At 46.7% G+C, this 143,352-nt stretch overlaps 3 protein-coding genes and 1 non-coding gene across 16 annotated transcripts in view; 1 reads left to right on the top strand and 3 right to left on the bottom strand.

Moving 5' to 3' along the window:
- The window catches only part of ZDHHC18 (zinc finger DHHC-type palmitoyltransferase 18), a 24,561-nt gene extending 5,772 nt beyond the window's left edge, over positions 1-18,789 (bottom strand). The window contains exons 1-3 of the mRNA XM_060089224.1: positions 18,380-18,789; positions 14,007-14,167; positions 1,166-1,315 (exon numbers count right to left, since the gene is read on the bottom strand). Coding sequence (XP_059945207.1) covers positions 1,166-1,315; positions 14,007-14,167; positions 18,380-18,696 — 628 coding nt within the window. The 5' untranslated portion in view covers positions 18,697-18,789. The remainder of the gene's footprint in view (positions 1-1,165; positions 1,316-14,006; positions 14,168-18,379) is intronic.
- Positions 18,790-27,477: 8,688 nt separating this feature from the next.
- Positions 27,478-41,279, bottom strand: PIGV (phosphatidylinositol glycan anchor biosynthesis class V). Of its 12 annotated transcripts, none has more exons than XM_060089221.1 (5): positions 41,256-41,279; positions 39,483-39,567; positions 37,225-37,359; positions 32,907-34,046; positions 28,434-31,411 (listed from the first exon to the last, which is right to left on the bottom strand). In XM_060089221.1, the coding sequence occupies exons 3-5, from the start codon at positions 37,300-37,302 to the stop codon at positions 31,130-31,132; spliced, it is 1,500 nt and encodes a 499-aa protein (XP_059945204.1). In that variant the 5' UTR covers positions 37,303-37,359; positions 39,483-39,567; positions 41,256-41,279; the 3' UTR covers positions 28,434-31,129. The 12 variants fall into 12 exon arrangements, with proteins under 12 accessions (XP_059945206.1, XP_059945204.1, XP_059945199.1 ...); XM_060089216.1 differs by lacking the exon at positions 41,256-41,279 and adding an exon at positions 40,577-40,641; XM_060089211.1 differs by lacking the exon at positions 41,256-41,279 and adding an exon at positions 40,577-40,628 and having other exon boundaries at positions 39,483-39,572.
- Positions 41,280-47,384: 6,105 nt separating this feature from the next.
- On the bottom strand, positions 47,385-119,057 carry ARID1A (AT-rich interaction domain 1A). Of its 2 annotated transcripts, none has more exons than XM_060089210.1 (20): positions 117,182-119,057; positions 91,763-91,975; positions 90,011-90,463; positions 88,680-88,796; positions 65,686-65,926; positions 65,331-65,420; positions 64,617-64,784; positions 63,593-63,905; positions 61,322-61,467; positions 61,125-61,234; positions 59,731-59,940; positions 56,876-57,083; positions 55,262-55,394; positions 54,912-55,087; positions 54,446-54,596; positions 54,212-54,358; positions 54,031-54,127; positions 52,670-53,555; positions 52,174-52,304; positions 47,385-50,422 (listed from the first exon to the last, which is right to left on the bottom strand). In XM_060089210.1, exons 1-20 carry the CDS (start codon positions 118,322-118,324, stop codon positions 48,692-48,694), a joined length of 6,864 nt encoding a protein of 2,287 aa, XP_059945193.1. In that variant the 5' UTR covers positions 118,325-119,057; the 3' UTR covers positions 47,385-48,691. The 2 variants fall into 2 exon arrangements, with proteins under 2 accessions (XP_059945193.1, XP_059945192.1); XM_060089209.1 differs by having other exon boundaries at positions 54,912-55,084; positions 117,182-118,928.
- A 19,957-nt stretch (positions 119,058-139,014) lies between these two features.
- LOC132484807 (small nucleolar RNA SNORA40) lies at positions 139,015-139,200 on the top strand. The gene has a single exon (XR_009531355.1). It is a non-coding gene; the product is annotated as a small nucleolar RNA SNORA40 (small nucleolar RNA).
- The last annotated feature ends 4,152 nt before the right edge of the window (positions 139,201-143,352 follow it).

Here is a 143,352-nt window from a genome sequence, read left to right as displayed (position 1 = left end):
TGTTTACATATTTATTTACAATTGGTGGGCTGGCCCGTAACCCCTATTCGACTGTGAGCTCCATGAGAGGGCCAGAGCTGAATCCCAGGGTCTGGCAGTGTCTGGTACAAAGAAGAGCCACAAAAAGTACTTGTCGCCTGGCCTACGATCCTAGCCCCATGCCAACAACCAATGACCCCCGTCCCTTGCTCTAGAACAGAGGACCAATGAGAGGCTGGGCCGCTACGTAACATGTGGAGAACCGGCATCAGAGGCCTAGTCAGAGGGCTGAGCTCACACCAGTACTATGTCCCTGGGGGTGGGGTCACACCCAGACCAGTGAGGAAAGTCCCCTGTGGGAATGTGGGTCACAAGCCTGTCGTAGGCCTCACACCCAGGCCAGGGCCCTTCACGGTGGCGGGGGTGGGACAGATTCTCAGGGATGAATGACGCCCACTGAGTCACCCACTTCACTGCCAGCTGTCCTGGGTGTTCCCCACTATTCTCTTGCTCAGGGAGTACTGAGCTAGTGTGATGAGCTCTCCGCCCTGGGGACCGGGCACAGTCACCATGGCTCAGCTCGCCTGGGTTCTCGGCATAGCCTTTCCCTTACAACACCCTCCCAGGGGCACACCCTGGGTCCCCATCAGAGCTGCCAGGCCTCTGGAGAGCAGGGAAAGGGGACAAAACAGCCTCTGGCTCCCCAGCAGCCACTGCAGTTGTGGGTCAGGAGCTTAGCTTCCAAGCCTGGCTATGTCCTCTCCACTTCACCAGCTTAAAACTCCTCTGTTCCCAGATTCTTGTCCCTCCAAATTCTGGGAATCAGGTCAAAGTCTTTTGGTATAGCTGGCCCTGGGCCACATATCTAGAATGTCATTGCTCTAGTCTCTGGCTCCTTGGAACCTGGACCTACTGAGGACCAGGCCAAGGCCTGGAAGACGGGTTCAGGGCATCTCTGTGTCTGCCCCACACTTCAGAGCTGGAGGAAGGAATCCACTAATCCTGCGCTGAAGCCAAGGTACCACTGGTCACATTCAGAGCCCCTGCTCCACAGCCCCTCCTCAGTCACAGAAAACCTGGGTGAACCAGACTTCCTGTCCAGCCCTGGACACTTCAGACACCCCCTGCCCCCCATGAGCGACTCCCCTGTCTGCAAGGCTCCATCCCTCTCAGGGCTCCCACTTACCCACACAGTTGTCGCAGACACTGCAGTGTGAGGTCCGGGGCGGCCGAAACATCTTGCAGGTGAAGCAGTACTTCAGCTTCACCACCTGCCCATTGATCATCACCTCCCGGGTCCGAGGGGGTGGCCGGTACGTGGAACTGCCTGTATTGTCTGAGACGGGGACGAGAGACAGATGGGGGATGGCCAAGCCCAGAGCCGGGAGCCGCAGCACGGGGGGAAACCAGTGCTGCCTGGCCGGGACAAGAGAAGCTTTAGGGAAGCTGTTTCTGGGGAACAAACATTAGGGCAAAATCCCTGCCTAAGTGGGAGACAAATATCAAGAGCTGCTACCACCTACCGAAACTTGCTATGTGCCGAGCGCCGCGCTAAAGCTTCACACACCTGCTCACGTGCCACTCTAAGGAGGGCTATCAGAAAGGGAGACCAGGGAAGCCTTCTTGAGGTTTATCTGCATCTAAACAAGCCTAGATCTAAGTTCTGGTTTCCAGGAGGTTCAGGAGACAGAGGGACAGAGGACACAGTGAGAGTAAAGCTATGAAGAGACAATCAGATCCGGAATGTGGGACATCTACAAGACCACTGGTCTGCGCTCTAACAAAAGTCAGTGTCAATACTGTACATCAACTACACTTCAATTGAAAAAAACTTTTTTAAGTCAATGTCACTTACAAAAGGAGAAGGGAGATGGTTCTAAATTAAAAGAGACTTAAGAGATATAAACCAATACAATGCTTGATCCTAGACTGGATCCTGTTTCCAAAAACAAAACACAGCAACAAAAGAGATTTGGAGGGTGATGGGGGACGGATGACTATAGATTAGAAATTTGGGAACTATTAATTTTCCTAGATGTGATAATGGAATTGTCATTGTGAGGAGGCTATCCTTAAATCTTGGAGATACATATTGAAGTATTTATGGGTCAGGTGTCTATGATGTATATAATTTATTATGAAATGGTTTAATAAGAATTATGTGTGTGTGTGTGTGTATGACACAAGTAACTAGTCTAGACAGTGAATGTATAGGAATTTGTTGTATTAATTCTTCCCACTTTTCTGAATGTTAGAAATTTTTCATAATAAAAATTTTAAGAGAAAAAAGAAATACAGAGATATATGATATTCATGGATTGGCAGACTCAATATTAAAAAAGGATTTATTCTCCCTAAATTAATCTGTAGATTCAACACAATCCCAGTCAGGATTTTTTCGGTGTGGAAATTGACAAACTCATTCTAAAATTCACATGGCAATCAAAGGGCCAAGAATAGCCAAGGCACTCTTGAAGAACAAAGCTAAAGGTCTTATACCACGGGACATCAACACTTATGACAAAGCCTTAGCACTTAAGACATCCTGGTTTGGGTACAAGGGTAGAAACGCTGACCAATGGAACAGAACAGAGACTCCAGATATGAACATCTACATGATCATGTGGTTCACGACAAAGGTAACATTGCAGTGCCAAGAAGGAAGATGGGGGCTTCCCTGGTGGTGCAGTGGTTGAGAATCCGCCTGCCAATGCAGGGGACACGGGTTTGAGCCCTGGTCCAGGAAGATGCCACATGCCGCGGAGCAACTAAACCCGTGTGCCACAACTACTGAAGCCCGCGCGCCTAGAGCCCGCGCTCCGCAACAAGAGAAGACACCGCAATGAGAAGGCCGCGCACCGCAACGAAGAGTAGCCCCCACTCGCCACAACTAGAGAAAAGCCCGCGCGCAGCAACAAAGACCCAACGCAGCCATAAATAAATAAATAAATAGATTTACTTTAAAAAAAAAAAAAAGGAAGGAAGATGGTCTCCTCCCAGTAAACAGTGCGGGGTCCACTGGATACACAACTGGGGGGGAAAACATATCTGCACCCCTGCCTCCCACTAAATACAAATTCAATTCCAGATGGGCTGCAGCTCGCAATACGAACGTTCTGGATTTAAAAAAAAGAAAAAGAAAAATAGAGCAACCTCATGACTCTGGAGTAGACAAAGATTTCTTAAACAAGACACAAAGGGGCTACTCATAAAAGAGCAATATGATAAACAGCATTTTATCAAAATAAGGAACTTCTGTTCATCTAAAGAGATCATCAAGAGAATGAAAAGATGACCCTCAGAGTTATATTTGCAACATGTTTATCTGACAAAGGACAAAGGATGTGTATCCAGAATATGTAAAGAATTCCTATGAGTCAGTAAGAAAAAGTCAGACCACTGAATTCAAACGTGGACAAAAGATTCAAACAGGCATTTCATAAAAGAAGGTGGTCAAATGGCTAATAGACACATGAAAAAGTGCTCATACTTGTTAAGTCATCGGGGAAATGCAAATTAAAACCACAATATATTACCAGTACATATGCACCAGATTGGCTAAAACTGAAAAAAAGAAACCCCGCCCCCAACACACACACATCTCTCAAGTGTTGGCAAAAATGTAAAGCGACTAGAAATCTCATATGACCACTCTGGACAACTGTTTTGCACTAACTACCAAAGCTCAGCATATGCATTCCAGCAATCCCACTCGTAGGTATTTTCCCAGCAGAAATGCCCATGAACTGACGTGCACCAAAGACAAGTACAAGACTGTTCTAGCAACAATTCTCAAAACAGCCAAAATCTGGAACTACCCAAACACCCATCAATAGTAGAATGGATTAAAAAAAAAAATTGCAGTATATTCATACAATGGCATTCTATACAGCAACGAGAATGAACGATCCTTAATTACACGGCAATATGAATGAATCTCACAAACGCTGTGTAAAGTGAAAAATACCCATAGACGTAAGAGTACAAAATGTTCACAAATAGATAAAAGTAATCTGTGGTGTTAAAAGTCAGGTTCGTGGTTATCCTTGGGGGCGGGGGCTGACAGAGACCGGAAAGGGGAACAAGGGGGGCTCCTGGGACACCACTGTTTCTTGATCTGGGTGCTACTTACGTGTGTGTTCCAAGTGTGAACCCTCAACAAACAGAACACTTACGAGTTGTACACTTTTAGCAAGCCTGTTATACTTCAGTAAAGATCTGAGAAAAAGGAAAAAGAAAGTAACTTGTCCGAAGTCACAAGGTGGGTAGGCTGGCGGAGCAGGAAGCTGAACTTAGATCTGCCATATCCAAAACCCACAATTCTACCCACAGAGCCTCTTGGTACCCCAGGCCACAGAAGACCAGCGTTTCCCAGAACAGTGGCTTCTCCCCAGACAGAATTCTGAGAGTCACACGGGGCTGCCTGGGATCCCCAGCCCTCGGCTATGTTCCCAGACATCATTTCCACTGGATTGAGTCCCAGATAACATCTCCAGTTTGGCCACCTGCCCCCGACGATTACTTACTGAGTGCCTAGCGTGTGCCAGGCACTATTCTAGGCACTTGGCATGCATCAGTGAAGCAGATTCGTGTCTCATGTTCTAGCTACCAGAGACTTTTGCTAGGCTGTTTCACCACCACTTCGACGGTAGCATGTTTAAAAATGGAACTAAGCATCTAGGCATCTCTTCCTTAGCAATGGCAGCACGGTCAAGGCAGGGGGCTTGAGGCCAACGGACATACTCTGAAACCCGGTTTCGCCACTGACTGTGTGTGAGGTTGCAGTCAAATGAACTTTTCTGAGCCTCAGTTTTCTCATCTGTAAGATGTGAATAACAGGCAGAACGGGACACGAATCCTAGCTCCACCTTTTACTAGCTGGGTTTCTCTTGCTGATGCCATTTGCTAGATGTGTGACAAGGCAAATCATTTAACCTCTCTGTGCCTGTTCCCTCGATCACTGAAATGGGGATAAGAAGAGTGCTCACCTCATAAAGGTGTTGCGAGGATTAAATGAGTTAATACATGTGAAGTGGCACAAAGTAAATGCTTAAGAAGTGTGCACTGTCACTGCCAGCTCATAGAACTACTGAGAGAAAGAAGGGAAAGTGAACAGGTCACTGAGTGCTACTGTATGCTGAGCACGTGACATATATTCTCCTCTTAAATCCTGATACCACCCCAGGACGTAAAGTTATCATCATCATCTCCAGGTTACAGTTAAGGAGCCTTTTCAGTGAGGCTAGTGACTTGTTCAGTGGCAGAATCAGGATGTGAACCCAAGTTCCCAAAGCCTGGGCTTGAGGTCTTTTTGTAAATTTTGAAGTGTCATAATGAGTGTTATTTTCCCCTGTCTAGTTCCTTATTTCTGCTGATGGCACAATCCAAGGGCTGAAAGGAACCTCAAAGAGCATGTAACACAGCCCCTGGCACATAGCAGATACCTGATAAACGTCCCTTCACTGACTGCCTCTGTTCTAACTCCTTCAGTTTACCAATGAGAAAAGAGGGCCAGAGAGGTCAGGGGATTTGTCCGAGGTCACACAGCCAGTAAGTGGCAGAGGCAGGGGAACCCAGTTTGAAGTCTCCTCGCAGATCCTTCCTTCTCCCGCATCCATGCCTGGCCAGTCGCTAGGTCTGGTCAGGTTCTTCCTTCATCACCTGTCACTCTCTCCACTCCCAACACCCTAACCCAGGCCAGGCCCGTCTCACCAAACAGCTTCCCCAGAAGACTACCTGCTCCCAGACCCTCTGCCTTTCCACCCGCCTTGTACACACTGTCACATTCCTCTAAATAACCCCTCGTGAGTCACTTTCCAGCTCAGAAACCCTTCACTGGCCTCCCCTAAAAAACAAGATAAAGGCAAACTTCTTGTCCTGATGTTAGGACCCTCCACAGTCGGGCTCAACCTCCATTCCCAGCTTTTCTCCCACTACTCTGCCCCAGCTTCCTGCCCCTGTTCCTGAGCCCAGCCTCCCTTCTCTCTGCACACCAGGACTCACCGGGCCTTGTCAGCAACCTCCCTGATCACAGGAGCCTCGGGGCTGTTGGACCTCACACACAGCACAGACCACACTCTCTGCTCCGTGCTGAGGACGGCTGTGTGTGTACACTATCTCTCCAACTGGACCCTACACTGCTTGAGGGCAAGGACAGTGGGACAAACAGGCAGTCCTGGGCCTATCAACTACGAGGCAGCAGGCAAAGAGGAGAGATACAGGCAGGCCTGGAGTGCGAATCCTGACTCTTGAGACTTCCCTGGTGGCGCAGTGGTTAAGAATCCGCCTGCCAATGCAGGGGACACGAGTTCGATCCCTGATCCGGGGAGATTCCCCACATGCCGCAGAGCAACTAAGCCCGTGCGCTGCAACTACTGAGCCTGCGCTCTAGAGCCCATGTGCCACAACTACTGGGCCCACACGCCTAGAGCCCGTACTCCACAACAAGAGAAGCCACCGCAATGAGAAGCCCGCGCACCACAACGAATACTAGCCCACGGTCGCCGCAACTAGAGAAAGCCCGTGCACAGCAAGGAAGACCCAATGCAGCCAAAAATAAATAAATAAATAAATTTATTAAGAACAAAAAAAATCCTGACTCTTCTACTTATAAGCTGGTCCCTTGGGGAAGCTGCTTAACCTCTGTGAACCTATTGCTGCATCTGTAAAAGCAGACAAATAATAGTGACTACCTTGAAGGGTGGTAAGGATCAGAAATAGTACATGGGACTTCCCTGGTGGCACAGTGGTTAAGAATCCGCCTGCCAATGAAGGGGACATGGGTTCGAGCCCTGGTCCAGGAAGATCCCACACGTCGTGGAGCAACTAAGCCCGTGCGCCACAACTACTGAGGCTGCGCTCTAGACCCTGTGAGCTACAACTACTGAGCCCACAAGCCACAACTACTGAAGTCCGTGTGCCTACAGCCCGCGCACCGCAACGAAGAGTAGCCCCTGCTTGCCGCAACTAGAGAAAGCTCACACGCAGCAAGGAAGACCCAACGCAGCCAAAAATAAATAAATGAATTTTTAAAAAAGTGGAACTTAATTGAGCAAGAAAAAAAGAAATAGTACACGTAAGGGAACTGACACTTGGTGAGTACTTACTAGTAGCTGTTTCCATGAGGGGCAGCAAGGCACAGGCTCTGGCGTCTGAAACACTGGGTTCGAATCCTGGTTTTGCTACCCACTTGCTAATTCAGGAAGTCTCTTCACCTCTCTGAGCCTCAGTTTCCTCATCCATAAAATGGAGATAAGACCATCTCACTCTCACAGAGCTGTAGTGAGTGCTGAGTGAGAGGCTGCAAGGCACAGTGCTGGGTTCACAGGAGCCTTAGTCCTGACAAACGGCTCAGGCTGTGACACCCCAGTGTGCAGAACTCCCCAACTCTTCCCAAAGCTGTTGATGCTACTCCAAACCCAACCCCTAACCCTGCCCCTCGGGCCCTAGGTCCTGCCCCTGCCCACTGTGGTCTCCCAGGCTTGGATACAGGCTTTGGAGCCAGAAAGACACTTGGGTGTGAATCTTGGCCCAGTCACTTACTAGCTGTGTGATGTGTGTCAAGTCGGATAACTTCTCTGTGCCCTCATCTGCTAAGCAAATAAAATGGGACATAATCAAATCTACCTCCTAGTGCTGTTAGGAGGGTCAGGCAAGAAATGCATCAAGTGGGTTTAGCAAAGTGCCTAGTACCTGGCAAGAGCTTAATAAATATTAGCCATTATTATTATTGTTGTTTCTACGAAACACTATATTCCAACAACTGATCTGTAGAAGAGACTTGAGAACACAACCCATCTGTGAGCAGAGGAAAGCCACAGACCCTCTGCGGGACTAAGAGAAAAGTTATTGGAACCCTCACTGGATTCCCAGAGGCCCTCCCAGGGCAGAAGGGTGCCCATGCCTCTCCCCCAAGGCAGGGAGAGAACTCCTGCCAGTATGTTCTGGCCCCTGGCAGCCAGGCCTCCTTCTCTCTAGAACCCTGAGAAAGAGGAAGTGAGGCTCTGCACACCCAGCTTCCTCGGGCTGCCAGGAGCTGGAGGTAAAGAAGAAGAAAAAGGGCCCAGTGCAAGGGTGCCACCCAGACGCTGAGTAACGTCACCAATTGCAGGGCCCTAGATGAGATGGGTCAAAGGCGGCTTTGCAGGGATGCTGCTTCAGGGCTGAGCCCCACATGGGGTAGGGGAAGACAAGCAGGTGTCCCACTGCTTTTTCTCAGGCCAGACAGTGCTGAGCAATAACTGCCCTGGTCTCGGCCTCAGAATCCTCCTCAACCCACTCCTCCCAGCAGCCATTACTAGTGGTAGCTTGTTAAGTGCCCAGAGCAAGACCACTTGCCATTCCTGACCACAAGTCTCAAGTCTCTTAAGGTTCAGTAGAGAAAAACCATTTTCAAAGTGCACTGACATTCACCGTCTCACTCGGACAAAAAACGCCCTGGGCTGGGCAATGACGGGACATGTGTCCGCGTTTTACAGACTTCACTCCAACAGTACAAGGTGGGGTTGAAATTAAAACCTTTGCTTGTCCTCCAAGGCATTCATTTGTCCATTCTTTCAGACACTATCATCTATGATGTCAGGATATGGTACAAGGCCCGGGGTGGCGGGTGAGGGAAGTAGGGGGTAAGTACACAGAAATGAGTCAAATGCGGTTGCTTTGTTACTCAGTTCAGAAAATATTCGTTGAAGAAATGAATGAAGGAGTGGTAATAAGAGATGCTCTCCCTGCCCTCCAGAGCTCTTTCTGGTTCAGGCTCTTCCCCAAGAAGTAAAAAGCACCTCCAGGTGGGAAACTAGAGCCCCCAGGGACGTGGTAACAAGGGGGAAGCTCCTTCTCGCTGAATGGCTGGGAGAAGGAAATGAATCTCCCACGCCTTCCTCTTGACCAGGGGGCCTGCTTTGGGTATCTTCACCCCAACTCCAGCCCTGAAGAGGAGCAGCCAGGCCCTGAACGGCTGGGGCTGTGACTGAAACCCCGGGCTGGTGGGGAGGCCCCTGAGGCTGGCCATGAGCTAATGAGGAGGCGTTAGTGAGGGGAGGCCGGGGACCTCCACCTGCCCTGCTGGGCCCCAGCGCTGCCCTTCTGTTGTTCCCACCTGTGGAGGAATCAGCTGCAGGGCTGCAGTGGCCCAGCTTCCAGGCTTGAGGTCAGCCTCAGTGGCCAGGCTGTGAATACTGGGTCACTGTGACCCCCACCAGACCATTTCTGTTCATTCTGGGGGTTTATGGAGCCCCTGCCACACACAGGCTTCCTGGCAGGCCTGGAGGTACAGGAAGAGCTCGGCCTGGGGGCATAGTGAGCAGGAGAGGTGGATAATTACAGAGTCAGCCCAGGAGGCACTGTGCGTCAAGTGTGGTGACTCTGGGGCCAGCGTGATCACATTGAGAAACCTGGCCTGGCCACTTGTTAGCTTGTGATTTTGAGGAAGCTGCTCCACCTCTCTGAGCCTCAGTTTCCTCACTGGGTAATAACAGTGTCAACCCTGTATGATGATGATGCCAATGAGAGATGTGAAGGTGTAATGCACAGCTGGTCAATGAATGGTGTTACCGGTGTCTGTACTCAACCCACCTTGAGAAGACAGAGTGGAATATGTCGGGAGCGGGCAAGAGGCAGCATTCAGGAAAGCAACGAGATGAAGCAGCGATGCAGCTGGGTGGGAGAGACTGAGACCTTGGGCTCATGGGGGCCTGGGGGGGGCACAGTAGCAGAGGGGGCCCCGTGGGTCAAGGCATTCGCATGCAGTGTGGCTGGGGCACCAGGGAGTGGAGTGAGATGACGAGGGAAGGGTGGGCCGGAGCCTGCCTTCATCCTACAGGCGACTGCGCCTCCAAGGACGAGCTTTCAGGAAGGTGGGAGATGGTTTGTTTCCTGGCCATGACACTAAGCAGCACTGAATCACAAGATGAGAAAGTTACTCCCTTTTCAATTCTCTTTCAAGCCTTGACTCCATCCAGGGGAAAGTGTCAACTTTTTTTTTTTTTTTTTTTTTTTTTGCGGTACGTGGGCCTCTCACTGTTGTGGCCTCTCCCGTTGCGGAGCACAGACTCCAGATGCGTAGGCTCAGCGGCCATGGCTCACGGGCCTAGCCGCTCCACAGCATGTGGGATCTTCCTGGACTGGGGCACGAACCCGTGTCCCCTGCATCAGCAGGCGGATTCTCAACCACTGCGCCACCAGGGAAGCCCAAGTGTCAACTTTTAACACCGAATACCTGTGATCCTCACAGGCCTCAAGGTGACTGCTTCCCACAGGCGACTGTAACCACCAAGAATTCTGTAACATTGTCATGCTTTTGTTCTTATGATTATCTTCTATTTAGAGCAAGTGGCTTCTGCTAACAAGGGTGATATAAATTTTCCTTGTAAAAAATCGTTTAAAAGCAAGCCATTTAAAGGAAAATACTAAAGAAAGGAGGGTACAAGGGGAGATGCAGAAAGGGCAAAAATCACTGAGGTTGTACTCCAATGGCCAATCTTCAGGAAATGCTCCTGAGGGTAGTAGGGTGTCACCCAAATTCTGAGCCAGGGAGGGCCAGGTCAAATCTGGACCTTGGAGAGACAACTATGACCGAAGGGAGACAGGACAGGGCCTGGTCAGCAGAGTCCTGAGCCAATCCAGGTGGAAAATGAGGTGTGTCTGCCTGGGGCAGTGGGCTTCAGGAGGACCAGAGGGGAGACATTCTGGAGGCAGACAGGATGCAGTTTGTGACCTGCTGTGTGGTGACGGAGGGAGAGGCGGCCTCTGTGTCTGTCGTGTGAGCTGTAACCGTGGCTAGGTGAGTGTCTGTCACTCAGATTCAGGTGTTCCTATGACCTCCCATCAGACCAGGAGCTTCTTGGGGGCAATGTTGCCGCCTCCTCCTACCTCTTTTCCAACTACCCAGAGCCTGCAGGGGAGTCTAGCTGCACGGCTCACCAGCTGACAAGTCAAGAGCTCAGGCCAGGGTGGCCAACCAGCCCTTCTGCCTACAACTCTGGGGTTCCCCAAGATATGAGGCTTTCAGTGCTAAAACAGGGACAGTTCTGGGCAAACTGTGAAGCGCTGGCCACCCCAGCTGGGACGGTCCTCGCAGGGTGGGAGCCCTAGAACCAGATCCCATGGGGCTGGAGCTGCTGGCCTATGCAGCCAAAATGAGAAGGTTACACTGTCTGCACGGGCCCGGGCCCCGGTAACCAGCACACATTTATATGGACAGCACCACCCACCACAGAGCCGGCCCCCAACCTTCTTGAAAAGGCTCGGTGACTTTAGTCCTTTTTAAGAAAATATGTTTCACCCTGATTAGAAGCCTCCAGTTCAAGTTTAGATTCTAAGACCCCAAAGATGCCATTTTCCAGGCTTGGGAACTGTTCTCAAAGGGATGTTTCTGACCCTGACACTCAGGGGCCCTCGAGACTGACTCTACGCATCCTCCAAATTCTCTGAAGCACTCCTGTGTCCAGCCAACATGGCCTGCTCAGCTCCCACGCCCGCCCCCCTCCCTCCCACTCTGTTCTCCCCTCTTCCTGTTCCATTTGCATGGGGAGCTCCCTTCACACACCTTCCTGTGCTTGAACTCCACCCAAACTTTCTGGTTTGGCTCAGGGCACCTCTCCAGGAAGCCTCCACATAACCTCCAGGCAGAAGACACCCTGGTTTCTTCGATCCTCTTCCAAAGCCTCCTCTAACCTGTGGCGGCCAGTCAGGCCTTCCACCTTGGACTGGGCTAAGCTGGAAACCACCAGAGGGAGGGTTCACATCAGATTCATATCCCCTCCCCCCCGCAACCTCCCTGCCTCCTCTCCCTGCAGTCAGGAGTCAGCATACGGAATTAACACATAAACGACCAAACCTATAATGCCTTGTTAGGAGAAATTCCAACTGTCTCTCCACCAGTCACCAGGGGAGAGCAAGGAGCGCCCCTGCAGAGGATGGTGCGTTCAGCCAACGTCGCTGAGCCCTCCACGTGGCGGACAAGGTGAACAAGACACTTACCGCCCAGGAAAGGCCGCTGGGTTTGCCTGACAATTCTGTAATGACCACCCTGCAGCCCAGGGCCATGGTGGAAGGACAAGGTGCTCTGGGAAGGTGTCACGAAGGTGTAGCCCACCTGGGCTCACAGGGGCTTCCCAGTCCATTGAATTGAGACCTCAGAATAAAGAGAGTGTGGCTGCGGAAGCCTGGGACGTCTCCCTGCCGCCATCTCAGAAGAGAAAGCATACAGCTTGGGGGTCAAGGCTCTGTCTCTGCACCCCCGCTCCCGGCCGTGGGATCCCCTGCCTCAGTTTCTGCATCAGCACAGCCGGGCTGTTGCGAGGATTTGTGGGGATAATGGCTGGGGAGCACTCCGCACAGTCAAGCTCGCCCCAAACACAGGGGATTACTGTTGTCAGTATGGCCCAAACAGCTCACAGGAGGCCAGAGGATTCCAGGCAGCCAGACCTCTGAGCCTGGGCTGAGCTGGACAATAATCCTGCCTCATGATTAGCCCCGACCTGGAGAGAGGAGAAACAGGGCTGCCCCGAGCCTCCCCTGCTGCCAGCGGCCGGCTGCTGGGTCAGACCGCAGGCAACTGAAGCAGCAGAGACCAGGAGGCTGGGTGGCGAGTGGCCCAGGGGTACGAGGGGGAAGGAAGCTGGATGCAGGCAGAGGAAGATGACAACCGAGGGCGTAGCTGAAGACAGGCCAGGGCAGAGGAAAGAGACAAAGAACAGACAAGCGTGGGAGAACATCCTCTCCCCTCCCGCCCCCGCTCCTGAGCTGCTCCAGACCATCGGTGGAATGACTTCCAGGACGGATGCAGCAGGGCTCTGCCACTCACAGGCTGCCAGGGCTCTTCAGAGGCAGCTGGGTATTTATTTAAGTTTGTCTGAAAGCCACCCTGTTAGGGGAAGGAGCCAACCACGGACCGGAAACCCCTGAGGTGTGCGAATCCCCACGTCACTTCTCAGCAGGAAGGAGCTGAGGTGGAGCAAGCTGAGATTAAGGCCATGGCCGTGGCGCCCAGCCACCCAGGACACCCACTCAGGGAGGCACCAAGGGCCACCTGGGTGCTGGGAACACAGGCCCCTCCTGGCCACGCTGCCCTTTCTGCCGCTTCTCAAACACACCAGTCTGGTCGCCACTCCCGGCTTTTGCTTTTACTACGTCCAGAACGCACATTACTGGCTCATCTCAAGTGCCACTTCCTCCAAAGGGCTTCCCCTGACCGACTAATCTGGACCAGCCCACTCCCCACACCACCGTGCTCTCCCCCAGACACCCACGCAGCTCAACTCCTCATCTCTGCAGGTCTTTGTGTCTTTGCTCAGATGTCACCTCCTTCACAAGGCCTTCCCCACCCCCCTATTTTTTCCCTCTATTTAAAATTGTACACCCTCCTCCAGCTCTCACCCTCCCTCCCCCAGCTTCCCTCTTCTCTGTGTCACAGACTAGATATTTAATTGTTAACTGTCTTTCGCCTCCCACTGGAATGTCAGCTCCAAGAAGACAGGGATTATCGTCAGATTTGTTCACTGCTGTATCTAGAAAAGTGCCTGGCACATAGTAGGGGCTCAATAAATGTTTGATGAGTGAATGAATAAGTGTGCATGAACGTTTAAGAGCAGGGACTCTGGTCAGAGTGCCCGGGGTCTCATCCGCGCTCTTCCACTGACTGTCTGACCTTCGGCCATTTACTTAACCTCTTTGAGACTCAATTTAATTAATCAGTAAAAGGAGAATAACAACAGTACCTGTCTCACAGGATTACTGGGGGATTAAATATGATCATGCATATAAAGAGGTGAACACAGTGCCTGGGCTCCAGTGAGCACTCAGTACTGCGTGGCTCTCAACACCAGCCCTCACGTGGTAGCATTTCTTGCTTATTTGCTCACGTGCTTATCCTCTGCTTCCTCCATTCTAGCATCGGCTCCAGCTTGCCCTGCTCACTACGGTACCCCCAGTGCCTAGCACAGTGTGGGAAGAGAAAAGCAGGCCTCCTCTCAAATCAAGAAATGCGGAGCTGGGAGACACAGCCACGGCTGGAGTAGGAGCCTCACCGATCTGTTTCTCCAGGGCCGCTGCCTCACAGACGGTGGCCCGGGGCAGGATTCCGGGGTCGGTGAAACTTGTCTGTAGCAGGCAGCTCATGACGAAGAAAAACAGGATGGCAGCAATGATGGGGATGGCGAGGGTCAGCTGGCGGGCCAAAAAGGGACAGCTAGAAAAAGAGAGGGAGAGAGAGATGAGCAAACACTCCAAGAGCTGCCTGGGGCTCAGGGCTACAGCACCGGGCAGGTACTGTCATCCCATCAAACACCACCACAGTCCTGAATAGAGGCAGATGTATGGTCCCTGGATGAGTGCAGCCCCGCACCCGTCTGTGCCTAGAGCAGACATCACTAATTGATCCTTGTACTTTCTCCCTGAGGCCCTGGCAGACGTGATCAACAGATCCCAGCACTCAACCCCTGCACTTGGCTGCAGCCTCAGAATCCTTCTAAACACAGAGCTTCAGGGAGCCACTACCAATGAACTGGATCGTCACTTGAGATGAATCATCCAAGACAGTGTTCACTCATTTATTCGGTCTCTCCACAAATATTTACTGAGGTCTTCTCTGTGGTAAAGGCAATGACTTCAACAAGCAGCAGGGATAAGGGCAGTGAATAAGACAAGAGTCCCCCTGCTCCCTCAGTGAGGCTTATGGCCTAGTGAGGAAAACAGACATGTAAACAGAGAATTGCCACACAGGGCTTGGCATGTTATAATGGGGAAAGGGAAAGTAGTAGAACAGTTAGGAAAGACTGGATGAAGGTGAGACTTCATAAGCTAGAACCTGAATGAGTAGGGTCAGCCAGGTAAAGGGTGTAGGGGGAAGAGCATGGTCCAGCCACTGCCACTGTCACCCAAGGGCTGGCATCCGGAGTCAGTTCTATCAGGCCCCCTGACCCTAGTGGGCTCCAACAGCCTGTGCACGGGTCTGACGCTGAGGCCCGCCCATACTATTAACCACCATCCTGTGTGGCCTTCCCTCCCAGAGCCAGAGTGGCACCTGATGGGGTGAGGAACTGCTATTTGGGGATGACTGACCGCTGGGAGGCCTGAATCAGCCAACGTCCCAGGAGCTGGCACAGTCACAGGAGCAAACCCGTGGGCATCTACACGCTGTTTCTGGAGCCTCCATTGTTGGAGGCTCTGGCCTCCAGAGAGGCCCTTCCCTTAAGGAGCAGAGACTGCCAAAACCAAGGGCTCCAAGTGGGCCACATTCTGCTCCAAACATCTCAGTGGTCCCCAGGTCTGAGCCTCAAACAGTGCTGCGCCCTCTGTGTCACCCAAATGACAATTCAATCAGCTCATGTACAACCAGACTTCTTGGGAGATGGAGAAGACTTGCAGAGCCCTCAGAAACACCAAGTCCTGGCCCCTGGTTTTACAGATAGGACTCCAAAGCCCACAGCCAGATCCAAGGTCACCCAGCCAGGCAATGGCAGGATTGGGGTCTCCAAGCCCCCAGCAAATGCTCTGTCCATTTCATTCAACAAATAAATGTATTTGCTATATTGTATTGCAATGTATTTACTGTATTGAGTGCCTACTACATACCAGGCCCTGTTCTAGGCATTGTGAATACAACAGTGAGAATAAATACCTGTTCTCATGGAGAGACAGGCAAGAAGCTAACAAGAAGCATAAGTGTAGTATGTCAGATAGTGGCAAGTGTTTTGGAGAATAAGTCAGGGCAGAGGGGACAGGAGGGAGGGGGCCAGTTTCCTATATTACAGGGGTGGTCAGGGAAGGACAGGAGAAAGTGGGGGAGTGGGCCAGGAAGCTATCTAAAGGAAGGATATTCCAAACCATGCAAAGGCCCTGAGGTCGGAGTATGCAAGAAGGCCAATGTACCTGGGAGGGAATGCACAGGGGACAGTGGGAGGAGATGGGGACAGAGAGGAAGCCACCACGAGGGCTCTGGCTCTTATCCAGAGAGGCAGGGAATATTCAGATCTGACTTGGAATTAAAGGGGGCACTCTGGCTGCTGTGTGGGGACGGGAAGCAGAGCAGAAGCTGGGAGGCCTGTGCATTAACGCACCAAATCAAACAGCAGAGAAAATCCTTCACAGCAAGAAAGGCCCTAGAGCCACGTTTACCTTGACCCAGAGCCTTGGGAGAGTGTGAGCACCTCTTGCCCTCCAGGCCCTCGCCAACAGCGTTCCCATACGCCAGGTCCCTACTGAGGTTCCACCCCAGTCCAGGCCCAGGCGAGCTCTCAGCCCAAACCCAAACCCTCCTGCCAACACCACCAGCCCAAGGGAGGAGGAGCAGCAACAAAGACGAGATGATTCACAAGCTCTCCTGGAACCCAGAAGTCCTCGCTTCCTCCCTCTCTGGGGACAAATCTGTCACCAATGAAGATACCCCCTCAGCCCAGAGGAAGTCCTGTTTCTGAATTGACTAAATCCCACACTGCAGGGTCACACAGGCCAGTCCTGACAAGCACCACTTCCTCCTGCCTCAGCTGCATCCCTGGCTGGGAGGATCTGGTGGAGCCTGAGGGATGCTGGAAAAGGAACTTCCAAAACACCCACGTGGGCCGGCCCAGCGGGGTGGATCTGAAACTCAGCCCAAGGGCCATGCTGGAGGCTGGGGGCTCCCCAGAGTTTCTGTTGTTAATTATTCTGGAACTTTTTATCCACTCTGAGTCAGAAAGGCAAGGGTGAAAAGGAGAAGCTAATTGGTAGGAAGTCCTCACCTTGCTTCAAGGGGAAACCCAAGGTTGCAGATACATGATCTGGCAGCTGGAAAGGGTACCTGGGGGCCAGTGTCTTGGTGGAAGACTTATCAAGGCCCTTGGGAAGGATTTTTTGGTGACGACAAGTAACAGCAGCAGCCAGCTTTAAATGCTTATTACCAGCTAAAAGCTTATGTGCATGAATTCCTGCCACCCTCATGACAACCTGGGGAGGGGGTACTATTATACACCGCATTTTATAGATGAAGAAACTGGGGTTCTGAGTAGTGAGGTGGCTGCCCCGAAGTCACACACTTGGTGCATGGTGGAGCTGAGATTTGAACCAGCTCTGTTGGCTGCAGAGATGGAGTTTTTAACCACCTGTAAAATTGAGTAAGACCACAAAGGATGGGTAGAACCAGGAGGGAAAGGTGGGGCTCATGCAGTATGGGTAGGTGTGCGTTTGTGTGTATGTGTGTGTGTGTGAAAGGAATCAGGAAGCAGGTGGCTCAAGCTAGAGATCAATGGTAGAGTGGAAAACTTCTGATACAATATGTGACCCTGGTAAAGTGACAGGCATCCCTTCCTCCATCCATGAAATGGAGAACACTGTGTGGGCCAATCCTGAGTCACTGGGGATATGAAGAGGTCAAAAAGCCATGGGGGCAAATATGACCTGTCACACGAAAATCCTCTCGACTCTTGAAAAATAACAAGGCACTGCAACTGTTCCTGCCGTGGAGCAGGCCAGAAGGTACTCTGGAGTGTTGGGAAGGGAAAGAAAGCCAGGAAGGAGGTCAGGAGATGGGGGGCAGGGGCCTGGGAGATGTCTGGGGGGACCAGAGGACGAGGAGGGAAGGACAGGAAGCTCTGGAGAAACTAAGGAAAGTGCTGGAGAGAAAAGGGGAGGTCTGAGAGGCCCAAAGATATTTGAGGGCCTAGGGTGAGAACGACTGAAGGGAAAGCAAGGGGGGAGGCTCTGAGAGTAGAGAGATGACTAGGGGACCCTAAAGGGACCCTGGAGGGAACAGGGAAGATGGCCGGGAAATCTGAGGTGGTATATAGCCAAAGGACAAGGAAGAAATTCAGAAGTTGTCTGGAAAGGATATAAAGAAAAGATGCCTCAAGGGGTCAGAAAGAAGCTGGGAACAAGAGATGGTCCGGGGGATAGGTGAGGAGAGGGGATCTATCTAAGGAGCTGGGGAGGCCTGGGGCAGATTCTGAGAGGGCAGAGAGGATAGGGGTCTTGGAGGGACATGGGAGGGCAGTGATCCTGGCAGAGGTTGACAAAGGCAGGGTGCCAGGGAAGGATGGGGGTGCTAGGGAGGGGCCAGAGGGGATGCGGTGGCTGGCAGGGATGGAGGGGACCAGCTTAGATGGTGATCCAAATTGTCACGGAAGGATGGCGAGTCTGGGCGGGGACCAGAAAGGGCAGGTGGAAGATAAGCAAGGAGACTGGAGAGGCCTGAGGGCAGATTCTGAGAGGCACCAGGAGGCCAAGGAGAAGTTGGGAAGGGAGGGTGCCTGGCAGGTGCTGGAAAAGGTGAAGGGCCCAGGAGGTGGGAGAGGACGGGGTGCCCAGCAGGGGACCAGAGGGGCTGGAGTGTCCATCAAGGGCTGGGGAAGGTGGGGTGAGCGGCAGGCGGCAAAGGGGATCGGAGGGGATGGGGCGCCTCAGGGGGCGGGGACGCCGGCGAACTCACTCGAAGACGAAGAAGAGGACGGTGGTGGTGAGGATGAGCAGCAGCGTGAGGGCGAAGACGCCGCCGTGGCCGGAGAGCATAAGGCGGCCGCCGCAGTAGAAGCGGTTGCGGCCCGGGAACACCTCCCACTTGCGCCGCGGGCGGCGGCCGATGCTCCCGCTGCCGCTGCCGCTGCTGCTCCAGCGCGGCGCGGCGGCGGGCGGCGGGGGCCCGGGGCCCGGGCCGGGGGGCGCGGCGGGGCCGGGGCGGCGCGCCCCGGGGGAGGCGGGCGGTGGGGCGGCCCCGGGGCTGATCTGCTGGTATTCGCAGTCCTTCATGCGGTCGGCCGCGGACCTCGGCTCTGCACCCCGCGGGCCGGCCGGGCCGCACGAGGACCGGGGCGGAGCGGAGGAGCTGCTTGCGGTGGTGGCGGCGGCAGCGGCGGCGGCAGCGCGCGGCGCTCGCTCGCAGGGGGCGGCCCCATAGCCGCCCCGCCCCGCCCCGCGCGGCCTCCCGCCGCAGCGCCCCCTCCGCCTGGGCCTGGGATGGCGCTCGGGCCCCGCGGCCGGGTCCTGACCCGCTGCAGGGGCCCAACCAATCCCTTGCCGCCCCGATCCTGCTGCACAATGACGGGGCAGCAGAGGCGCGCTCCAGGACTCTTTCTGTTCTTTTGCAATCAAACCATTTGTTGGGCGTCCGCTGTATTCCGGGCGCCGTGCCGAGCGCCGAGATTTGAGAGGTGGATTTCGTGATCTACTTCTGGCAATCAGTATTTCCAGGGCCAGGCTTCAACCATCTCTGATGACCTACTGGACAGGCATTTTGGGGAGCCAGAAGGGGTGGGGATGGGGACACAATCTGCTTTGAAAGCCAGGGGCCTGTTAATTACTGCGTTGAAGTTCCAAGTGTCCAAGGGGTATGTGTGGCACATCCTCTGTCCTCCCTCACCCAGCTCTGTGACCTGGACCCAGACCCAGGTTTCCTATCACCTAATGCAAGGTCGATGCCACAGGGCCCCAGTGTTCTTGTTTGTTTGTTTGTTTTTTAATTTATTTTATTGATTTATTTTTGGCTGTGTTGGGTCTTCTTTGCTGCGCGTGGGCTTTTTCTGGTTGCAGCGAGCGGGGGCTACTCTTTGTTGCGGTGCGCGGGCTTCTCATTGCGGTGGCTTCTCTTGTTGCGGAGCCTGGGCTGTAGGCGCTCTGGCTCAGTAGTTGTGGCACACGGGCTTAGTTGCTCCACAGCATGTGGGATCTTCCCAGACCAGGGATCGAACCTGTCTCCTGCATTGGCAGGCGGATTCTTAACCACTGAGCCACCAGGGAAGCCCCAGCCCCAGTGTTTTTCAGGAATTCTGGGTGTATTATTTTTCTATTGCTGTGTAACAAATCACCACAAATTAAGTGACTTAAAACAACACATGTTATATCTCACAGGTTCCAGGTCAGGAGCACTGGGACTGCTTAGCTGAGCCCTTTGCTTAGTCTCAGAAGGCTGCATGCTCATGTGGGGACTCAACTGGGGAAGAAAATATCTGCAAACCCACTCAGGCTTTGTGGGCAGAACTTATTTCCTTGTGACTGTCTGACTGAGGGCCTGGCTGTCACCCAGAGGCCTCCCTGAGGTTTCAGAGGCCATCTGCAGTTCCTTGAGGTTACCACAGTTCCTTGCCACGTGGGCTTCTACAACATGGCCTCTTACTTCATCAAGCCCACAAGGAGAATCTCTAGCCCCAGTCTGCTAACACAGGGTTTTACATAACGTAACATATATGTAATGGGAGTGGCAGCCCAACACCTTCACCATATTTTATAGGTTAGAAGCAAATCACAGGTCCCACTTGAATTCAAGAGGATCACACAAAAGTGTGAATACCAGCAGGCAGGAATCACTGAGGTTCACCTTAGGGTCTGTCCACCGCACTGGGGTTACTGGAAAACCTAAGGAAAAGTATAGGGAAAGAGAGAGCTGGAGACTAGGATAGGAGAGAGTAAGAAGTCAGAATACACGATGCAGAGGGGTAGAAAGACAGCAACAATGACCTCAAGGTTCTGTAAATTTTACACATGACAAAGGCCACAGAACCATGCCCTTGGTGCCAAAGATTCTGGATTTGATGAGCCCCACCTTGGAATGAACCATATTGTGGACTTCCTCCCCTCTTGCTCTTTGGCTGTGCAACAAATCCACAAAACTGGACATACTGGTTCAAATACAGATTCCTGTCCCACCTCAACTGGATCTTCTTGCAACCCTAATTCTTGCTCCTTGTCACTTTATAGAAACCAAAACTATCCTGCTTGACTGTTAGCTACCCTCCTCTCGACCTCATAATTTCTCTCTATTTGTATCAATCCTTTCCTCTCATCTTAAAGATTCTGTCCATGGCCAACCCTCCACTCATGTCCTATCTCTCTTCCTGTTCTCTGAGACTACAAATGCATCTCAATTCTCCTCTATCAATTAAAATGCAAAACTAAACTAAAAAACCAACAACAGAAACTGCTTTCTGTGTTTGGCTACCTCCTCACTCTAGCTTCAGGTTTATCTTTTTCTCTCTCATTAGCCACTCATATTAAAAAGTAGCTACCACTTCCCTGTCACTTAATCATTTCTTAACTTTTTACAACTTGGCCTCTGTCTACGTCACTCCCCTAAGAATTCTATCTTAAATGTTACTAGTGACCCATTTAGTGTGGCATACACTACCCATTCTCACCAAAATCCACAGTTCCCAGCCTCTCTTACAGAGAGGTACTGAATCCTGGCTAATGGACTGTGAGTGGAAGTGACAGACTGTCCCATAAAACTCTCAAGTGCTGATCTCCGCTCTCCTTTCCATCTGCTGGCGGAATGGAGGAGACTCTGAGAACCTAGAAGAGAGTCAAACCACATGTCTCCATTCCAAGTTTTAGGGTCCCACTTCTTCTCAATCACAGGAAAGGCTTAGTCAGACTGAATTCAACTGATGAAATTCTACAACATGCACCATATTTTTGTTTTATTTTTAGCAAATAAGGCTGGTGGCTACAAGAAGTAAGAGATTCTTTTATGACTATCATAGAAGCTCTGTGACTCTCTGACCATGTCTTGAGCCGAGAGTTTAAAGACCCAAGCTTGGGACTTCCGTGGCAGCCCAGTGGTTAAGACTTCGCCTTCCAATGCAAGGGGTGTGGGTTTGATCCCTGGTCAGGGAGCTAAGATCCCACATGCCTCGCAGCCAAAAAAACCCGAAACATAAAACAGAAGCAATATTGTAACAAATTCAATAAAGACTTTAAAAAAATTGTCCACATCAAAAAAATCTAAAGACCCAGGCTTGTCATTTTCTTTCTGCAAGGACTCTGATGCACTCAGAAGAATTCTTCCCATACAAAGTCCCTGTAGTCATCATCACTGCCATAACAGTCAAGTGCAACAGCCACTTGGGCCCCCAAGGCACTTGCTTTAGTTGTCACTTCATCACAAATAACCACAGGTGATAATTTAATTAATCATGTCACCACGGCATGCTGTGGATTAGCAGCATCACGTTTCTCATTGACAAGCAGCTTTAGCACATTCAAACCCAGTGACACAACCGGACAAGTTCCCTAATCCCATCTTTTGAGGTCTGTTTCCTAGGACCCCTCCTAGCACCAATTTCTGTCTCAGTCAGTGTCCCGCCAATGAGACAGAAACCACACCAGTCATTGGAGAAAATTTAACATAAAGAATGGTTAGAATGGTTAACTAGGTATAAAGTTGTTAACTAGACAACTGAAAGGATGAAAAGAAAACTGAGATACCGTGGAGGCAGCAACAGCAGGAAGCATCTATAACTCCTAGGGCGAGAGGAGAACAAAGGAAGGAGTCTGGAATTACTAAAACTTAGAAACTTAGAAGACGGGCCCGGGACCTCCCTGGCAGTCCAGTGGTTAAGACTCTGCTTCCACTGCAGGGATTGCAGGTTTGATTCCTGGTTGGGGAACTAAGATCCCGCATGCTGTGTGGCGCGGCCAAAAAAAAAAAAAAAGAAGAAGAGGGGCCCTACAGAGCTGAAACTCAGACCTCTAAGTCTAGTGCTGGCGTCTGGTGTCTCTGAACTTAGAGGAGGGACCAACACTTCTGAGAAAGAGGTGCTATCCAGATGGTGCTGCTGTCTCTGACTGAGACACCATGAAGCTGGGTTTGTAGTTTTTGGAAAAAACTGCAAAGTGGATTCAGCTGTTGTTATAGGAAGGCACTGCAGCTGCTGGGGTGAAGGAGCATTGCTAGGGTGACCTCACACGAACAGGAAGCAGAAGAAAGGAGTCCTTTCTTCCTCCTGTGACCTCACTATCTCCCTCTAGTGGCCCTTATTGGCAGAGCCAAAAGTAGAGTCAGCTGACAGCAGAAAAGTGATTTGCAGAGTCCCAGCTCCACTATCCCATAGTAGAAAGTAGAAGGATGGATTTGGAGCTGAGACAGTAACTTAATAACTAGCACAAATGTCTTTATAAAGTATTAGAAGAAAGAGGTGAAATTAGGTGAAAATTAGCTGATTTTCAAGCCGAGGTGAAAGGGAAATGGAGAAAGTCCAAAAATGATGGGCCTTTCAGGGTCAGAAAAGATGACTGCTTCTGACTACAAATTGTATAAGATCGAAAAAGGTCTTGAACAACATGAGGTGAAAGATGTGATCACCCCTAAGGCAAATATCAGGTGAAGAGTGTGGCCTTTCCACTTACTTCATATGACTTCAATATAGCCACCATTACGCTGACAGTGAGGCAAGGGGGTGATGAGGATATAAATATATCAGCTTGAGAATTCTATCTAGGAAAGAACTTGAGTGTGATTAGTGTCACATGGATCTGACTAGAAGCAAATAGAGCAGAAATCTGTTGTGTTAATTTTGTGTGTCAACTTGGCTAGGCCATAGTACACAGATATTTGGTCAAATAATCTAGATGTTTCTGTGAAGGTTTTTCTTCAGATGAGAGTAACATTTAAAACAGTAGACTTGAGTAAAAGCAGATTATCCTCCATAAATTGAGTGGGTCTCATGCAATCAGTTGAAGGTCTTAATAGAAAAAAGACTGACTTTCCCTGAGAAAGAGGTAATTCTGCAAGTAGACCTCCTTCAGACTCAAATTATAACATCAGCTCTTCCATTGGGTCTCCAGCTGCTGGCCTACCCAGCAGATTGTGGACTTGCCAGCCTCCACAATCATATGAGCCAATTCATTAAAAATCTCTCTCCCTTTGTATGTATATAGATACATATACATATAGATACAGATACACACACACATACATCCTATTGGTTATGTTTCTCTGGAGAATTCTGACTTATATACCAAAAAATATATATATTTTTAAAGCTTGTGTCTCATTACTTCTTTTTTTTTTAATGTAATGTTTATTTTTTATAAATTTATTTATTTAGTTTTGGCTGCATTGGGTCTCTGTTGCTGCACATGGGCTTTCTCCAGTTGCGGCGAGCGGGGGCTACTCTTTGTTGCAGTGTGTGGGCTTCTCATTGTGGTGGCTTCTCTTGTTGCGGAGCTCGGACTCTAGGTGCGTGGGCTTCAGTAGATGTGGCACTCAGGCTCAGTAGTTGTGACTCACAGGCTCTAGAGCACAGGCTCCGTAGTTGTGGCGCATGGGCTTAGTTGCTCCGTGGCATGTGGGATCTTCCTGGTTCAGGGCTTGAATCCGTATCCCCTGCACTGGCAGGCGGACTCTTAACCACTGCACCACCAGGGAAGTCCCTAATGTTTATTTTTTATTGGAGTAAAGTTCATTTACAATGTTGTCTCTTTTTAAAAAATATTTTTATTATTTATTTATTTATTTGGTTGTGCCGGGTCTTAGTTGCAGCAGGGGAGCTCCTTAGTTGTGGCTCAAGGGTTCCTTAGTTGCAGCTTGACAGCTCCCTAGTTGCGGCATGTGGGCTCCTTAGTTGCAGCATGTGGGCTCCTTAGTTGTGGCATGCGAACTCTTAGTTGTGTCATGCCTGTGGGATCTAGCCCTGACCAGGGATCGAACCCGAGCCCTCTGCATTGGGAGTGCAGAGTCTGAACCACTGCGCCACCAGGCAAGTCCCTCTAAAAATATTTTTTTGTTGTTTTTTGTTTGTTTGTTTTTTTGTTTGTTTGCAGTACGCGGGCCTCTCACTGTTGTGGCCTCTCCTGTTGCAGAGCACAGGCTCCGAATGCGCAGGCTCAGCGGCCATGGCTCATGGGCCCAGCCGCTCCGCGGCATGTGGGATCTTCCCGGACCGGGGCACGAACCCGTGTCCCCTGCATCGGCAGGCGGACTCTCAACCACTGCGCCACCAGGGAAGCACCAAAAATATTTTGAGGTAATTGTATGGCCAAAGAAATTATGAGCCCAAGATAAAAAAGAAAAAAGCTTTGACTACCTAAATTTAATATGAAATCTCAAGGGACCCTGAATAGCCAAAACAGTTTTGTACAAGAAGAATCAAACTGGAGGTCTCATACCTCCTGTTTTCAAAACTTACTACAAATCTACAGTAACCAAAACAGTGTGGTACTGGCATAAAGAAAGAATAGATCAATGGAATAGAATAGAGAGCCTAGAAATAAACCCTTGCATATACAGTCAAAAGATTCTGACAAGACCTCCAAGACCTTTCAATGGGAAAGGACAGTCTTTTCAATAAATGGTGCTGGGAAAACTGGATATTCACATGTGTAAGAATGTTAGACCTGGGCTTCCCTGGTGGCACAGTGGTTAAGAATCCACCTGCCAATGCGGGGGACATGGGTTCAAGCCCTGGTCCAGGAAGGTCCCACATGCTGCAGAGCAACTAAGCCTGTGCGCCACAACTACTGAGCCTGTGTTCTAGGGCCCGCAAGCCACAACTGCTGAGCCCGTGTGCCACAACTACTGAAGCCCGGGCACCTAGAGCCATGCTCCGCAACAAGAGAAGCCACCGCAATGAGAAGCCCGTGCACAGCAACGAAGACCCAGTGCAGCCAAAAATAGATAAATAAAATAAATAAATTTTTAAAAATAAAAAAATAAATAATAATAAAGAATGTTAGACCTTTACCTTACACCACATAGAAAATTTACCCCAAATGGATAAAAGACATGAACATAAGAGCTAAAACTATAAAACTCTTGGAAGAAAACATAAGGCAAAATCTTCATGATTGGATTTGGTGATGATTTCTTGCATATGACACCGAAAGTATAGTCAACAAGAGAAAAATAGATAAATTGGACTTCAAAATTAAAAACTTTTGTGCGTTGAAGGGCACTATCAACAGAGTGAAAAGGCAACACATGAAATGGGAGAAAATACCTGTAAATCATATATCTGATTAATATCCAAAATACATAAAGAACTCCAACAATTCAACAACAAACAAACAACCCAATTTAAAAATGGGCAGGGGGCTTCCCTGGTGGTGCAGTAGTTGAGAGTCTGCCTGCCAATGCAGGGGACACGGGTTCGTGCCCCAGTCCGGGAAGATCCCACATGCCGCGGAGCAGCTGGGCCCGTGAGCCATGGCCGCTGAGCCTGCGCATCTGGAGCCTGTGCCCCGCAACAGGAGAGGCCACAACAGTGAGAGGTCCGCGTACCGCAAAAATAAATAAATAAATAAATAAATAAAATAAAAATGGGCAGGGACTTCCCTGGTGGCACAGTGGTTAAGAATCCACCTGCCAATGCAGGGGACACGGGTTCGAGCCCTGGTCTGGGAAGATCACACATGCCACAGAGCAACTAAGACCGTGCACCACAACTACTGAGCCTGCGCCCTAGAGCCCTCGAGCCACAACTACTGAGCCTGCATGCCACAATTACTGAAGCCCAAGTGCCTAGAGCCCACGCTCCGCAACAGGAGAAGCCCGCGCACCGCAGTGAAGAGTAGCCCCTGCTTACCACAACTAGAGAAAGCCTGCGTGCAGCAATGAAGACCCAAAGCAGCCAAAAAAAACAAAAAGGGCAAAGGGGGACTTCCCTGGCAGTCCAGTGGTTAAGATTCTGTGCTTCCACTGCAGGGAGCGCAGGTTCGTCCCCGGCCAGGGAACTAAGATCCTGCATGCCACGTGGTGCAGCCTAAATAAATAAATAAATAAAGGGCAAAGGATCTGAATAGACATTTCTCCAAAGGTATACAAATGGCCAATAAGCACATAAAAAGATGCTCAACAGGGCTTCTCTGGTGGCGCAATGGTTGAGAATCTGCCTGCCAATGCGGGGGAAACGGATTCGAGCCCTGGTCTGGGGGGATCCCACATGCCGCGGAGTGGCTGGGCCCGTGAGCCACAGCTGCTGAGCCTGCGCGTCTGGAGCCTGTGCTCCACAACGGGAGAGGCCACAACAGTGAGAGGCCCGTGCAATAAAAAAAAAAAAAAAAAAAAAAAAAAAAAGATGCTCAACATCACTAATCATTAGGGAAATGCAAATCAAAACCACAGTGAGGGCCTCCCTGGTGGCGCAGTGGTTGAGAGTCCGCCTGCCGATGCAGGGGATACGGGTTCGCGCCCCGGTCTGGGAGGATCCCATATGCCGCGGAGCGGCTGGGCCCGTGAGCCATGGCCGCTGAGCCTGCGCGTCCGGAGCCTGTGCTCCGCAACGGGGGAGGCCACAACAGTGAGAGGCCCGCATACCGAAAAAAAAAAAAAAAAAAAAAACCACAGTGAGATACAACTTCACACCCACTAGGATGGCTAGTATTTTAAAAAAAGAGAAGAAGGAAAAAAAAAGGAAAATAAGTGTTGGTGAGGATGTAGAGAAATTTGGATCCTTGTGCATTGCTACTGGGAATACAAAATGATGCAAATGCTGTGGAAAACAATATAGCAGTTCCTAAAAAACAACAACAACATAGAATTAACATATGATCCAACAATATACACTTCTGGGTATATACCCCAAAGAATTGAAAACAGGGACTTGAACAGGTATTTGTACACCAATATTCATAGCAGCATTATTCGCAATAGCCAAAAGGTGGAGCTATCCAAGTATATCCCTCAACAGATGAATGGATAAACAAAATGTGGTATATACATACAATGGAATATTATTCAGCCTTAGAAAGAAAGGCAATTAAACAAAAATTTTTTAATTGAAGTATAGTTGATTTACAATGTTGTGTACAGCAGATAATATTTGTTTCTGGTTTTTTAACGACAACGACGATAACAATGATGACGATGATGATGATAAAAAATAGCTACCATTCATTAAGTTCTTACTATGTGCTACGTGCTATGCTAGTGCTTTATCTCATTTAATCTTCATAACTACTCTGTGTGGTAAGTGATGTCACCCCCATTTTAGAGATGAGAAAACAGGTTTAGAGAAGTTGAGTCACTTGCCCAAGGTTTTACAGGCTCTCCTTCTCTCTCTACATTTTTTTCTTTTTGACAATCTCATCCAATATCATGGCTGCTATAATTATCATGTCTGTGTGGATGGCTCCCTGACCCCTCTCCTTGTCTCCTGGTCCACATTTCCTGGCATATGAATGTGCTGATGGCCTTGTAAACTCAACATGTCCAAAATGCAGCTATTCTTTTGTTAGTACTGTTCTAAACATTTTTCATTTAACTCACATAACTGAGATAGATAATATTATTATTCATATCTATAAGGTAGGTAGTATTATCCATGTTTTACAGATGAGTAAACAGAGGCCTAGAGATTCAGCGTCTGGCTCACCTTCACACAGCTAGTACACAGTGGAGCTGGGCTTGGGGCTGACTTCAATGCTTAGACCACAATAATGACAATACCTCAGTTCCACTCAAACTGAGCTCTCCCTGTCCTGTTCTGTTTCCTGCTTCCTATATTCATTCTCTGCCCTTAACTTCAAATCCTACTGTCCTTCAAAGTCCAACTCAAAGGCCATTCCCTACAAAGTCTTTTCAAGTATTCCAAGCTGGGAGGGATCTCCATCTTGTGTGAATTTACAGAGAACTTACTCTGTACCACACTTACCTTTTCCCAAGCATACAAGTAAAATTTTAACTCATCCTCACCATAAAAAGTTCAAGTAGAGAATATTGAGCAAGAAGTTTAAGTATCTCTTCATTCCCCAGAATTTATTAGGTTTTTCCTTGATTAATGTTCCTGTGTTTCTGCTAGAAACTCTATCAGGCAGCTATTTGAGGACAGGAGGCAGGGCGAGTCTTCTTTACTCCCCTAAAACAGGCAATAATAAACATTGCTGAAAGAATCAATCAGTTGCAAATCCCATGAGCCTGCACACAATACATTTTTTGGATGAGGGTGAGAGGGTCTGTTCAAGAAAAGTGATGTTTTTTTTCAGGGGGACTGGTAAAGCCATGTCAAACGCTCCCTCTCCTCCCACCTTCATTAAAGAACAAAAAAAAGCATCTACTTCTAGGTACATAAAGCGTCTGGTTTCTGTTTTAGCTGGGTCTCAGAAGGAAATGACTTTTCTCTGAAATTGTAGACGCCCAACCCAGCTGCAGCATTGTTAGACCTCAGGGTAAACAGGAAGCTTCCTGCCTTGGGCCCTTCATATCCCTCTCGCAGGCTATTAAAGACTGTTAATAGGATAGTAAAAGGACAGCTGCTGGCCATAAAATCAGCCCATTCCTTAGATCCTTAGAGAACTAGATCCCTCCAAGGTCAGAGAGAAAACTGTGTCCATCTCCAGGTCACACCAGGTACGTCCACCTAGCTGGGGTCCTCACTTAACTCCTCTATGATCGGCTGTAACCAGAATGGTCTTTGCAAAATACCAGAGTGATTTAGTTCCTTGGTATTAGTTGAGAAATGAGAGGTTCGCATTTATAGGGTTTCTGGTCCTTGAAATCACTTGTTTCTGGGGGTGACGAGGTCTAGTGTGAACGTTAAGCTGAGACTGCCAAAGCAGTGAAATCACCCCCTACCCTGCGGAGTTTGAGTCACCTCTTCCAGTAGGGAAACAATCATTTCTGATTATCCCCCCAAAAGAGGCAAAGAGGTCAATCCATGCAAGCAAACAATCTAGTACTCCTACCTCTGCAATAAAGAGCTGAATCAGGCCCTCAACTCTTCCTGCACACAGGGTGGAAGTCCCCAGATTTGCAGCTGTGGGTGAGGAGGGAGGGAACAGTTTCTGCCAGCTGGAGGGACACTAGGGCAGGGGTGATCATCTTTTGCCAAGAAGGGCACTCGGGTGTCTTGGCAGAAGGCAGAGGGCTGTCCCGATCTGTGTGTACATTTTCAGAAGCATTTGACTCTGGACCAAATTCTCTCAGCTGTGCTAAAGCGGGGGCGATGGATGGGAAATGCTTAATTGGCCAGGCTGACTAGGAGCTCCAACAGAGGGTGCTGGGGCTCAGCCAGGAGCTTCCCTTCAGCTGGCAAGTTTAGCTTTCAGTCATGGTCAGAGGGAGCGTGTCAATCCATCTATTTCGAAGTTGCTGCTTGTTGGAATTTTTGGCTCAAACAGGGAAAGAGTGGTGATGATGCAGAGCCTCTGCAGGGGTCAAGATTTTACTACAATTATAGAATCAAGCCCATTACCAAATGGGGGCCAGGAAGATACCATTTCATTCAACCCTGGACTTAACTACAATTTATCAATTCCTGCTGCTGTGTTGGCTCATCTGACCCTTACCTACCAGTCAGGAAAGCACAGGCACTCGGGCAGGGCAGGAAAACCAGTCGCTGCTCACACATTGAACATTTAGTTGCCCCTGGGCAGGCTTACTTACACAGGACAGGGAGCCTTATTTGCCAAGTGTCACTGCTCTCCCTCCTTCAAAGGAAACATCACTGAAATTACTCCTCAGAGTGCTGAAAAGAGGAGAACTGGATATTTTTTCCAGTAGGATAATGTAATTTTCCCCTAGTTTCAGAAGAGGTAACTAAGGCTCTGAAAACTCTCCCAAAGTCACACAGTTGGTAAGTGGGGCTTTACTGAGAGGACCAGAATCCAGGGCTCCTGCCTCCTCATGCAATGTTCTTCTTACCATGACTTTTTTCCCCCAAGTAACTTGTATTAATTTTTTTTGCATCAACTGACCTTTAATATCCAAATGAAGTGTGGATGCAGAGTATGTGGCAGGGTCTCAGCCCTTAATTTGTATTATTTTTTTAAAAAGGTAATTTATGGGAATTCACTGGTGGTCCAGCTCGGTGCTTTCACTGCTGTGGACTGGGTTTAATCCCTGGTCAGGGAACTAAGCTCCCGCAAGCCGTGCAGCCAATAAAATAAAATAAAATAATTAAAAAAATAAAAAGGTAATTAATTGCAGATATAATCAAAAGTTGTTTAATTTGCGTATCTTTGTATGGTTTTTCATATAAATAAGTGAACAAATCATGAAAAAAATCATCAGAAACAATGTCCCATTTAGAAAAGATGGTCCCATTTTACTTAGGCTACACTGTCCAGGCCTCCACCATTACTGTGTGGACTATGACCAGCTTATCAGCTACAGCCTTTGATGAAATTCACATCTAAATAATTTACATTTAAATTTACGTGTGGGTAGGTGGTAAGTTTAAGACTATCTCTGCTATGGTTGATTGACAAGACAGATCCAGGTATGCTTCAGACCTGGAATAAGATTTCTTCATTTACAGAGAAAATAGTTACCACCCTAAAATCTGCCACAGCCAGGACCAGAGGTGCTCTCTAGAGGCTCACACTTCTCCCATTCCTAACCAACCTTCAAGGAGAGAGAGGTTCTAACGGGGAGAGTAAGGGTTCCAGGGCAGCACAGGCAGCCCCAGCATGTATTTGTACTTTCAGACCCTGGTTAAGTCTGCTTCAAGCCTGTCCCCTAAAAGTCTCCAGGTCATGTCCAAGGTAGAAAGTTGCAATGCAGGAGTAGTCCCAGGAGCCAGTAAGTCAGGAAGTAGCCTAGAATGCATCGTGTGACCAGAGAACAAGTTTTCCAGTTGTACAAGAGTCCCATGATAGAGTTTCTGGGGACCTTTTGTCCTGGTGGGGAGTCCCCTGAAAGAGGCTTCCAAGGCACAGTCTCTAGGGACCTCAGCAGCGGTTCTTGGTCCTGAAGCAAGTGAGCTGAGAACCAGTACACAATAGGAGTGGAGGAGCATAACAGCCTGGTGAGAACCTGGAAATCATAAGGGGGGGGGAAACCCACACATTTACCGGAGTACCACTGCCTCCAACTGGATGAGCCTGGGACCTCCCTGCTGCTGGGTGAGCTATAGCTCTGAGACTAGAAATGTATTACACTGGAAAAGGTATTCATTCAGCAGAGCTTAGGATCTGCCTTATAAAGCTGTGCGTGACACCAGCCAGGTGACTGCAATGTCACAAATAAACATGGCTACACACTAATTACCACAATAATGGGCCAACTGATACTAAAAATTCTATGGGGGGGTTGGTCAGGGGACTTCCCTGGCAGTCCAGTGGTTAAGATTCCTCGCTTCCAACGCAGGGGGCGTGGATTCGATCCCTGGTTGGGGAACTAAGATCCCACGTGCCACGTGGCATGGCCAAAAAAAAAAAAAAAAAAGTCTGTGGGGTCCACTTTTAGCCCAGGGCCAGGACTCTGATCCCCTGCCCCCTAAAACGGTTCCCTCATCCCACGGGGATGGCAAAGCAGAGAGAAAGGGGGCAGGGGATCCTGTGGTTCAACACTGTCCCTCTAGGGAAGTTCAGAGCCAGGTCTCCAAATGGCCTCCCTCATCTATCCTTGAAACTCTAAGCTTCGCTGGCATTCACTCTAGTAGCTCATCCAGCTACAAACACAGAGTGCTCCTTTCTATTTCCCCTGTGCCTCTTAGTCTCATAGCTCAGAGAACTTTACAAACAGCCAATGTGCGCCTCCAAGAGGCAGAAACTGCTGAGGAGTGGCCAGCATGGAGACAAAAAGACATCCTCAGGGTTTATGGTGGACCTGGAGCCACAACCAGGAACCAAAAAAAATCGAATGTATGATCAAACCCTTCCCATCCCTCTCTATCCTCCCCACCAACCGAACAGTGCACAAGATAGCTTCTCTGAAAACAGAGCGCCTGCCAGAGCTCAGAGTACCTCAGGAAGTTGACATTCAAGCAGATATTCTGGGTACAGTTGTATGTTAGGGGAAGGTCCCAGAGATACCCTCTGTGCTATTCCTATAACTTAGTCAGATCAGGTCCTTTCACAACTCTCGTTGTCTTCGCACATGCCCTTCCATTTGTCCAAAATGTTCTTCCTCTGCTTCTTAAACGGAATTTCTTCTTACTCTTCAGGACCCAGCCTAAATATGATGCCCTCCTCACCTCCTTCAGCCAGTTAGCTACTTTTTCCTCTGTGCTTCCACAATACTCTACCTCAAAAATATCTCCAATTCCATCCCACTATACTATAAGTGGTTAAATGTCTGTCTCTCCATTTTGACCACAAGACCCACTAGGGCAGCAATCTTAACTTATTTATGTTCTAACCTCAGTGATATGACCCAGGGACTCACACTAAAAACACCCCCAAATAGTTGTTGAATGAATAAATTAGGTACAGGTCACTCAAATGGGAGAAGTTAAATGTCCTCCCTGTCCCTGACTAAGGGGTTTGGCCTGTGTTCCCACCTTTTCCCAGCCAGGAGTCCACCTCACCTGAACATGCATGCACAGACTGCCAAACAGCAGCAGCACTGCAGCATGGACGAGGTACACAAACACCCGAGGACTGAGGAATCCAGGATCAGGCTTCTCTGGGGTCTCTTTGTTCTTGCTCCTTTGCATTCCAAGTGTAAGGCAGAGCCAAGGATGGGTGGTCACATATGTCCAAGTTGCCCAGGCAACCAGTATAGTCACTGGTGCAGCCAGTAGAAAATTGGGCACCTGCTTGAGTTCATAGTATCTCAAAAAGCCAACATTCCAATAGATATCCTGGATGTAGCTGTATATTAGGGGAAGTTCCCAGGAGCACCAAGGTGGCTCATTTCCCTCTACGATTCGGTAGCCCTTGTCCACAGCTAACTGCAGCAAGGGCTTAGGAATGGGGTAGGCTGAGCCTGGCAGACAGAACTGGGTATAGGCGTAATATTGAAAGAGGGCAAAGGGAAGGCTAAGTGTGAGCACTGACAGGAACACAGAGCCCATCAGCTTCAAAAGCTGTCTCAGAGGATTTCGCACCATGAGAGAAGAGAAAAAGCCTCGGCACTGAGAATGCACGAGAAAGCCAACGTTGACCAGCCCGTTGGAGCGCACACCAGTGGCAAGGGCAAAGAGGAGTCCACTAGTCCAGCTTCGGCCCCTTTCCAGCTGCCCCAGGGCGCTGAATGTCAGGAGGGCAAACAAAGCTTCTGAGTAGCCAGCCGCCAGGAAGACATTGGCGGGGCTGAGGCAGAAGAGCAGCGCTCCATAAAAAGCCTGGCGGGGACAGCGCAAAACCAGACAGCCCAGGTCATGAAGCGCAAGTGCGGCCAGCACGGAGAACAAGGAATTGAGCAATGCCACTGAGATTAGCAGGCAACTCCGTAGGCTCAGTAACCCCCACAGGGGTCTCAGCAATTCAGTCCCCACCAACAGGACCAGGGGGAAACCAGGGAAGAAGGCGAAGTTGTGCTCATACAGGTAGCCATGCTCAGCAATGAACAGGAAGTGTTCAGCATCCCAGTGAGATAGGCCGCCCAGGAGACTTTCCACAAGTCGGTCCACAGAGCCGGAGGGGGCGAGGCGAGGAGGAGAGAAGGCTTCTGCGTGATGGTCTGGGATGATGGCATTGAAGAGAGCCTGTGGGATGAAGGAGAACTAGGATTTTGGTTGAGCCAGTGGAAGAATTACCATTTAATAAAATGAGGAGGAACAGACATGTTGGGGAAGAATCACAAGTTAAGTGTGCGATGGACATTCCAGTGCAGAGGTCAACGAGACAGTGAGATATATGAGTCTGAGGGTCAGGAGAGCAATCAGGGCTAGAGATATAAATTTGGGAGTCATAAGTGTATGGATGATATTAAAAGGTGTGAGACTGAATGAGATCACCCAGGGAAGAAGTGCAGATAGAGAAAAGAAGAGATCTGAGGACTGGGCCTCAGACATGTCAACATTTAGAGGCTCGAAAGAGAGTGAGGATCTAGCAATAAAGGTAAAGAAGGAAGGTCAGTGAGGTAGGGAGGAAACCAGGAGAGCATGGTGTCACAGAACCAAGTAAAGCAAAGGAGTGATCGGCTCTTAAATGCTGCTGATAGGTCAAGTAAGATGGGGACTGAAAACTGACCACTGGCTTTAGCAATGGGAATGTCACTGGTGACTTTGACAAGAGCTACTTCAGTGGAGTGGAGGAGAGAGAAGACTGCTTGGACTGGGTTCAGCAGATAAAGGGGAGAAGTCAGATAGCAGATACAGACAACTGTTTGGAGGAGTTTTCCTGTAAAGGGAAGCAGAGAAATGGGGTAGTAGGTGAATGACATTGTAGGGTCAAGAGAAATCTTGTTGTTTTTTTTCCAAACGTGGGAGGTAAGTATTTGTTTGCCAATGGGAATATCCAGTGGAAAGGAAACCACTGAGTATGCAGGCGAGAAAGGGAAGAATTGCTGGAGCAGGCAAAAGGGGATGGAATCTGCTATGGAGGTGGAACTGGCCTTAGAGAGGAGACAGACAGTTCATCCACCCTTCAGTAGTGAAGGCACAGAGGTGCAGATGTAGGTATGCTGATGGCTGTGGTGGAAGTATTCAGAAGGTTACTTCTTATTGCTTCTACTTTTCTGAATTTTCACTCAGGAAAACAAGCTGGGGAAAAGGTGCTAGAGACTTGAGAAGAGAGGAAAATGTGTAAAATAAGTCACCTATGACCCTAGTTCTCAAAATAGGCTGTGCACTGCAATCGCCCAAGGAGTTTCAAAAATACTGATGCCTGGGTTTCCCTCCTGCCACTACATTGATGACTTAACCAATATGGGGTACAGCCTGGGTGTTTAGATTGTTTTTAGCTCTCCCAGCTGATTCTGATGTGCAGAAAAATTTGAGAGAATGGGTGAGCGACTGGACCAGGGAAATACACTAAGATTGCCAGGTAGCACTAAGGACTCACTTGGGTTAATGATATTGCATACAAAGAGACTAGTTAACACAGTTGTATGCTTTTCTCTGGGCAGATGCATGCGTGGAGTAGGCACAGAATTGAATTTTACCAAGGCTGGGCTTTTGTCTTGTGATTAAGACATAGGGAGAAGGGAGCGAGTGAGTTGTACGTGTATGCATGGTGGACCATGGAATCTAAGCTGGGTAAGAAGTGGAGCTGAAGCCATGAGGTAGATGAGGGACAGTGAAACCGTGGTAGAATCAATGGATAAGTCCTGAGGGAGTGGAAGAATCGTTAGAACTGGGGTAGTGGAGGGAGTGAACTGGAAAGATAGGAGATAGTGGTTAGATGTATCAGCTTTATTAATATTGAAATCACCAAGAAATATACAGTAGTGCTGGAAAGAGCAACAGTGAATCAGGAGCTAAAACCTTCAAGGAATGAGGAGGAATGAGTTGTCGCTAACAGAGATGACAGCAACAACAAAGGGTAACTGGGGTATAACCTGATGGCGTGAGCTTTAAAGCTGGAAGGGGCGGAGGGGAGGATAATGAAATAGCATTATTATTAAATGTCTTTTTGCCCCGTTAGATTTGGTCAGCTACTTAAGGGAAAAGAGATCGTGACTTTTTATACTCCCACCTAGCATAGTTCTTTGACCAGGGCAGGAACTTAATAAAATTTGGTGGTTGAGCGAACAGTATAGAGGAAACATACTTGTTTCCAAATCACCATCTGAATTAGAAGCCAGCTGTCCTGGTACCCTATCCCAGATGCCGAGTCGCAGTATTGCTCCCTTAGTTCTGTCAATCATTCAGGTGATGCTGGTTCAAAGCCATCATCAAGTCAGTTTTCCAGCCTAGCAACAGGAGTATAACCTCATTTTTAAGGCTCTTTCCTTTTTCGGTCAGTTTCTTTATCAGGCCACTTCAAACAGTGAAAACAAGTGGGACAGGAGTGACAGTCACAGGTAACAGCCCTAGTCTCCAAGTTGAAGACACGTCTAACTAAACCTGGGACCCAGCAGAGGCTGTTATGCCTCATATAGTGGGGGAGGAGAGAAAAAAGGAGTTTTCCACAAAGGAACCACCGATGAGCCTCAGAGAGAATGGGCTTGTGATGAAAGGCACATATAATATGCTAATAGAACATCCCTAGGGTGTTGACATACATTCAACAATAACAGATACTGAAGACCTACTAAGCACTGGGCACTGTGCTAGGCACCATACATAGTTCATATATACCTGAAATTTGATTAAAATATGTATCAAGAGCAGCCTTGGAGGGGAAAGGGAATTGCAAAATGCATTCTGGGGGTTGTGTGTGGGTGAGACAGCAAGGGGACACAGCTGGGGGAAGAGTAGGAGACACTGCTGACTAAACAAATATACACAGGGGGTCTCAGGACAGCGCCACCTCTCTCCCGCTCAACTGACTGATGCAACGCTCAGTCTCCTGGTCAGGGGACCCAGGGCAACGCTTTGAGCTGTCACACCCTAAACCAGAACACACCTGCTCTGGTTACAGAACATCATGGTCTGCTGGAAAGACCACTAGCCCAAGAGTAAGGAAACCTGGGGTCTGATTCTGGTCCTTCTCTAACTTGCCTTGTGACTTTAAGGAAGCCATTTATCCTTTCTGGGCCTCAGCTACTTCATGTGTAAAATAAGAAATTAATAGATCAAAATAAATAAATAAATAAATAAATAAATATAAAATAAGAGATTAATAGGTCATATCTAAGAGTCCTGCCCACTTTTCAGCTATGTGGTCTAGGTCTCTACAGTTCTAACCACATGGTCGGGGGGGCGCATCTGGGAAAGGGAAAGATGAGGCCTATTCTTAACATCTAGCCCAGTCATGTGGCAATGGCATGTTCAGGACAAAAGATCAGAGACTGACCTGCAGCACCAGAGTCAGGACACGGCAGCTGACTGCAAACCCCAGGACCTCTTTCCGGGATGTGTCCAGGGGCCACATCCTCTCACCACCAGGAATTCAGGGGGGCTGCTGCCAGGGCTGAACTCCCTCAGGCTTCTAAACTCCAAAACGCAAGGAGGAAATGTCACACATGGGCAGAAAGTAAATTCTTGAAAGCATTCTTCATGAAAACATCACCCCTGCTTCAGGACTACTATGGCAAACTTAACCACCTTACTTTCCAGATGAGGGAAAAGCATCTTAAAGGCAGATGGAACCTCTTGGTGTACTCTGAAGCACTGTATTCTTGTAGGGGAAGTTCCACACCGGTAGGCATGAAGCTGGAAAGCTAAGCTCACAGAAAACCTTTAAAAGCCTGTTGAGTGCCCCCTATCCAGGAACTAAAGACCTGGGTTCAAGTCCTGACTTTGTCATTCATAAGTTCTCATTTTGTTCTTCTAAGCCTCAGTTCTCTGTGTATAAAATGAGATCGGGGGACTTTCCTGGTGCCACAGTGGTTAAGAATCCGCCTGCCAGGACACGGGTTCGAGCCCTGGTCCAGGAAGATCCCACATGCCGCAGAGCAACTAAGCCCACGCGCCCTAACTACTGAGCCTGCGCTCTAGAGCCCGTGAGCCACAGCTACTGAGCCCACGTGCCACAACTACTGAAGCCTGCGTGCCACAACTACTGAAGCCCATGAGCCTAGAGCCCATGCTCTGCAACATGAGAAGCCACCGCAATGAGAAGCCAGCGCACCGCAAAGAAGAGTAGCCCCTGCTCACAGCAACTAAAGCCCGCGCACAGCAACTAAAGCCCGCGCGCAGCAACAAAGACCAGTGCAGCCAAAGATAAAGAAATTTATAATAAATAAATAAATAAATTGTAAAAAATGAGATCGGACTATTTTGCCTGTCTCATGAAATTGTCACGATGGTGAAATGGACTGAAGTGTGAAGAAGCAGTACCAAATCTATACTGTGGTCGCTGTTATTTAGTGTGTGACCTTTCTCTGTTGCCCAGAATAATAAACTAGGTCCCAAACCAGAGTCCCAAAAGTGGGGCATAGAACTGAACTGGAAGACCATAATGACTACACACTCTAGTTAAGCTCTCTGATGTGTGTTCAGCTGGTCTGTTAAATTAAGTGGAGAAGGAAAAGAAAACCACCACTCAGCAGGACTTCAGCCAGCCTACATTGCTAAAACAAACTTAGGGGGACGACAGAGTCGACTACTAGGGATGGGGAAAACTGTTATTTCCCATCTCTTTGTTGGAATGGCAGCAATGTATAAACAACTGCAAAGCCATTCTGAGGGAAGGAATGCACTTTAAGGCTTTTTAAAAAAAAAATTTTTTTTTAACAATTCCTTGTGCTAAAAGAAGTAGCAATGGCTCCTACGGAACCAGTCGGAAATCAGAAGGAAGGGCAAGAGCATCAGCGGCAGCTCATCAACTTGGGGTGAAGAACTAACCCTAAAGGAAAAAATACTAGAACTGAGAAATTAACAGGGAGGCCTGGAAGACTTTTCTTTCTTCTCCAATCTGGCTAACACCTATCAAACCTTTAGGTTATCACTTGTTTCTGGAATTCTCTGACTCTCACTAGACTATGTGATATGCTCTCATTACACTCTGCCTTGTCGTCTTTATTGCTATTGCTTATTTAGGTTGTTTATGAGGGCAGGGGCTTTGTCTATCTTGCTCCCAACTATATCCCCAGGGCCTAGCACTACAAACAGGCATTTTAAGCCTGTGTTCTAATTGAGTGTAAGTAGTAAGCACCGGATATGGCTTCACCAGTTCATTGGCTCTGGATATAAAATCCCTGCTCCAAGTACTCCTCCCACCATATCTCACGTTGAGAGCAAAACGACCAAGTCACAGAAGCCACAGGAAAATACAATTTCTCCAGAAAACTGGCCATAAGCAACAGTTCTCTTTCCTCTCAGCACAAGGGGGCGCCTGTTGCTTACTCCATCACCAGGAGGCCTGGAGGAAGGGAGGGGCCACAAACGCCACACCGGTTTGCTCATCAAAATTCAGTTCAAAGGCAAGCTTTTGAAATCCCCCCAACACTGCCAACATCTGACTCGCCGAGTCGAGTGGAATCGTAGAAACAAGCACAGCCAACCTTACACGGCCGCTGGTTCTCCATCCTAGGGTGAATTCACTTTTTCCCTTCCTTCATTTCCCACCCACATGCAGAAGAGTTGGGAAAAGAAAAGCACGGAACCCACCTCTGCCTCTTCACCAGGCTTCCATTCTTCCTTTCCTTTCTCCAGAGTCAAGCTCTAGACCCAGCGATCACAGATGACTTGTAGCCTACACTTAGTTCACAGGTAAACCATGTGAAAACAAAAATAAAGCCAGTGAGCTCTCCCTCTCAGCTAATTGCGGGCTTCACTTCCCAACAACCCGTTTACGAAATCACAGACCCTCTGAACTGGCAGGACACTTACAGAGCAACTAGTTTTACTCTATTTTCCCGTGAGATGAATATGCCCCAGAGAGGTGAGTACTAAAACTCTCCAGAGTTTTTACATCAGAGATCTCATTAGACCCTGTGTAATTACCATCGCCATTTTATGGATGTGGAAACTGAGGCTCACTGGGGTCAAGTGGCACTCCCAAGGCTATATTTAAGGAGAATGTCGGGGTTTTTTTTTGTCTGAAACATCAACCTTTCCACCAGCCGTCACTCCTGCCAAAGGGGATGCGCTCTTTCAGAGCCAGAATTACAACCAGGGTCTCCCAACTCCCAGCCCAGGACTTGTCCAGTAACAGCGCATGCTCTTGCTGGCTATGCTTAGGGCAGGGAGGGCCCTATCTGAGCAGATAGGAAAACCTGTTGAATCGGAGCCCAGGACTCATATCCTGGGCTGTAAGACTAACATCCTCGGGGGCGGCGGGGGATGGGTGGTGGTGTTCGGACCCAGGGTCCTCAGGACCAGAGGCCTTGCTGGCCGCCGCGAGGCAGGGGCCGCCTTCTGCCAGCCTAGCCGGGTCCGAAGCCCGTTCTAGCCCTTTCCTTTCGGACACAGTCCCAAGCGGGGATTGGGCATCTCCTCTCCCCAAAGGGGCCACGGCTCAGAGGTTACTCCCGAGGGGGCCGGCGAGGCCCGGCCCGGCCTGGGGCCGGAAGGCAGGGGAGGGCGGGAGGCTGTAACGGAAGAGGCGGCCCTGGGAGGCCGCTATGGCGGAGGGGCGGGGCTCCTCGCTTCTCGGCGGCCTCCGCCTCATTTCCCTCGGCCTCCGTTTGACAACTTCCCTCCCCCCAGAACTCCTAGGCTCCCAAGCTGGCGCCGCATCCCCAGCGCCCGCCGGTCTCTACCTCCCAGGCGGGGCCCGAACCATAGCTCCTCCATCCGGGGCCCCCAGCGGCCGCGCCTGCGTACTGGCTCCGCTGATGGCGGCCCCGCCCCGCTCCTGCTGGGACTCGGAGCTGCCCCGCCCCCGGCCGCGGCGGCCATGTTGAGTCCGGGCGAGCCGGGTATGGATGGCGTAAACCGGAGCCTCCGCGCCCCTCCGCCTTGGCACTTTCCCGCTTTGGTGACACCAGGGGTTCCTCAGCCCCTTCCCCCCGCCTTCATTTAGTCCGCCGTGGCTGCTGTCTCCGAGTCGGTGCTCTTGCCCCAGTTACACCCCACAAACATCCACTGAATTCCCGTGTGGGCCAAGGCCCTCGGAGTTGGGGGCTGCCCCGCGGCCTCTAAACGGAAGGCAGAGCCGCACTTTCCCTGCTGTCAGGCAACAACGGCTCAATACAGGGCCTGGAACACAATAGCTGTTCTCTGAAGGGAAAGAAAAGCCTGCTTGGGGTTTCTGTGGCCAGGAGCGGACCCCTGCGTCCTGGGCGTGAAGAAAGTGGGGGTTCCCCCCGACTTTCCCCTCCTCCGGCTGCTCGGGACCTTCGCTCCCGTTGCACCCCGCAGCCCCACCTCCCGTGACTGACGAGGGCGGTGAAGGAAACTTCAGAGAACGCCCCCCAGGACTCCTTTCTCCTTCCTTACTCAAGCAGTTTCTCTCGTAGAAAGTGGGCCCAAAAAAGCAGAAGAAAGAAAGAAGCTAACTCAACAGAACTGTCTGTTCGGGAGGAGCGGCCGGTTGGGAACCCTGTAACGGAAACTGTTAGAACAACTTTGCACCCTCCTTAAAGGAAATAGATAATAAATCCTTCTCCGTTGGTGGATTTCTCGTTTCTCAGGATTCCAAAGCCGCCTGTGGTTTCAGTTATCTGCCCTCCAAACGAAGCTAGGGTCTGGGTTAGCCTCTGGCCACAGCCCTGGCGGAGGGAGGGCTTTATCTTCCGCAACAGCTACTACTGTGGGTGGGAACAAAAGAGGTGGTTGCTCTCGCTCCAGGCGAAGACAGCGAGCCCCCAGCCAGGGTGTGTGCCTTTTGATTCTTTATAGCTCCTTTCAGGCCCTGGGACCTGAACTGCCCTCAGGTATTTGTTGTGTGTAAGGTGGATAAATCACGTTTTAGTTGTGGTGTGTTGAAGGAGAAGGGGAAAAATGGAGTTTAGAACCCCAGGGTTTTCGGTGACACACCCTTGTTCTCAGCTCCGGAGGGATGTGAGTGAATCGGCAGAGCCGTGGGGCACACTCGTGCCTGGGGCCTAAGGTTGTGGCTTGAATCTCTAGAAGTCTGTGAGGCTCCAAGCAGTACTGTGTTTGCAGAGACAAAACTGAGAAATGAACTATCCTTCCTTTGTGCATTCACAAGGGAAAAAGACATGCATTCTTTAGGTTCCCTCTGTTCACACCAAATTCCCTCAAAAATCTGTTCGTGAAAACGACAGGGGTCTCTTTTGACACATCAGAATGTTTTTTAAAAGCTCGACTGTCACCCTTTAGAGGTAGAACTTTGTCCATCTCTTCAGCTCTACTTTCTTGCAACCTCTCCTTCCTTTCCTTCTCTACTACCCACCCCCCTTCTCTTCCGCTCTGTTTCCTGTTTCATTTTCTGGCTGCTGCTCCAACTGGAAAACAAGGAAGCTGAATCTTGTGCTCTCAAAGCTCTGGCTTGTCAGAATGGAAGAGGACTAGGTGGGGTGGGAGGGGTTCTGGGCCTTCAAGGCTGTGAGTAAGTAGTGGAGGAGGCAGCTCTCTCCACTCTGCTTTTAGAGTCTGCAGCTAAAATGGAGCCTGCATCTACACAGGGAGCCAGCCGAGCGGCCAGCACTGTGGGAGAGCTGGAGAGACAGGGACGTATCCCAGGGCTCCCAAAAGATTCTACACCGCCCAGCCACTTCCATAAAGAAGCAAATATGCCACACCACCAAGAAACGGTTTCATAATACAAATCCCGGACTAAATTAAACAATGTAAGCAGTGCATCGCTGTTTCTAGACTCCTAGAATGTAAGAGACAGCATTTCTGTTTCTGAGCTTGCCTGGCTCTGCTCTTGCTGTTTCCCCTGTTTGAAATGCTTCACTGCCGACGACTCTTTGGCCAACGCACTATACTCAGGTCTCAGCTGAAATGTCACTTCCTTGGAGACGCTTTCTCTGTCTACCCAGCCACAACTGCCACTCTGTACTATCCCACCACCCTGTTCTGCTTTCATCATAGCACTTATTATCACCTGGTTGTCCTGTCCATGAATTTTACTCATTTCATTGTCTGTTTTCCTCTTAGGGAATGTAAGCTCTATGAGAGCAGGGGCCTTGTTCACCAAAGTGTTACCAGCACTTAGAACAATGCTTTGCACATTGTGTGTACGCAGTAAGGAACTAGTGAATAAATCCGTTTGTTTAACCTGATACCTGCATTTTATGGATGAGGGAACTAAGGCTCGGAAAGAAGTGACTGGCCTGAAGTTACACAGCTAGGGGCAGAGGTGGGATTTGAATTCAGGTCTTCAGCCTCCCTGGCTGTTTTGTTGTGTTTTGTTTTTTACCACCCCACAGTATTTGAATCTTTCTCAGGTTTACCTCTTTCCCTCTCTTCCTTTTTTTTCCACACAACTAAGAGTCTTTACGGGCTATGCCGAGAAAAGTCTTAACAGCTCCTACCTACTCTTTCCTTCATTAAATTACAGTTTTATCTTTTTGATTTCTTCAATGAAATAGGAGTGCCTACTATGTGACGGGGATGAGGCTGTAACACTAAGCAAGACAGACACAGTCCTTGTCCTCATGGAGATGATAATATCATCTACCTTATGGATTTTATAGTGCTTGGCACAAAGCTTGATAAACATGAGCTGTTAGGGACTTCCCTGGTGGTCCAGTGGTTAAGAATCCGCCTTCCAATGCAGGGGACACGGGTTGAATCCATGATTGGGGAACTAAGATCCCACATGCCGTGGGGTAACTAAGCCCGCGCACCGCAACTAGAGAGCCTGAGTGCCGCAACTACAGAGCCCACATGCTCTGGAGCACGCACGCCACAACTAGAGAGAAGCCCGTGCGCCGCAATGAAACATCCGGCGTGCCACAACTAAGACCTGATGCAGCCATAAATAAATAAATAAATATTTTATTTTTAAAAAAGATGGGCTGTTCCAACTCCCTGAACAAAAAGGGGAGCAAGTGATTTTCCCACTGAAGATGTGAAGGAAGTTTGGGAGTTCTCATGGAGCACTCACTTCCCTGGAGCAACCTGACGACTCATTTTTCTCTGTAGCTGCCTTGCTCTGCTGCCACATCTGGAGATGGCCTTGGCTATCTCTCAGTAACTCAGTTTCCAGACACCAAACTTTCCGTGGTCCTAATCTTAGGGGAATGACAGAGTAGCTGATCCTGATCTTGGCTTTGAGGCCAGGCCATTATGGGACAAAAGTGAGCACACTGGCCTCTGATTGATTCTGTCACTGCCAGCTGTTAGCAGGCAGGGCTAATGCCTGTGATGACAGGCAGCTGTACCTTACCCAAACTTTATGCTACTTCTTTTCGTGCGGATTCTTCTCGTGGGCATTCGTTAGGCAGTTTCCAAGGATGCTGGATGACACTTAAATCCATGCTGAAACTAGGGGTGGCACCAATCAGGTCTTGGACATTTACCAGAAGCATCCTTTTTGGCTCTGGCCATGCATATCACTTGAGGATGCCCACCCACCCTGGGACAAGGACCCCACCCTTCCTCCCAATTTCAGGAGCCAAATGCTGATCATTTAAAGGCCACGGATACTAGGTGTTTTTCACCCTTTCTTCGGTGTTTGCCTTTCAGTAGTTAGAAAACCTTGACCCCACCGAGAGGCCCAGTGGGAAGGGCCTTAGCCACTTGGGGGTGGTAGTGGCCGCAAGGCAAAAGAGCCAATGAGGTTGAGAGTATTGTTTAGGCTGGACTTGGCTGCTCTCCAGCCTTGAAAGAAGGTTACGGTCACTTGCGGGGCTGGGGAGGGAGGAGCCTGGGAAAAGAACTACTTACTGGCCACACCCCTGGGTTCTCTACTGGCGAGGTTCTATTTACTTCTCAAAAGCAAATTACTCACAGCTCAGTGGCTAGCAGCTCTTTCGGCCTGCGGTAACTCCAGTCAGAAACTGGACACCAGGCTAGGCTCCTCCTGCATTGCAGGAGAGCAGATGAAAAGAACCCAGGAAACCAAACTCCTAGGCAATGCTCCACACACAGCCCAGAAATGCAGTTTCTTGACTAGAAATTGGAGTTTCAGAAGCCCAGAGCAAAAATAGCCAATAGCAGTATTACTCACCAAAATATAGATATGAAAAGCTTGCCATTTAGTTTTTTCCAGAAGGGTCCTAGGAAAGCATCTTAGTTGACAAAGGTTAGCCAATTGTCTCTATTTCCCCCTCTCTCAATGGAGAAGTATGAATTATTCATTCCTGTCCCTGACCCAAATATTAACAACCACACTTAGTGTGATGAACACTTGACTGAAATTCCTGGGACAATTTTACCTCATGCTAAACACAACAAAAAACGCATCTTGCCTGCTGTGCTCCACAGCTGGGTCCAGTTACTCCTGGTTGTCCTCCAACCCAGGAAGGAGGTGGAGTGTGGTGTATTAGGAAGAACACGGGCCTTGGAGTCAGGGGGACCTTTGTGTGAGAGCTCAAACAAGCTGCTTTCCTCAGCTGTAAAATGGGAGCCAGAATACTGACCTCACAGGCATGGGACTGTTGTGGAATTATTTGATGTACTATGTCTGGTACACAAGTAGGTACTCAATAGAAACCTTTTGTTTTGTTTTGCTTCTAAGTGTCCACAATAATAGCATTTTCTCTTGTTACTGCTTCTGGTTTCTCCATTGTCTCCCTAAGGAAGGAGATGAATAGAGAAGCTACATATTGCAACATTAGCCTTATAAATGTAACTGCATCTGGCCAACATCTACCATTTCATTCAGCAGCTACTTAGTAAGTGGCTACTATGTGCCAGGCTGTTCTGTAGGACAGGGATATAGCAATGAACCAAATAAACCCCCTGCCCTCAGAGAACTTACATTAATTACAGTGGAAGACAGTAGGTAAGTACAATATACAGTAAGCCAGATGGTAAAAAGTGCTATAAAGAAAAATCAAGCAGAGAAGGGAAATGAGGCAGGGGAACAGACTGCTATTTTATTTTATTTTTTTGGCTGCACCACGCGGCATGCAGAGCTTCCCCAACCAGGGATCGGACCTGTGCCCCCTGCAGTGGAAGCACAGAGTCTCAACCACTGGACCACCAGGGAAGTCCCAGATTGCTATTTTAAATAAGGTGGCCAGGGAAAGATTCACTGAGCTGATATTTGAGCAAAGACCTGAAGGAGATGAGGACTTGAGCCATGCCGTTGTCTGGTGAAAGAGTATTCTGGACAGAGGGAACGATAAGTGCAAAGGTCTCAAGGTGGAAACAGCTCTGTATGGTGGAACAAGCAATGGGGAAGAGAGAAGACCAAAGAGGTAACAGTAAGATAGATAACTGAGGGACATGTAGGTCATTACAAAGATCTGGACTTTTACTCAGAGTAAGGCTGAAGCACTGAAGGATTCCGATCTTAGGTTTTAAAGGGAGCATTCTGGTTGCTATGTTGAAAAATAGGTTCAAACACCAGGAAAAGCAGAAGCAGGGAGGCCAGTTTGGAGGATATTTTGAGTTCAAGAAAGATATGATGGTGTCTTGAACTACAGTGGTAGTAGCTGGACTGAGGATTATTTTTTGAAGAGAGCTAACAGACTGGATGTGGAAATGAAAGGAGTCAAGGATGTTTTTGGCCAAGCGATGGAGTTGCCATTTCCTGAGAAAACTATGGGAGAAGCAGGTTTCTAGGGGAAGACAGGGCATCTTAGGCATACTCAAATTAAACTTTCAAGCAAAGATGTCAAGAAGGCATCTGAGGGCTACCCTGGTGGCACAGTGGTTAGGAATCCGCCTGCCAATGCAGGGGACACGAATTCGAGCCCTAGTCCGGGAAGATCCCACATGCCATGGAGCAACTCGGCCCACACGCCACAACTACTGGGCCTGTGCTCTAGAGCCCATGAGCCATAACTACTGAAGCCCATGCACCTACAGCCCATGCTTTGCAACAAGAGAAGGCACCGCAATGAGAAGCCCGCGCACCACAATGAATAGTGGCCCCTGCTCGCCACAACTAGGGAAAGCCCACGCGCAGCAACAGACCCAACGCAGCCATAAATAAACAGATAGATAGATTAAAGGTTTTTTTTAAAAGGAAGCTGAATGCTCTGATCTGGAATCAGGGAAGAGAGCTGGTCTGGCGAAATAAATGGTTAAGTTGGAGGCTGACTCCAGATAATGGTCTTTTTAAATATCTCTAAGAAAAACGGAGATCCTCCCTTTGCCAACTATTTGCAAAAGTTTTTTCCTAGAGTATCATCAATTTCTTTGGCTACTTAAACCCACTTTACTTCAAGAGGCTAACAAGCTTTTTATGCCTAGAACTTCTTCTGCAGGTAAAATCATCTCTAGAGCTTTCTTAAAGTCAGACTTAGACTGTGGAAGGTCAAGTGAATATGGTGCAGAAATGACAGGGTCCAGGATGCCACCATTTAGGGAGAGAGTATACCAAGGGGGACTCGCAAGAACAGGACTAGCTCCCCAACACTCCCAAAAGGGTCAAGATTTTAAACAGTTTAAAAATAAAATGCTTCACAAACGTCTTACCAAGATTTAATGTACATTTATTCTTAACACGTGGAACATATAGTATAAAGATTTCATACTGAATAAATGATATTCATTAAGCCAAAAAAGGAAAAAAGGAGGAATTTACATCAAGTTTTAGCTACATTGTTTGAAATACAAATATGCAGATTTTATCACTGAAAAAATCTCAATTGTGTTTCTTCATCAGGAACTTCAACTGAACCTAGAACTTTTTCACACCTCGATTAGAAAGAAAACAAAACAAAACAAAAACCCAGAAAAAAATAAACTATAAGTTGATTGGCTGCTGAGACAGCAAGGACTTTTTACAGAGACCTGTACAGCATCGCACCAAGAGGTGCGATGTCTGGCAAGAGATTAAATAGCTGTGTCTCGCTTTGTGCAGGTCACCAACTTGTTAACTCGTCATACTATAAAGGGGTAGCTGGGAGGGGGACCAAACTGTGGGGATCCAAGGGTATGTGCAATGTACAACGTCATATATATACACACGTGGCAGCGCAGCCGCTGCAGCTAAAGGTTAAAACCAGTTCTAAGAGGTGATCTCAGGGTTATTCATACAATCAAGGAGGAGAGAAAGAGGTCAGGGTGTTGTAGGTTCACACATGATACTTTGGGGGAAAAGCCTTTTTTTTTTTTTTCTCCTCAACGTTTAACTAAAAACATTTTTAAAAACTACAGCTTGCTGCTGACCCAGCGTTTTCTCTTGTTTCCATGTGAGACATTATTATTACAGTATGTTTACAGTATCAGGTGTACAGTACAGTACATGAAAGGGTCTACACTCTACTGCACAGGCCTCTCCAGTGAACAGGGTTTGTCCACAACTGCGAACTTCTCGGTTCCTGCAAGATTGTGAATGTACAACAATAAACCATACACAGTTCAGCAGTCACCATTTTTGTCCTTCAGGGTTTTTTTTGTTTTTTTTTTTCCTTTTTTTTTTTTGTTTTTTTTTTTTTGTTTTTTTTAACCATTAAAAACATTATGAAATGTGGCATCCCCTTGATGCAAGGACTGGGAAAGCCATTTTTATTTTTATTTTTTTTTCCCCAAACTCACTGTAAACGACAGTAACTTTGGTTAAAATAAAAAAAGTCTTCTATGTAGGCAGAGCTTTGTCTTTTCAAATAGGGCAGGGTCCTGAGGGGAGTAAAGTGAGGACAGGGAATAGAAAGATCGGGAGGAAGAAGGGGCGAGAAGGAAGAGGAAAGAGAAATAGGAGAGACTTTTTTTCCAAGGGAGAAGCTGGACAGCACAGGGTAAACTGGATTCTGAGGTGGTTTTGCATAAATAAAGGGCAACAGTCAGTTTCTAAGTTCTCCACACACGCACACGCACACAGGGAGGGAGGTGTCCCACGGCTGTCATGACTGGCCAATCAAAAACAGTACATCGCAAATGACTTGTGAAACCAATGAGTTCATCAACGGTGATACCGAGATGTCCAACAGCCGTGACTCATACAGCGTGAACTCCGAGTGGTTCTCGTCCACCTTGGCCAGGGCCAGCAGCGCACGGGCAGCCCGTCGCATCATGTCCACACTAGTTGGCTCAAAGGGCGGGTTCTGCATGTGGAGCAGGCTGGCCTGGCTCTGCTGGAACTGTGTGGCAGCAAGGCTATCCTCCAGGAAGCCCAGGAGGTTGCCGATGCTGCCTTTCTGCACTGCAATGGCACGGGCTGCCAGGCTGTCCCCCTGTGCCAGGTTGGCTAGCAGTACTACAGCCATCTCCCGGCACACCGGGTTCTTTCGGTCACTGAGGAAGCGCACCATGGTGCTGTACAACTTCTCCAGGCGGCTGAAGGGGGGTGTGGCCAGGATCAGGTCCACATTGTTGTCCTGGATGCTGAGTTTGCTGAGGGTTTCCAAGACCAGTCTCTGCGGGGAGAGGACGGCGTTGGGGCCCAGGGTGGAGAAGGGGTCCTGGGCTTCAGCTGAAGGGCAGACTGCCCAGTGTAGGAGTCCATCCAGGACAGGCAGGCAAATGCTTTCGGGGTATGGGGAGAGGTCCAACTGCCCCGAAATGTTGGCGAGTGTGACCAAGGTGTTTTCCCGAAGCATCTCCAAGCAGTCCCACCACCACTCCACTTTGTTGCAGCTCACCCCTTGGTCCTGCTCCTCCTCCTTCTCGTAAGTCAGTGGCGCCTGCTTCCGTTCCGGGTGCTTGTGGTGCAGAAGGATCAGCTTGCCCAGGATCAGCAGCAGCCCCGGGTGCTTGGACATCTCAAAGTCGTTGCCTGGCACAAATGACAGACTTCGGATGGTATTGGAGACACAGACGCAGCGTTTGGCAAGGGAATCCTGCCAGTCCAGAAGGGTACACAGTGGGGTCTCATCTTTACTGTGGGGTTCATCCTCTAGGATCTTGATGTTCCGATGGCTCTGTGCTGGGCTGATGCCAAATGGAAACTTGCTGCTTTCCTTGGTGGCCTCTACACTCTTAGCTCCCTCCTCGGTCAATGTGCTAGACCGGGTGGACAACATGTCATCCATAGTGGCTGTGATCCGTTTTTCTGGAGGGCCATCAGTCGGGGGGCCCTCCTGCTCTGTTGTCCCTGGTGTACCCTCTACTGCTGTGACATACTTCCGAGTGACTGGTGGGCAGGGTACATGAGGCCGGGAAGGCAGCAGCTCTGTTTTGCTCTCAAAGTGGGTCTGGATATGCTCAGTGGTGTCCCCCCCACCAATCCGCCAGTGCAGCAAGCCACTGTCAAACTCCTGCACGCGCCCAAGCTTATCTGAGCAGTCCACCACAAACGGGTCATTCTTTTGCACGATCTTTACTGGAAGCCTGTCAAACTTACTAATCAGTTTCTCCTCACTATTCTCTGAGGCGGCTTTGTCCTTGCCCGCAAAGGCCATCTCCTCATCATTTTCAATTACTTCCTCCTCTTCTTCCTCCTCTAGTTTAGGACCTAGAAGATCTTCCTCCTCCTCCCCCTCCACAGGAGCTGGACTAGACGCTTTGCTGAATCTCCCAGGGTCCAGTAGTGTTCTCTGTCCTGGGTCACCCACCTCATACTCCTTTAAAATGCCAAAGATCTCAATCAGGCAACGTCGGAAATATTCCACAAGGAGCTCTAGCAACCCTGGGAGCTAGAAGAGAAAGAAAAGGAAATAAATTAAGGGAGAAAAGTGGGCTAAGAAGAGAATCCTTGACTTGAGAGGCCTGCCAAGGTCTTCTATCTGATCTCCCCTCTTCCCTTCTAGGTCAGGTGTCTTTATCACTGGGAGAGTCAGAGTTCTCCTTTCCCAAAGGCTCTCCACAAAGCAAGTCATTTGAACTCTCCTCTGCTTAGCACAAAATTCTCCCTTCTGCCCAAACAATCTTCACACAAGCCTGCCTCAGCAGATGGATCACTGACCAGCAACTCCGCACCTCACCTACCAGGGCCACCCACCTCTCACCCTCACCTTTCTCAACCAATTTCTGCTTCTCTTCACCAGGCCCAGTTTCCTACCCGTTGGTCACTGCCATTGTCCCTCTTAGGACGCTCTCTACATTCCACTGCCAAGTGGAGCCCAAGGCTAGGCATGGTGGGATAACACCTTCCAACGCAATGCAGGGTGGACAGATGTTCATTCGCTCTCTTCCCCAAGCTCCCCAACTTTTCCAGGAGGCTGGACCTCTGTGCATCATGTAACATAATGAGTGGGATGACGCTTATATTCTCTAAACACTGTTCCAAGCTGGTGCTAGACAGACCCAAATGTCAGCTTAGATCCTGTACAGGCCATTTACTACTCCTAGCAGAAAACATTAATCTCCAGTCAGATTAATCTCTGGCTAAAAAGTATAGCAGAAAGGAAAAAAATAGGGCTTTAGACTTAAAAAAAGATCCAGGTTTGCATTCTGGCTTTTCCAGGAACTATCTGTATGATTTAAACTCTCTGAGCTGTAGCTTTCCTATCTTTCCACTGAAAATGATGCACATTCCTAAACTTTACAGGGTTGTTCTAACGTCTAAATGGAATATGTCAAGTGCCTGGCTTATGGAAATTGCTCAATCAATATTTGTTCCTTTTCCTTCTCATGGGAAGCAGGCTTTGGATTCAGAAAGACTGCTAACAGCTGTGTGAACCTGGGCAAAGATAAGACTCTGAGCCTATTTACTCATCTCTAAGAGGCCACATCTGCCTCAGAAGGCTGCAGTGAGGATGACACAAAAGAAAATATGAAGTACCGAGCACAAAGTGAGGGCACAGTAAATGGGAACTATTAATAACAGTGCCCCCCTAGTCAACTCCTTAACAGATGGGCTCGTAGGTGCTGAGGATGATCAAAAGAAAGAGTAGGATAGCGCAGCAGAAACTCTTCCCAGCTGAGAAAACTCCAGGTGCGTGTCTATGGAGAAAAGGTCTGGAAAACCACCTCTGCATTAACTGCCCCCCCCCAGCCCCCGCCCAGCAGCGTGCACTTCTTTACACTTCCCATTCTACACCTTAGGAAAAATGGGATCAAGAAAGACCTCTTCTATTCGGAGTGGATGAAGAAAGAAAGGGAAAATAAAGAAACTGCTCTACTCACTGACAGAGACCACAGGTTCTTCTTGGTAGTCTAAAAAATATGGTGTCCTCACTGACATCAACAGAATCTGCAGTTCTTACCAATACCAACAAGTTTCCCCCTTTGAAGTCAATCCTGATTGACTAAATTACACAAGTATTGTTCTCAGTATTCTAGGCCCATGGCTGGTGGCAAAGTACTGGCATAGAAGGTATCAGACAGCAAGTGAGAGAAAGGAGACCATGTTGGCCAGGAATGGCTTAATTCCCTGGTCACTTAGCATCAGCTACTTCAAGAAGATCCCAGGCCCGCCCAATCTTCCCCAGGCACCTGTACTCACCTGACTGAGGTTGAAAGTCATGATGCTGTTGTCATCATACAGCAGGATGTTAATGGTGTCTAATGCCCACGTGCTCTCTGCCAGCAGCCCAGACTTGAGGGACATCATTACCCGCCATGCCTCCGGTGTTCCTGAAATAAACCTCCACGTCGTCCATCCACCAAGCCCAGGTTGGCAGGAGGCGCCCCCCACCCCAGAGCTGGCTCATCAGTCAGGCTACTCTGAAGAGAACGCATGGTGAGAGGCAGTTCCAATCTAGGAGATGACACACATCTGCCCCTCATGGCTTCTAGGCTCTCTTAGGACATCACTGTGTGGCAATTCCTTTAGTAAAGCCTGACATCAGCTGATTTCTTCCTTACCCAAAGTTCTTTGGTTCTACTTTAGTCAACACTGGACCAGATTTTAATTCATCCAGAGCATCAGGATGGAGAGAGAACAATGAGCAAGATGTAAAGAGGCAGATTAAGCAACCCAATCAAGGAGGTCTCCTTACCGATGTCTTTCATCGTGAGCCGCCTCCTCTGCTTCAACACAGGCTGTGTGGCTTCAACAGAGCCCGGTGGGAAGGTGATGTCCCGCCGGATCATAGGGGGCTGCACAGGGGCAGGTGCTATGTGTGAGGCAGGTACTGGGGGACCTGCCTTCTGCATCTTCATCCCGGAGTGCAGGAATGGAGACTTGCTAGGAGAGGTGCGGTTCTCCATTGGCCGGGGCAGGGGAGCAGGGCTGGATACCTGAGGAATGTGATTCTGCATGCTTGGTGGGGGCTGGTAGTTGGATGGAGGGGGCCTCGTCATGGGGGGCACGGGGGCAGAAGGACCATATGGGGGCTGGCGTGTGCCATGGGAAGGCCATGGGCCTTCATGGTTGGCTCTCTGATCCGTGTGCAGCATTTCATCTGTTCGGTTCACGCCATGATAGGCAGCGCCTTGCGGGGCAGAGCCCGTGCTCTGCCTGTTGGCGTAACTGTAGGTCATATCATTACGCCCCTGCCACATGGTGCCTTGCTGAGCAACCTCAGCCGATGCCTGTATGGGGCCGCCCATCATCTGCGGTGGCATGTTCTGCTGGGCACTGGAGCCAGGGGGTGCTGAGACACGGTCTCGGCCAAACTGGAATGGAAACTGGTTCTGGGGGCCGCCTGCTGGTCGGCGCTCAGTAGCAGCAGAGGCAGGATAGGCATTGCCATACTGGTTGTACACATCTTGCTGAGGGGAAGGCTGAGCAGCTTGTTGCTGGCTGGCAGGCTGGGGTTGGGCTGGGGGCAGCTGCTGCTGCTGGGGCTGCCCCTGCCCCGTGCTGTAGGGCACACTGTACATCTCCCCTTCGTGCCGCTTGGCAGGAGGGCCGTATGTGCCATCCATCGGCCGCTTGTAATTCTAAGACGGGGACAAGCAGAGGAAAGGTTAATACTCTGCACTCAGGGACACAAGCCCCACAGCTGCCCAGATGCTACACCAGACACCTGCTGGGCTTACTTCTGCCCCTCTGGAAGGGAGGACACAGACTCCAAGGGAACAAAGGAATCACCTTTATGAGTTATCTTTTGAAGTTGTTTCTGAAAGCAAGAATCATTCTCTATTCCCTCTGGCTCTCCCTTACTCTAAGTAGAAAAATGTGGAGAAGTTCAAAAATCAAAATAAGGCCTGTTTCTAACCCTTTTGGAGAACTAGAGACGGGACTAGACTCCAAACAGGGAAGAGACTGAGGGCCTGGCTCTTCAGACAGAACCGGCCATCGGGGTGGGAGAGGAACACCAAAGAATCTAAAGTGGGCTTCACAGACTGCACGACTTAGCCTTCCAACTGGCTCTCGGGGGAACCTGTGTGTCAGCTCACCCGCTACCCTCCTCACCTGCTGCTGCTGCTGATACATCGTGGTCTGCTGGCTGGGGAAGGGGCTGCTGGAAGGGGTGCCTTGAGCGGAGAACTGATTGCCATAGGAATCATGTCTGCAGGAAGGAGAGAAACAGAGGATCAGGGTGGGAAGTGGGGAAGCCTGAGCCACCGTGGCACTGAGACCAGGCTTTACTTACCGTTGCTGCTGCGGCTGCGGCTGCGGCTGCGGCTGCGCGGGGTAACGGCTAGGAGAATACATCCCCGAGTCTGGGTTGGAAGGCATGAGATTCGGCTGTGGGGCTGCAGTGCCCATGTTTCCCTCGGGTCCTATTCCGGGCTCCGTCCTAAACAATATTGGAGAAGCAGGTTGAGTCCGTGACAGCTGTGGGGTGCTGGTGCGGGACGGCGGGTGGGAGGTGGGGCGTGCTTACCTCACTCTGTCATAAGGACCTCCATAGGGATAGTGCTGTCGCGGTCCCATTGCCACATTTCCCAGCCCAGGGCCGGCAGCTCGACTGTAGGGGTCCCCCATCCCGCCGTTAGGGCCCTGACCTGAGGACATGAAGGGATCACTCCCCGGAGCTAAGAGCAAAAGGGAAGACGGTGAGCAAACTGGTTGGTCAGGAGGCCTAGCAGCCTACACCTTGCCTGCCCCAAAGACCCAGGCCCTCTTCAGAGCTCAGGTTTGTTCCAACTAACAGGTCTTTAACAGAGATCTAAAATGGCCCCAACCAGCAAAGAAGACATACTTATAAAGGGATGACAAGGTGAGGCCAGGGAGAGGGAGACAAGAAGGGAGGATGGCTTGACAAGACACCTTCAATCACTCTCAAGACTATCCCCCGCCCCTGCAATTCCCCTGTCTTCAAGGACGTAAGGCCAACAGCAGTTGGTCACCTTTCCTCATGCTGCCATAAGGATCCTTATTTGGCTCGTAGGACATGCGCCCCATCATGTCAGAGGTATTCATACTGGGCTGGTACCCAGGGTTTGGAGTCATGGAATTCCGCTTTTGGAATGTGGGGTCACTTCCATCAGGAAAGGCATCCTGGATCCCGACCGAATTGCTCCTGCTCCAGAGTGAGGAAAGCCAATTAGACCCCAAATAAAGAAATTCCTCCGATAATGCAAGGCACATGGGAGTCACTGGTTGGACAGGCAGAGCAGGGACCGCCCTGGGCTGCATAGGAGCTCATGCACTTCTGTCCAGGATCCCCCAAACCACCTGTCCCTGCTCCAGGCCTTACCTCATGCTTGGCAAGGGGGGGATCTGGCTGTGTGGTGTGGATGCTGGAGTTGGTGGCTTCAGGTCTCCCCCTTCTGCCATGGAACTGCTGGTTGACTGAGGTGTCTGTGGCCCCTGCATTGACCCTGATCCCGCTGTGGACAGAGATGCAGGGTGAGCAGGAAAGTGTTTAACTCTCACAGCAACACACAAATGCCCTAGGATCTCTTTGAAGCAGATCGTTATAAGGCTAGAACTAGGATTCTTTAAGACCTAAATAACCCTTCTCAAGAGAGGATCTGCAAGGCCAGTAATAAAGAAGGAAATCTGAGAGCGCTATCGCTTTTTGCTGCTGTTCACATTTGGAGACCAGGAGTGGTGTGGCAATGCCATCAACATGCTGGTGATTCCTTGAGTCTGTCCGCTTCCCTGACTACTTTTCTTTACTTCCCCCAAGGACCCTACCTAACCTATTACACCTTGTAATGCTGGTACACAAGCTCCCAGTAAGAGGCCCTGGAATGCTGGGTGGGGAGGTTCCATCTTGCCCCAAACCTGGAGAACACTGCAGGAGCCTAGGAACTCCTATTCTCAAGCATCTAACCAGTGTCACTGTGCAGTTTCAAATGTTCCCTTAAGCTGATGAGCACAGAACTTCCCATAATTAATGTTTCCATTAGCTACCATTCCCAGCAGCAGATATCCCACGGATTAGGCCTCCCCAGCTGATGAGTCATCTCAGGCACTCACTATACCCTCAGAGGTCAACACCAGGGCGCATGTGTTTACACCCACCTTCTAGGAGCCCTGGCCTTCTTCCCTCCCCATGCTTGTCCAGGCCCGGTCCTCCTCTCAGAAAGGAGGGTGGGCAGAGGCACTCCCAGCAGAGAGCTCCATTCATGTTCCCTCCCCACCCCCTCCTTCCCATTCATTACCATCTCAGCTCCCCGGGGAATTCAGGGCTCTAAGTCTGAGCTGCGTTCTAAGGCGCTGACATCAGTGAGCCAAAGCTCCCAGATGGCCCTGCCTCACTGCTAGTTGTCAGATTTCCCGACTCCTCTGGTGTCCCTCCCACTCACTAGTTTACAAACACTTGGCAAGATGCCAGGTGCACAATGAAAATTAAAACTTAAGGGCTGCTGCAAACTATCTCCCAAGGGAGTCGCCACTGCCCGCTCTTTAGTCTGCCAACCTGTTAAGCTCTGTGGTAGGACAGGGCAAAGCACATCCTTGGTGGCAGGCACTGGTGAATAAGGAACCTGGACCCTTGAATGCTACCCTTTTATTTTTTTCATTTTTTTTAAACATCTTTATTGGAGTATAATTGCTTTACCATATTGTGTTAGTTGCTGCTGTATAACAAAGTGAATCGGCTATACATATACATATATCCCCATATCTCTTCCTTCCCACCCTCCCTCTCCCACCCCTCTAGGTGGTCACAAAGCCCCGAGCTGATCTCCCTGTGCTATGCGGCTGCTTCCCACCAGCTATCTATTTTACGTTTGGTAGTGTATACGTGTCCGTGCCACTCTCTCACTTCGTCCCAGCTTACCCTTCCCACTCCCCGTGTCAAGTCCATTGAATGCTACCCTTGAAGGGTGAGCCTTGGTGAGGCTGCTCACCCAATCCTTACCAGGAGAGGGAGGCTGGATCTTGGGCTGGGACTTCTTGGAATCAGCAGCTGCGAAGATGTCTGGGGGAGGGTCTTCTCCCCGTTCGATCTTGCACTCAAAGGCATAGAGACACTGGATGTACTGCTTTTTCAAGGAGCTGGCAGCACTGCTTGAGGTGCCGACATTGAGGTTGGTCGCGAGCTCCCGCCATTTTTTGTTCTTGTTGACCTGTACAACCAAGCAGAAGAGTTGGGGGTATATCTTCCAGCTGGTCTTCCTGCCCACATACCCCAAACCCCATCAGGCTACCAGGTACTCATCTTGTGATATCACAGTTCTCAGTTAACCACAAAAGTTAACCTTGCTTGGTGGAGAGTCCACAATAAACATTAAATCCATGGCTTCCCTCTACCCTCAGCAGGTTTTATCCACACATCACTGCAACTGTCAGACAGTGCTTATTCAAAATAGGGCAAACTTTACACCACTATTAGAGAGAATGGAATTCAGAAGGTATGGGCTTTGCTTTACACAGCTGTACTGCTGAGAAATGATGTGCAAATCACCATCAGATCCAAATCGTATTTTAAATGCACTGATAAAAACTAACATTTTATAAAATGAAGACGTGTGGCAATAGCAACGACCACCCTGCTTGACTTTTACTTTGTCAAACTGGGGGTTTTCATATCTGATTTTTTTTTCTCAGTGTGGGGCTCCTTCCAAATTTGATATTCTGCGTCACTGCTCCCTGCATCTCAATGACATATAACTACAAGCCCCTTTCCCTCAGCAGTTACTGTCTTGATTGTCCGGGAGATGCTTCAGACCCTATGACTTCTTTGCCCCTTCCCAGCAGCCGGCCTACAGTTCTGCCTCCTCTCCTCAGCCTCAGCACACACTGATCAAGACCAGTCCCCCAGTCCCTACACTTGCTCTGTCTGCTTTAGCCAGGCAGGTCTCCTTCTTCACGTATTCCTTTTTTTTGGCTGCGCTGCGTGGCACGCGGGATCTTAGTTCCCCAACCAGGGATGGATCCCATGACCCCTGCAGTGGAAGCGCAGAGTCTTAACCACTGGACCGCCAGGGAAGTCCCCTTCTTGTATTCTTATGTTTATTCATCCACCACGTGATAAGCCTGTCTCTCAAGGCTAGAAACACTGGCTTTCCAGTCCCAATCCACAGGGAGTTCAATATGTTTCGATACCTGCTGGTCTGGTACCTGTGACACCAGAGAAGAGTGATAAGGAAGCAAAGAAAGGAACAACCTCGATGAACACTTCCTAGAGCAGGGAATATCTGAGCAGATTCTTGAAGGCTGGAGGTGGCACTGGTAGGGTATACTCCAGACTCTTTCCCATCAGCATGCCATCTGGGCCAGTCAACTGGAATGCCCCCCCCCCCACCGCCCTCTACCCTAAACCCTACTAATCCTTCAGAAAAGCTCAGGACTCATCATCTTTTTCCTTCTTGGAGCCTTCACAAACTAACTTGTAACAGCACTCTTTCTCCTCTGAACTCTGTCTTTAGAGTTCAATCACATCACTGCATCTAAAAGGTTGGCAACCTTTTGCAAACTAGAAGACAGACCCAGGCTTTGGGATTCCCTCTATACCTCATCTTAGGTCCAGTGAGTCCCAATCAACAGTTTGCCAAACCTAACCCAATGCCCCCTTTCCCTACAGGTAAAAGAGCCCTGACTACGAGAGCTCAATACCAGGGAGAATGGCAGGAATGAACCCAGGGTCACCTCAGAAGCCTGCTGTGGCTCGGCTTCCCACGCTCGTTATGTGGTGGTGTGCACGTGTCTTGTTTTATTTTGTTTTCCTTTTGTGGGGGAGGGGAACAAAGCCTGAGGGAGAAGGAATTCATAACTGACTGTTGGTTGGCTTCATTCCAATCATTTTCTTTTCTGCTGGTGACAGCTGTTTTCTCTTCTGATTTAGAAGGTTTGGAATACACCCCTCCCCACGACGCCTCCCCCTGAGCTCAGCCACACACTCAGATCCAGTAGCAGGCTCCTGGTATGGTGACTACAGAATCTACACAGGAGGAAAGTTTGCAAGGCACAGTGGGCTGTCTGCCAGCGTTGCCTCACCTGTTTGACTCCTGGGCTGAGTGTAAAACAAAGATATAACTTATTAGGGCAGGCGCAAGGCTCAGGGTGGTGCTCAGTTCAGAGGTTTCCAGTGGACATTAACCCAATCACTTAAGTCTCCCATACAGAGTGACTAAACACGATTTCCCACCTACTTCTTCCTTCATAAACTATTTCTATTTAATAGCTCCTGAAATCTCATCTCCATTGGGAAGCTTCCTAGAAGGAAAGGATCAACAACTACTCTGGCTTCCTTTGTACCACCTTGTAGACCAATTTATGTGGCAGAAATCTTGCTGAAAGCTTTGTTTATCCCCAGCTTTCGATAGTCTTAACAGGATACACACTGTCCCTACATTACAAATGAGCAAAACGAGGGCTCAGAGTAGTTATACACCTTGATTAAGGTCACATATATCGTAAGTGGCTAAGAAAGAATTCAAAACCAGACCCATCTCTGAACCTTGCCCTTGTCTACTACTCCAATGCCATGGAATCAGAATGCCCACAGACTTGCCCGATTTTTGCAACCCAGGGGGACTCTGGACACATGGTAAGTTAATGCTAATACTTTACACTACCCACGGAGGTCTCAGCCTCCTCCCTTTTGCCTTATCTTCTGGAAGGCCCGAGCTCCCTGGTCTGTCAGTATGTGACTCAGAGAGCAGCAGGAGAGGGTGATGTGCCTGTGTGGGATGCATGGCACCAGTGATGCCACTGAGTACCTAGAGAGAGGCTTGTTGAAACCACAAGGGAAGCCAAGTGCCAGGCACTCACCTGAGTCAATCCACCAATTTCCTTCACAGACACATAGAGGCGGTACAGGTCCAGAGGTTTCCTACCCACAGCAGGCAGATTTGTCATGCCCATGGCCTTCTCCTCCGTGAAGGCCAGATAACGGTCTACCCACATCTTCCTCTCAGGCTCACCACCCAGCTCATACAACTTGGTGATCTTCTCATTGGTTGTAGTAGAAGAACTGGATTTCTGAAAGGGGCAGGTCAAGATTCTTAGGAACTGGTCAGATTCAAAGCCTACGCTAGGGGTCTTAGAAATCCCTTTGATTAGGGCAGTGGTAAAGCTTCTCATTCTGGGGTGGTCACTAACATCTGCACTGCCTTCACAAAACACAAAAGGGAGCTAGACGTTCCTGTAAAGAAAGCAAGCTAACACTGCCTATGTGTTATGTATTGAGTGCTGTGCTAGAGGGCTTTGCACATTAAGTATCATAAATTATCCTTCTCTTAAAAGATAAGGTAGCAGGCACAAGGAGGCCATGCCTAAGATCTCACAGCTTTTAAGCAGCAGGACTGAGAGTCAAACCCTGTCCACCTGACATCAATGTCACTACTCCCATACTACTGCCCAGGAGCCTGGACACACTTTTACAGACTGTTTCAGAGAACTCAAGAAACACAAAACATGACCTTGAGACAACTGACTAAAATGAAAACCAACTCTTCCTCCTCTCAAGAAAGGAAGGGTCCTGCCTGAATGGCTTTGGATATCCTATCCAAGACATGAGGATGACTAAAAGGGTCTGGAAGCCAGAGGTGAACGTCCACAAGAGGTGGCAGCTATGATTTCTATTTCCCCTACTTTATAAGATAGGGAAAATGAGGTATGACAACGGGCCGAAAGATTTTAAATGACTTGAATACTGAGCAGGTCCCCAGAATGCCACACAGCCCAACCAATAGCACACTCAGGACCAAGCTAAGAGAGGCCAAGGACCCAAAACCCCACCTGCCTCGTCTCCCACTTTATAGAACGTAGGGCACCAACCATTCCTGCTGTTCTGAGTAAGGTCCAGGAAGAGAAGAACTAGTCCCCCATGGCATACACCATCTATCAATGCATAAGGACAGGGGTCACAGTTTCAGAGAGAGCAGTGCAGAGAATTCTACTCTGCAGGTCTGGCATTTCCTCCATATCAGACAGCTGTGAGAACATGTTACTTACGTTAGGACCCCTTAGGCTAACTCAAACCCAATTCAGTGATGAACTATTATCCTGGGACCCTTCATGGTAAGAAGAGGCGACAGCACCCTTTTCCAAGATTATCTAGTTGGTGTCATAAAAGGCTGGAATCTAATCACCCTCTCTTCTTTTTCTTCCTATCACTGAAAGGATGGGACAGAAAGTTGAGGGGTCAAGATATAAATCATTACCTTGGATTTAGATTCCGTCTTGGGTGTCCCATCTGCCTTGTTGTTCATTTTGGTGGCTGGAGTTAACTTGACATCCCCAAGACCCATCATCTCTGGGCTGGCTGCCATCCCTATAAAAGAGAAAAAAGTCCAATAGGTTTGCGACATGAAGATCACTTTGGAAGAAATCCCTGGGCTGAACAATGACTAGGACTTACCTGCTGAATTGTTAGCCATGGTTCCACCCATGGGATATGGGGGTCCCTGAGGGTTGATCATGCCAGCCATACTATTAATCCCTTGCCCATAGGGAGGTCCAGTTCCCATTATGCCCCCTTGATTCATATTGGGGTAGCCTGGTGGCCTGAGGAAGAAGATGCAAAGTGTGAGAGAGAGACAAGAGTTAGAGACACTAAGCTTTCAGATTGGGACTTGAGCTAAATAGGGCTGTGTGAGCCAAGATCATCTAGTTAGGCTTACAAGGAAAAAGTTTATGGCTCCTGCAAACCACAACCATGCACAGAGATATTCTTATCTTCTACCACCCACAAACGGTTCTAAGAGGGTGCAAGCTCCCAAAAGGAAATCATAGCTCAACTTTAAAGGATACACTCCTTGAAGAATGGAGTCTTACGGTGTCTCTTAAATACTGCCTCCTTTTAAGGCATCTCCAAAGTCAAGCTGTGTTTCCATTTAAGGGCCCTCACTATGGCAAAAGGCCTAGATTAAATGCTCAATTTTATTACTCTAGCATGGCACCTGGAGGGGCTTTGCATTCTTTTTATTTTATTTTATTTTTAAAATTATACCCCAAGGGCCTCCCTGGTGGCGCAGTGGTTGAGAGTCCGCCTGCCGATGCAGGGGATACGGGTTCGTGCCCCGGTCTGGGAGGATCCCATATGCCACGGAGTGGCTGGGCCCGTGAGCCATGGCCGCTGAGCCTGCGCATCCGGAGCCTGTGCTCCGCAACGGGAGAGGCCACAACAGTGAGAGGCCCGCGTACGGCAAAAAAAAAAAAAAAAAAAATTATACCCCAAAAAACGCTTATTTATTTATTTTTTGGCTGCATTGCACGGCTTGCAGGATCTCAGTTCCCTGACCAGGGACTGAACCACGGCCATGGCGGTGAAAGCCCAGAATCCTAAACACTAGGCCATCAGGGAACTCCCCTTTGCATTCTTTCTTGATGGGTCTACTGCAAACTTTGTGCTTCCCTCATTCTGAAGTACTACCAAATCCACCTCTTTTTTTTTTTTTTGCGGTATGCGGGCCTCTCACTGTTGTGGCCTCCCCCGTTGCGGAGCACAGGCTCCGGACGTGCAGGCTCCGGACGCGCAGGCTCAGCGGCCATGGCTCACGGGCCCAGCCGCTCCGTGGCATATGGGATCCTCCCAGACCGGGGCACGAACCCGTATCCCCTGCATCGGCAGGCGGACTCTCAACCACTTGCGCCACCAGGGAGGCCCCCAAATCCACCTCTTTATAGTCAATCACCCTATTCTACCGTGGTTCATCAACATCCCAGTAAGAGTCACTTTAAGAACTGTAGGCACCAACAATGGGGTACACAGACAGTCTTCAAAAACAGTAGAATCACAGTCACTGAAGTCAGTGGCCAAGGAAGAAGAGATGAATCTTGAAGTCATTAAACCAAATCACATGAGCCTTCTGCACTTTTGCACCAGAGTCAAATACACAGGACCACACAGTAGAGTAGGAGAAATGGCAAACCATAACCTCACCACCCTCCATTTCTTACATCGTAGATCCAAATCACGTGAATCATTAAAAATCCTTTTGGAGGGCTTCCCTGGTGGCGCAGTGGTTAAGAATCCGCCTGCCAGTGCAGGGGGCACGGGTTCGAGCCCTGGTCTGGGAAGATCCCACGTGCTGCGGAGCAACTAAGCCCGTGTACCACAACTACTGAGCCTGCACTCTAGAGCCCGCAAGCCACAACTACTGAGCCCATGTGCCACAACTACTGAAGCCCGTGTGCCTAGAGCCCATGCTCTGCAACAACAGAAGTCACTACAGTGAGAAGCCTGGGCACTGCAACGAAGAGTAGCCCCCATTTGTCACAATTAGAGAAAGCCCATGGGCAGCAACAAAGACCCAATGCAGCCAAAAATAAATAAACAAATAAATAAAATTGCATTAAAAAAAATCCTTTTGGAAACCAAGAAGCTAGACTGGCAGAAGAAATAAACTCTGAAGACTTATTTTACTAATCAAAATAATGTATACTTTATAAGTTCTTTACATATGATATCTGGTCATGTGAAATTTGATACCAATCTCAGATGCTTACAAATCAGCATTTCTGCTGTATTTTTCACTGTAAAGAAACCTGGTTTTCTAAAGAGCTCTCAATAAAATGCATATTTACCAAGATAACATGATTTAGGTCCAGAAGTATCTCAACAGCCTAAATGACTCTACAACGAGTTTCCTAGCACTGATACCCTCCCTCTTCACTTCCCAGGCCTTACCTGTTCTGGATAGAGTTGGCAGCAACGTGCATGGCGACAGCAGTTTCTTGAGTTTTCCGGTTCATGCCCCCTGGTGGGGGACACATCCCTGACCCAACCTGAGGTGGCATATTGGCCATGTTAGGGCCATAAGGCCGGTTGCCCATGGAGGCATGACTCATTCTCCCTGGAGGGAGTGTGCCATAAGGTGGGATGCCAGGCTGCCCATGCATCTGACCTCCAGCACCCATAGGGTTCATGCTTCCAGCCATGCCTGCACTGGGGTAGTTAGCATTGGGCAAGGCATTATAGTTTGGCTGCCTGGGGTAGCCTCCTGGGAGGGGAAGGAGAGAAGATGCAGAGACTTGGTTAGTGACTCACTAGCAACTCACTAATAACACTCAACTCTAAAACTCCAAAGATAACAAACAATGGGAATCGTTCAATATTTGGTCTGGAAAGAGACCAATTTCATGGTCTCTTTAAACAACAACAACAAAATTTCATGATCCATTTAAAAACAAAAAAAGTGGGGGGGTGGGGCCAGGAGTATTTAAAGGCAGGCCTCAGTCGTCCCCTCATCTTAAGGACAGCACAGCACAGAGCAAGGCTGTCTGGCAGGCAAGGCTGGCTATGCTGCCATCCAGGCCCTTAAACTCCCAGAATTCTTTCCTTTCTACATACTCATCTTCCATGCTCTGTTTAAGAAATTCAGCTTTAGATCCATCTAGGGCTGATTTTGAGCAAAGATCTACTCTAGTAGGACTAATTTACTCAAAAAAGTTTAATAACCAATAATTACCATTTACTAAGTGTCTGTGCTCAGTCTTGGGCTAAATACCTTATCCCCATTTTAGAGATGAAACAGAGGCTCAGAGATATTCAAGGACTTTCCCATGATGGCAGTTCTGCCCTACTTTAGGGCCTGGCCTTGGTGGACTTAAGGCAAAGGACAGTTCTACTCTAATAACCCAGAGAGCAGCATATCAAACAAGGAACTCTTATCTCGTCTCACCTCCATGTACTCCTACGGGAGTATACTCACCCTGTGGGCCGTACTGACTTCCCTGGGGACCATAGCTCCCCATGGAGTTCTGCTGGTAGGAGCCCATGCCTGTATGCATCTGTCCTCCAGAAGGCTGACGTGGAGATAAGGCCGACCCGGGCTGGGGGGAACTGTACTGGGGCATCTGGGGGTTCCTCTGCATGTAACCTATTTGTGGGTAGTGTCCATACAGTTAGTACCTCAATACAATGGGAACAAATGCTCTCCCTTACCCCAGGACTTCACTATCTACGTTTTCTTTAGCAAATACTTGCACGGGGGCTCTTATTTGCTGTGTAATTATGTGCTCTTTTAGGCACACTCAAAAGTGACACAGCCATTAACCAGGGCATGCCAACTGTTTCTACTAAATGGAGGTTTGAAAAAACAAACAGCAATGACCCCCCTCTCCCCGCAAAAAGAGGTAGGATTTAAAGGGTAAAGATTCAATGCTGAGTTTTTAGTATTTGCTGACCAAATTAGGCACAATGTAGGGGGGAAATCCATCAAAACACATGACCAACAAAGAATGACTGTGGGGGAACATAATTCTGGAGACACCAAGGTGGCCAAGCCCATCCTAACTTCACAACCTGCTGCTGAGATTGTCCTAAGCTTCATGGTCATATAGCTCTCCAAAAGCTGTTGCACAGATAATCAATCAAAGGTCTGCCTCTGCCCTGCTCCCCCCTCCCTTGAAGCCCAGCCTCTCACCTCGATCTTGGGCAATGCTTGATTGGTTCATAGAAGGATGCATGATGCTGTCCGACTGGCCACTGGGTGGCCGAGGTGGCATCTGGTTGCCTGCTCCAGACAGAGAAAGAAGTAAGCCAACTATGGCTAAGCCTGGAAATTCTAGCCAGAAGGTCAAGTTAGAACTGGAAATGACTTCTGAGAAGGCCAAGAACCTCCCAGTATCCCATTCACAAAAGGATCCAGCAAAGGGGCTCCCATCTCCCTTCTTCAAATGCTGAAGGGAAACTCTCTGCCAGTGGAAGGCTGGGGCTCCCTAATATTGCTAGGGGCCAGTCCTCTTTCCCTTTCCCCAAAGGTCAGCACTCGAGGGTACCTGGCACTGCAGCAGGCGAGAGTGGTCCTGAGCGAGACTGAGCAACACTGGCAGGAGAGCCAACTGGGGACGGGGAGGGGCCTCGGATGCCAGGCAGGTGAGGGGAGGTATGGGGAGAAAAAGGAGACTGAGCTGGATTACTCTGCTCCCCTTGGCTGCTTGAAATCCCTGATGTGCTCACTCCAGGGCTCAGAGCTCCTTCTGTCCCCATGGGGAGATCGTCTATTGAACCAGACAGATCCTGGAACATACACACAAGGACATGCATTAGCAGTATTAGGCAGAAAGATTCTTTTTTCAACAATCCTACTACATGATCAACATTCTTCTTAAACAACCCAAAGTAAATATACTGCACACATTTATGCAGTCGTGATACTATAGCTTACATACAGCAAACTCTCTATTAAGGGCCAGAGAGAAAATACTTTAGACTCTAAAGGCCACATAGTCTTTGTCACAACTATTCAACTCTGCCACCAGAGTGCAGAAGCAGTCACAAACAACACATAAACAAATGGATGTGACTGTGTTCTAACAAAATGTTATTTATAAAAACAAGTAACTAGGGACTTCCCTGGTGGTGCAGTGGTTAAGAATCCGCCCACCAATGCAGGGGACACGGGTTCGAGCCCTGGTCTGGGAAGATCCCACATGCCGCGGAGCAATTGAGCCCGCGCGCCACAACTACTGAGCCTGTGCTCTAGAGCCCGCGAGCCACAACTGCTGAGCGTGTGAGTCACAACTACTGAAGCCCGCGCGCCTAGAGCCCGTGCTCCGCAACAAGAGAAGCCACCGCGCACCGCAACGAGAGTAGACCCCGCTCGCCACAACTAGAGAAAGCCCACGCGCAGCAACAAAGACCCAACGCAGCCATTAATTAATTAATTTTTAAAAATAACTAGCCCACAAGCTATAGTTTGCTGACCCCTGGTCTATCTACCAGAAGCACATCTAGTATTTTCCTCTTCTTTCCCAGCCCCAACTTCTACAGTCATAAGAGAGCAGCTCTTTCAGTGAGCCTTTAGTTCTTTTCCAATGGGGAAACTTAACAAAACACTGCCAGGACAGCATCAGGAGCTATAAGAAAATGTTAACAAGTTTGGGCAACGTTCACAGATCCCCTCTCCATCAAATTATTATAACCTACATTTACCAAGAACTCACTCCAAGTTACCATACTTTAAAACATAAGGGGTAGGAGGTAAGAAAGGGATATATTGCACAGACAATTCTTTAACTGCCAAGAGGGTCTGGGACTACATTCCTAACACCTGGCCAACAACAGGGATGAACAAACATTTGCCAACTGAACAAACCCAGTTTTTTCCCCTAGTTTTAAGTTTTTCAATAAGAATTTGGTATTTATTTGGAGGTTGTGCTTATCTTGAATTAATCGGTAAAGAGTTCACTCTAGGTCAGTAAACCCCAAGATTAGCAATCAGGAGCTCAATACGAAAAATATTTAAGAAAAGAAAAAGGGACTTCCCTGACAGTCCAGTGGTTAAGATTCCGCAGCACTTCCACTGCAGGGGGCGTGGGTTCGATCCCTGGTAGGGAACTAAGATCCCCCATGCCGCGTGGCACGGCAAAAAAATAAAAAGAAAAATATTCACCCCAGGAAATGCACCCCCAACCCACCCCCAGCCCCAAGTTCACTCTCTAGCAATACCATGGGCTCAACATCACACATTAACTTCAGGCTGGGAACTAACTGTACCTTGAAGAAAGAATGAAAGCTTTGGGTACGGGCTCAGGTCTGTGAAAACCCTAATACTCAAATAGTTAAGAAAAGAGTTCTCTTAAAGAGACACAGCTGAAGAGGAAGGAAATCCAAAATGGCCTGATTTGAGTCTATTCCTATTCCCACAACAAGCTCACCTTGGAGAGATCAGTTCGAGGTGATTCTGACCCTGGAGTTGGACAGTAACATTGGAGGTCAAAGAGCACATCTTAGGCTTTCCCCTAAGTATCCAGGTTGGTTGGACCTTTGCAAACCAGTTGGTTACTTCACTAGGCTGGGAGTATTTCTGCTGAGTTCTGTGGGAATAAAGCTTGCCTTGAAGGCAAGGCAGGTAGGTAGGTGTGCATTTGTGTCTGTCTTCAGCTCTCAGTGTTAGCTGAGAAGTCAGAAAATGCTAGCTTTCCTACAAGAAGCAGACCCAGTACACCATAGCATGCTTTCCAACTGCAACTAGAATTAGTCCCAGCATGGAAGAGAACTCAAGAAGCCCTCCTCTAGGTAACACCAAAGGGCCTCTTTCCTCTCAAAGGACTAAAGTACCTGGAGCTATGAAGAGCCCTAGGTTCATCCCAAGAGAGGAGGATTCCTTCCCCACGTTGAGGGCTAAGCTGTACCAGGAACACCTAGCTTCTGAACCAAGGAGAGTAAACTCAAAGAGGCAGCAAGATGACAAGAGGAGCCAACTGTGTAGGCCAGAAAAGGCCTTGAAAGCCACTTGTTAAAAGCCCTGGTTTATAACAGAAACCACAGTCCAGTGCTCTGTTTTAGGGACCAGTAGCTTTCCTCAGCATTCCCTCCTATTGTCTCCATTCCTCACCAAACCAGCAGCTTCTAGTAATAAGAGCTACTTGCTTAGAGGAAAAATAAATCAGCATATTTCGGAACAGAACAGGAATTGAAGGTCTATCCTTAAGACAAGAACTCTTCAAATGGCCTTGAAAAATTAAGTGTTTTAAACATTTCTGTCTTTGATTAAACAAGTAAAACATGAACATTCTCATGGTAAAAACAGTTGAGATAGTATAGGTAAACTTAAAGTCCCCTTTGCTCTCTTTCTGCTGCCTTCAATAGAGGAACCCCTATTCCATCTGGTGTATATCCTTGGAGACCTTCTGAGGAACTGAGGAGGAAAAAAAGAGGATGTTCAACATCACTAACCATCAGGACAATGCAATTCAAAACCACAATAAGCCTCATGTCTGTTAGGATGGCTATTAACAAAAAGACGAAAAGAGACAAGTATTGGCAAGGATGTGGAAAAAAGGGAACCCTTACGCACTGCTGGTGGGAATATAAACTGGTGCGGCCACTATGGAAAACAGTATGGAGGTCCCTCAAAAAAAAAAAAAAAAAAAAAAGGAACTACCACATGATCCAGCAATTCCACATCTGGGTATTTATCCAAAGAAAACTAAAACACTAACTCGAAAAGATACATGCACCCCCATGTTCACTGCAGCATTATTTATGATAGCCAAGGCATGAAAGCAACCTAAATGTCCACCGGCAGATGAATGGATAAACAAAATGTGGTGTACACAAACACACACACACACACAGGAATAGTATTATTCAGTCATAAAAAAGAATGAAATCTTATCATTTGTGACAGCATGGATATGCTAAGTGAAATAAGTCAAACAGAGAAAGATAAGTACTGTGTGATCTCACTTACATGTGGAATCTAAAACAAAACAGACCAAAAACCAAGCTCACAGAGAAGACTGGTGGTGGCCAGAGGTGGTGGGGGAGAAATCAGAGAAGGGGGTTAAAAGGTACAAACTTCCTGTTATAAAATAAATAAGCCATGGGGGTGTAATGTACAGTATGGTGACTAAAGTTAGTAAAACTGTATAACTGAAATCTTTAAAAAGTTCTCATCACAAGAAAGAAATATTCTGTAACTATACAGGTGACGATGTTAACTAGACTCATTGTGTTACTCATTTCGCAACATATACAAATACTGAATTGTTATACTGTACACCTGAAACTAATATAATATTGTATATCAAATATATATCAATAAAAAAATAAAAAGGAAAAAACCCCACTAACCCACCAACCACTGCTATGGGGTCAGAGCGGGGCCTACAGATGCTCTTTCAGTTACACATCTGTTAAAAACCAGGCTCTCCACAGATACACAAGCAAATGTCCTAGCCCACCTGAGGGATCCCAGGAGCCTCAAAAAAACCACTGGCAGCCCCTGGGGTTGGGCTCTCAGGACCCTGGAGGCACCGGTGGTGGCAATGTGGTGGCTTCCTTCATTCACAGAGGCATTCTGAGGAGAGCTGTCAGTTTTGGTAAAGTGCCCTGAGCTTCGTAGAGAAAAAGTACTAAGTAAACCACTGTCAACAGCAGTCCACGTGGGCTGGGATGCCTGGGCACAGAGTAACCACAGGGGAAGAATCAGCATTAATCTTCTTATCTCTCTCATTTGGTTGGTTTGAAGCCAGTCTCTCAAATTGTCATTTTCATCAGATGGCAACTGGTCAGCATGGGGGGAGTTGATTTAAAAAAATATTAAGAACCAGAATGTTAGCATAGGAAGGAACAGATCATTTATATTAATACTAACAATAACTATCATTTGAGCATCTACAATGTGTCAGGCATTTTATGGAGTTACTTAATTTTCTACAATTCTTGGAAGTAGGTACTACCACCACTAACATGTTGAAAAGGAGCAAGCGGATGCTCAGAGACGGGGTTACATGCCCAAGCCATGTGGCAGAAATTAGACTTTGAACCCAGATCTGCTGAACCCCAAAGCCTATGTTCTTTCTCTTTCCACTATGCTGTGATACTATATAGACTGAGTAAAAAGCATCATAACCTTGAGTTAGGAGACCAAAGCCCAGCTCTTGGTACTTATCAGTTGTGACCTTGGGCAAGCTAGCAACAAGCTGGGCTTCAGTTTTCTCACTTATACGACGAAAGGACTGGACAAATCTGAGTCTGTGACAAATCTGAGTCTGGGGCATCTGCAAGAAACTCTACTGGCACCATACAGTCAGGGCCATATGGAAAATGCAATATCAGCAGCAATACCCTGAATGAGAGATACAACTACACACAGCAGTATAAGATGTAAGACATACCCATCAATCTGAGCGGCTAATCACAGTAAATGTTTTTATTGGGAAATGAGAGGGAGTGGTAAAGGCAGAAGACTCCAGAAGAAGTCTCCCTCCTCCATCTACAGGAACAGATATTGCTCTGATCTCCACGTCCTTTTATTGCACAGGACACACCTCTGCTTTCTACCCTACAGAAAGCCAGTTTTTCAGGTCTTTTGTTCCACAAAAAGCCGGATGTCTGGTTGTTGAGTCAGACTTCAATGTGTAACAAGTTCGGCTTTCTACAGCACACATATCACACAGACAAAGTTCAATCAATCCAAGCCCCTATTCTCTCTCCCTGGTGGGGTGACCTTCAGCATTTCAGGACTCAGGTTCTCAGTTCTCCCAAAAGAGCCCACCCTAACAGGTGTCTTCTAGGAGGACTGCTGAAAGAATTGTAGCAATGTTCTGTAAGTGGAAAGATCTCTTTTCCCGGGCTTGCATTCCTCCAAGCATAATCCTGCTGAGAGATAGGAGGTGAGGATCAGCCCACTCAGTGCCCTGCCAGTTCCAAGGAAGCAGCAGGGCCAGGGAGAATTTCCTCACGTGTTTCCAACGTGTTTCATGCATTTTATTGCTCATCTACCATGCAGATCAAAAGCGCTGGAGCAGGTCCAACTATTTCACACAGAATCTCACACTCCAGGCTGGCTACAGCCCCGAAAGCCTTCGTTTCTTCACTTGAAATACTGCCCAATGTTATTTTGGGATGTGACCTGATAGAGGAAGCCCATAGGGATTCCATGACGATAACTGTTCCAGCTGTGATTGGTTGCCCAGCCCCAGCGAGTGCCAGCATGGGTCTGTCAGGCTCTGCTGACAAACAGAACTCAGCAGCTAACACCTCTTCACACCACAACAAAACCATGCCCGAAATCACACAGTCCATACCTCACTGCGGGGGGGTGGGGCGGTGTTTGCAGTGCTCTCACAGGAAGAGCTACAAATTCTAACATGAACTGGCTGCCTGATTAAGTACATTTTCAAGCAGGAAGATACCAGATCAGGGTTACGGGGTGGGGGTGGGGGGCTTAAACAATCTTCCGACACAGAGTCACAAGGATGACATCAGCTCATTTTGCTGAACAGATTAAGCAACATCAATAAGGAAGTCTAAAGAACAAGCTCATGGCAATGCTCAGATTCAGGGTTTTCTCATAAATTTGGCTGAATCCTCGAGAAACAGAGCTTTTGTTAACCCCCAGATGGAGTCCTCATATTCTTTCAGTTGTGAAGAGCTTCTGCCAAGTTGTGCTGACTACTGGCAGGGAAACCATCCGCCCCAGGTAAATTCTACACACGTACTTGCCTAGCCTAACAGACCCACGGTCCCTGTGGGAGGCTGCTCCCAGGCTGGAGAATGGGAGGAAATCCTGAAGAACACAGAAGAGGTTGGGAAACTTAACCTTTGATGAAAGGCAGATGGTAGGAAAGGAGGCAACAGTTTTAACAAACTTCAAGGAAAAAGACAAACTTAGTTACTTCAGAACTACTTAAGGCAAATACATTTTGGGGAGAGCTGATTTTTCATAAAGCCTTCTTTAAGCAACATATTTGTCAAGGGTCAGGAGAGGAAGAGCTACCTCTATCAAACACTCACAAAAAATATTCAGTACAATAATTCTCTCTTTTTTCTCCTCAGTCTTTGCTAAATGGAAAGATGGGCGATCTGACCCACCCAGGGTAGAAGGGACTCCAGAGTTACAGGACTGCTGCTCTGCTGTTCTAATAAGTGGTCTTAGTCCAAGAGACTAAATGCCATCTCTCCCTTGAGAGCAGGCTAGCGGTAGCGGTGCTGGCGGAAATGCCAAGAACGAATCAACACACAGAAGAGGCTGCCTCTTACTTCCAAGTCAGGATTTAAGCAGGTGGTAAGGAAGGGGAAAGAAAAGACACAGAGGCTGGCAACTATCCTTGAAGCTTAGGACCAAGCACCATCTCCTGCCTGGACTGTACTCACTGTGTGGAACAGAAGAAACTGCTCTGGGAAAGGCTCAGAGAACTCTTATTTCTTAACCCCCACCCCAAGTTCCCAAAAACCCCTCACCAAACTCCCACTTCTTTTTTTCTACAAGCTTTTATTTTGGCGATAATGAATCATTTCTTCTTGGTACCTTCTGGCTGCCTGGTGGGAAATGCACAGTAGAGAAAGGTCAGACTCTTCTTGTCTCCAGAATGCTTTTCAGGGGCCCACTTCCAAGACGAAATCCCCTACATATACTCAACAAATTTCATAAAGAAAGCTCTGGGAGACCAAATCTCCAAATTCAAAGGATGTTGGAAAGAGGAATAAAGCAAGTCCCTTCGTGTCTCCCTCTTTAAGGGACTCAGAACTGACACGAATATGTGACTGTCATGTGTTCAACCCTAAGGTACGTGGCTGTCTCACGTTTCATTCTCACAATCTTCTGAGGTAGGTATCATCCCCATTTTAACAAAGCAGCAAGAGGCTCAGAAGTTAAATGACTTACCCCAGGAGAGAAAGCTATTAAACAGAAGAACTGGGTCTAAACCCATATTTTTGATTCCAAAGCCTGCCCTCTTTCCACCATGAGGTGGAAGTTTGCCACTATCAAAGGCTAGGCTCCATGCTCCAGACAAGGGGAGGCAACAGTCTGTCGCCAGACACACCGGGTGATTAGCTACATGACTCTAAGAGGCTAACCTCACTAGGCATCACCTAGTTCTTCTGCAGAAGGAAAGAATAAAACTAGATAATCCAACTCGACCAGTCTTCAATGCTATGCGTTCCTCTCTTTCCTAGCCACTCTTCCTTATAAATCACTCTTCCTTTCTAAACTTTCTTTCATGGTTATTTCAAGTCAGCCCTGTCACCTATAACTCACTTAATTTAAACCTACCTTTTCTATACTAAAGGGTATAGTACTTTTCCTCTCCTCTGGGTCCTTAGAAGGATACTTAATGTACAGGGGTGAGGACGGAGGAGAGAGTGACTTAGAATCTAGGGAGATAAGCAGGAAGTTAAGTCCCACGAAAGTAGGTGTCTGATCTCTCTCTGCTGGTACACCTGTGCCCTAATCCTATTACCAAGCATAAGGGTGTGGCCCACAGAGAGAAGTCAAAACACTCCTAGCCTCTAGGCGGCCTCATCTCGGATAATTTCACACGTTCTTCCTCACCCAGCCCTGCAGCCACCGTTGCAAACTGCAGGACAATTGGGTCTTGTTTAGGAGCCCCAACTCCCAAACTACTCCTTTCTGGGGGCATGAGCCAAGCAAGCTTCAACCCCCTGCCCGCAGCCATGCTCCAACAATGGGGCAACAGAGCTCTCCTCTAAGGCAACAGGGTAGCCCATTTCCCAGCCATCAAAGAGAACTGGTTGGGAAGAACAGTTGCTTGAAGTTGCACTATAGGTGTAGCAACTATAGACTAAAATTGTTTTCTGCCTTGGGATCTTCAAAGATGAGAACAGCTTTGTGGGGGCAAAGCTGCCACAATCACAGTATAACTACCCTGACCCCTCACCCTCGCTCCGCTGGCAGAGCCCAGAGTCCCTTCAAGATCCTCTAGACCCAATGTTCAGGACTGATGGTACTGTGCTGAATCTGCCTTTTTCCTCATTAGCCTTAGGAGCTATATTCTCCTATGTTATTAGTGACCAGAAAAATGCCAGGCACACAAAAGACTATAAATGCTTGATAAATGTTACTCAAAGGCATCCTCTTTAGACCCAATCTCTGTTAGTCTCTTTCCTTTAATGGTCATTCCCCCACCCTAACCCTGCACACCTCCACTCTAGACCTCCACAATGAAGGAGGGACTCTTGGGTGTTGTCATCAAGGGAACTGACTCTCCTGCCTAAAACTGAGAAGTACAATCCTGAAAGGGCCTCAGCCACTTGATAAGAGCTCTTGATAGAACTGCAGTGCAGGGAAGGAACGTCCAGCAAGGAGGCTGTCGGGAGGCGGGGCTCTGTGTCACTGGAGAAATTTCAATCTGATTACAAAAAACAAGAACCTGCTGTTCTAATCCACCTCAGCAAAATCTCTTGAGGTAGGTCTGACCCTTTGGGTGGAGGCTGAGAGCGCCGCTGAGGTAAAAAGAGGGGAGAAGAAAGAGTGTTGGGCTACCGGCATTCCTGCAGTGGGCGCCCCTTCAAACAGCAGCTCGGCCACTGCAGCAGTCATTGATTTTCCAGGGGTCGATATATTCTGCTCCCACAGATCTGCTCGGCTAGAGGTTTAATCACATTGAGTGCTTCTGCTCAACATCTCCCCTGCACGTCCCCCTCCCCAAGCCAATAAAACAAACACCAAAAACACAATAAGAGTTGGCAACAGATAGATGGTGTTTCCCACAGCTGGCCCCTAAACCCAGAAAAATTGTAAGCACCAGCTCAAGGGAACCAAAGCTACATGGGCAATCCACAAGGAGCTGCAGGGGCAGACCCACAGGCCCCGGAGAACCTTTTAATCCATTGCCCAAGCATACCCATGAGACCTTTCTAATAATTCAGATGTTTTACATAAAAAAATCCAGGTTCCCAACTTGTGAAAAGAATAGATCCGAGAACTCCCAGAGGCGCTGATCGATTGAAACCTTGCTTTCTAGTTTGTCACAGACCCCACCACGTCTGTATAATACCCATGTTACCTACCTGACCAGCCTTCTGACACATACCCCTCCCCTGCCAAGGTTTCTCACTTAGGCATTTCTCATTAAAGAACGTCTCATCTAGTCAGAAACCACCTCTTGGCCAAAAGTGTACAGCGTGTTGTAAGGGTCACTAGCTGCTAAGACTCAAATCTGAAAAAAAATGAAACTAGGTCAGAGCTGGGCCTGAGTTAGAGCAGTCAAGATCAGTGCATATTTATGGAATAGGGCTATTCTAATCCCAGCAGGAAATGAGCACTGTAAAGCTAGAGAAGACAAAGAAGTTGAGAACCCCCTACTTTCTCCAAGCTTGCACTCCCTGTCAGGAAGGCCAACCACACAGACCATGTTCCATCATGATCATCAGCTTGGATCCTAGAACTTGAGTAAAGAGAATAGGAAAAAGGGCAGGGGAAAGGAACACAGAAAAGACGGCAGAATTCTAGATCTGAGAAGTGTAAGGGGGAGGGGTACTGCCTTAGGCCTCACCTCATTTGGCTGCTCCTCAGAAATACAGCAACCAGAAAGCGAGGACGTAATGTGCACAAGTAGGGAAGGTAAAGTTGGCACTGTGCTGAACACAGCGTAGACCAAGGTCTAGGGGGCTGGATGGCCTCCTTGGTTTGATATTTAAAGCCCTAAATTTATATTTGCCAGTGGTCTTCCCTACCATGACCTATGGGTCTAGATAAAATCCAAAGATTTGGGGGGAGGGGGTGGAACAAACAAATCTGAGAGTGGGGAATGGATAGAATCCTAAGCCAGAAAAGACAGCCCTGAAGGCCTTTAAAACCAAAAAACAACAACAAAAAACAACTCTGTACATAGGGAAAGCCATAGTCAAGTCCTAAAAGCAAAAGACAAGGAGGGAAAAAAACGAATATTCTTGATGACAGTTCCTCTGTCATCAGTGAATTTATCTGGAACTTGGTTTCTCTCCTACCCTCCCTCAAATATCAGGAAATTACCTTCACTCACCTCAGTAAACAACAGTCAGTATTCCTCCCACAACAAAGCCGGCCTTAAGGGACAGATTTGCTCTCAGTCTGAACCTTCAACCTCTAGTTCCCACCTTCAACAAGGCATGGCTTCTTGGCTCCCTTGGGAAAGGCCAATGGGAAGCAAGCTAACAGCTTGGAGATGAGCTCCGCCTCACAGCAATGAGATTATGTCACAATACCAGCCAATTCCATGCTGACACCAGGTGGGGAGGAGAACTAGGTTCTGGCCACAGAAGTAGATGGAGCAAGAGATCAAGCACTGGCCCCCAAAGGGACAGCACTAGATCACATACCAGTTTCATCACAACTTTCAGGTAGAACACCAAGTATCTTAGAAATAGAGAAGAAGACAACAGAGCTGATTCCACGCTTGACTTATCAGGTATGTTAACATAGTTCACACCTATGGGCCCTCCTCTCTGGACCAGGATTCTCACTCTGGTTCAGGGGGGCCCTAGTGGTTTCTGTAAATATAGCATTTCTAGGAGGACTTCGTTCAAAAAGCCCAAGCTACCCCTCACCCACCTTCCCCGGACAGACAAGAAACAGTTTCGCAATCCCAGATCTAGGGGCTAGCTTTTGGATTTTGTTTGGTCTTCTTGGAGAAGGACAATGGCAGAACCAGGGTACTTCACCAAGGTAGTCTCCCAGACAGCTCTGCAGGTTATAAAAGCACCAACAAGAGAGAAGGAGAAGGGGAGAAAGATGGAGGAAAGCTACTGTCACCTAGGCAGCTGAGTTCATCCATATGTTGACTCAGGAATTTCAAGAAATTCTAGTTTTATTTTATTTATTTATTTATTTATTTTGCGGTACGCGGGCCTCTCACTGTTGTGGCCTCTCCCGTTGCGGAGCACAGGCTCCGGACGCGCAGGCCCAGCGGCCATGGCTCACGGGCCCAGCCACACCGTGGCATGTGGGATCTTCCCGGACCGGGGCACAAACCCACGTCCCCTGCATCGGCAGGCAGATTCTCAACCACTGCACCACCAGGGAAGCCCGAAATTCTAGTTTTTGAGGTTTCTTCCTTCCAGAGTAAATTCTTCCTATGGAGGAGACCCAAATCCAGAAGCTACAGTATCACTACCTTTGCCTAGAAGTCTCAACCCCACATCTCTCCATACCTCCTCCTTCCCTTTCCCCAAAGAGAAGAGAATATGGAAGACAAAGTCTGTTTTCTCTTTTTCTCTTTAATTATTTAATTATTTATTATTATTTTTTGGCTGCGTTGGGTTTTCATTGCTGTGCGCGGGCTTTCTCTAGTTGCGGCGAGTGGGGGCTACTCTTTGTTGCGGTGTGCAGGCTTCTCATTGCAGTGGCTTCTCTTTGTTGCGGAGCACAGGCTCTAGGTACGTGGGCTGCAGTAGCTGTGGCACGCGGGCTCAGTAGTTGTGGCTCACGGGCTCTAGAGCACAGGGTCAGTAGTTGTGGCACACGGGCTTAGTTGCTCCGCGGCATGTGGGATCTTCCCGGACCACGGCTCGCACCCGTGCCCCTGCATTGGCAGGCGGATTCTCAACCACTGTGCCACGAGGGAAGTCCCCAAAGTCTGTTTTCTGAATATGGCACTCTTCCTTTCCTTAAAGGAGCTTTTTACTCACCCTTTATAGGAGTTTGTCCTAATTGTAAAAGCAATGGGCTTTCACTATTAGGGAAGCCCACGTTCTCATTTACTGAATGACCTTGGGCCAGTCCTTTAACCTTTTTGGGTCTTGGATTCCTCATATATGTAAAGAGTGGGGTGAGAGGGGATGGTGGTGTTTGTGTTAAGTGTGGTGAATATTCTGTGGAGTAGCTCATGCTAACTTCATTCTACTCTTTTCCTAATTGCAGAGGTTAAAAAGCTAAAAACTACATTTCCCAGAATCCCTGCAGATAGGTTTTGGCTATAATTCAGGTTCTGCTAATTAGAATCAGACTCAAGATTAGATCAAAGTATGGCAGTGATCATACTTCTGTCTCCTTCACTTGTTTCTACAGGAGCATTTTGGTTTCATCTTCCAGTTAACTGGGTGTTGGTTCTGGTAGCAGCAGCTGCTGCTTCTTGATTCCAGCTTACTGATCCCTAGATAGCAGATTTAGAGCACTCAATCTGATAGTGACTCAAAAGCAGGAGTTCCCTTGGTGGGTCAAATCTAGGTCTAGATCCCGATTCCTGGAGGACGAGCCTAGAGCATGCTCCCTCAATCCTCCTAACAATTTTTAAGTCCAATTCCCTATATTAAATCCTTCTCTATTAAACATACCTAGGGTTTAGCATGGCCTAGGTTCAGTGTAGAAACCACTCTATCTGACACAGTACTGTCAGACGATCCCAAGAGAGTAATTGTGAAGGAGAAAGAAGAGAATTATTCACAAAGCATATTCCCTGAGTCAGAGTCTTCTGGGGAAAAATGGGCAAGATGGGGAGGCCTAGAACTTTAAAATACATTTGCCCAAGACAACCTCCTTCACTTCTTCCCTTTTTACAACCTTCCTGTACTTTCTCCCTCCCACTCTAAGCTCTGAGGGGTGTTGAACTGCTCACATAAGTTGGAAGCTTGAGTCAGCACATGCTTTCCTTTCCATCCCTATATTCTCTGTAAGCTTTTACTCTGCGGAGGATAGTATTACCTGCCCAAGCCCAAAGAAGTATTCTCTGGGCTTGGGCTAGAAAGGGTACCAACTGTCTTCCTCAGCAGCAGGAAATATGTTTTACATACTCCAGGTGGTAAAGAACCAGGGCACAACAGTCCTGACAGCCCTGCACTGCTAATGACTGAAGATACATCTGGCCTACAAGATCCCAGTTTATCTTCTTATACCAATTTCTGGTTGAAGTAACGAACCACCAGCTTCCTGTAGCAGGATTGGGGACAAACTGAAAAACACGGTCAAATCCAAGTGATATGCTTGGTGGGGATGGGGCACTTCCCACCAGTCCTCAGTAACGCTGAGCCCAGGAGCCACCACACTAGACGTAAGGCTCAGTTAGTTTTCAGAATGAAGTTGTTCCGAAGAAAACAAAAGGTTCCAGCAAGAGGAATCTGTGTGAGACACACAGGCAGGAAGCAGAGCTGAGCCACCAGCAACTAGAATAGAAACAGGAAACGGGCCCAGGAACAAGCATACAGTAATCTGCTGCAAGCAGCACAGGCTCCAGCAGGCGCCAGGCAGTATCAGGGCCAAAGCAGCGTGACTAAGATGGAGAAGCAGATTGGCTAGTCCTGCCAGAGAACCGGTGTTCTAGAGAAGGGATAGCTACTCGCACAGGGTACATGCTGCTCTGAGCAGTCTGGGCAGATATGTGAGAGGGGGTGGGGATTTACTTTCTGAGACTTTCTAAGAGCACCTGGATTACAATTCAAGGGGAGCAAGCATAGATACACAGTCAGATATAAAGAAAACAGGTCACCAACCTCAGAATGGCCCAGCTTCTCTGGGTACCAAAATTGCTAGTGACATTTCTGTTATCCCTTTAAAAATAAGCCATCAAAAACCTAGGCAAAAACCGTTGGTCCTGCCTCCTTTTACCACGAAATGTGATGAAAGGAAACACTAACAGTGTGAAATTAAAATCCTTCAAACATTCCAGTTTTTTAAGCCTTTAGAGAATTTCTGTCACACACACCCCCCCGCCCCTCACCAATAAACCTAGACAACAAAAAGCTGGTCCCCAAGATCAGGTAGGTAGCAAGAACCTACAGGCTAGTCAACAAAGGTTTACTAAGTATTTGCCTAACACAGGTATTAGACACAGGCCTGAGTACTCAAGCAGAAGTACCAGCATAATGCTACGTCAACATGAAGAAAATGGGAAGAAGTCCCAGAGAAGGTATTTCACAGCTAGGTTCTGAAGCCAAAGTAGAAGTTTGCTGGGCATTAAAAAAAAAAAAAAGGTGGGGGTGGGGGGTGGGGGGGGGAAGCAGAGATCACACACACACCTTAAGCAAAAGGACAATGGCAGGAAGGACCACGGCTTGTGAGGAGCTTAAGGCACACGCGAGTGGCCAGAGATGAGGTTGCAGAGATATGCTGGGAGCTGTAGATGGCCCCATAATGGCGTCTGGACTGTAGGCACAGGGAGTCAGGGCCCCCAGAGCACCCACAAAACAACTGGTTTACTAGACACGGTAAAATTTATTGTATTCCAAAGTCTCTGGCATGATATTTTATTTGAAAATATTACTCTCAGCTTTCAGGGTCTAACTCCTCCTTGCTTCAGAACCATAAGGCACATGAATCACCTGGAGATCTTGTTAACAGTGTTGGATTCAATAAAGCAAAGTTAGTGTGGGGCCCAAGAATCTGCATTTCTTGCAAGCTCCCAGGTGATAACTGTGCTGCTAGATAATGGACCACATTTTCCCCAGTACCAAGGACCTAACTGATTAAAATTTTAGCATTAATCAGGACACTGCTTTAAAAAAAAGGCACAAGGACTTCCCTGGTGGCGCAGTGGTTAAGAATCTACCTGCCAATGCAGGGGACACGGGTTCTATCCCTATTCCGGGAAGATCCCACATGCCGTGGAGCAACTAAGCCCACGAACCACAACTACTGAGCCTGCGCTCTAGAGCCCGTGAACCACAACTACTGAGCCTGTGTGCCTCAACTACTTGAAGCCCACGTGCCTAGAGCCCGTGCTCCGCAACAAGAGAAGCCACCGCAATGAGAAGCCCACGCACCACAACGAAGAGTAGCCCCCGCTGGCCGCAGCTAGAGAAAGCCCGTGCATAGCAACGAAGACCCAACGCAGGCAAAAAAATAAATAAATAAATATTTTAAAAAATAGATTTAAAAAAAATTTTTAAAGGCACAGAACAGGCTCCCACACAACACAAGGAAACCAAAGAACCACTTTTGTCAACTTTTCACTGTTTGCGGTGATTCCCTAGTTGGTCAGTTCCTCCAGCAGGCCTGACCTATAGATTTGGCCATCGTCCCTCTCCCACTCCTCCCTGTGCCTTCAGTTCCCAACTCATCTATGCCTCCATCACAGGCAGGTCTGGGCAAAAAAGGGAAATGGAGATACATTTATACTCTTCTTTTAGGACAAATCTAGTAAATGTTAAATGACAAAGGGTTCAGGCTTTTGGCTAAACATTGAGAGAATCAGATTGTCCATGAATTTCCTCTGCTGGGTGGGATGCTAAAGGAAATATTTCATCTAAAATATCAGAGAAAACTGGATTCAAATCCCAATTCTGAGCCTTAGTTTCTTCTTATGTAAAATAGAAGTGATTACTCAACTTAATACATTTCAATTCCTGCCTTTCCAGGAAGATTCGTTTTGGCTGTAGATCCTTTCCTGGCTTCACTCCTGCCCTCTAAGATTCAGATTCTACAAGAGTTCCCTCCCATTTCCTCTTTCCAGATCACTATAACCCAAGCTCTCAAGATTTGAGTAGTAAAGCATGAGTGCTAATAGCTACTTTGTTATTAAGTAGAAATCTAAAGAAGGGCTTGGAAACCCAAGCGATACAATGTCTTTAGATAATTTAACAGACATTAAAAATCCTACTGCTGGGCTTCCCTGGTGGTGCAGTCGGTGAGAGTCCGCCTGCCGATGCAGGGGACACGGGTTTGTGCTCCGGTCCGGGAAGATCCCACATGCGGCTAGGCCCGTGAGCCATGGCCACTGAGCCTGCGCGTCCGGAGCCTGTGCTCTGCAACGGGAGAGGCCACAACAGTGAGAGGCCCGCGTATCGGGGTGGGGGGAAAAAATCCAACTCCTGTTCACCTCACTCCTGGCATCAACAACTTCCACTCCTATCTAACCAGAGCAAACAAATATGGTTGAGATCTTGAATGGCAGTCTCCGAGACATTTTCAGTCAAGGATATATAGTGTCCCTTTTAAGCTAACCCAGTGTCCCTGATTCCCTTCTCTCACAACTCCTGAAAGATGTGCCTGTTTATACCTTCCTAATGTTCTGCCAGCAACTTCACCATTCTGTATCTCTCTGCTTTGTACACATGTGGGTCTTGAGATGAAGCTAAGGAATTCAGGCCGATTCAGCTGCCTCCTCCCCTTCCATGCCTTTCAAGAGGGCTCGTTACCCTTACACCTTTCCCTTGCTCATTTCCTTCCCTCCAGCCCTCAGAAATTAGGTCTTCTCCCTACCTCCGAAGGATCCCAATAACCTGCTTCATGACAAATCTAACTTTATATTCCCTGAAAATACTTTAGATGCACACCATCTTTGTCCCTTCCTTGGCTTCCAGAAACATGGAAATATGACACAATCCTGGTCCCCCTCCAATCTCTCCAGCTACGTGTTGGGTGCTTCTACTCAGTTACCGCAGGCATTGTCCAGGGCTCCATCTGGCTCCTCTCTCCATGCTGCATGGTCTGGGAGGTTTAACTATTCCATGGTTTAACTTCATTCCATGGTTTAACTATTAACCACTATGCAGACAACTCTCAAGTTCTATCCAGACTCAGCTCTTACCCAAGTTTCAGTCTCCTATCTCCAACTAGTAACTAAGCATTTGTTTTTCAATATCGCACTATATGGAACTTAACTTCTCCTCAAAAATGAGTTTTCCTATTAACCTTTCTATTTCCGTCAATGAGATCCCCCCACCCCTGCCCCAACCCAGTATACAACATTGTTAAATTTTCCAGCCAGTAGAATGCACTTATTCTCAGTTCTATAGAGTCTTTCCTGTGCATCTCACAATTAAGACTAGGTGGTTACGTAAATGAGACAGAGGGGTAGAATTCCACTGAACACCAGAACTATTTCAACGGTTTAACTTATCCCCTTGCTTGCAGACTATCCCCTTTTCAAACTATACTACACACCAATGGATCATTTTTGTAAAACATTAATTTCATCATGTTATTGCCCTAATTACATATCTGCAGGCCTATGAGATCAGATCCAAATGGCTCACTTATCCCACCAGAGCTCCAGCCCCTGTGATCTAGCTTTCCATCCTGTTTGTTACTCTCCACCCCCGGCAAGCCTGATCCTGACCAGCCCTCCTAAGTGTCATCCACACTGCATCCCACCCCCACCTAGCCTCTGCTCAGGCTGTATTTTCCTTTCCAACCACCCCAATACATCCAAACCTACTGCATTCTAACTAAACTTCTGCCATGATGTCTTACCTCTACTATTTAGACATAAATGGATCACTGAGTTCACCAAGCCCTGATAGCATTCACTGTAACATTCAGGCACACATTCTTCCATCTATTTTACTAATTAAACAGAGGAGGATCCTTGAGGGTTGCAACCATGTCATATTCAGAATCACCAACTTAAGAGTTTAGGTTACCTCAGAAGTCATCAAAGTTCAACCTTTGTCTAATGAGTATTCTGCCTCCTATATGACCACCACAGCAAACAGGGTGCCAGGTTTTACAGGTAAGACAGGGAACTTACCTACTTTTCTTTTCCTTTTTAAAATATCCTCAATCCTCCAGATCACAAAGGAACTTGTATGTCACACTTAGGCTTAAACCTACAGGCAGCAAGTACCCAGAGGTTTTAGAACAATAGTGTAACTTGCCAAGTTTGATTTTTTAAGATGATCACTCTGGTGATTATGTTGAGGACAGACTTGGAAGGAAAAGAAACAGGTCAGGACTCTGTAGCAAAACACCTGGTGAGAGATAATGGGGGCCTGAAAGAAAGGCAATGAGGAAGGACAAGGGATTTAAAAGCCATTTCTGAGGTAGACTAGGATTTGGTGAACAACTTATACAAGGGATCTAGCAATCAGTGCCACAGAGCTGAGAGCTCCCAGGCTGTGCTGGCAACGCAAGGGCTGCCCTAACCTCGGAATAAACTGCAGGGGGCACAGCTGCAGGCAGTCTGTCTCTCCCAAGGTCTCCCCTCCTTCATTTTCAACCCACAGTCTTCCCTCCAGATCATCAAGAGTCAAACGACAGTGTAAGTCACCACTATTATTCAAGTTGCCGCTGTGGCTTCCTAGTCTAGTCATTTTTTTCTTCCCTTTTCAAAGGACTACCAAAGCTCATTGTTATTCAAGTATGGTCTTTAGATCTACAGCACCACCTGAGAGCTTCTTAGAAATGCAAATTCTTGGGTCCTACCCCACAACTACTGAATCAGAATCTCTCTGGGTAGAGGTCAGTAATCTTGTTCTAATTGATCTCCAGATGATTCCTAATGCATGCTGAAGTTTGAGAAGCAGTGATATAGCTAACCTCTACCAGATCAAGGCTTTTAATCCTATATCCATTTTGCACCACTGAATGGAAACTCTATCCCAGGTACACTTTCAAGACTAACATGTAAATTTACAAATGCGCTGCAGTAAGAAAAATTTGGGAAGCAGTCATTACTCCAAGGAAACCACATACACTTGAATGAATCACTTAAATAGAAGCTTTTCAAGATGCAACTCCAAGTCATTCTCAAAAATGACTATAATCAAAAGTCAGAAACCAATTTACAGATGACTCCCTTACAGATTTTGACCCAAAATAAAGAAAACTGAAGACTTAATGAAACACCTAGAGATTTGCTCACCCACCCCTTACAAGAACCTTCTTTCTTTCTTTCTTTCTTTTTTTTTGGCTGCACCGTGTGGCATGCAGGATCTTATTTCCCCTGACCAGGGATTGAACCGTGCCCCCTGCAATGGAAGCACAGAGTCTTGACCACTGGGACCGCCAGCAGGGAAGTCCCAAGAACTTTCTTAGCATAAGGTGAAGTGGTAGCTATAAGATAATGACAAACCCCAACCCCACTTCTTCCTAAGGCCACTGTCAGGAAGCACAAATAAATTAATCTATCCTCTAAAATGAAATCTGGGCATTCCCATAACAGTCTGTGATAACCGCCTTGCACTAGCAGTGAAAACAACAATCTGGTAATATGGCCACGCTGTCCCCTGTCAGCCATACACTTTTTGGATGATCAGTGAATCTGCTCAGGTTTATTTGTTCAATGAGTTGGAGCCTACTATATGCCAGGCACTATGATGGCATTGAACAAGACAAAGCAAGTCTACCCTCACTAAGCTTGGAATAAGTAATTGAAATTACCCTTGAGATAAGCACTGACAAGAAGCATGGGCACTAAGATGGTCCATTACAGTAAAGGAACCTGACATAGTTTGGACTAGTGGATCTCTACAGGGGCTGTAAATCAGAATCACCCAGGACAGCTTCTAAGCATACCAAAGCCCAAACCTCACCCCAAATCAAACAAATCAGAACTCTGTGAACCCTGGCCATTGGTTTTAAAAATCATTTGCTTCCCAGGTAATTCTAACATGCAGCCAAGGTAGAGAACCACTGGTTTTGGGTATAATGCAATACGTGTTATAGGCACAGAGGTCAATAATACAATGCCTACCCTCCAGGAGCTTTCTGTCTAGTGGAAAAGACCCAACAATGTAGAAGTATCAGCAAAATACTCTAGCAAGATGGAGCAAAAAACCCTCAGATACAGGATAGTGCTTCTCTGGGCACAAGGCTAGGGAAGTGATCCCATTGGGCTATATAATGTGCTTTTACCTGTGTCAGCAAGGTTTGGTTTCTAAAGATGGGTACTCAGGCAACTAATTATTTTTTATACCTTTTTGTATACCTTAAATATTGCAGGCTTTTAAAAAAAAATAATAAAAACTACCTTTAGGGACTTCACTGGTGGCACAGTGGTTAAGACTCTGTGGTCCCAATGCAGGGGGTCCAGATTCGATCCCTGGTCAGGGAACTAGATCTCACACGCATGCTGCAACTAAGAGTTCACATGCCACAACGAAGGAGCCTGCCTGCCGCAACTAAGACCCAGCACAACCTAATTAATTAATTAATTGATTGATTTAAAAAACTGTCTTTAGTCAGTGAAGGCATCATAGAAGTTATTTAAGCTGAGTTTTGAAGCTTGATTAGGAAGGAGTTTTCTGAGGAAATGATCTTGAAGATGTAGTCTGAAATATGAATGGGAAAAGTTAGGAGGAAAAGTGTATTAGGCAAAGGGAAGACTGTGTGCAAGGGGCTGGAAGCAGAAAAGGCATGGGGCCTTACAGAAACCGAGAGAGGGCAGAGAGTAAAAAAGGATGAAGCAGAGGTTCTCAAAGTGCAATCCTTGGTCTAGCAGCATCAAGAATTTGTTAGAAATGCAAATTATGAGACCTCACTCCAGACCTACTAAATCAGAAAGGGAGGGCGGGGAGGGGGGCGGAGAATAGCCTTCGTAATAATAAGGATTTTGGATTTTATTCTAAGATTAATGAAAAATAATTGAGAGGTTTTAATAGAGGGATAACATAATCAGGATAATAGTAGCTAAATGGTTTGGCATTAATAGCTGAGCAAAAACTCCTCAAAATCTAATTTTTATAATAATCAGGATCAGAAACCATACTGAGCCTTTAAGTCAAGGGTCACAACTGTAATGCCTTTAGGGCTAAGCCGGAAAGGCGAATGATTGAAAAGAGGGATGTGGAACACTGATGGGGCTGCCCTACAGTCAGCACAGCATCTGCTCTGGAGCCAAACAAACACGTGCTGAGTGGAGGGATTCACAGGCGAACTTCAGGTTCCCTTAACACTCCTGCTTAAGAAAGGAGTGGGCCCCTTGCAGGGAATCCAGCCTTCTCCCTTCTTCAGATGTGACTATTTCCCCAGCCTGGCTAGGCAAATCTGGCATCAAACCAAAATTTCAAAGAGTAAACCACCTTTTGTTTCTTTGTCCAAGTAGCAGAGGGATAAAAAGCAATTCAACAAACAAGATGCCAATAACCCAGCCTGCTCACCTCTCACATGGAGCTTCTACTACAAAGCAAATGACCCATTTGTATGAATCTACAGTAGAAGCCTGAACTTGGGAATGCTCCTTGTGATAGGCTAACCCAGGAACAACCCTCTCCTGGGCCCAAGAGGCTACCAGTGTCTTCACTTCAGAAGGTCAAATCAAGCTCTTGGATTCAACAGTATAAGGCTCTCAACCCTTAAAAGACACACTACATGTTTGTATGCTAGGTTTCTCAGGACTAAAAACTATCAAATACAGTCCAATCAAAAGGTCACTAGAAACAAGCAGAAACTTTTTGATGAGGAGCAACTTACAGCACTGGTAGAAATCCACCAATTTGGATTCTTGCCACAATAGTACCTCACCCAGATTTAGCCACAGACCATAGATGATGAGGGAGTGGTTACAAAGTTCTGACTGAATCAGGTTAAAAAGCACATTCCAGTGAAGTTCAGGATGCAGAAAAGGATTGCAACAGACATTAATGAGAAGGGAACAAAGAGTGATTGCCTTATTCAGACATTTCCTCCCCCAGTTCCTCAGCTGAGAAAGCCAACAGTCTCAGAAGTCCCATCTGACAATAGCTATTCATCCTGGCCTGGGAAGCCTGAATTACAGGTGCTGAGGGACTCCACAGACCTTGCCCTGCTAAGGTTATGGCTCAGAGATCTTCAGGGGAAGCCATGGAGGCTTCATGATGAAGTGAGCTCCTGCCTCCCACCTATTCCTTAAAGATCCCAAAACCATTTTCTCCAAAGTCAGAATAAATGAAGAGACAAGCTTCAAATCCAAGTAGAATCAAAATTTCAAAAGAATCTTATTTGCACCTGTGGCTGAATTTCCATTTCCTAAACTGAAGCCAGATTTGTAATGAAGGGTTTGCTACCTGCAGTCTTACTAGATTTCAGAACACCCCATTTTACTCCTGTGCCCAGCCTAAGTGACTTGCCTACGTGTAGTGGCAGAGCTAAGACCAAAGGTAAATGTTCCCAGAACCAGCCTACTATTTAATAGTTGGTGTTAACTGCCTTTGAGTATCAAGTATAGTCCCTCTAAGATGATGATGATAACAGCTGACATTTATGGAGCACCTACAAGCACCAGTACTCTCTTTATATTAACTTATTTAATATTAACCTCTCCATGAAGTGGGTACTTAAGAGTTTCATTTTACAGATGCAAAAACTAAGGCATGGAGAGGTTAAGTGACTTGCTCAAGGATCCAGAGTTAGCGGCAGAGTCAAAATGCAGACCCAGGAACTCTGAGTGTAGAGTCCAAGCTCTTATTAATCAGCAGACCACACTGTCTTTCTCAGGATACTGTCAGTCCATTCTATAAACACTAATCAAGCATCTGGGCACCAAAAACTCTACTAGACAAAAGCACCTATTCACACAAAACAACAACTAGAAAATCTGCTTTTACTCCACCATGCTCAATGTGGCAATCCATGCTGAATGCACCCCAGATCCTACCTCCTAGCGTACCGCTCAGACAAACACCTAAAAATTAAGCCCTCAAAAGTAAGATGAACAAACAAAAAAACTTTAAAAGTGTTTAGATCTCTAAACAGAGATCACACACATATTCCTCCCTGGGCAGGCAACCAAAACAGACATTCTATAAGGTCAGTCCATAAATTCCTATTCAGAATTTTGAGTCTGAATTCAAGGAATAGCTCATCATTCATTTAGCTCAATACCACCAAAACATCCAATCAGAAACTGGTTTTCTTTGTTTTTCTCTCTGCCCCCATCATCTTTTAGAGGATGGCAGAAATACTCACAGGCAAGCTTGAAGGTCTTGACTGAAGACTCAGGTTCATATCTTCTTGCCCTCCCTTACTGGAGGTCATTGAGGGGGCTGAGGATGCCTGAGACCCAAATGAATCTTGAGATAACTCCTAAAACAAGAAAAACAAAAGCTGTGAGAGCTTGGTATTGATAAACCAGGCAAGCTTGCTTCATGATGAAAGGCCTATGAGACTCTCTCTTCAACAGGGGAAGCTAGGTGTGAGAGACTGCCCATCACACACAATATTATCCAAAGGCAGAAAAAAACAAGTTGTGGCTCTTAAGAATGTCAACAGTGGGGCTTCCCTGGTGGCGCAGTGGTTCAGAGTCCGCCTGCCCATGCAGAGGACACGGGTTCGTACCCCGGTCTAGGAGGATCCCACATACCGTGGGGCAGCTGGGCCCGTGAGCCATGGCCACTGAGCCTGCGCTCCACAACGGGAGAGGCCACAACAGTGAGAGGCCCACGTACAGAAGGAAAAAAAAAAAAAAAAAGAATGTCAACAGTGGACCTAAGACTCTCTGATGGCACTCTTGACCATTTATCACCACCCACAGAAAGCTGTTACTTGGGGATAAATGCTAAAGTCTAGCTAACTACAAGTTATATCTATCAAGGAGTGAGACCACCTGATTCAAAAACACCAACAAAAAACTCATGCTAGGACCTCTGCATTAAAATGAGTACTGCTTCCTTTAAAGATATTTATTCCAACAATGCCACCAATGCACAAAATCTTTAATGGACCTGTCATCACTCAGCCATTCTCCTCTTTTTGCTCCCTAAAGAATAAAGCCCAAATTGTTATTTTTAGACTTTATCACCTACCTTGTTCATAGACATGGCTACAGATGAATTTTAGCTATTTCCCAAAATCAAATCCACTCTCAAAAAAATAAGAGATTTACTAACACTGAGACTATTCTAAAGAATGTGATGTCAGCTCTGACAGCAACTTCAAATGAAGGGCTCCAAAATATTTTGAGCAATAGCAGAATGGAATGGCAGTTGGATGAATGTACAGTAGAGCCTCCCAAAGCGACTGTTTTAAAAAAGACCAAACTAACTTGGATGCTCAAGTTCTGAATTCTGAGTTAAAAAAAAAAAGAAAAAAAAATCAGTCCCATTATCTTTATTTCTTTTCTGCCTATGCAACTTTCCATTGCCCTATTTCATGAGTATGGAGAGCTACAGGTTTTTATGCAGTTATATCTTTATTAGTTTCAATTAGAGAACCAATTTTGTATGGCAAAGTTCTCATGACACCAGCCCCCAAAGTCTGCAGTCACACGTAGGGAAGGGCATGAGGAAGGGGCCTCTTACCTGTGGTGGAGGGAAGCGCTGCTGAGAATAGGCAGTTTGCTGTGACTGCTGAGACTGGGGCTGAGGGTACGCAGCCTGCTGGGAAAGCGTCGAGGATGCTGGCTGCTGAGGTGGCGGCTGCTGGTAAGGAGACTGTGCCTGCGGCTGTGAGTAGGGGGGCTGGCTCTGGGGGTGCTGCTGGGTGGTGGACTGCTGGGTGGGGTACGGGGTTGGGGACTGCTGATGGGGAGGCTGGGATGGCTGCTGGGAATACGGAGGCTGAGAGGACTGGAGCTGCGGTGGCTGAGACTGAGGCTGCTGCTGATATGAAGGCTGGGCGTGAGGGGTCTGGGATGGCGGCTGCTGGGAGTAGGGCTGCTGCTGCTGCTGGGGGTGAGGGCTTTGCTGGTTGTAATATGGAGCCTGGCCCTGCTGACCATACCCGCTGGGGCCTGGCTGTCCATAAGGTGGAATCTGTAAAAGGAAAGGATACTTTTAGCACTGACCCTTCTGGATGAAGAAAGGTGATTATGTCAGAAGCCATGCCCTGAAGATGGGTATACAAAGCCGGCAAGCCAAGCCTCACATTTAGAAGGCCCAGGGTTTTCCTACCAACCCTGTTAAACTGAGCCAGGAAGGACAGCCAGGCTGGGTTCCTAGTTGGTTTGTTCTTAAGTGGACTACATTCATTCGCAGAAAATTTACACTATTTAATAAAAATCTGGTCAACTTACAAGAGTTCAAGAACAGCTGTTTTCACCAATGAGTCTACTCTTTTTATCATGGCCTAGACTGTTTTTATAAGTACTAGGAATCTGTATCCTAGCCACAACCAAGAGTCAAGAGCAGCCTGGCTCAGCCGACTGAAAACCTAGGGTTTAGTAATCCAGATGGTATGCCAATCACTAAACTACGCTGGTTCTCTTTTTCATTTAGTCTTCATTCAAAAAGTATCTGACAGCCTACTTGCTTACTTGTACCAGGCACTACTCTAGGCACCAGGGACACATCTGGCAAAAAGGAGGGGGAAAAAAAGACCAATAATATCCTTCCCAACTCTCCTCCATCTTCTCATTGAAAAAAAAAAAGTGATTTTATATAAGGGCATACTTTGCTTTCAAGTCTTAGAAGTAAAGTTACGTCTTATATTCTATCCCTCACCATTTTCAGTATGAGTATCACTCACATATAAATGGTAGAAAATGCTGTCAAAACAAAAAATGGCAATAAAAAGATGATGGTGCGGATGGTCAGATAAAAGGAGATGAGTAAAATCTTAACATGTGCAATAGCACTATTAGCATCTTTACTGTTCAATCTTCCCTTTTCCTGCTACTCCCAGTCCCTTCTAAACATTCACTTTAAACCAGACAGCTGTATGTTGAAGGCCTTGAGAACATGAAGGGCCTCTTCTCTCCCCAGGGCACATGGTATGAGTGGTTTTTCTTGGTAGCAGTGGATTGGTGCTCAGCCACTGCCGTTTTCTTTCTTCCCACTTCCTTCAGAGATCGCCATTCAGTGGGTACAAGCAAGCCAGCCAGGTCAAAGAAGACAGATACGTATAGCAGGTGGCCAGGGAGCAGTTTTCCTTCAAGCATACATGCGATGGTGACCACAACCTTGGCCTTGTACGTAGCACAGTGAAACTAACTGAGTCAGTTGGCCTATGTTCCTTTCAAGAGGTTTGGAAGCCAAAGACACATTCTGATTCTATAGCTGAAGACCAGATCTTGGACAGCAACAAGGATTAAGGTAATCGGAGTCAACATCTACCTGCTGTGCATAAGAGAGGCCGCCCATGGTACTCTGCGCTCGGCCCTGCATGGTCATCGGGTACCGCTGCGGGGTCTGGGACCCATATGGCTGCCCTGGGTACCCATGTCCTTGCTGCGGTCCTGATGGAGGTCCCTGTTGTTGCGAGTATGGGTTAGTCCCGCCATATGGCTGAGGTCTCATCTTGCCCATCTGATCCATTGGACTGGATGGCTACAAAATAAAGAGCATTTCATTAACCTGAAGCTTTGATGTCCTCTAGCCAATATGAACACAAAACTTGGCAAACAGGTCTGTATACCACAGAGGAAAACAGTTACTATGAAATAAAGTAATGGTATAGACCCGGTAACTCTTGAGCAAGTCATTTAACCTTGCTCAGAACCTTGATTTTGTCATATGTAAAATGGAAACACCACCAGTTTGTGAAAGCATCTTCTAAGCTATATACTACTTTATAAGTGTGGTACTACTTGAGATCCAAGGAACGGGCCAGGTGTGGAGCAATGAATACACGTACTTTATGGTACAGAAAAATGAGAACAAAGGCCCTTCAGCTGGGAGGGGATGGTGCTGCTATACTCTGCCGTGATCCTGTTCAATAACACCAAAAATGATGCTTTAATACTGTGGTAGGGAATTCAAATACACAAGCATCTAGATGTTTTTATTCTTTAAATAGTGGAAACTTATTTCCTTGCACATCCAGAGCCCATTTGTGCTATGGCACGAGGACTTAAATTTATGCTTTCTTCCAACTGGGTATCATAGCTAAGTTACAATTGTTGAGGGAATTGTGACCCTGAATTTATTTAGAGCCTTGTACAACTCAACTGAAAAGTTCACCTCCTTTAATATTCAAGAGCTTGAGGGTGTAAAGCAGGTAGAGATTATGTCTCTCTAAAAAACAAGATGCAGAGGTACCAATAATGGAACCTCAAAGCTCATAGGTATTTGGCTACAAACATAACTTCCAGCTCTTTATGGTGCAACAGGATCAGTCAACTCATTCACTTTCCGACATAATTTTATCTTATTGGAGCTACGCAGAACAGAGGCCCAGCACACTTTCCCCTCCCAGAGATGCCTACCTATATCTATTGGTGGTGAGAAGGGAAGGAGGGAGTACCTCTAAGCACTTAAATAGATACACCCAAGTTGCCGAGTAGGCCCGCACCTGACGTAAAACTTGAAAACTGAATCTTAAATTGGGGATGGGGAGTAGATATTAAGGAATTCAGTGGTTCTCAAACTTCAGAATGCATCAGAATCACCCGGAGGGCTTGTTAAAACGCACACTGCTGGGACCCATCCCCAGAGTATGATTCTGTAGGCTGAGGGGTGGGCCTAAGATATGCGTTTATAGCAGTTCCCAGGTGATATTGATGCTGCTGGTCCAGGGACCACCATACTTTAAGAACCACTGGCCTAGATTACACCTGGGGTCCCTTCTGGTTCTATTATTCTATAATTAATAAATTATTCTAACCTTAAAAAAACAACAACACAAACTCCTCCAAAATAAGGGGAGGGGAACACTCAAACAATTGGTTCTCTGTACATATATATATATATACACACACACACAAACACACACTTTTTTTTTTTTTTTTGCAGCACACTACCTAAGTGTTTTATAATAATGAGGAAGTCGAGCTGCCATGAGGAAAATGGATAAGATAAAAAGCTACAGAGACTATTCTTCTAAATACTAACCGAAAAAAAGCAGAAACAAAGAAACAAAGTTCTCTCTTAGGCTGCAGCTGAAATCTCACCTTAAAAGGTTAACAATGAAACCTCCCAAGTTTCTAAACTACGAGAATCATAGTAAAACCATGTCCCAAATCACTACTACATGTCAATATTATTAAAGTGCTATTTCCAACAATCATAACAAAACAATTTTTGCCCAGACCTGCCTCTGTATCAGAAGCTCCAATAACGTTCCCGATCATAACTTAGGAGCCACGTGGATTCTTTTGGGCCTGTTTAGGAAGTTCAAATTCAACAACCGAACTAGTGAGTAATAAATAGCATGTGGTCTTCCCCAGATACACCTGGCAATGGAGCCAAAACATCACCATTCTCTCCTACAAAGAGCTCAGGGGCTTACACAGCCACGTGATGCCGCAAATAACAAGGAGATCCTCATCTTATCCTAGACTGCAGCTGCTGTCCATGTGGCCCCCAGGTGAAGAGACTACATTTGATGAACAGAGACCAGCCCACTCTGGGCATCTCTGTCAGTCTAGATCTCAACACACAAGGGGCAGTCATTACCATGGTTACTATGGAGCTTCTAGAGCAGCAGCTATTAACTACAGATGAGATGTGAGAAGCTTCACAAATGCCTGGGCCTCTCCCTAGAGATTCCAATTTAGTGGGTCTAGAAAGGCGTGGGCTCCCTCCCCCTAAATCCCTTAAGATCTTTGGATGATTGGGGTGGGGGGGCAATGCATAGCTTGCGGGATCTTAGTTCTTAGTTCCCCAACCAGGGATTGAACCCAGGCCACAGCAGTGAAAGCGCCAAGTCCCAACCACTGGACTGCCAGGAAATTCCCTAGTTCTAACGTATATTACTAGCTGAGAACCAGTGATCTAGAGAAACACTGCCCAATAAAATTTTCTGTGTTGTGTGACTATTAAGTACTTGAAATATGCCTAGTGTGACTGAGGAACTGAATTCTTTTTATTTACTTTTAATTAAATTCAAATAACCACATGTAGCTGGTGGTTATATTGGATTGCACAGTTCTAGAGCAACACTCACAAATCATTTTCACCTCTCCCTGCTCAACAACAGCCCCAAACTTCCTACCTACTACATCATGTACAGTATCAAACAGAAAGAGCAAAGAAAGTAATAAATCGACAGACTTGGGTTCAAATCCTAACTCTTATCACTGTCTGACCTTGAGCACATCAATTCTTTAACTAAAATGCACATAACTGGGGCTTCTCAGGGGACGCAGTGGTTAAGAATCCACCTGCCAATGCAGGGGACACGGGTTCAAGCCCTGGTCCAGGAAGATCCCACATGCTGCGGAGCAACTAAGCCCGTGCGTCAGAACTACTGAGCCTGTGCTCTAGAGCCCATGTGCCACAACTACTGAAGCCCGTGCGCCTAGAGCCCGTGCTCCGCAACAAGAGAAGCCCGCGCACCGCGACGAAGAGTAGCCCCCGCTCACTGCAACTAGAGAAAGCCCACGAGCACCATCGAAGACCCAACACAGCCAAAAAACAAAAACAAAAACAAAACATAAAATGCGGGCCTCCCTGGTGGCGCAAGTGGTTGAGAGTCCGCCTGCCGATGCAGGGGATACGGGTTCGTGCCCCGGTCTGGGAGGATCCCATATGCCGCGGAGCGGCTGGGCCCGTGAGCCATGGCCGCTGAGCCTGCGCGTCCGGAGCCTGTGCTCCGCAACGGGGGAGGCCACAACAGTGAGAGGCCCGCATACCGCAAAAAAAAAAAAAAAAAAAAAAAAAAACATAAAATGCACATAACACACTTCACACAGTGCCTGGTACTTAAACGCCCAATGAATAGTAGCTATTATCAATAACGATAAATAGTGCTTCTGCCTGGCTCTAAAGTGTGCCACAGTGCTCCGGTTCTACGCATTTTTCAGCCTCATGCCAGACTTCCCATATGTCCAGCTCTACGCAATAGTACCCTGCCCTGCCCTCCTGTCCACAATGGCTTCCACCAGCAGAAACCCAACCCTTCAACATGAAGCCACTTCCCACTTCTTTAGCACATTCTGTTCTTTCACACTTCTAAATGTCCTATTGTAAAAGCAGTCAGAATCATAGGTTTAGCACTTAGTTGTCCAGCTAACTGACTGCATCTCTCGAGACTAAGTTCTCGGAAATCGGAGATCAGGTATTTTATCTTCAAAGTCCCCCCAAAGACCCCAAGTGCAGAACTAGGGCTCAGGAACTTCACTGTGCCCGGCTGCCCTACTTTAAGAAGTGGGTAGGGGATACTATGGGAAGAAAGCCTAGATTAAACCACCTATCCAAAGGGCCAGGGACACCCCTAAACCCTAAACCAGGTTATGACTTTGAGGGCAGAAAAAAATGGGGACTGAACTGACAAAGCAAAGGGGAGGGTAGAACAAACAGTCGCAGAAGAATGAGCACACCTCTGAGGAGACTCTTAAGTGCCATCCTCAAGTGCCTCTCTCCTATAACCAGAGAGGTCTTCAAACCACACAGGCATCCACAAACACACTGCTTAAAAACAAAAGGCTAAAGGCAAGTTATCGCCCCCTACCCGCCACCCCCGCCCCATCTCTCACATCAGGGTGTCTGCACTCCCAATTGAGGACAGCTACTAAAGGGTTCAAGTTAACTTTAGAAATTCCTTGCAGACTAAAAATAAATGCAAGTTAAAAAAATTCTTATTCTAAAAAATGAAATTAAGACATCTCCCTTTCCTGGACATCAGATTTCTGACCCCTTCCCTTCACTAAAGGGTTATAATAAACGGAATACACAGCTTAGCAAGTAAAATACATTCAGTTCAACCAGATTACTCTGGTCTCATGTCAAAGTTAAACATCTGCTCATATCAGAAGGGGAGGTAGGCAGGGACTGAACTCACACTTCTGACATTTAAAACCATTGTGAAAGATTTGTAATTTGCAGTTATAGATGAAATGTCATCTTCCAATCTTTCATAAGAGAAGGGGCCTTAAATCTTCACTAATCAGTTTTTTGGGAAAGTAGCAATTTCAGACCAGAAAAATCCCTACCACATACAAGATAGAAAAGCCAGTATCAGCAGTCTGCAGGCACCAAGGAAAAAGCAGAGGATGGGAAACACCAAAGAGCCAGAGATTCCACTCTGGGAAAGACAGAGAGGAAATCCCTTCAATGGGAAACCACAGGAGTAGATTACTGTGATTACACTTCAAAAGCAAAGGCTCTGCCACAAAGACACATAATTGAGAGGAAAATGCTGCCCCCTTGATCAGGGAAGTCAGGCTCCCTGCTATATACTCTCCTGCATTCATAAAAAATAAAAATAAAAAAGAGGAAAAGAGCCATAAGAAAACCCCCATCTCTATTCACCACTTATCTCTTTCCAGATCACTGGACGTGTTACAAACTGCCTGTCAAATGAAATGCATCAAAAGTTGCAGTTTCCCTAGGCATCAAAGGCAAGGATGCCTAGCAGGCTGGTCCCTTTGAATATATTCAGAACAAACAGCTTACAGACTAACCACTTGCACAGAGTTTCCCTGCTCTAAGCAAATGGAATTAAAAGCCCCTCCAGATCAGAGGGCTAATGGAATCCCTTACAACTTCTTATTGCACCAAGGAAAGCCATAATGACCTAAGGGGTTGCTGAGATATAACACACTGGACTTCAAATTCTCCAACTTCTGATCACAACTGATTGAGAAGAGAGCAGAGAAGGCGGGGCCAGGGACTCCAACTTCAAAGAGAGAGGTACTGTTCACCGAAATGCACCACATGCAGTGGCACCAGGAAAGAGAAACTTCTTAATTTTCTTGAAATAAAAGTCCAACTGAGGAAAGTTCCAGGCTTCAGTCCCAATCCAAAGATGCAGAAAGGAAGTGACCGTGTGGCAAACCAAAAGAGCAAGATTTGATACCCAAGGACCAGCAAGAACATGAATGGAGAGAGATGGACTGGGCTGCCAAAAATGTGTCCATCAGAAAGCAGAAGTATTGACTACCACTTGTCCTGTCACCCTAAATGCCAACTAGTTGAGGCCAGTAGAAACCTAGAATATTATTTCTTACTCATTGCGCTTTCAATTTATTCCTGGCCAGATTTGTTCTATGACTTTTAATAATAACAATAAAAAAAAGCATCCCTGGCTCTTTAACCAAAAGAACCACCTAATTGATTCCCACAGTAATTAACCTGCATTTTACCTCAGAGAGCGGTAGTTAAGGAAGTCGGCACTGCTATTTATAACTCATCTCAAATTGAGGGCAGACTGCCTAAAATCTAACACATCCCAGCTGTACTCCTGTTTGAACTGGGGCCAAGGGAATTTTTTAAAGCAATCTTGGCACCGAATGAATGACACCAACAGTATGAGAGCTCGAGCGGTTGTGTTGTGGTGACGTAGCACTGGAGGTGGAATGGGAGGGGGCCAGTGTACTGTGATCCCTCTCGTGCACGCCTGCTGCTTGCTGAGTCCCAGTACAGTAAGCTGGGAACCGCCCACTGAGAGCCAAACACAGGAAAAGGCTTTTCCTGTGGAACGCCTTGAAGTGAGAAACACATGGCTAATCTGCATAAACGCGAAGCCACACCACCCCTGCCAGGAAGGTTAGTGCTCGTAATCTCTGGCCATGAAGCTGGCTGCCTGGGAGGACTTGGACTGGCGCCTGATAACCCAGAAAGAGCCGAAAGAACAGATGGGTAAGGACCCCGGCAGAAAACAGCCCCAGGTCACGTGACTCGCCACATGGCCCCGCCAGCACAAACTATTGTCTGGCTGTGGAGCTCCCATACAAAGGCACCCAGCCTTGGCTTCCTGTGATTACAGGGACAGGCGGCAGCTGTTGATCCAGTTCCCCTATGGGACGCTCCCCTACTGAGGAGCATTCCAGGGAGGGATAAATACAAAAGTTAAGGCCTCTCCCAACCAACGTGCTCTCAGCTTTCCACAAGCTCCACGTGGCCCCACACTCAGATCTGAGGAAGGACAGAGTAGATTCCATAGAGAGAACCACCCTTTGCACCCCAATACACGTGAGCTGACCAGCATAAATCATTCTCATAGTGCCCCCCTCCCCAGCCACACAGACATCTGTATCCTCGTCCTGTTTCTTCTCACTCCTCCAGTACACTGCATGGCTCTGAAGACTGGTCCAGGGGCACAACCCCAATCAAGGAAAAACCGCCCAGAAACCTGTGTTTAGTTCTATCCCCAGACCCTGCCTCCTAAAATAAGGAGATTCCTGGGCTTCCCTGGTGGCGCAGTGGTTGAGAGTCCGCCTGCCGATGCAGGGGACACGGGTTCACGCCCAGGTCCGGGAAGATCCCACGTGCCGCGGAGCGGCTGGGCCCGTAAGCCATGGCCGCTGAGCCTGCGCGTCCGGAGCCTGTGCTCCGCAATGGGAGAGGCCGCAACGGTGAGAGGCCCGCGTACCGCCCCCCACCAAAAAAGGAGATTCCTTCCCTTCATTTTGTTTTGCATTTAAACAGTCATGTGCCCACTGTTTATGTGACCCAGGATAATAAGAGATTCTTCACTTCCTATTTGGCCTCATCAGAGAAATCACTAACGATTTCCTGAAGCTATACTGATGATAAGAAAATAAAAATCTCTCATCAGATATACCAACACCTGACCCAGGAGATCAACTCACTCAGCCTATGTTTCTTATCATTCATAACCTGAGAATCACACCCCATTTTTCTACTTCACAAGAGACTGAAAACAATTCTTTCATTTTAGTTCTAGTTCATTCCAGTTCTCAACCATCTGGTCATATGCCTATGGTGAGAGAAGAATTACCAACAACTAGTTTACAACTACCACCCGAAAGAGACAGTTTTTTAAAAAATTCTTTCAAAGTTCCGTAAGTGTCCAAGTTGAATATAAATAAAAAACCCAAAGTCAATTAAAAGTTCTATCTACCCCATTCTATTTACAGAAATGATTCTTGAAGATCAGGGCACATTCCCCTTTGCAGCCTTAAGTAAGAGCCCATTTCAAAGACATGACCTGAAGCACCAAGCTGACCGAACTCCTAGGAGGGGCTGCAACCTGACAACAGACTCAGGACCTTCCAACCCACACTGTCTCTAAAGTGATAGAGAACAAGACAAGATGCCTGGCTCTCTCCCTAGCTCAGAGATACTTAGGCTACTGTGCTCCATCCTTCCAGACCAGAAAATCAGAAAAAAACTCACTAAGGGTACAAAAAAGAGACCAAAGGGGGAAAAGTCACTGAATCTTCCACAAAACTCAAATTATGAGAGCCAACCATAATAACCACCTCGCAGCTGTCCACCCAGAAGAGGCGTGACAGAAAAACCACAACCAGGTGGCTGGCATTTCTTTATTTCTTCGTTGGGTCCTGAAAGAGCTCTTCAAATAAAGCAAGTAGAGCATTAAAGTAATAAATTCCCCAACAAATGATAAAGTTCTTCTCATCCAGAGCATTTTCATTAGCCACCTTTCAAAGAGAAAGTGCTCTTCCAAAAATGATCACTTTTTCGGAAGACCAAACTTAGCTAACCAATTTCTCCCAATTTCCAATGAATTACAAAAGCCTCTAAGAAAGACACATACCTTCCTGAGAAAGAATTCTTCAGGTACTACTTAAAACCAAGGTATATAATATATAAAACAGTAAGGCCCCAAGACAATGATTAAACAAGAATGAAATGCCATTTGATAAAATTAAACATCCCCTTGTTTACAACTTTTTAATCTCAAGAGCAAGGCAGCATTACAACACGGTGAAAAGAGTACACTAGACACTAGACTGAGAGAATGCCTGAGTTTCAATCCCAGTTCTCTGACCAACTGGGGAGAGTGGGGCAGGCACTAATCAGGCTGTACCTAACCTCCTCAGCTACACACTTGAATCCCGCCCTCTAGATTCTGAATCAGCAGCTCTGGGATGGGGCCAGGAATCTCCTCAGGCAATTCTCGTGTCCAGTCTGGGAGCATTTGGGCTGCATGGCCTCCCTCCAAATCTCCTCCCATCTCCAGCACAGAATGACTCTAGAACTCAGATGCACGTTCAGCTTCCTTAGCCAACCTATGGTCTGAAGAGGGCAGTGCCTGGCCAATAGAGAAAACCCAGGAATGGACCTCAGATTCCCAAATAAGCAGCATTCTCAAAGCCAAGATTTCCCAAATTCTTATACTTAATCCCCGACTGTCTTGTTCACCTGACCACCTATTACTAACAATACTATATGCTTTACTTATTTACCTTGTTCACTGTCTGTATCCTAGACTAGAACATAAACTCCGGGAAGGTAGACATCCCAAACTTTCCTACTTTAAAAGAGGAAAAGAAAGGGGACTGTGAAAGAGAAAGTGGAATTCTAGAGGTCTTGGCAATTCCTAACCTCTTTCCTGCTGAGAGGAAATGCTTTGGTTCAACACAGTAAGTCCTAAGAGCTCTGCCTCCACAATGCCTTCAACTTCTCTGTCCCTCAGTTTCTACATCAACAGAATAGAGAGGGCAGTAGTAGCACCCTCAGGGTTGAATGAAATAAATTAATACATTAAAACGAAACATTGTTTTTCAAACCAGCTGGACATGCTCCAGCCTCAGAGTCATTGTATTCACTGATCTCTCCACCTGGAATACTCTTTCTTCTCTCAGGTGTTAGTATAGCTCTCTCACATCAAATATCACTTCATTTTGGCCTCCCCTGGTGTACCCATTTAAGATTTCAATCCTGCACACTTCTTATAGTTGATCCCTGATTAACTTTGCTCCTGAGCACATATCACTAAGCATACTATATGCTAAACTTTACTTATTTATCTTGTTTAAAGTCTATATCCTGCACTAGAATATATAAGCTACAAGGTTAGAATACAAGGTATGTGTCTGTTTGATTGCTATATCCTCCAGCACCCAAAATGTTATCTATTATCATCCTACACAAGTCCCAAATTTCTAAGCAATAACGCTTAGAAACCAGACCCAGGTCTGGTCCCACACACTCAAGACCAGAAACCCAAAATGGTCAACTAGAAGTTAACTAACAATCAAATAAATTACTTCCCTCTCTCCATACTCAATAGGAGAAAAAGCAGAATGGAGCTGAACGCAGTTTCAAAATACCCACTTAAAAAACAAGAATACTACAGGACTTCCCTGGTGGCGCAGTGGTTAAGAATCTGCCTGCCGGTCTTCCCTGGTGGCGCAGTGGTTGAGAGTCCGCCTGCCGATGCAGGGGACACGGGTTCGTGCCCGGGAAGATCCCACATGCCATGGAGCGGCTGGGCCCGTGAGCCATGGCCGCTGAGCCTGCACGTCCGGAGCCTGTGCTCCGCAACGGGAGAGGCCACAACAGTGAGAGGCCCGCGTACCGCAGAAAAAAAAAAAAAAAAGAATCTGCCTGCCAATGCAGGGGACGTGGGTTCAAGCCCTGATCCAGGAAGATCCCACATGCCGCGGAGCAACTAAGCCTGTGTGCCACAACTACTGAGCCCATGTGCCTAGAGCCTGTGCTCTGCAACAAAGAGAAGCCACCGCAATGAGAAGACCGTGCACTGCAACGAAGAGTAGCCCCCATGTACAGCAATGAAGACCCAACACAGCCAAAAATAAATAAATATTTTTTAAAAATAAGACTTAAACACACACACACACACACACACACACAAGTTAGACACCAAAAGGGTTGACCAGTCCAGTTCTCAAGCTCTACCTACTTTCAGTCTATTCTCCCAAAGGAATTTGTTCAATAGCTCCTTCCAAGAATCCTGACAGTAAAGCCCAACGGTTTTCAACCTGGGCAATACTAGCCCCTGAGAAGTGTTTGGAAACAAATGTACGAAAGTGCCTTTTTGGTTATCACAGCGATTCTGTGGTATTACTGGCATTTATTACCTGGGGAGCAGGATGTCAAATGTCCTGCAATGCATCTCCACACAAAGAAGAGCCTCACTGAGAAACAATGGACTCTAGCCCATTACAAGTCCAATATGAGATGGAGAATTTCCTGTAACACTTGACCCTGGAGCAGTGATGGGAAAGGGAATCAGAAGTGACTGGTACCTATCCCAAGAGCCCAACAGTACAAAGTCACCCACTAGCCAAGGTAATCATAAATAAAAATTCACTTTATGAAATAGTTGGAAAATAATTTATTGAAGGCGGTACTTCCCCAGTGCATTAATTACAATTATATAGTTATTTGTAATTATTTATTTATATCTTTCCCTACTAGAAAGTACTCCATGGCATTATGAATCCTGTTGCCTGATACATTGTAGAAGCTCATTAAGTAGCTGTTACATTACTGTAAGCAACTGCCAAATGGTAGGTAGGTACTCACAGGTTTTTCAAAAAAAGTTTTGCCACAAGACTTCTTACACTGGCAAGTCCCAACTATTGTATGCTTTAAATTAGACAATATTTCAGTAACAGGGCTGGACAATTACGTGAGCTAAAAAAAAGTTCTTATCCTGAAAATTCTTGAGAAATGGGGCAAATGATCAAAGTCCAAGAAAACCTGATGGTATACAAGGAAAATAGGTTGGTATACTGCCTTCCAGTATATGCTTAATAATTAAAAACTTAACAATATACAGACCTGACTACCCACACGAGGTGTTATGGGTTGACATCAGAAAAAAGTATTTCCTCCCACAAACCATCCTTTGGTGCTTCTACTAGGGAAAGGACCTTATTGTGGATGGACCACAGCCCAACTGAGTAGATAAAGAATGAAGCACTAAGTAGGTTTAGACATTTTCTTCCCTACCTATTTGTCATTTATCAGAAATTGATATGGTACACTTAAGGGATACATGGAGAGGCAAGGGTCACATAGCCTTTCAAACAGAGCTTTACCCAGGAGAGTATATATCAACTTTTCAGTAAAGACAACACTTCTAAATCACACCTAGTTCTTTTGACCTAGTTTCTAAAATACTACTCCCTCTTCCATATGTTAAATTGCTTTACAGATAACTGCTCAAAAATAGACAAAAAAGGCAAAGGCAAAAACTGCTTCTAGCCAAAAAACTTTAAGGCCTCCATGCCTTCTCCTTTAAAAAGCTCTCTTTTCCCCCATTCCTTTTACTTTATCTATAACTACAAACTTGGTCCGGCATGGGTCATATAAAAAGGTTCTAAATTTCTCTAAGTGCACAGTTTTACATTCTGCCAGTTTTTCCTTCTATACTGAAAAAGGTATCTGTGACATCACTTAGCTGAAGGAACTTGATTTACATGCAGTAGGGGAATCTGTTTGCCATCATGCTTTGATTGTAATCAATCCAATCAAGTACTATATTTTGATAAAGACACTGAGAAGCAGCAGCCATGGCACTTTCATTAATTCCTAGGGCTGCCCTGGACCACTTCCCAAAAATGCCAGCCTTTCCCTTGGTCCCCCTATGTCCACTATAACAGGCACAATAAAATAAGTTAAAGAATGGCCAAGGGCACAGCCAACCTTATTAAGATTATAGATGCTTCCAAATCCTCAGGTTTTTTTAAGGTCAGCAGTTCCCTGAATGAAAAGCCATAGAGTACTACAGATTCTCCTATCCTTTTCAGAGCTCCAAAAGTACATTGGTACCAACCTCCTCTACACCACTGTCCACACAAATGCGTACAGAAGAGCCTGGCTTCATCATTTATACCAGAAATGCATGAGACTAGACCAAAGTTACCAGCTGTCTTTCCTGCTATCTCTGGCCAGTATAATCAAATTGGGATGAATACTTGGCACGCTAAGCTACGAAAATCTAGCTAATATTTATCTGTACCGCCCCCCCAAGTCTGTTTTGGCTCATACACTCTTTTGAGATTGCTGTGTTCACTCACCCAGACACATTTACCAAAGGGAAATTCTGTGTGCCTTGAATAAGGCAATCTCAATCTCATTTTATTTTAACCCAGAATACCATAATGAGACCACATATTGGTCACTTGAGGTTTTATGTAGGGGGTTTAAAGAAGCCAATTCAAAGCTGCACTGGGAAAGCAGAAAATTCAAATCACAGACTAGAAAGAAAAACAAGAATGTTACAAATCTTAGACCAACAGAACCCCCAAAACAGATTAAGGAGGGCTAAGAAAGTCTCCAGACCAAAGGCAATAAGGTGAGAAAAGAGAAGAGGGAGAGATCATCTAGGAAACTTGTTTCTTAGTTTATTAGACAAAGACATGTCCTGCCTCTAGTTAGCCAGGCCATTCCAACAGAGGTAAGCAGATACCAGGAATCTTCACTGAAATGATGTTGATCTGAAAGTGGTATAAATCGCCTCTCGGGTTCTCTTAAGACATTTTATCAGCTCTGGTGTGTTAAAGTTACTGAAGTCTCCATGTGCTTTGCATTCTACTAACAGAGTGAGAAACCAAAGGAAAGACTGAAAAAGGGAAAAAAACAAGAACAGAGAGAAAATAAAGCTGAATGGCAGAGGGATGATAAAGTGAGCCTAGAACACAAAAACACACACACGGAACATATGACTACCAGAGTATTGTCTGTACATACAAATATCAAATCACAGATCAAACTGTCAGCATACTGCCTCCTGGAAGCCTCTGCCTTCATCGCAGCCAGGTCACAGTGATCACAGCTTCCCTTCTCAGGCAGGAGGGAAAAGAGGTCTGGTACAGGAAACATGTTTTTAATGGGAAGGATTCAGAAACCACATCAGGTTTTCAGAAAGCCCCCATGAACTACAACACTGGTTCTCCACTTGGTCTTTGCATTATTAATGTTTATTATCTGACCATTTCTGTAACTTCCATTTCTGTGCCAAGCACAATCCTTATTAAGTCATACAACTAGGGACAGGTTTTGGCTCAAATGTCCATTCCTCAAAGAGACCTCATCCACTTCAGAGATGGGGTAACTTGTCAGAAGTCTTCTTAGAGGGTTTATTTACTAGGACTTCACAACAAGGGACACAAGGAAAGGAATCACAGCAAAACTCAAGGTGACCACTGGGGCACTGAGGGGTGGGGGATGAGAGATAGAGGGAAGTCATTAAGAATGGTCTACTCAGAGACCACCAGATTCTCAGATCAGCTGGCCATCAACGAACAGAAAGGATATCATGGCATTTAATTGAGGTTTCAAATACTAGCCTCTGAGGAGCATTTTCAAGAACGATTTTTTGGGCAGTTTTCTCAACTGGTCATACTTGGAGGCCACCATGGGCCACCATCCTAAAATGAGCTTTTCCACCTTCATCAAACCAGAACCATCCTCATGCTATGCCACCAAAGAGCTAAAAGAGAAATGGAGGGCAGGGAGTCCCCAGGTCCTATAAACAAACAGAGTTTGTCATTACTATATAGAAGATCCATCTCAGAAGTATTTTCTTTCTTCTCCCCCAACCCCTAGCACTTTTAACCTTTTCTCCAACCAATAACACACTTTCAACATCATGGGAAGGGCAGATACATCTGAAAATTAGCCTTTGGTATAATTTGGAAGAAGCCCCTCAGGTATTTCAGATATATTCTGTAGCCTAGTTGAGCATAAATCCAGTAGTTGTCAAACTTGAGTGTGCATTATAGTGGCCTGGAAGTCTTGTCAAAACATACTGCCAGAGTTTTGGATTCAGTAGGTCTGGATGAGTATTTGCATTTCTAAACAGGGCCCAGGTAAAAATGCTATGGGTCCAGGTAAAAACTATGGGATAGCTTTTAATTCAGCACAGACTAATGCTGTCTGTCTTTAACCACTCAATTCTATCCCCCTCTCAAGCAGGGGCCTCTACCAACTAGGAGCTGTGTTCAAATTTTATTGGATAACAAGTAATACTTACATATATATTATTTAACGTTTACTACAGCTGCAAGTAGATATTTTTCCTTATCATAAAGTTGAGGATACAGATTCAGAGAAGTGACTTGCCTGAAGTCACACAGCCTAAGGGAACTTTAAACCTCGCTTTTAGAGCTGACTCTGACATGAAACTGTGTGAGGCACTTAACCTTTACGTGTTCACTTCCCTGAAGTGGAAAATTAAGACAATAATCCTCATCTCTCCAGTGAGTGCTCCAAGTTCTAGAAAGTAAAATCACTCTGCAAATATTTTCGTAATGCAAGTTACTCTCATTTAGGTCAAAGTGAAGGGCTCTATCTTTGAGCCTGAATCCTACCTCTATCCCCACTCTCAAAGAGAAAAGGGCCTAAGGACCAAATCCTGCCAATTCTTACCATCGGGATCATACAGACATTCATCAAAAACCTAAATAAATTTCTAAATGGAAGAGATGGATGGGACAGAAATCTAGGCATAATGTCAAACTGTAACTAAAGGCTTTTCAGTCTTTCACCCCATTTAAGAGTTCTAGGGACTTCCTTCGTGGTCCAGTGGCTAAGAATCTGAGCTCCCAGTGCAGGGGGCCCGGGTTCCATCCCTGGTCGGGGAACTAGATCCCACATGCACGCTGCAACTAAAGATCTCGCATGCCGCAATGAAGACCTGGCACAGCCTAAATAAATAAATAGTTTAAAAAAAAAAAAGAGTTCTAGATTATTGCAAAAAATAATGTCCCAACGAGGTCTAGTGCTTGAATAATTTATTCTGGAGAAGCAAACTTAGTATTTTATAATGTTACACAGCTCTGGAGAATCAGACAAACCTTGATTCAAATCTGAACTCTACCTTTTACTAGTTTTTTGTCCTAGGGCGAATTTCTCATTCTTACTCTACTTCCTCATCTGTAAAGTGGGAGGAATAACTCTAGAACCCACCTCTCATGATTGTGAAGATTAAATAAAGAAATTCATGGACAGACCCAAGCATAGTGCTTGGCATATAGCAAGTACTCAACTACATGGTAATTATCATTAATATTCACCCCCAACACACCATCACTTGAAAACAGGGAACTCAGTGAGGTCCTTGGCCTACCCCTGGCCCAGGACAAAGTTGTGGACAAACTACCTATAGAATTGATCCTCAAATCCTTATTAATATCTTTGGCAGCCCAGATTCCTAAACAGGTAAAAAGTTAGAAGTCTGGAAACGAAAGGCAGGTTATCCAAATCTGAATCAAGAGTTTCACACTCCTAAACTAATGCCGTGAAACTCCATCACCTTCCAACCAGAACAGAATCTTGTCCAAAAGGCAAGAGAAAAAGCCATCTGTATTCACCAGAAAAGATGTAGTAACAAAGAGCAACCAATTCCCAGCATTCTGCTCAGGTGATTTGTTCTCTAACAACAACAGAAAGCTGTAATAAGGTCTACCCGAGAGAGAGGGGAAATCACTGGGCAAGAAGAGCCCAAAGACATATCTGTTTCCTCTAAAAGGAAGCACCCAGCACGATGTAGCCTTTAATCCTCTACCACGTGGCTGAACTCACACTCTTCTTAAAGTCAAAGTACACCAGGCACCAGTCAGTTGAGAATAAACAGCTGGACCCAGATGCACTCATGCAAGTTGTGACCTCAAGGAAAACAGGAGGCAAAATAAAAACACTAAGCACACAGCAAATGGGTTTTCAAATATCACACCAATCCTTAAACTCCCCTGCTGCCATCATGCTGGTGCTAGATCTTGAGGGGGGAGTTCCTTTTAACAGAGACGTCTATAAACAAGCAAGCTGAAAGCTAACAAGTTTAAGAGGGAAAAGCATACAAAAATCTTGGCTGCTGGTGATGAGCCACAAAAAAATCATGAACGTGCCAGTGCCAAGGGAGGAGGAAGTCTAATACCTAACATTGCAGACTTAGGAACCCAGAAGCAATGAAGCCATAAGGAAGCCCAAATGCAAAAGAGAGAAAAAAAAAGCACATGGCACATTTCCTCTTCGTATTCAAGCAGCACTCTGGGCCTGCAGAGCACATAGCCCAGTGCCCAAAGCCCCTTAGTATTTCATACCAACATTAACTTCCTGGAGGACGACAAAAATCTGTCCTGGATTACTGAGTGATTTCTAATATGTACCATAACCAACACTAAGTCAACATTTTAGGGATCAAATTTCCTACTCTGCAGCATGTTGGAATGCATTCTTGGCATTAGACTTCTTCCCACTGCAGTCCACCCTTAGAAAATGCAGAAGCCACTGGGAAATACAGACTCAACCTGTCCCAAGACCATCTTCTAGTATGCACAAATGACTAACAAAAATAAAAGTTCACTCAGATGTCCCTTTAAATTCAATAAATACTAATGCCATCCATTTAAATAGGGGGAAGAGCAAGTTCAGGGAAGAATACTCAAGGCAGTTAAGTCAACATTCACCCCAACTTGCATCCTTAAAACCTGGACTGACTAAGGAGTTCATCTCAAGCCCCTACACACTTGCTGGTGAACCACTGTGCCCAATTCTGAGTTACTGGAAACTCACTTTCGCAAAATGCCAGAATGGCAAGGTAAAGATGGCAGAAGAGGTATTTCCAAACTATCTGTATTCAAGACTCCATATCTTTATACTGGAACAGTGTAACCCACCCTCCTCTTCCAGGTGGAAGCACTGTAGTAGCCTGGTACTGGACACTCCATGCATCTTCAGCTGTTAAGCATCCACTTACCATTTGAAAAGTGCCAGAAATCACATGTGATCCAATCACACATGGACTAGCAGGTAAAGAGAAACCAAAATCACTACATTTCAGAGGCTCCCATAAGGAATAAGCATGTGTTTGCAGCATTTATGAGCTTCTTGGCCACAGCCAACCTAATCAAAAACAATATTAAAGGCCATTTCTGTGAACAGATGGGCAAACTGCATATGTGCAGGCTTACCCACCCAACAACCCTCAATATAAGGTCTGATCCAAGCAACTCAGCTTGAGCACAGCTCCCAAACCTTCAGAAACAGCAGCAGCCTGAGTCCAGACAGGTACTTCATGGCTCCTGTTTTAAGAAAGGTCATTAACTTTGCCGAAAAAGAAAAAACTCAGGCTCTCTCACCAAAGTTGAACGACTGTCACTGTAGAGCTGTCCAGGGCACACAACTCTGAAGGTGACACAAACTTCCAAACCCAAAATTACTACAAAAGAGCCTCTGAACTAGCCAAGAACTTGGCAGCTTGTACTAAAGGCCCCACATAACCACAGGAACCACTAAGACCCTGAAACCACTCTCTTTCATGGAACTGGTTACAGTCCAAATTCTCAAAGTCACCAGAATGAGACAACTACAGGTCTGGGGATGGATGTGTAATTTGAATTCTGTAAAGCCCATGAAACTCAGAGTAGCATTATGAAAAAGCAAATTAATATTTTAACTTTCCCCTTCTTGGACATTTAACTTCACAAATCACTGCCTCTGGAAAGCTGTCCCAGGTTTACTCTGCCCAAATGTGATTGCTCCTTATTCTCAGATTCCTTCAGCCCATACACTTAGTTTGGTCTGTATCCATTTGTAAAACCCTGCTTTGCAAGTTTTCCAAATGTGTACACATAAGCATGCTTCCCAAGAAAACTAAATTCCTCTGAAGCAGATATTGCCTCTATCTTTTAAGTGCCTCCCTAGTATCTAGTAGGTATCTTCACAAAGAGCTACATCCCACCCCCATTTGAATCTCCAGATCCCCAAGCTAGAAATCATGCTCTCAGCAACAAGCCTGAAGTTCTAATACCCTCCCTACCACCATACTGGGGAAAGGCCTGGGCAATCAATGTCAGTGTCAATCCAAGTTTTTGTATCTTGTTTTAAAACAAGCTGATAGCCTTTGGTAAGTTAGCTGAACCTAACTAAAAATTATGGTCAGGGCCATAATTACATTCATACTCCCTACTACTATGCTGAGTCAAAAAGGCACTTCCAGGACTCTGGTCTAAAAAACACTTCTTGTGAAGAACACTGGTGTCAGAGTCAGTGGATTACGTTTAAAAAGAGACTTTGAGAAAGTAAATCCGGTCATCTCACAAGGCTACCAAGGGAGAGTACGATAGGCAGACAGGTAAAACACTTCTAAAATACCTCCTCCTCCATAAAAAGAATGTTTCACCAGAAGAACCAGAAACGTTTTTAATCCTAAAATGGCAATTTTAAAAACAAAGATTGAATCTACCCACATAACCCTTCAGGCAGGACTTAGCGAGTCCACAAACACTGTACTGACCCAGGAACCTGGGGCATTAATTTTAATATAAAAATAAGTGATGCACAGGAGTCCAGTAAAAGCTATATAAATTAAACCCAGCCCAGGCTTCCCTGGTGGCACCGTGGTTAAAAATTGCCTGCCAATGCAGGAGGGGACACGGGTTCGAGCCCTGGTCCAGGAAGATCCCACTAAGCCCGAAGCAACTAAGCCTGTGAGCCACAACTACTGAGCCCACGTGCCACAACTACTGAAGCCCGTGCGCCTAGAGCCCGTGCTCCCTAACAAGAGAAGTCACCAGGGACTTCCCTTGTGGTCCAGTGGCTAAGACTTCGCCTTCCAATGCAGAGGGTGTGGGTTCAATACCTGGTGGGGAGCTAAGGTCCCACATGCCTCATGGCCAAAAAACCAAAACGTAAAACAGAAGCAATATTGTAACAAATTCAATAAAGACTTTAAAAATGGTCCACATCAAAAAAAAATTCAAAAAAAAAAAAAAAAAAAGAGAAGTCACCACAATGAGAAGCCCGCGCACCACAATGAAGAGTAGCCCCCTCTCACCACAACTAGAGAAAGCCCACATGCAGCAACGGAGATCCAATGCAGCCAAAAATTAATTAATTAATTAATTTAAAAAAAAATTAAACCTGGCCCTTGGAGGAGTGGGCTTATAATCCTGAGAGCCAAAGCAGAACAGAGGCTGAGGACACCACTGAAGTTGTAGTATTTTTTTTTTTCCTTTTTGGTATTCCAAAAATGCAAACCCAACCCTAAAAACATCTCACCAAACTACAGAAACGTTCTGAAAGAACAATGCTTTAAATTTAAAACTCACAGTCTCATAAACCAAGCTTTAGGAGCACACTTACTTCACTAACTGAAACTTAGGACCTTCTCTCCAAACTTCTGTTTATTTTCACTCTGAAACTGCAACCGATTTTAAACAGGGCTCCACGTGCCCTGAACTCAGCATGAGCCAGAACCAGGGAGGTTTCTCTTCCAGGGTATCATCTTTTCACTTCAAACCTCTTTTAGATAATCTCTTCTCATCTCCATGCTCTCCACCCCCACCTCTACCCCCCAGCATTACCCTCTCTTCCCTACCCCCAAGTCTTTTTCTCCAATGCTATTTTATTCCACCACGTGAGAAGAAACGAACATTATCTTTGCTTGAAAACTGTTTATTAATTTGCCTGTCAAACATTCTATAGAGCCGTTTACATCTTACTATAGAAACCTCCTGGGTACATATTGACAGCTCAGCAAGTATTTACACAAAGCTCTGAAACACTTGGTTCCTTCAGAGAGAAGCTGCTGCTGTGTCAAGCAAAGAATTATCAAACACCTTTCCCTCTACCTTTTTCCCTCTTTCATAAAGGGAAGCTTCCTTCTAGCACACCTCTAAGATGCCTAAATTACACTTTTTAACTACTAAACGAGGAGGAGAAAAATTGGAAATTCTGGTATACTGGAGAACAGCCGAAAGAACAGTATTTCCAGGACCAACTGCAAACCACACAACATAATTTTAAAAAAACAACAGGGGTCTGAGAAATGGCAATACACCTATGAAGTTGACCCTGAGACGCTTTGCTTTTCCTGTTCCTGTTCCTGTCTCAGGAACTTTTGCTCCTCTCTCAGCAAAACTTACAGGGCAAGTTCAGGCACTCAGATTACAACCAACTGCCCAAACCAGACCTAGACCTGCCCAAACACCAGAAGAGTCTGAAGAGCTTAATACTACCTCTCCCCACCTTCCTATCCACCCCCCACCAAAGAAACAGTGTTAATGTTGAATTTATGAATATCCACTCCTCACCCCATCCCTAATCTACCCAAAATCCCCTCATGGAGATTCTGAAGGAACTATTTTTCAAGTCTTGCTCTAATGAAGTCTAATTTTTCAATTACTGTTTAGTGTATTAATACCACCAGCCAGGTGGAATAACTAATGACAAACAGATTAACAGTCCCAAAGCAAAACAATCTGGTAGGGCTTTTTCTGCGAAGGGCCACAGACCACAGTGGCACCCAACTATTTAGAGCTTGTTCCTGTAAATCCTCAAGAGAAAACAGCCTTGAGTTCCTTGAGCCCACAGAAAGAAAGATGGTCTCAGGATCCCTATCAAAAAAGGTACAGGAAAAAGCTGCCCTCCTAACAAGCCAGATATGGAAGCACAGACAGATGTATAGCATCAGAGAAGGTTATGCAGTTCACCAGCTTCACTTTACCAGAGAAGAGAAAATGAAACAGAGAAGGCAAATGCCCTGCCCAAAGTCACACAGCTTAATCCAGAGCTGCACGTGGAACCAAAGCTCCTCTTCCTTCTGAGTCCTGTGCTCTTTACTGCTCACACACAACTTGGTGCACATCAGTAATGACAATGACCAATCTAAACAGGGAAAAACCCAGAAATGAAAGCCAAGGGAATCAGGACTCCATTTCAGAGACCAAGGTTATCATCCCATCTCACTGGCAGGAAAGAACTATTCAGTGCCAATTTATTTTGAATACCATATTTTAGCCATATTTGCATGCTTCAGTTGCTTCTAGAATTTTGGGATTTGAAGCCAATCAATACAAACTTTTGGGGGATGGGAATGGGAAAAGACCCTGACCATTACTTTGTTAGCTTATTTCCGCATCTTAAAAAAGGTTCACTGGGACTTCCCTGGGGCGCAGTGGTTAAGAATCCGCCTGCCGATGCAGGAGACATGGCTTCAATCCCTGGTCCAGGAAGATCCCACATGCCATGGGGCAACTAAGCCTGTGAGCCAGAACTACCGAGCCTGCGCTCTAGAGCCCGCGTGCTGCAACTACCGAAGCCCGAGCACCTAGAGCGTGTGCTCCACAGCAAGAGAAGCCACCGAAATGAGAAGCCCACGCACCGCAAGGAAGTGTAGTCCCTGCTTGCCGCAACTAGAGAAAGCCCGCACGCAGATCAACGCAGCCATAAATACATACATACATACATACAATAAGGTTCGCTAACTTTGCAAAAGGGTGACTGTAGACTTCACACCCTACAGGAGTCAATCTAACATATGAATATTTAATGCAATCCAAATCATCTTGTTACAGCAGGTGCCACTTGTCATGGTTACTCTGTCACACACAAGGGAAGGAACCTCAAAACGTCCCTACAGGGCCCAATACAAAGAAGCCAGCCTTGGTCCTGACTGCTTTCTCTCTTCTCTCACCATCATCCCAGCCTTCATCAGCCCAGTTCTCTCATGGAAAAGCAGAGAAACATGAAGCCCTCCCAACTAGTGCCGTCTCCGTGTGGTTTTCCTGATCCCTCCTACTTGAGAGAGCTCCAAGAGTCCTGTGTTTCAGCCAGCCCAGAATTTCTGCCAGTAGGCATTCCCATAAGCCCAGGATTCCTGTATTTGTTTCCCAGGAGTCGGAAATATCATTTGATATTTCCACAGCAGGAACTAACAGCCAAGCTTCTACAATCAAATCCACCTTGATCCTGGACTACATATTCTATCGGATTTTTTACTTTGATGAGCGTAGTCTACCAGCTCAAGGTACTACAGCTAAAAAAAAATGCTTTACACGAGGTTCAAGAACATAGGTGACTGAAAAGTATTTCATCAGTAGCAGGATTCAACACCTTGAGATACAATACTACTTATGGAAAGGCATAAAGGAAAAGTTTGTTTGATGGGATCCAACCAGCTCCTGTGAAAAAGACAGAGCCACAATACACACACATACCTAATCTTTATTCCATAAAGATTCAGAGTCAAATGAACATTACCACCTTAGCTGTGTTAATCAAGTCCCTGCAAAAAAACTTTTTTTTTAACATCTTTATTAGAGTATAATTGCTTTACAATGTTGTGTTAGTTTCTGCTTTGTAACAAAGTGAATCACTTTCAAAAAACTCTTAATTCAAGACTGAGTTAGGGAAAGAAGAGGACAAACCAAGATCTTATTATTTAAGAATGCTTAAGAATAGGGCATCATGGTCTGACAAGTAGTTTATCCTTAAGTAGCAAAAAGGAATTCAGAACGAAATCCACCCACCTACAACCTTCATCTAGATGACACGCCTGAAGCAACCCACAAAACTGGAAGTTGCACTGTCTCTTCTACAAGTGAATGCTCACCAGCCCATGCTCTGGGTCTCAGGAGAACAGGCAACTGAACTGAAATCCGACAGGAATCTATGTTGTGTGAAGTGCTAGGCCTGTTAATGTTAAAAGGGAATAAGAAAATTCGCACAAAGGTAGCACAGACAAGCTTCCAAACAGGGACTGTATCTACTTTCCTACCATTTATCCAGCACAGAACATAGTGCCTAGTACATAGAAAGTGCTCAAATATTTGTTTAATGACTGAAAAACAGAAATTACTATACAGCAAAAATTGGTTTTACCAAAAAAAAAATTTGCTTGAATATCCCCAAGCTGAAAGAATTCAAATTAATTTTTGTTTTTAAATGAGCCTTGACTTACCCCAAATTATTTCATCTAATGGTTTAAGAAAAGTAAATTTCTTAGCCTCCTTTCCCCCTCACCCCCAAAAAGGGAAAAAATGAGGGGAAAGAGGTAAACTATAGAATGACCCAGAGAGAAGATGTTCTAAGACAAAATTTGTCTTCCAGACACTAGGAATCTAATTTAAAATTCCCCTATTTCTTGCCCAGATGTAGAACATCATGGAAGACATGGAGTCAAGGCACAGACCTCTAAACCTGCTACCTGACATAAATATTTTCAAAATTCCCAGCTCAACATAAGAGTAGAAAAGCAGTTCTAAGATGGGGAGGGAATACATCTAATTAGGCCGCCGAAGTGAACAAAATGTGAACAAAATCTCATAGGACAAAGGTACAACTGGGTACTGCTGGGAGAGGGGCAGACATGAAGGAAGACTTTTTCCTGCTTTGAAAAGACAGATTACTCCAAAGAATACCCAATATTCCTGACCAAAGCACTGACGACAGAACATGATGAAGAGGAAGAGCAAAATAAAACAGAATGCATAAAAACACACCTAAAAGTTGTAATTTCTAAGCAAGTCTTAAGTATCATTGTAGGTCATATCTCTGTTATCTTGGAAGATAGAAATAAATGGAACTTAAAATGCAAAGAAAAAAACTGGTTGACCTCTATTTCAAAGCTGTAAAATGAATGATGACAAAATAGAAAACTAGGCTTTTTGATATTTCCAGGAACAAATGATAAATTTCACCAAGCCAAGCCTTTAAGAAACAGCCCCTCTCAAGATCAAAAAACATGTCCTTCCCTTTAAATTGAGCTGCTCTCCTGAAGTTCAATTAACAAAAGAAAGTGTTAACATGTAAACATGTTAACAGCCTTCCTTAAAACAGAACACCTAAATATGAAATTCTCTTTCAGAAAGCTTCCAGTTCTCAGAAAGTTTTTTCCTACCCCCTCTGATAAAGATCCCACATTTGCCACTCAATAAAACGGTCAGTAAAATAATTTCAATTCTGCAAAGCGAACAGGGTCAAAATTACTCAAGACAAACGCATCTTCAGAGCCATCAAAGAAGTCATTTATACCATCAGGAAAGTCACAAAACCAAAACAAACAGCAAACCCATTGTAGAGAAAAACTCAGCTACTGTTCTGACAACACAGAATCTATTTCAGTCTGCATAAAACATAACAAGCAAAATAAATCCAAGGTACAAGCAAAATGCCACTGCCTCCTCTTTTGTTTCGGGCACAATGTAACAAGGGCAGCCTGTCTGGGACTCTGCTCCTGCTGATACAGTATTGCTGCTTAAACCTCCCTCCTCAAGGTCACAGCCAATTTCAGCTCTGGAATAAAAGGCAGATAGTGGCAGCGATGGTTTGGGTTATCACTGGCAGAAAAGCAGAGTGTAAAAGTTTATGAGCTCATCAGGATTGTTGTACCATTACATCAGAGGCAATTATAAATGGCCAAGAGCAGGAGATGGGGAGCCAATCAGATCACAGATAGGATGTCAACCTAAGACCAACTGTCTCCTGGCTTTGACAGAAGGATTTTACCTCCATAATTCAAATCCCAAACCAAAGCAATCTGCACTTACTACTCCAATCACTCAGCTGTTTACCAGCACTTCCAGGGAGAAGCCCAGGCCACTGGGCCGACGGAGACTAAGACAGGAGACGGCCCGGGCTGCCCTGGGTGGACCGCAGCCGGCCTCTAGCTGCTCCCAAGTAGGCCCCTGCCCTCCCTCGAGGTCCCCCCGAGCCCGAGGGGCCCCTCCTTGAAAACACAGATGGGGACCGGCCTAGAAGAAGGTGGGCGGTGGGGGGTGGAGCAGAGAGGAGCTGCAGGTGAGCAAAGAACTGTTCATTCAACTCCAGACCTCCTAGCACTGCCTATACCCCTAACCTGACCCCCCAGCACCCCGTCACCCCGGGCCGGGCCCTTTCCCGCACACTCTGCTCCGCACCCCCTGGAAGACTCCCAGAGCTGGAAGGGACCAGGGTAGAGGGAGAAGGGGAGCAGACACCTCAGGGAAAGCCCCACACAAAGGCTGAAGGAGGGAAAGAGAGGAAGGCAGACAGGCAGCCATTTTAAGAGGGAAGAGCGAGACAATGGCAGCTCCCCAGCAGTGGGGGCCCCGGACTGGGGGTAGCCCACGGCTGTGGCCTGCTCCCCGCCGCCGCCCCCCACTCCCAGGACCCCGCTCGCCCCAGCCCCCTCCCCACTCAGCCGTGTACCTGCGGGGTCCGGGCGAGCGGCTGACCCCCGCCGCCGCTGCTCCCGGGGCTCATGGGCGCGTGGTGGCTCCTTTGTTGGGCTCCTCCCGAGGCGGCCGCCGCCGCCGCCGCAGCAGCAGCAGCAGCCCCCCAGCACTGCGAGGCCATGTCCGCCGGGCCCTTGCTGGCGCCCCCGTCCTGGGGCCCGCCGCCGTAGTCGCCCCCGGGGTAGCCCTGGTAGCCCCGGGCCGAGCTGGGCGACGTGAGCAGTTGGTTGAGGGTAGGGGTGGCGGTGGGCTGGGGGGTTCCCCCTCCGGCCGCTGTGGGGCCGCCTCCCCCCATGGCCCCGAAGCGCTGCTGAGCGAAGGACGAAGACGACGAGGAGGCGGAGGCGCTGGAGGAGGGAGGCGGCTTGGAGCCGGCGGCCGCCGCCGCGCCGGACCCCGGAGTGCCACCTCTCGGGGAGCTCAGCGCGTAGGCCTGGGGGGGCGGGGGGTAGGCGCTGCGGTTGGGGTAGTAGGAGTTGTACTGGTGGTTGGGGAAGCCGTGGTCGTGCGAGTTCTGCTGGGGCCCCGCGTAGGGCTCCAGGCCCCCGCCGCCGCCGCCGCTCTGCAGCGCTGCCAGGCCAGGGCTTTGTTGTCCGCCATGTTGTTGGTGGAAGACGGCGGCCGCCGCGGCGGCGACGGCAGACGGGCTCCGGCCGTAGGGTTGCCCGAAGCCGTAGGCTGGGGGCGGCAAGGCGGCCGCGGCTGAGTGAGGAGGCGCCCCCACCCCGTCGCTGCTGCCGCCACCACCGCCGCCGGGCGGCTCCGTGAGGTTATTGTTCAGGGCGGGCCTAGGGCCCGCGTTCCCGTTCGAGTTCTTCAGGTCCGGCTCCGCGCCGGGCCCGCCACCGCCGCCGGCTCCGCCGCCGCCGCCGCCGCCACCCCCATTGCTCTCAGCCCCGTCCTGCAGCTCCTTTCCCAGTGGCTGCGGCGGCCCCACGGCGGGGCCCTCGCTTTCCTGCCCGGCGGCTGCCTTCATTTCCCCGCGCTCGGCCGCTACCGCCGCCGCCTCGCCCCCCGCCTCCTCCCGCTGCTGCTGCTCCGCTTTCTTCAGCTCCGAGGGCGGCGGCGGCGGGTTGCCCAGGCTGCTGGCGGCGGCGGGGGCGACCTGCGCGGCCATGATCCCCGCTGTCTCGTCCGCGGAGAGACCCGGCCCTGTCTTCGTCTTCTTTCCCCCTCCCACCCCGCCCCGGGGCCGAATCCCCCGGGCTGCCCTCCCCACTCGCCCGGGCGGGCCTCGCGGGGCTCCGCTGCTGCGCTGCGCTCGCTCGCTCCTCTCCCCCCCGCCCCGCCGGCTCAGGCTCCGGGCTGGCGGCGGCGGAGGAGGAGGAGGCGGCGGCGGCCGAGGCGCCGGCGGCTCAGCTGCTCCCGGCTCTGTAGGCTCGGGACCCGGCTCTCCCGGCTCATTCCCCCCAAGCCCTTGCCTGGGAATGAGGGGGGCGGTGGAGGCTCCGCTCCCCAGGGCCTGGCCCCGCTGTGACTCTCCGCTTTCTGCTGCCGGAGAAAGGAGGAGGGAGGGAGGGAGGGAGGCAGGCGAGGGGGAGGGGGCGGGGAGGGAGGGAGGGAGCGGGGGGAGGGGGACCCGGGACGGGCGGGCTGGAGGGCGCGCGGCAGCAGCCCAGGCGCCGGGAGGTAGAGTCGGAGCGTAGGCCGGGCCGGGCGCCCTGCCTCCCCTCCCCGGCCGCGGCGCGGGCTGAGGTTGCTGCGCGGCAGCGGGCGGGCGAGCGGGCGGGCGGCCGGACTGAGCGGCTAGAGCGCCCCACTCTCCTCCGAGTCCCCCTCACTCCGACACGAGGCTCAGCACTGCCATTTTACCCAGCGCCGTCGCGGCCGCCTGGCAAACCCGGAGCGGAACGCGGAGCGGGCGCAGGCCGTGGAACGGACTCGCTCCCGTCCCTTCACAAAGGAGGAGGGGAGAGAACCAGCCGCGGCGGCGGCAGGCCCTCTGCCGCTTTCGCTCGGCAGCGCCGCCGCCGAAGGCTTCGGGGAAAACCCGGCCCGGAGCTCGCGCCTCTCCGGAGCCTGCGCCGCCTCCCTCCTGGCGTTCCTATCCAGGTCGGTCCCCTCCAGGCCGCGCGTAGGGGAGCGGGCAACCGTGAAGTTTACTCGGGGCTGCAAAATTGGCCTGAGCCCGAGACCGCGGCCGCCTCGGCCCAGGCCTGACCCCCTGGCAGCGGGCCTGGTCTCTTGGCTGCTACTTAGCACCTCTACAGCACTTTTCTTCTTCAAAACCTTTTACAAACCCGCTCCAAAGAACCAGCTGAGCCTTACCGTTTATCCCCTTTGCAAGCTGCATGGAATGACAGATCATTGTTTTCCCACTCCTCTGCCCTCATTAGCCAGTCCTCACAAGACCCTGGGGGCATGAGGTCTATTATCTCCATTTTACAGAATCAAGACACAGTGTAGGGGACTGCCCTGTCACTTAAAGTCTGAGCAGAGGAGGGTGGCTTTAAAAAGCAGCAGAGTCCCCACAGCTGCCCCTAACTACTTAGCATTAAAAACAAACAAAAAACAGTGGTCAAGGGCTTCCCTGGTGGCACAGTGGTTAAGAATCGGCCTGCCAATGCAGGGAACACAGGTTTGAGCCCTGGCCCGGGAAGATCCTACATGCCGCGGAGCAACTACGCCCGTGAGCCACAACTACTGAAGCCCGCGTGCCTAGAACCCATGCTCCACAACAGGAGAAGCCACAGCAATGAGAAGCCTGCGCACCGCAACAAAGAGTAGCCCCCACTCACGGCAACTAGAGAAAGCCCGCGCACAGCAACGAAGACCCAATGCAGACAAAAAAAGTTTAATTCATTAATTAATTTAAAAAAAAAACAGTCGTCAAGTTGTGCCATATTCAACAATGTGATCAGAACATCAGAATGGGTTTGAGATCAAAGCTGGTCATCTCAACACTGACTTAAAATAGTCACCACTGAAGCTACTTTGAGGGCATATGACAGCCTTCTAGCGGGAGAACACAAGCCCCACCTTTGCCCACGATGACCAAGAGCCCCCGTCTCCAAAGACAGTACCTGTAAGACTGTAAACAGATCACAGAAGAGGCTTCAGGGACTGGAGGAACCTAAGTGTTCAAAGAAACCACTGCAGAAGAGGGATGACCAAATGGAGGAAACTATTTTCTCCTTAAAGAGAGAAAAGGTGCAGTCTAACAGGTCACTTAGAAAACAGATACAACCCAAATTTGTTTTCTGTCCTACACTGTAAAGAATCATCAAAGTTTACCATTACATTCTAAGAGATGCTGATTGAGCTGGAGGCATACATAGAAAATTCTAGATCCACAGGCCCCACCAAATCCCAGAAGCAGCCTTTTCCTCCTCTGGCTGACTTGGAATGCTCTGACATGACAGGCTACAAAAGCCAGAGGGGATTCCAGCTCCTCACCAAGCCCAAGGCTGCCTTGGGAGAGGCCAAGCCAGCTAGTCACTAGACACCAGGGCCTTTTTCCCACTTAGATTCTGTAAATGGAGACTTCATGGCCACAGAGCCATTACCTTAGAACTTGCAGAATCTGCAGGCCCCTGGAGTTTTGGCCATGCCACTGGTCACTGTGAATAATTCCGAAAACCTGAACTCATTCTTACCCCCAAGGAAACCTAAGAGCATCTTACACTAAAAAAGCAAAAACTTCCTACTGGTGTTTTCTTTCCCCCCAAGCCAAGAACCAAACCGGCCTACCAGGATCTGACTGACTGGAATGGACCAGTGCCCTCCTTTCACTCACAGTCCTCAGGGGCAACAACTCGCCTGGTGCATTAGGTCCTAGAAACCAGATTATAGGCTGCCTCTTAAATGGAGCTTGGCTATTTAATCAACTGCCTCTGAGCTGGCAAACAGTCCTGAGTCCTGCACACAAATGAGGAATTTTTTACATGCAATTACCCTGCCATTTCCCTCAGAGGTGGAGTATAATGAGAAACCTGGAGCCCAGTGAAAATCTGAAAGCCAGAATGAATTTGTCTCCAGAGGAAGCCCTCATCCCCTTTCTTCAATGGCTGTGAAATTTGGAAAGTGCCAAAATCCCTGTCCGACACGTGGGCAGGCTGTTTTGAAAACAGCCACCATTTTTGTCTAGCAATAAAGTGCACAAAAAAATCTCTCCACCTGGATTGGAGGAGGTAGTAATGTCGGATTTCTCCTTTCCCACTTTTTTTTTTTTTTTAATCTCAAATCCTTTAGGGTCCTCTTCCACCCCTACCCTTAGAGCCCCACATCACTATCCCGAGTTGACGGGAACTTTCTTAGAAACTGGCCCATCAGCTTTCCCTAGGGGTAATGGCTGCGGGAAAGGGGGGAGGGGAGGAACTGGGCACGTGGCTGGCCCGAGCTCCGAGACCCGGGTTTGGGGCTGTGGGTCCTCCCGTTGGAGTTTTCTCCCCCACGGCCCCTGCCTTTTAACCCCACACCTAGGCAGCTCAGGAATCCCGGCGCCGATTGGAGAACTAGGACTAGGACAGCGCTACCCGCACGAAAAGCTCCTTTGCCACCAACAGCCTGATGGCAAATATGGACTGAATCGTTGACATGGAAACCGGACTAAAGTCTCGCTCGCTCCGTCACAAGAGAGTTCTTATCTCCGTCCCCGACCGCACGGCACTTGGCAAACGTGGACTGGATCTCCAGCCCGGAGGATCAGGCCGAGTTTTCTGCGCGCAGCATTAACTCCCGCAGCTGCCGCAGCCAAGGAAGGGGGCAGGGCTGCCAGGACAAACCGACTGAAAATGGCAGAAAATGGGCTCTCATTTTATCTGGCTACACAGTGTGCATGGATTGGGCCCGAGAGTAAGGGAACAGCCTATTAAAATCCACGCAGTCAACTGCAAAATGTGGAACCGAGGCCTGGAGGGTTTGCTAAGAGAGGGAAACGTTTGCAGGGAGGACAGCCCTTCCTCTCCGGCAATTTGCTTCCCAAGTGTCCGAAATACAAAATTCAACAAACAAACAAAGGATCGGGCCCGGCTCCTTCCTTTCCCCACTCTTTTTGAAGGAAGACGTTTAAGCCCAGGGACCCAAGTGAAGGTTTGCCTCGGTTCTGAACTAAGGCGCGGCGAGATAGGTGGAGCGCCGGCTTGTAGCCTCACACGCGTCTCCGCCGCGCCGAAGCAAGCAGATACCCATCGGAGCTCTCCCGAGTGCGAACTGGAGCTGCGAGTTTGAGCAAAAGGGCAACTATGTCAGTTGACGGAAGCCAGAAGCAGAGCTCAAAGCCTGGCGTGGATTTCCGTCTGGAGCTGTCTGTTTCTTAAAGTTTGTAACTCCGTGTTCTGAAACAGCCCCAGCGGAGGCTTTGGGAGCAGTGTGAAAGTCTAGCAGTACCATCTGACAGCGAGCTGCAAAACTTTGGACTGCATATTAAGCGAGGAAAGTGGATTGAAGCAAGAGTCAAGGCAATTCATTACATTACCGGCTTCCAGGCGGGAGCTGTAAGATACGAACTGGATCGCCACGGAGAAAAATGAAATGGAGTCCGAATGGCGCTCAACAGCCCTGGTAAAATTGCGCTTGCCCAGCACCTAGAATTCCAAAGGAGCAACCCCAGAGGTATCAAGCATGGTGGGCGCTCAACAACTCCTTGTCTAGATCCTTCTTCCATTCATCTCAGAGTTTTAAAATAAACAATTTGAAGGAATTTACATTTCAGAATAATAAGGAACACATTTTGAGAAATGTTAATTTCTGAATGAGGCTTTTTTTTTTTCTTCACCAGAAGAGTAGCTCTGCAAAAAAACCCTTAGGTATAAGTCAACTTGCTTTTTTTGTACCAATATAAGAATTACCCTCACCATCACCTACCCCAAAACAGAAATCTAAAATAAAATTCAATAAATAAAGGTCCAGGCTAGTTTGGTTTGTGGTGGCTTTCAAACAAAGCAAGCACCCAGAGTCAATCTAACATGAGGGAAAAGGCACAAACTCTCTCACACTCTAATATATACATTTTCCTTAACCACTTATCTCATTGGTGAGCTTGTTGATGATTCTTTTGTAAAAGATAGAGTAAAACTAATAATAATATTTTAAAGACAAACAAACCAACCCAGACTGGAGTTTTATAAAACCACTGGGCAGATCAGGAATTTGGGCATTTCTGCTGAGCCTCACTGAAGGTTTGTGTTCACCAACTGACACAAAAATAGTGCAGATATGAAAAACCTACTTACAAAGAAGCTTGAAAGCCACTTTACAGTCCATCAGAAGAGACACGACAATTTTGTGTTTGGTACTTATTACACAAAGTTGTTTTTAGATTTGGAGAGCTAAACACTAACAACACTACCAAGGAAAGATAAGGTCAGCAATCTTAATACTGAAGGTATTGCTCACAGGAACAGTAAGAGTCTGTTTTCTTTGACTTCCCATATTAAACCAATATAGGCTGCTTTTGTTCTGCTTTATTCTTTAAAACCAATCTAGAAAATTTCACACATGTAAAATGATTGTAGGGGAAATTTTTGAAAGTTGAGAGTAGAGAAGAAAATCAGAAGGAAAATCAAATATTCTAGGTGGGTATTTCTTTCAGCCCTGATTGCATAGAGCTTTCTTACACTGCCATTTTACTAAGATAGGAAAAAAATTCAGAGAGTGGGGAAGTTTCTCATAGTAACTCTGGAATGGATCTGGAATGGAGTCTTTTGCTCCAACACAAGTCTGTAGAAGAGAGGTGGAAAGAGAAGGAAAAACCCAGTGAGCACTGACAAAATGGAGGGAGGTAGGCATGCAGTCCTGTGAAACAGGATAGGAGCCTAAAACAGCAAGTGTGCAACACAGCCACCTCAAGAGAATACTCCAGCATGATCATCCCAGGCTTTTTATGTAAGCATCAAGGAAAATCCAAAGGAACTTATTAAGCATAAGGCAGGAAGTGAATGACCCTTAAGGGAAAGCATTCTGACTAGCTTTAATAGAGTGTAAATCTGTCTATCCCTACTGAAAAACGGCTTCTTCCAAAGATAAAAGTGGACCAAATGAAAAAGTCTGCTGCGGGGTACTGTAGTAGTAGTGGTGCAATACTCCAGTGAAATGCAGAACTTACCAATGACACCAAGGGAAAGCTGCCAGGAAAAATTACAGTGGGTTTTGGCACTTTTCCAAATTATCACTTTCTGCCCTGAAATTTAACAACACTGAAACTGGATTCAGAAGCTACCAGAGTGGCTGGGGGTGGGGACCAGCAGGTTGGTTCTAATTGGCCTACCCTTCCAAAGAGACTACTGGAGGCCTGGGTATAAGTGTGTTGTTCTTCCAGTCTTACTGCGGAGGGAGAGAACAGGAGACAAAGGCGAAATAACTTAACACATTTCATCAAGCCTACCCAACAGGCCATTTAAAAACAGCACTGAAACACACACACACACACATTCCTCTCCACCACAGTGTGTTTTCATTAATAGAGTCCATCTACAAACTATGTTCAAACAAAAGAATACACAATATCACACAACATTAGGTACTATTTTTGCCCCAAACACCAAGATCAGGATATAGAATACACATTTTTTAATGCGGTCCCTTTTGACCTCAGAACAAAGTCCAAGAGCCCATTTAAGTATTTTTTTTTCCCATAGTCAGTCACGTTTACTTAAAAATATGGCACTCTGTCCAGAAAAACCTGGAGTTCATGGCTGATGTTGTTCCACTTTAGCCCAGCTAAAGTTGGAAGTCCAAAGTATCTAGAAAAGAAGGATTCTAGTTGACTCCGCACGTACTCTCTGGTTTTTTATGAACTAGCAGCCAGTGTTTCCAAGATGCAATCATAGGAGAATTGAGATACTACATAGCCTTCATAAGATATTCTCTAGGAAGATGCTTAGAGGTAAGGAGGTCGCAACCTGATTGGCTACTGAGGATTTTTAGTAATCCATTATTAGCACAATTGATAACTATTACAGAGAGTTTAGGCAGAAGCTGTTTTATAAACTTAACCAAGGGTGCACAGTCCCCACGTTGAATATTCACCTTTCATGATGAAGCAACTTTATGCACCTGCCCTTCTTCAGCAATCCTTGAGCTGCATGTGCTGTTCTAACCCAAATTCCACCAAAATGAGTCTTCTACTTAGGCTCGGTACTCCTGTGAGCATGTTATTCTTTCAATTAGAAATTAATAGTATGACTATTGCCAATAAGATCAATCCAAAGCCATATTTATAAACTTCATTAAGAAACTTGTTCCTTGCTCTAACTGTCAACTGGAATACTTATTAATGCTATCCTTGGCAGTAGACATTTCTAAAGTCCCACAATAAAATTCATAGGAGAGCCCTGCAGTAGAATAGTGCTAGGGGTAAATACAGGAGCAAACAGAAGCAGTCATGCTGAGCCATAACCATTCACTGACATCACCTCTTGACTGCCAGTGAGTGATTCATATCCTCAGTGTTCTGCTAATTGAAGATTAATTAAATTTAGTAAATTCTTCACCACTGCACACACTGTACTATCTAACTGTCTTTCCCTCACCTCTATCTGGTCCCCCTCACACACACACCTCTGACATCATGTTTTGGTGTGTGATGCCAAAATATGAGAAATGCTTAACAGGAACAATACAAGAAACATTTTCTTTTTTGTATTTTTAATTTATTTATCTATTTTTGGCTGCATTGGGTCTTCGTTGCCGTGCGCGGGCTTTCTCTGGTTGCTGCAAGTGGGGACTACTCTTCGTTGCAGTGTGCGGGCTTCACATTGCAGTGGCTTCTCTTGTTGTGGAGCACGGGCTCTAGGTGTGTGGGCTTCAGTAGTTATGGCTCACGGGCTCTAGAATGCAGATTCAGTAGTTGTGGTGCATGGGCTTAGTTGCTCCACAGCATGTGGGATCTTCCCGGACCAGGGATCGAACCCATATCCCCTGAATTGTCAGGCCATTCTTAACCACTGCACCACGAGGGAAGCCCTCTATTTTATTTAAAGTTTTTACTTCTAGGGAATTCCCTGGTGGTCCAGTGGTTAGGACTCTGTGCTTCCACTGCAGGGGGCAAAGGTTTGGTCCCTGGTCAGGGAGCTAAGATCCTTCATGCTGCACGGTGTGGCCTAAATAAATAAATAAATAAAGTTTGTAGTTCTATACTTTCAACCACAGAACACACACACTCGTGTGTATATATATATACATTATATATATATATATATATATATATTTTTTTTTTTTTTTTTTTTAAGGGATGAAAAATACTGGCCAGGACTAGGGTTATACCAAACATATTCTACACTGTCATTTTCCAAACTACATGAAACAGAACAAAAACATGGAGAAGAAGGAATTTACAGGAATGAAGTACTACAAAGACACTGAAAACTCTGTTAGAGATGTTCTTCTTGGGAGTGATTGGGGGTGGAGGACGAAGAAACGGAAGACAAGAGTTAAAGGAGGATAACCTACCTAATATTCAAGGCAAAGAGCCTACAACTGGATAGTATCTCAACATCTGAGACAAAGGTCCAGGCTTTCATTCTAAGTCAGACTTCCAAAAGGCTATATCCATTTATAGACTGTAATGATCAAGATTTCATAGTCCAAATCTAATCATATGGACTATGTATGCCCTGAAGCATCAGAGCAGAGGTTCTCCATGAGTCAAATGACTATCCTTTCACTGTGATGCTTTGAAACCAGTCTAGAAGTTTCCACTTTTTGATTTTGGATGTCAATCCTCTCATTCAGTTTACTGTAAATGGAAGGTTCTCTGACAATTACCCTGCTGTGATGTACAACATTGTAATATACACTACTTTTGTACCTCCTATAAAGTACAGTGTAGGATGATGTCTAACTAACAGGAAAGATAGGCCTTTTTCCTTCAAAATTGATAAGTTCCTAACTCTCAGGGCAAGATCCCTCATTTTCCAAGAAAGTTGATGAATAAAGAGGAAAGAGGAACAGGGGAAAACTTAAGACATGGCAATTCCCATTCTATGGGACCTTAAAGAGATTTTGGTGAGTACAAAGAAAATAATGGATGTTAAAAATACTTGAGGGCTTCCCTGGTGCTGGTGCCGTGGTTGGGAATCCGCCTGCCAGTGCAGGGGACACGGGTTCAAGTCCTGGTCCGGGAAGATCCCACGTGCTGCGGAACAACTGAGCCCGTGCGCCACAACTACTGAGCCTGCGCTCTGGAGCCCATGAGCCACAACTACTGAGCCTGTGTGCTGCAGCTACTGAAGCCCGCAAGCCTGGACCCTGTGCTCCACAATAAGAGAAGCCACCGCAGTGAGAAGCCCACAGTGAGAAGCCCGTGCACCACAACAAAGAGTGGCCCCCACTCGCTGCAACCAGAGAGAGCCCGCACGCAGCAACGAAGACCCAGTGCAGCCAAAAATAAATAAATAAATTTTTTTAAAAAAGTACTTTGAGATCACTGGCCTAATTATCAAAGATATTATTATTAATATTACTAATGCTCTTACACTCAGGTTATATTTTAGTCATTTTCCCCCCTTGGGGAGAATAGAATTAAGATAAGTTCTCTCCTCCTGTTCACCTTCTCCTACTCTCTTTCTGTTTGTGTCACATAGGCTCTCACGATGGGTAATTGTACTTGGACTAAATGGCACAAAAATGTCCACAGGGCACAATCTATGCCACACTGGCTGCTCTCTAAGCTCAGGCTTCTGTACATAACAGTGCTCATGCCAGGGATTCCTGCATAGACTAGAACCCAGTCCTCCTAAGGCAGCTATGTGGAATTATGAGATATTTGTTTTACCTATTTGGCTGACTCTGGGTTTAGAATGGTCTTTGGTCTTTATAACAAGAGAAACAACTGTCCACCAAAATGAATGGCTAAGATGCACCAAATGAAATAATGTCCTTAATTGGTCGGATAAGAAAGGAAAGAACAAGCCGACTTAGAGTCCACTTCATTGCAACTCTTCACCAGAATCCTGGTGCTAGATGAGGAAACAGGATACAGCCTTCCAACATTTTGATCCTTGCTGTTGAAGAGAAGAATTTGATCTTTAAGATCAGTGTTTAGGGGGTTTTTCAAAATTAGTGACCTGGGAAGTCCCCAGCCAGCAGCTAGCACTTCCTCACTCCATGAACACGTGACTGTCCCTTTCAGGGGGCTGGTGTTTCCAGTCCAGCCTTTCTGAGGCCCTCATGCAGTAGTGACACAAAACAGAACAGTTAACAGAAGAAATCCTAAATATTCAAAGCTGCACTGAAGACATAGAACCTCTTGTTTCCTTCTTCAAATTTCAAAATATGTCTTCAACACAATTCTCCATAAAACAAAATTTTTGATTTGTTTTTGCATCTTCAAAACCAGTTTTCTACTACAGTGTTTACAAAAGTTAGAGTGATGTTTACCTTAAATTCTAAACATTTACCAGCTGACAGCATTAGAGTCTTCTATAATTTAAAAAAACGAATAGAGAAGAAAACAAGTTCTTAAGTCTCCATACTGCTTAGGCCTTCATATAGCTAATGCTGAGTACACAGTGATAGAAAGGTGTTGGCAAAGGGTTAAATTTACAAAAGTGTTTTAAAAAAATTTAAAAAAACACAAGAATGATTTAACAAGAAGGAAGAAATGAATTTCACTAATGCTGTATGCCAGGAACTTGCCAGTGACAATTAGTATTTGCTACATATTCTTCCAGAAACTAGGAAAATCAAAGAGATAAAGTCAGCCTAAAAGTCGAAAGACTATAAAAACAAAAGGAAGCAAATACGTTGGGCAGCCCCTTGCAAGTCTACGACATTCAGACATGACAAGTATAACATGTATAACATGGAGGAACAAGCACCTGGGTGCTTGCCTAATACTGTAGTCCGTGGACCTCCCAGGTCAGAGCACCACAAGAAGGAAGAAGCAGCAGTCCTCACTCTAGTCCAAGCTGTGTGCCTGTGATGTCTTGTCATTTGTGGCAGGAATCCCTCTTCCATGGGGAGCTACTGAGGAGCAGCTCTGTTCCAAAACAGGGTTTTCCGAATTGCCTCTCTCTGTAGGCTTCCCTGAGGGCCAGGCATTAGAAGAACTTGCCTGCTGTACCCGTAAAGGAAAAGGAAAATAGCAGAGGCCCTAAAGTGAAATTGAGTAACTCAGTTTGAAAATTTTTTTAAACAAAAATAAGTCATTGATGTTGAATTATTCCAGCTTAGCACTAGAGAATCAGGGAGACCAAAATTCCTTATTAAACATCCTGAACTTTTTCTTTGAATCTCTTAATAATAGAACAAACCCTCCCACAAAAAGAAAGCACACATCTACGTATTAAAAATTATATTCCGTATGGATTTTACTAGAGCTCCAAACAATGCCTTCTTTAGGCAGATAAAGAAAAATAATCTTAGAGAAGCATCTCCCACACAACCAAAATTTCAAGATTTAGGAGGTTTTAAAGAAAATATGGAGTGATGCAGATGCGAGAAGGAAAGTGTGGTAGCTCTCCCACCTCACACAAATATGATGACAATAATAGCAGTTATCTCAAGAGTGAGTATAATGTGTGTGCCATAGTCTCCAGCACTCACAAAAATCCGCTGAGATAGGTATTAGTATCTCCATTCTATACACAAAGAAACTGAAACTCAGATAGTCCAAGGCCATGACACTGGTTAATGGTAGAGCCAGGATTCAAACCCAGTTCTCTTACAATTCCAAATCCTGAACTTTTCAATAAAAATGGATAATAAATCCCATAATGTTAGTAATGTACTTTTTCAAGATACCTGTATTAACTGTTGTTAGAAGCATCATATATATGTTATGCCACTAGCAAGTCAAAATAAAAATATTTACTTGGCATTTTAACTTCAGTACAGAGCTGACATAATACTAATCCCAATCAAAGAACAAATATAATTTCAATGAGTCCCTTAGAATCTCTCTGTTCAAAGTGTAATTCTAGGACCAGCAGCTTCAAGATCACCTAGGAGCTTCTTAGAAATGCACAGTCTTAGGCTCCACTTCAGACCTTCTGAAACAGATTCTGCAGTTTGACAAGATCCACAGGTGATCTGCATGCAAATTAAAGTTTAAGAGGCACTGGCTTAGAGATGGGTGATTCCAGGAAAAGGCATGCCTCTCATCCCTATTGGAACCATAGGTATTCAAAGGACCAGGGAGGGAGAGAAGGGTTAAGAATGCACTCACGTTATAACCTTTCCTCTCTGGTTTTAACTAAATATTCATTTTTTAAAAAGTAACAACTTTATTGAGGTTTCATTACAATTCCTCCATTAAAGTGCAAAATTCAATGGTTTTTAGCTTATTCAGAGTTGTGCAACCATCACCACAATCAATTTTAGAACATTTCATCAACCTAAAGAGAAACCCCATACCTTTGAGCAGTCACCCCCCCTTTGTCCCCAGTCTCAGGCCCTACGCAATCACTCACCTACGTTCTGTCTCTATAGATTTGCCTGTGCTGGACATTTCACGTAAGCAGAATTGTACAGTACACATCTTTTGTGATTGGCTTCTTTCACTTACCATGTTTTCAAGATTCATCCATGTTGTTCATCAGTCCATCTTAATCCTTCCTCATAAGTGGCAGTTATTCTTTTAACAGACGTATGGGTGCCAGGCAATGTGACCTCATCACCCATTCCTCCCAGTGGAGCACCTGGTGCCACTGCTCCCCCAGGAGAAGCCTTTTTCCTTCCATCACTAACTACCCTAATAAGGAAGTTTTTAGCAGAGTTCCTCTTTTCCATCTTTTCCCTGGGACTTAGCAGCTCAAGTCCAGCTGGCCCTTGGCCAAGTCTCTCTCCACAACACCTGCAGGCACTGCCAGTGCTGCCACCTTATGCCCATGTCTTGAAGTAGTGGACACTGGGTCAGGCACTGTCTTCCTCCCCGAGAGCCCAGCTCTTTGCTGTTCCCACAGCACTCAAGGTTGTGACTCATGACAGAGTGTGACCAGGAGAGGTCGAGGGTGTGCCATGTGGCAACGCATGCCTGGCACCTCCAAACAACCAAAAGGCAGAGAAACAGGCAAATGCAAATGCACTTGGGGCTAAAGGGGGCATGTTTTGCAATCTCTCTTCCTGATTCTTGGCTGTTTCTTCAGCTCCCATTTCTCTTCCTCTCTTCAGTTCACTTTCATTTCCCTACGTTACTCTTCACAGAACAGGGAACCTAAACATCTTTTCCTGTTCATTTCTACCTGGATTGTTTTCTCTTGCCACTTCCAACAGCACAACAGTTGTGTACTTAGACATTTGGGTATGCTAAGTTACTTTTGTAAAAAAGAGAGTCGGTCTAAACATTCTGCCCTACCGAACAGCAAAACAAGGAAAACGGTTTTCTGTTCTCCAAAATCATGATGTTCTTCTTTAATAAATGAAGCTGCCCAAAGCCAAATTTCTGTTATGAAACGTAAATGATCAGTCCCAAAGAAAAACTAGCATGGTAACAAAAACATTTTCCCTAGATGCCTGTGCCTGGATTTGGGACCTTGTCTGAGTTTATTTGGGGGCATATAGTTCCATTACAGACTGCTGTACACTGCGCTGTACTCCTTGAGTAGCTTATATATCCCCAGGTCATGCCCTTATGCCTGAGAAATGCTTTCCAAATTCAGGCTCCAGTTACCTCAAGTTCTCATTGCCACTCTATCATGTTCATTTAGGAAATGGTTGAATACTACTACGTGGCAGCCCTGTGCTGTACGCTGTACGTAAGACAGACAAGGTTCAGCTCTCATGGGGTTTTGCCCTGGAGGGGATGGGAGGGAAGATATATAATGGTAGACTGCAGCCCTAACCAACCTGTCACATGCTTGGCTGATTCTCTCAGTGTGTCTTGAAGAGTCCTGCTCTTCCTGAGTGAATCAGACAAGAAAGACCCTGCTGTCTTGGACAGTAAGGAAGAAAAGCAGATAGATTCATGTGTTCCTGGCTGGTAGTCCTGCAGTACCTTCTGCTTTCAACTTACTTAGACCCTTGAATAACAGATAACCCCCTAAGAGCCACAGAGGTATCTCAAAAGGTGAGAACAATAGCATTAATGGACTTCAAGATATTACTGGAAGATATTACTTAATTATCTTTCATGGACTTCAAGATATTGCTTAATTCTTTTTTTTTTTTTTTTTTTTGCGGTACGTGGGCCTCTCACTGTTGTGGTCTCTCCCGTTGCGGAGCACAGGCTCCGGATGCGCAGGCTCAGCGGCCATGGCTCACGGGCCTAGATGCTCCACGGCATGTGGGATCTTCCCGGACCGGGGAACGAACCCGTGTCCCCTGCATTGGCAGGCGGACTCTCAACCACTGCGCCACCAGGGAAGCCCTATTATTGAATTCTTAAACAATAGCTTATATGTATTAGGAATTGCTTAGAAATTGTTCTTATATATAATCTTTGTTAATTTATATAGTTTCATATTATTCAACAGTATAAGTAATTTACATTGTGGGTTTGTTCATATGATCATCCTTTAATCCTTGGGAAGTCAGAACAAGGTGTTACATACCTTTCTTATTTTCTACTCTTTTTCTCTTCCACAGGTCTGGGCATACCAATGGGAACTTGTTACACTTTTACGGTTAGTCAGCTTATAGAGGAATGCATTATTTATTCTCTCTTGCTTGGGGGTCAAAGCAACCAACCAGATCTAAAGACACATTGAGAAGACTTGTCAACATAAACAGGTGTGTATTTATTCTGACTTTGCTATTATAATTTAGAAAATCTTCATTTATTTAACACCTTTGAAGAACATAAAAATTCTGAATTAATTTTCTAATTAATTTAAACTAATCCCCTTAAGTATAAGATGTTTAAAAATCTGCCTTTAATGAAATATTATTTTAGGGACTTCCCTAGTGGTCCGATGGTTAAGACTCCACGCTTCCAGTGCAGGGAACATGGGTTTGATCCCTGGTCAGGGAAATAGGATTCCACATGCCGCGCAGCGTGGTCCCCCCCACAAAAAAATTATTTTAAATAAAATTGATCCCTGCCTTCTTGAAACATATAGCAAATATACTTTAAGCTCTTCTTATTTTCTTGGTCATTGTTAGCATTAAGAAATAGAGTGCAAAGTAATGCATTTTGGGAAATATTAAAATATACTAGGGACTTGCCTGGTGGAGCAGTGGTTAAGAATCAGCCTGCCAATGCAGGGGACATGAGTTCGAGCCCTGGTCCAGGAAGATCCCACATGCCGGGGAGCAACTAAGCCTGTGTGCCACAACTACCGAGCCTGCACTTTAGAGGCCGCGAGCCACAACTACTGAAGCCTGCATGCCTAGAGCCCATGCTCCATGATGAGAAGCCACCGCAATGAGAAGCCCACGCACCACAATGAAGAGTAGTCCCTGCTCAATGCAACTAGAGAAAGCCCGTGTGAAGCAACAAAGACCCAATGCAGCCAAAAATAAATTTAAAAATTAAGTTTTAAAGTAAAAAAATAAATAAATAAATAAAAATAGAGTGTCCACTATATTCCAGGTGTACATATTTTCTTTCCTATACCTTGAACAGTGCTGTGAAATATATAACAACCTTTTACTTTACACCTATGGAAAACTGAAGCTAATAGATATTAAAGGAACTTAACTGGGTCACAGGAGTGTTAAGTTTAAGAGCTGATATTCGAATCCAACCCTTAATCAAGAGTCTGTATTCTGACTAATAAGAGCCTCCTGTATAAAAATAAAATAAAATTCAAAAAAAAGGAATCTTTACTCTTTTTTTCTTTTTTTTTTTTTTTTTTTTTTTTTGCGGTATGCGGGCCTCTCACTGTTGTGGCCTCCCCCGTTGCGGAGCACAGGCTCCGGACGCGCAGGCTCCGGACGCGCAGGCTCAGCGGCCATGGCTCACGGGCCCAGCCGCTCCGCGGCATATGGGATCCTCCCAGACCGGGGCACGAACCCGTATCCCCTGCATCGGCAGGCGGACTCTCAACCACTTGCGCCACCAGGGAGGCCCCTTTTCTTTTTAAAAATGAGAAAACAGAAGTTTATTTCTCAAATAACAGTCTGGAAGATGCTGAGCAGCAGGTACCTCTGCTGCACCTGGTCAATCAGAGACTTCGGTTCCTTTCATATTGTTGCTTTGCCCTCTCTTAGGATTTCACCTCAACTGCATGGTCAAAACTCAGTCACATGCACATCTGGTCCAGCTTGCTCTGGAATGGCGGAGGTCAGACTGGAGTGGGTAAGGGACCCTTCAAGTCCTGTGTATTGAGGGAAAGGAGAGATAGGGAATCTGGGTGCTCCTGGGTAAATAAGGAGGGTTAAAGACTAGGGGTGCCCATCTCTCCACCTCCACTCACCTCCCTCTCTCTGGTTCCCAGACCTAGAAAGCTACTCTCAGACTCTGCATCCTTTCTATTAAGTCAGGTTGTCTTCCTTATACTGTTGCTAAGAGGTAATAATAGAGTATTCAGCATGTATTCAGCAGGGTAATTGAGGCCAACTTGACCGTGGACCTACTGGTAATAAATGTAACCAACCAGCTGTGTTTGTAATCTTCAGTTATCATTAGAAGATAAAGTGGAAGTGGTCCTTCCCAGTTGCTAGAATCTCCCTCTGAGGGAGGGGTCAGGAGACTTAGACTAGCCTAGCTGGGACCAAAGGCCAACTTGTTTAAAGGCCAGGGTTGGGTTCCATAGAGCAGATCTAAAGCCACCTGATGGGGGACTTCCCTGGTGGTCCACTGGGTAAGACTCTGGGCTCCCAATGCAGGGGGGGCGGGTTTGAACCCTAGTCGGGGAACTAGATCCTGCATGCATGCCATGCAACTAAGAGTCGGAGAGCTGCAACTAAGATCCCTGGTGCTGCAACTATGACCTGGTGCCCCAGCCTAAATAAATAAATAAAAATTTAAAAGCCACCTGATAAAAACCAAATGGCCAAATATTAGGCAGTTAGGGATATGAACACCCCATCCAGAGTGCAAAGGCAAATGTTGAACTGATATAGTACAGCGTTGAGACTTTGGTGAGAACAAGTACAAGCGTAGTTCAATAAGAGGAAATCTTAGGCAATTTCCTAAAACAACTGTTATTGAAAGATAGGTAGAGGGGTCGACCTTGCTTAAAGGGGACAAGATCTTCTGTGATGATACTAAGAGATGATTTGAATCGTAGGAGCCATTTACAAGCTTTGTTAGTCAGTGAGTGGCATAGTCCATAATGAATGAATGACAATGAGAAATGTGCTTTTCTGAGTTCCTATTTAATATTTACAGCAACTTTTAAAGTCTTTAATTCTTTAATTTTTCTTCCTTTTTTCCTTTTAATTGTGACAAACACCAATTCTAGTGTGCCTCAATTAATTCATGGTCTTTCTTCCATTTTCTGTTTCTGCTTTAGGTTAGTTTTATGCTATAATTAGTTATCTATCAATATATATCTATATCTACTGTATTAGAGTTTCTGCCCAAACTGCTTCTACCCAGTTGGCTATGCCATTCCCTGATTCTCTGGCCAACTCCATCCTTGGGTGGGTTTTTTTACTACATTGGGGTCTTCTGAAAAGTCTGATTTCAGCAAGCTTGCATTTGAAGATTCATACATGTGGTAGTCAGCCTCCAAGATGGCCTTCAATGGTCCTTACCTCCTGGTATTCGTGCTCCCTCTCATGCTGATAGGGATGACCTCTGGAACCAGTAGGGTAGTGTGGAAATAAAGATATACGATTTCTTTTTTTTTAATATTAATTAATTAATTAATTAACTTATTTGGCTGCACCGGGTCTTAGTTGTGGCGTGGGGGATCTTCGTTGCCACGCGTGGGATCTTCGTTGCGCATGAGGAATCTTTAGTTGCGGCTTGCAAACTCTTAGTTGCAGCATGTGGGATCTAGTTCCCTAACCAGGTATCAAACCCTGGCCCCCTGCATTGGGAGTGCAGAGTCTTAACCACTGGACCACCAGGGAAGTCCCAGGTATACGATTTCTGAGGCAATTCATAAAAGACTTGTGACTTCTGCGCTACTCTCTCAGATCACTCTCTCTAAGAGGAAACTAGTGGCTATGCCTTGAAGACAAGCAACCCTATAAAGTAGTCAATGAGGCAAAGAACTGAGGCCTCCTGCCAACAGCCAGGTGAATAAGCCATCTTGGAATTGGCTCTTTCTGCCTCAGTTAAGTCTCAGATGACTGCAGTCCCAACCGACACTTTGACTACAAAACTCATGAAAGTCTCAGAACCACAACACTTAGACATTCCTGAATTCCTGACCCATAGAACCTATATGGAATAATAAATGTTTATTGTTGTCTGAAGCTGCTAATTTCGGAAATTATTTGTTATATAGCAATAGATAACATACAATATGCTTGGTGGCTTTCCTTCTTTTTTAAAAAAATATTTATTTATTTATTTATTTATTTGGCTGTGCCAGGTCTTAGTTGCAGCATGCAGGATCTTTAGTTTTGGCATGTGGGATCTAGTTCCCTAACCACGTACCAAACCTGGGCCCCCTGCATTGCAAGGATGAAGTCTTAGCCACTGGACCACCAGGGAAGTCCCGTTAGTGGCTTTCCTTCTATCTAAATTCCTTGTAGTTTTGCAGGACACCTTGAACTTCGCTCCTTAGCTTTGAAAATATCGAATTCTACATTTTAAAATGTCTGTCTATCTCCTTCATTGGGGCAGAGACCACATGTAATTTTTCATCAAGCACAACTCCCAGCATACAGAAGGCATTAAAATATGTTTTAGTAAATATCTAATAACAAACAAAATAAGGAATCCTAAACCCAAGAATGATTTGTTCCCAATATTTTGTATCCCTAAAATATATTATAGTAGTCTTTCCCAAAATCGTTTTTCCCATAATATTAAAACATTTATGTGCCTCTACTGTAGCATTATCACACATAGTAATAGTTGGCAGTCTGTGAGCTCCATGAGGGCAAGGATCTTAGCTTATTGCCTTTGTATTTCCAGCATTTGCAAGTGCCCGCCACAAGGGTGTTCAATAAATGCTACTGAGTGATAAATTAAGAGAAGTGATTGGGGACTTCCCTGGTGGCGCAGTGGTTAAGAATCCGCCTGCCATTGCAGGGGACATGGGTTCAAGCCCTGGTCTGGGAAGATCCCACATGCCGCGGAGCAACTAAGCCCGTGCACCACAACTATTGAGCCCATGCGCTACAACTACTGAAGCCCACGCACCTAGAGCCCGTGCTTCGCAATGAGAGAAGCCACCGCAATGAGAAGCCTGTGCATCACAACGAAGAGTAGCCCCCGCTCACCACAACTAGAGAAAGCCCGTGCGCAGCAACGAAAAACCAACACTGCCAAAAATAAATAAAAATAAAATAACTAAATTTTTTAAAAATTAAAAAAAAAAGAGGTGATCAAACTGTGGAATGACTAAAGATGGACTTCCCATGATACTATTCAAGATTTGAAGGTATGCCATCTCACTCAATATTGCAGTTTGGGGGATTCTTTGCTTTGTTGTGGAATCATCAATTATACTGAATTTTTTCAAAAGCCTTATTTAAAAAAAAAAGCCTTCTAATAATGCCCCTTGACCAAACCAAATTTAAGTAAGAGGTTCTATTCAGAGAGACAGTAAATCAGAGGAAGGATAATAACATCTTCTGGTCCAAACACTGCTCCAATTTGGCAGATGGCGAACACAGGAAATACACATTCCATAAGACATGTGGATCCATAGACTAATCAATTCGTGTTCATGCTGAACCAGCAAATCCAAGGATACTAGGCACAGATTCTGCAATTAGAAGGGCTCCCATGAGAGAGATTGCCATTCAAAATACTAGAAAGTCCAAGCGATAACCAAGGAGTTGGATGATTCATGATACATGGAATAGTAAAGCCCAGAGCAAAATGCCTTGAAACTGTATAGTATTTACAATAATACTCATAAACAGCTGTGGGTGCAAATACCATTATTATGGTGTCGACAAGTCAGCAGACACTTTTTAAACTAATTTTTATTTTATGTTACTGTGGAAATTTACAGTAGAACTGTTAAAGTCATTCTCAGTGGAAAAAGTACATCTAGGGCTTCCCTGGTGGTGCAGTGGCTAAGAATCCGCCTGCCATTGCAGGGGACACGGGTTCGAGCCCTGGTCCGAGAAGATCCCACATGCCACAGAGAAACTATGCCCGTGCACCACAACTACTGAGCCCACATGCCACAACTACTGAAGCCCGTGCACCTAGAGCCCGTGCTCCGCAACAAGAGAAGCCACGGCAATGAGAAGAGCACCACAATGAAGAGCAGCCACTGCTCGCCTCCACTAGAGAAAGCCCATGCACAGCAATGAAGACCCAACACAGCCAACTAAATAAATAAAATTAATTAATTAATTTTTTAAAAAAGAAAGCCATTAAGAAAAGTTTTTTAAAAAAGTACATCTAACGTATCATGTTAGGGACTTCCCTGGGGGTCCAGTAGCTAAGACTCCGTGCTCCCAACACAGGGGGGCCTGGGTTCGATCTCTGGTCAGGGAACTAGATCCCGCATGCCACAACTAAGAGCTCGCAAGCCCCAACTAAAGATTCCACATGCCGCAACAAAGATCCCGCACACCACAACTAAGACCCAGCACAGCCAAATAAATATAAAGAAAGAAAGAAAGAAAGAAAGAAAGAAAGAAAAATAAAGTATAATGTTATACTAGAACATATCAAACATGATCTGTCCTAACTGCAACCACAGTTGCTTATACAAATTATATAAAAAGTGTACTCACTAATTAAAACTAGCAAGAGTATCAGTTGATTTAGGGATGACTGAGAGTTGATTTTCTTCTGTTACTTACAGTTCCTATTGCAATGACTACTAATATAACTTATTCATACTAATGTATCCATGTAGAGTTCTCATCAAAATAATGAGGTCATGTTTTTTCACTAGTGGTCTTTCTTACTATTGATGACCTTCTCATCCCATATACAAAGAATTGCCATAAAGCAATAACAAAAACAAATCTATAATCCTCTTTCGCAACCCAGAACTCATTGTTCAGCATGAGTTTTTTTTTTTTTTTTTTTGCGGTATGCGGGCCTCAGTATGAGTTTTGATACAGATAAGAAGGAACATGAGAACTCCAATGAGGGCTTCCCTGGTGGCGCAGTGGTTGAGAGTCCGCCTGCCAATGAACGGGACACGGGTTCGTGCCCCGGTCCGGGAAGATCCCACGTGCCACAGAGCGGCTGGGCCCGTGAGCCATGGCCACTGAGCCTGAGCATCCAGAGCCTGAGCATCCAGAGCCTGTGCTCCGCAACGGGAGAGACCACAACAGGGAGAGGCCCGCATACCGCAAAAAAAAAAAAAGAAGGAACATGATACCTAAGAGAGTCAAATGACGGGGGTGTATTGATAAACATAAAGATTGCTTCCAGGACTATAGAGCTAATAATTTCCCTCATATCTTAAGCTTTTAAATTATCAGCTGTATTGATTTAGTACTCTAATTTTAATGTTGACATGAAACAAAGATGGCTTCTTTTTTTAGGCTTTTATCTTGAACACAATGTCTGGATAATTTTAAAACGTATTGGCATATCCCAATGATCTGTACTGTTCTAGGGTGTGATGGCTTAGGAGTGAATACAATTTGAACCTAATACATTTTTAGAGGGTGTCAAATTCAGAACCAGGCAGATCCATCTCCTGACCCTAAACATGGTCCTAAAGTAAATCGCTTGAGGAAATTGGATCCCAAAGATTACAGGTGGGGAATTTTGAAGTGTGTCCATATTTCATTGGAGATCAAAGAAGCCTAACTAAAAGAACTGTGGGCTGACTCACATGATAACTTCTTTTTGAAAGGGCTATTTTACCTTGAAGATTATGAGTTTGGAGGAACTAAGGTGATTGGCAGTGGAAAGATTCAGAACGTGTGAAATTCCTTAAAAATGTATTGACTTAAATAACTTTGTGTTACACATAATAATAAAAAAAACCTTTACACTTAAAAAAACAAACAAACAAATAAATCTATCTTATATTGCCGAAGTATAATGACCAGCATGAAACACAGTTAAAAAAAAAAAAAAGCAAAGATAACATTTAAGCTGGTACTCCCATATTTAAACATTTTCGTTTAGATCATACTGTATTTAGCAAAAAGAGAAGACCATAGTAATGCCAGCAATGGATCACACAACTTTGAAGAGGATCTCTCAGCAAAGTCAAAGGAGCCACCAATGTACACATGGTGTTTAATGAAACATAAAAGCACAATGGTCTAGCACTGGGCTATGTTTACACGGTGTTGATATAAAAACCATCTCAGCTCCAATTATGGCTTGCTCACCAAGAGTCTTTCATTGCACTGGTCATGAGGGAAGGAATTTTGTTAGCTGATAAAACTGACAAAGCTGTTAATTAACAGTTCCTAAGAGGTAGGAAACATGAAGGCCTAAATTCTAACTTTCACAGAAGTAGCCAATTTGATAATATCCCAATTTAATATATCTAATTTCATTATATAGTCTCAAACTACAATGGCAATCATTCATTCATATATTTTTAAGAAGCCTATAATTTGCCTGGCACTATTTTAGGTATTAGGGAAACAGAGGTGAACAAAGTGGACAAAAGTCTCTACCCTTACAAACTTACATTTTAGTGATGGGAGCTAGACAATAAAAAATAATTAAAATATAGGTATAATATGCCAGATGATTTACTGGAGAAAAATAAAGCAGGAAAGGGGGAAAGAGAATGCCAGGGTTAGGCAGGGTTGCAACTTTAAATAGGATAGAGAGGAAATACCTCAGTGAGAAGGGAACATCTGAGCAAAAACCTGAAAGTGGAGTGTGTTAGTCAATTCAGGCTGCCATTGCAAAATACCATAGGCTGGGTGGCTTAAACAATAGACATTCATTTTCTCAGAGTTCTGGAGGCTGGAAATCAGAGATCAGGTAGTCAGTTCTGAGGAGAGCTCTTCCTGGCTTCCAGAGGTAGCCTTCTTGTTCTGCGTGCACATGGAGACAGAGGAGAGAGAGAAGGAGGTGGGGAGAGGGAGGAAGAGAGCTCTCAGGTATCTCTTCTCACATGGACATTAATCCTGTTAGATCAGGTCCTACCTTCATGACCTCATTCAACCTTAATTACCTTCAATAAGGCCCTATCTCCAAATAGTTATATTGGGGGTTAGAGCTTCAACATATAAATGGGGGTGGGGGTGGGGTGGGAACAAAACAATTCAGTCCATAGCAGATCATTAGTAATACATATATCTGGGGGAAGAATGTTTTAGGCAGAGAGTTTGGGCCAGAGATACAACCTAGGGAGTTGTCAGCATATAGATGATATTTGAAGCCCTCAGGCTGGATGAAATCACCACTAGAGTAAAAGTAGAGAAGGGAAACAAAGCCAAGGGCTGAATCCTAGACTGAAAGGAGCAACCAGTGAGTGAGTTAGGAGAAAATTAAGAGGGTGTAGTGCCCTGGAAGCCTAGTGGATAAAGCATAGAATTTCAAGAAGGAGGAGGTAAGAGCTCTGTCAAATAAGAATGAAGGCTGAGTCTTGACGGTTGGATTAACAACATGGAGGTCACAGGTGACCATATCAAGAACAATTTTGGTGGAGTGGTAAGGGTAAAAGCCCGGCTGGAGTAGGTTCAAGAGAGACTGATAGAGGGACTTCCCTGTTTGGCCCAGGGGTCGACTCAACGCTCCCAATGCAGGGGGCACATGTTTGATCCCTGGTCAGGGAACTAAGATCCCACATGCTGCATGGCGTGGCCAAAAAAAAAAAGAGAGAGAGAGACTGAGAGGAGAGGAATTCAAAACATTGAGTAGACAAGCAACAACAACAAAAAATAGATAAATTGTACTATATCACAATTAAAAATCTTTTGCTACAAATGATACCATCAAGAAAATGAAAAGACAACCTACCATATGGGAGAAAAATTTTTACAAATCTGATAAGAGACTTGTATCCAGAATATATTTTTTTAAAATTTTGTAACTCAACAATATAAAACCAAATGACCCAAATGACCCATTCAAATGGGCAAAGGACTTGAATAAACATTTCTCCCAGGAAGATATGTAAATGGTCAATAAGGACATGAAAAGGAGCTCAGTATCATTAGCCATTAGAGAACTGCAAATCAAAACCACAATGAGATACCACTTCATACCCACTAGGATGCCTATAATAAAAAAGACAGATAATGTTGGTGAGGTTGCAGAGAAATTGGAACTCTCATGTATTACAGGTAGGAATATAAAATGGTCCAGCATTTTGGAAAACAGTTTGGCAGTTCCTCGAAAAGTTAAACATAGGATTACTCTATGACCTAGCAATTCCACTTCCAGATATATATCCAAGAGAAATAAAAATATATGTCCACACAAAAACTTGTATGCAAAAAGATGTACATGAATGCTCACAGCAGCATTATTCATAATAGCCAAAAAGTGGAAACAATCCAAATGTTCATCAACTGATGAGATCAATGAAAGTGGTATATTCAAACAATGGAATTATTATTGAGCAATCAAAAGGACTCAAGTACTGATACATGCTACAACTTGGATGAACTTCAAAACATTGTGCTAAATGCAAGGATGCAGTTAAAAAAGATTGTGTAGTATAATTCCTTTATATGAAAAGTCCAGAATAGGCAAGTCCATAAAGACAAAAAGATTAGTGTTTGTGTAGGGTTTTATAGGATAGGAGTGATTAATGGATGGGGGGTTCTTTTTGAAATTATGAAAATATTCCAAAATTGATTGTTGTTGCACAACTCTGTGAATATGTTAAAATCATTAAATTGTACACTTTAAATGAGTAAATTTTGCAGTATGTGAATTACATCCCCATGAAGATGTGGTGGGTTTTTTTTTTTTTTAATGGCATAGTGACGACTTCAGGAACAGAGAAATAAAACTCTAGTAGAGGGCTTCTCTGGTGGCACAGTGGTTGAGAGTCCGCCTGCCGATGCAGGGGACACGGGTTCGTGCCCCGGTCTGGGAAGATCCCACATGCCGCGGCGCGGCTGGGCCCGTGAGCCATGGCCGCTGAGCCTGAGCGTCCGGAGCCTGTGCTCTGCAACGGGAGAGGCCACAACAGTGAGAGGCCCGCGTACCGCAAAACAAAACAAAAAAACTCTAGTAGATACTTAGCATCACCATTTGGGATCCAATTCTAAGTGTATCTGACTCCAAAGACTGTGTGTTCTTAACCACTCTGCTATACTGCAGATAACCTAAGGGTTATTTCCTTAGGTTAG

The sequence above is a fragment of the Mesoplodon densirostris genome, chromosome 2 (assembly GCF_025265405.1).
Source record: "Mesoplodon densirostris isolate mMesDen1 chromosome 2, mMesDen1 primary haplotype, whole genome shotgun sequence".
In the NCBI taxonomy this organism is placed as follows: Eukaryota; Metazoa; Chordata; class Mammalia; order Artiodactyla; family Ziphiidae; genus Mesoplodon; species Mesoplodon densirostris.
The sequence above is the reverse complement of the archived record's forward strand: the minus strand, read 5'-3'. Positions and strand labels throughout refer to the sequence as shown.

Coding starts and splice junctions, on each gene's coding strand:
- PIGV (XM_060089221.1), bottom strand. CDS start 37,302: ATGTGGCCCCTGGACACATCCCGGAAAGAGGTCCTGGGGTTTGCAGTC. Junction 34,047..37,224: donor TCCTGACTCTGGTGCTGCAG/GTCAGTCTCTGA, acceptor CCAAAATCCTAG/TTCTCCTTCATCCCACAGGC. Junction 31,412..32,906: donor GTCTGTGCATGCATGTTCAG/GTGAGGTGGACT, acceptor TATGATTTCCAG/GTTCTCACCAGGCTGTTATG.
- ARID1A (XM_060089210.1), bottom strand. CDS start 118,324: ATGGCCGCGCAGGTCGCCCCCGCCGCCGCCAGCAGCCTGGGCAACCCG. Junction 88,797..90,010: donor AGCGCTTCCCTCCACCACAG/GTAAGAGGCCCC, acceptor TTCTTGTTTTAG/GAGTTATCTCAAGATTCATT. Junction 64,785..65,330: donor AAGCATTGCCCAAGATCGAG/GTGAGAGGCTGG, acceptor ACCCACAAATAG/GTTACATGCAGAGGAACCCC.